This window comes from Vitis vinifera, chromosome 2 (assembly GCF_030704535.1).
Source record: "Vitis vinifera cultivar Pinot Noir 40024 chromosome 2, ASM3070453v1".
Classification (NCBI taxonomy): domain Eukaryota; kingdom Viridiplantae; phylum Streptophyta; class Magnoliopsida; order Vitales; family Vitaceae; genus Vitis; species Vitis vinifera.
Genome location: NC_081806.1, coordinates 6334423 through 6456738, shown reverse-complemented (window position 1 = coordinate 6456738; position 122316 = coordinate 6334423). Strand labels below are relative to the sequence as shown.

General features: G+C 33.0%; 8 protein-coding genes across 12 annotated transcripts; 4 read left to right on the top strand and 4 right to left on the bottom strand.

Moving 5' to 3' along the window:
• Positions 1–4610: 4610 nt before the first annotated feature.
• LOC100267839 (expansin-like B1) lies at positions 4611–6252 on the top strand. Its single transcript, XM_002270139.5, has 4 exons — positions 4611–4820; positions 4898–5004; positions 5422–5733; positions 5830–6252. The coding sequence occupies exons 1-4, from the start codon at positions 4685–4687 to the stop codon at positions 6028–6030; spliced, it is 756 nt and encodes a 251-aa protein (XP_002270175.2). The 5' UTR covers positions 4611–4684; the 3' UTR covers positions 6031–6252.
• Positions 6253–17668: 11416 nt separating this feature from the next.
• Positions 17669–19310, top strand: LOC100245245 (expansin-like B1). The gene is made up of 4 exons (XM_002269059.5): positions 17669–17886; positions 17964–18070; positions 18487–18798; positions 18895–19310. Exons 1-4 carry the CDS (start codon positions 17751–17753, stop codon positions 19093–19095), a joined length of 756 nt encoding a protein of 251 aa, XP_002269095.3. The 5' UTR covers positions 17669–17750; the 3' UTR covers positions 19096–19310.
• Positions 19311–23238: 3928 nt separating this feature from the next.
• LOC100242100 (histone-lysine N-methyltransferase, H3 lysine-9 specific SUVH8) lies at positions 23239–46173 on the bottom strand. Of its 2 annotated transcripts, none has more exons than XM_019218351.2 (3): positions 45983–46173; positions 42153–45512; positions 23239–23656 (listed from the first exon to the last, which is right to left on the bottom strand). In XM_019218351.2, exon 2 carries the CDS (start codon positions 45484–45486, stop codon positions 42214–42216), a length of 3273 nt encoding a protein of 1090 aa, XP_019073896.2. In that variant the 5' UTR covers positions 45487–45512; positions 45983–46173; the 3' UTR covers positions 23239–23656; positions 42153–42213. The 2 variants fall into 2 exon arrangements, with proteins under 2 accessions (XP_019073896.2, XP_010646790.2); XM_010648488.3 differs by having other exon boundaries at positions 45921–46163.
• Positions 46174–50418: 4245 nt separating this feature from the next.
• Positions 50419–52216, top strand: LOC104878305 (uncharacterized). 2 transcript variants are annotated; one of them, XM_010648439.3, is made up of 2 exons: positions 50419–51075; positions 51205–52216. In XM_010648439.3, the coding sequence occupies exons 1-2, from the start codon at positions 50559–50561 to the stop codon at positions 51825–51827; spliced, it is 1140 nt and encodes a 379-aa protein (XP_010646741.2). In that variant the 5' UTR covers positions 50419–50558; the 3' UTR covers positions 51828–52216. The 2 variants fall into 2 exon arrangements, with proteins under 2 accessions (XP_010646741.2, XP_010646740.2); XM_010648438.3 differs by having other exon boundaries at positions 50419–51120.
• A 4775-nt stretch (positions 52217–56991) lies between these two features.
• On the bottom strand, positions 56992–65870 carry LOC100262620 (GATA transcription factor 26-like). Its single transcript, XM_059733997.1, has 8 exons — positions 65057–65870; positions 61793–62164; positions 60536–60968; positions 60126–60198; positions 59438–59541; positions 58648–58834; positions 58448–58562; positions 56992–57656 (listed from the first exon to the last, which is right to left on the bottom strand). The coding sequence occupies exons 1-8, from the start codon at positions 65094–65096 to the stop codon at positions 57352–57354; spliced, it is 1629 nt and encodes a 542-aa protein (XP_059589980.1). The 5' UTR covers positions 65097–65870; the 3' UTR covers positions 56992–57351.
• Positions 65871–82912: 17042 nt separating this feature from the next.
• Positions 82913–91151, bottom strand: LOC104878306 (uncharacterized). Of its 2 annotated transcripts, XM_059733988.1 has the most exons (4): positions 91031–91144; positions 90764–90940; positions 84958–85068; positions 82913–83531 (listed from the first exon to the last, which is right to left on the bottom strand). In XM_059733988.1, exons 2-4 carry the CDS (start codon positions 90878–90880, stop codon positions 83292–83294), a joined length of 468 nt encoding a protein of 155 aa, XP_059589971.1. In that variant the 5' UTR covers positions 90881–90940; positions 91031–91144; the 3' UTR covers positions 82913–83291. The 2 variants fall into 2 exon arrangements, with proteins under 2 accessions (XP_059589971.1, XP_059589969.1); XM_059733986.1 differs by having other exon boundaries at positions 90764–91151.
• A 1716-nt stretch (positions 91152–92867) lies between these two features.
• Positions 92868–97730, bottom strand: LOC100241557 (bax inhibitor 1-like). Its single transcript, NM_001281152.1, is given in 6 exon segments — positions 92868–92918; positions 93035–93190; positions 93323–93509; positions 95189–95280; positions 95376–95519; positions 97614–97730. Coding segments are annotated over 6 exon segments (747 nt in total).
• A 10928-nt stretch (positions 97731–108658) lies between these two features.
• On the top strand, positions 108659–113579 carry LOC100255313 (vesicle-associated protein 2-1). 2 transcript variants are annotated; one of them, XM_059733982.1, is made up of 8 exons: positions 108659–108856; positions 108977–109113; positions 110378–110448; positions 110574–110655; positions 110955–111070; positions 111192–111314; positions 112521–112595; positions 113274–113579. In XM_059733982.1, exons 2-8 carry the CDS (start codon positions 109059–109061, stop codon positions 113403–113405), a joined length of 654 nt encoding a protein of 217 aa, XP_059589965.1. In that variant the 5' UTR covers positions 108659–108856; positions 108977–109058; the 3' UTR covers positions 113406–113579. The 2 variants fall into 2 exon arrangements, with proteins under 2 accessions (XP_059589965.1, XP_059589966.1); XM_059733983.1 differs by having other exon boundaries at positions 108692–108856; positions 108965–109113.
• Positions 113580–122316: the final 8737 nt, after the last annotated feature.

Below are 122316 nucleotides of genomic sequence, written 5' to 3'. Positions count from 1 at the left end.
TCAGATTACTTCTTGCTAGTTCCGCTCAACTTGGCTGGAAAGTGCATCAGATGGATGTTAAATCAGCATTCCTTAATGGAATTCTTCAAGAAGAAATTTATGTTGAGCAACCTAAAGGTTTTGTTATGGAAGACAAAGTCTATCGACTTCATAAAGCTTTTTATGGCTTAAAACAAGCACCAAGGGCCTGGTATAGTCGAATAGATGATTATTTGCTTGGTCTAGACTTTAAAAAAAGTCTTTCAGAATCCACACTTTATGTTAAGGAAAATTGATTCATGCCCAATTGCTGTCTCAGCTGATTTGTGTTCAGCTGGTGCTCCTTGATTGAGGAAGTGATCAACAAAATTTATACCTATAACACCATACACTAGGGTAGCAAATAAAAAGCTACTATAGTATAGTGGCTCTAGGATCGTTCACTGGGAATGATTAACAAGCAATCAAGGATACCAATTCTAAGTGAATTGGTCTTGTTTCATTTCACGGTTAGCTTAAGAAATAAAACACAAACTTTGATTGGTAAAGGTTTAGACTTAAACTAACTATCTTAACAGAAGTTTGGAATAATTTAGGAAGAAAAGCATTCCTTGGAGAATTAGGTTCACTAGGGTGGTTCCTCATGCAAAAGACACGGCTCTGGTCAGTTGGTTCATTTCCTCGCATTAGAGATTCAACATATAGTTAATTCTCTAACCGGTGATGTACAGAGACTCCTTCAATTAGATTTCACTTTAATTCTCTCACTGATGCAACTTGCAATGGTTCATGCCTCTCACGAGCTCTTACCATTCAAGGTGATCTTTAACCTTGGATTACCTGTCAAAAGCTCGCAAGAGATAACTAATGGATGTCTCCTAGGAGTCCAAAAGCTTATCAAGTGTTGGCTATTCTAGAAAATCCTACCCTGAAGTCACGTCCCAGAGGCTCGCAAGGGGTAAACTTGTGCATTTCCATGGTTGGAAATCACTTGCCTTACCAAGTGTTGGCCCAGGTGACTCTAAGGTGTTTTAAGTTAACTAAAAACATAGAAATCATTGAAGGATTTCACTTCCTCTTCATTACTAGCTAAAACCACAAAGTTTTGCATTCTTGCACTTGGAACCTTCCCCGGCAACCTTAGCTCCAAGGAATTGGAGGTTTAGTTACTCATTCTCTGGGGAAAATTCCTCAGAGAATTCATAACTTAGAAATAAAATGAAAATACAAAGTGAGAAGGTAAGGCAGTAGAAAGAAAAGACCTTTACTTGCTTACCAAACGTTTACAGAAGGAACTCCTCTCTGAGAACAGGCTCCCGAGAGGTATATATATCAACATAATATAACACTAATTATTACAAAGATATTTAGTCTTTTTACTAACTTAAAAACTAAGAAATCATGTAATTGGTGGTTTACAAGGAGTATTTTGGGATTTAGACAACAAAAATCTAATGGAAAATATCTCCCAATGTCAGTAGCAAGCTTCGGGAGGCTTCAAGAATCATTTCGCAGGAGAAAAATGGTGTCTGCGAGATTTCGCAGACACCCAAGAGGGTTGTGAAATTATTTCGCAACACTGAGCTATCTTCACAGGGCTGCGAAGTTGGCTTCCACCTTGAGGTTCCCAGCTCCCTTCTCGCGGCATGGTTCGTGAATCGTCAGAAGGAGAAACACCTTACTGTACAAAAGTGCTGCGAAATTCTCTCAACAAAAGGCTGATTCCGCAACACTTTAGAGTGATTGACTTGTAATGGCTGCAACTTCTTCTTTTCAACTCCGAATCGTGCACCGTTTAAAGCATTGGATTGTTGACTTCCTGAGCTTTGAAATGGTATATAGCATGCATCATTTGGACTTCAGAAAGTGCTCCAAAAGTGGCTGCTACGACTGTCATCAAGAATATGCTTTATGGCAGATTCTCTTTGCTTTTTCTCCTTGCAATCCGAATTCACTCTTGGCAAATGAATTCTAAGCTTTGCCCAAGATTCCTCATAGCTCTCCTCATTCTTGACTTGCTTTGGTGATCAAAATACTAACAAAAACACCAAAACTTACACAAAGTGATCAAAATTGCTTTAAAGGATCCTTAACATGCCAATTGAGTTAAAAGGCCTAAACTACTACTCAAAAGTGTTTAAAAGGATTAATTATAGGCTATCAAATAGCACTTTTTGAGTAGTAATCAAAAATAACAATGAAATTCTTTTTGTTTCTCTTTATGTGGATGATCTTTTGATTACAGGAAGTAGTGCAAAGCTTATTGATGAGTTCAAGCTGGATATGATGCAAGTTTTTGAAATGACAGATCTTGGTCTAATGACATACTTCCTTGGAATGGAGATCAAGCAAGGAAAGGATCAAGTTTTTATTTGCCAGATAAAATACACAAAGGAGATTCTCAAGAAGTTCAAAATGGAAGATTGCAAAGAAATGAATACTCCCATGAACCAAAAAGAAAAGCTAAGCAAAGATGATGGAGCTGAAAAGGTGGAGGAGACATACTTCAGAAGTCTCATTGGTTGTTTGATGTATCTTACAGCAACAAGGCCTGATATATTGTATGTTGTAAGTGTTCTATCAAGGATTACGCATTATGCTAGTGAGGTGCATCTAAAGGCAGTAAAAAGAGTTGTGCGGTACATCAAAGGAACTGTCGACTATGGAGTTAAGTTTCAAAAGATTCCAAATATGAAGTTGTTCGGGTATTCTGACAGTGATTGGGGTGGTTCCTTAGATGATATGAAGAGTACTTCAGGGTATTGTTTCAGTCTTGGCTCAGGAAGTTTCTCATGGTGTTAAAAAAAAACAGGATATTGTGGCTCAATCTACTGCAGAAGCGGAATTTGTAGCAGCAACCGTGACAGTAAATCAAGCATTGTGGTTGAGAAAAAAATTGGTTGATTTGCATATGAAGCAAACACAAGGTACTGAAGTGTTCGTGGACAACCAAGCTATAATAGCAATTTCTCACAATCCTGTGTTTCATGGGAAAACCAAGCATTTCAATATCAAACTCTTCTTTTTGAGAGGTGTGCAGAAAGATGGAGATATTAATCTTCGCTACTGCAAAACGGAAGAGCAACTGGCTGACATATTCACAAACCCTTGTCAGTCACTAAGTTTGAGTTTCACAGACAAAAGCTTGGAGTTTGCAGTTCCTAAAGCAAGGAGGAGTGTTAGAAGTTAGCTTTTTGGACTGCCATGTTATGTTTTAATTTTTCAAAGTTTGAATAAAACTGAATCATTGTTAGTTCATATTCTTTAGGAGATGTGAGTCCACTTTCATAAATTGTGGATCACGTACTATCTGTTTTGAATTTGATATTTTTTTCTCTTTTCAGTTATTTCCCAGTTCTATAAATGTACGCTGGATGGAGGAAATAAAAAAGTGACTTCCACTGATATATTTTCTCTATTTTCTATTGTGTCTTCTTTCCTTAGCTATTCTTAAAACACCAACAACACTTGTTATTTTTGTGATTAGTAATGGAATGTGGTGACCAAATGGAGAGCCAGGATGAAGAGCCACCTACCCCAAGTGGGACTCAAATTTGGGTATTATGCAGCCCCAGCCCCTTGTCTTGGGTACTGGACATCGCTTTCAGCATAAGCCCACATTGCACACGTCAAAAGTACATAACACGCTACCTATTAAGTATAAAGTATAAACCAAAAAATCAAGGATGAGTGCCTTTGCCCCTAATTTACCACTAGTCTGTAAGTCCCAGCTCACTTGTTTTGACAGCTTCTTCAGTGCGCTCTAACCAACCATGCCTCCCTGGTAGCCTTATCCACTTGGCTGCAGCCAGCCCACGGACTCTGCCCATCACTCATTTTCCCAATTCAAATATATATATATATATATATATATATATATATATATATATATATATAATAAATCAAATATAAAAAAACATATATTTTAATTTCGTCAATAATTTTTAAGAGCCAAACATAATATATATGTATGTCCGGAAAGAGCAAGTAAATGAAAGGAAGTAAAACCTCCATCCCTAAATATCATTCCGCCTAACTTATAGGTATATATGTATACACGTATTTGTGAAATTAGAAGCTAATCCAAAATAGGAGACTTTTCAATTCTTTCAATTTTACTCTTCATTCACGCACCAACACATCATTGAGAGTACTGCAAATGTCAAGATACATGGTTAAACAATGCATCTACGTTTGTCAATAAATGGTTTTTGACTTGTTTATTCCATGCTTTGATAATTTTCTTAGTTTCCCTTCATGTTTCTGAGCTCTCCTCACCAGTGCTAAATATTCCATGTGAGATAGATGTTTAATTAATTTAGTTACACAAGCACAATGGCCAAATCTTAGAATATTTCCCACGCTACTCCCTACTCCAATGAGCTGAACCAAACAGTCAATCAGAGGAGAAGAAAAGAGTTTGACTACAAGTCTGATTTCTCTTTATGAATTTCTTACATACCAAGAAAATGTAAAACTATGGTCTTAGGGGGGTCGAAACGGGTGTCCCATCTGTACATATCTATAATCTAATCCTAGGCCTCCCTAGTCCATAGTGGAAGGAAAAAAATAGACTCTCTTGCCCTCTAAACCTCAACTATAAATATGGAACTTTGATTCTAGGCTTACCCATCTCGACCTCACTTCCTCTACTTCTTTTGGCTAGCTCACTTCCAATATTTTGCTTGAGTAATTCCGTATAAACATGGGTTTTCCACTTAGCCACTATTGCTGCTTTCTATGTGTCATTGTGCTCTTGCCTGTGCTATGCAAGTGTGAAGACGCCTTCACATACTCACGGGCAACATATTATGGCACCCCTGATGGCTTAGGGACTCCAAGTACGTATCTTAATTGATCTCTTCCATGCATACTTTGTATATATCATAGATGGGGTAATGATCATATGTTGAATCAGCTGGAGCATGTGGCTTTGGCGAATATGGAAGAAGTGTCAACGGCGGCAACGTTGGCGCAGTTTCTAGGCTATACAGGGATGGGACTGGCTGCGGTGCATGCTATCAGGTAATTGAAATATACGAGTGTGATGCGATGAAATATTAAGGGTGTCTGAGGGAATATTCTTCATGCAATAATGACTTGTAAATAGACCTTGAGAATAAGCTTCCAGATAAAATTGATGAGTAGCACTTCTAGTTGGTCGTGTTCAAAAAGTCCACACCATAAAGTGAAATATTGAAGATTGAAAGAGGAGAGGGTAATTGAAAAAAGTTACACGATATTTTCATCTTTTCAGTCTTTACTACTGAGAAGGCTTGAAATAGACAGCCGCTAGACACGAGTGTTCTTTGAAACTGCCCCTTCCCCTCACCACACCTTAAATAATTTGAAGTACTCCCGCATCAATAGTTCTGTTTAAAACATGTGGCTTTTTGGATTTTTGTATCCATAATGGTGCTCAATTGTTTATTGATAATTCAGGTTAGGTGCAAGATGCCAAACCTTTGTGCAGATGTTGGGATGAAGGTAGTGGTGACCGACCACGGAGGAGGAGATGACACTGACTTCATCCTCAGCCGGCGCGGATTCTCAATGTTGGCTCGTCCAAACAAGGCTGCAGACCTCTTTGCTTATGGGGTGGTCGGCATAGAATACAGAAGGGTCCCATGTCAGTACCCGGGTTCCAACATCTTCTTCAAGGTCCATGAGAACAGTCGGTTTCCCGACTACTTAGCGCTAGTCATGTTGTACCAAGCTGGCCTAAGCGACATCACAGCAGTGGACATATGGCAGGTACACATACTATTACAGCAACCTAGGCATCTGCCATTCTAATCAAATTATGGATAAAATTTAAGAGTACTAATTCACAATTCCTTTTGGGTTCAGGAGGATAGCCAGGCATGGAAGGGCATGAGGAAGAGCCATGGCGCAGTGTGGGACATGCCTAACCCACCAAAGGGTCCTGTAAGCCTGAGGTTCCAAGTGAGTGGGAGACGTGGGCAAAAGTGGGTGCAGCTGATGAATGTGATTCCTAGTGATTGGAAGGCTGGGGTTGCGTATGACTCAAACTTTCAGCTTGATTATTAAGCTCTTCCATTGTGGTTCCAACTTCTGCATAATCAGAGAGTATCATAGGAAGTGGTAGCTATATGGGTTATTAAATATTTCTAGTTTTTTGTTTGTGGAGTGATCAAATATATGTTTGTATGTGGTGTTACAACAAAGCACTCTTGGCTTTGCTCAATAAAGAATGGGACTGTGTACCAAGTTTAGTGATATATATTATCAATAAAGTTCCACTTTTTCAGATATTTTGGCAAAACAAAACTAAATGATTAAGCAACATGCTCATGCTAACATGCTCATGCTCATGCTAACTCATTAAACTGTATTCACCATATAAAATATTTTTAAAAAAAACATATTACAACTTAATGGGCCCACTTTGAGAATAATGATAGTATATAAAAAAGTCATTGTTACCACATACCCACAATCTAAAAAAATCTCATTCCCTAACCCTAACCAAAATTTTCTTCTACCTCTTCTCATACCCATAGTTAGCACATAACTACTTTTCTCTGCTTCGTGGATTCTCAGGTAACCCAAAATCTCTTAGATCTATCATTTTCATTTTTTTTTATTAATGTCAAAATCTTTATTAGTACAATTGATTTATATTAATTGATTTGGTATATCTATAATATGGATTGTGTAAATAGTATTTTTTTTTTTTAATGAGTTGTAGGAAAGTAAAAACTAGGTTTAACATTCCACCATATCTTTTATTTCATTGTTAAACCCATAAACCCCAAAATGAATTAAAATATAAAAAATGAATGATTTTTTAATATCTTTCATACTCAGAATGAGAGATAAACTATTTACAACATGAAATTTTCTTTTGATCTTGCAAGAAATTTCCTTTGATGGGACTTTCTATTTGTTTTCAAGGAATATTATAGTATATTGTGATGAGGATATTGATTCGTGATCTTTGAAAAATATTTTTTTAGAAATTATTCTCAATATTATCATCTCCCACAAAAGGAAAAATGAAATAGTTTTCATATCATGTTGGAGTCGGTTTGGAATGTTGGAATTAACAATGAGAAATTAATTTTATTTTTATTTATTAACGTAAATGAATTGTTTTTTTTTTTAAATTTAAATAGGAATGGAATTTTTTATAATTATAAAAATGATCAAATCTTATATTTTGATTTTTTTTTTTCTATTATTTTACATGGTATTATGGTTAATATCTCATCCTGTTCTATTCATATTTTTTATATTCTTAAAATATATTTTTTGCTTTTTATTTTTACCTTCTTTTCTTATTATTTTTATATGTGTTGACCAAAATTTAGAATAATTTGAGATTGATGATGAAATTTTCCTTTCAAGGTTAGAAATTTTCTATAAAATCCTTTTATTACATAATTTTTTCAATTCCTTCCATAAAACTCTTCATTTTTTTTCTTTTTCTTTTTTTGAAAAAAATATTTGATAATTTTATTTTGATTTCTATGAAATTTCATTTTATTGGACTCTTTGTTTATTTTATAAGAATATTATAGTATGTTGTGATGAGGATATTGGTTGGTGATATTTGGAAAATAATTTTTGAGAAAATTATTCTCAATATTGTCATCTCCTGCAAAAGGATTCTAAAAATATATTTTATTTTTGCCTTCTTTTCTTATTGTTTTTTTATGCATTGACCAAACTTTGAAGTAATTTGAGATTGATGATGAAATTTTCCTTTCAAGATTAGGAAATTTCTATAAAATCCTTTTATTACAAAAATTTTTCCAATTCCTTCCATAAAACTCTTCATTTTCTTCATTTTTCTTTTTTGATGTTTGATAATTTATTTATCTAAAGAATATTAAAAGTAAAAAAATTTAAAATATTGAATATATTTTCCTTTGATGTTTTTATTTTATTATTATTTTTTATCTGAACATATTTTTCACATCCAAATTTTTTATTAATTATTTTACTTGGAAAAAAAATTATCAATTGGAGTTATGACTGAAAAATCAATAATTTTTATGAAATGTTCTTTAATTCTTTCTCATACTAATTTTTTCTCTTAACATTTCTTAATAATGAATTAGATTTTTTGTCTTATATACACAATTTTCATGCTTATTATAAATCACGTCCTATCATAATAATAGTTGAAAACATTTTTATATTTTATTACTAAAATTTTATTTTATATAATTGAGATGAAATTTAATGGACATTGTTATTTCACAAAATGAACATTAAAAAAATATTGAAATTATGAAAATCCTTCCAAGAAATAAAAAAATATAAAAGAATTAGATGTTAAAAATGATTTTTAAAAGCATACTGAATAATAAAAAATAAATTTAAAAAGCATAGATTTTAAGTGGGAGATTAATAGTTTCTAAAATTTTAGATTTATATTTTGATTTTGTAGTTGTGATTTATTTTTTATTTTCTTGAATTGTTTTGTATTTAAGTTCAAATGTGACTACTTTGTTATGAGATTTATTAAAGAGATAATTGTTGATTCTAAAGTTATTGCATTAAAGGTTTTACTCATTAAATGAATTGTACATGGTTTCATACTTCCAATTATTGTGATATTAATGTTATTTTCATTTTATTTTAGTTTGATGAAAAAAACATATTCTCAAGTAGAATTTGATGAAGTTAGAGGGGAATGAATTACTTTTGTGTTATAACTAATCATGAATCATGTTGATGTATCGTGATCATGCATGGTGAGTCCCTTATTTGTTATATAGATTTTTCATTAGTATTGTATAACATTACTTATTCTTTATAAACTATTTTTATATCAAAATAGGAAAAAGAAAAAAGAAAACATTAGTATTTAGATTTGTTTATTTGTTAGAACATCATATTTTTATTTTCAATAAGAACTCTAAAACTCATTAAACTACAAAATGCAGGTATAGACTCTTGGGAGGATAGTATGAAGAATAAAAAGAAAGGAGAAAGAGGCAACAAGATTTGGGTTTATAGATGTGACTATTATGTCATACATTATATGACATGAATGTTACTTTATTTGTAATTGAGAATTTTGGGTTTTTGGATGCAACTCTTGTGTCATTTTATGGTTAACCGGTTTTATGCATATGAAATGCAAGTATGCATGAATGTTAGGATGCTTAATTTTTCTAAATCATGTTTTAATGTGTATTCACTTTTCTTTTTTAGTTTTGGTGGGTTTGATGTGTTTAATGTACTATCATTTTGTAAACATTTGATATACAAATATTAGTGGATGATGTAATGTATTATAGGTTAATCCATAAGCATTATGAAAATATAAGTTAAATGTAATATGATTATTATATTTATGGACAAAATTTACACACATTGATATTATTTATTAATAAGCATTACAAAAATCTATAGGCTAATCAACAAAAAATAACTTTGTCTTCTATAATCATTTACAATGATGTGACACTATAACTCAAAGGTGATGCATTTAACGTGACATCATAACTCAAAGGTGATGCATTTAATATGACACCTTATATATCTCACACAACTCTATATCAAGTTAAGCATCACTAAAAATATATGGTGCCACTTCTGAATGCATCACCATTTATCTGCTTTGGTGTCGCTTCCAAATACGTCACCAATTGGTACCCTCTATGGTGTCAATGGATAAGGTGACACTATGTTGTAGCGACACCCTATGTTTAGGGTGACTCATTATAAATCTCACCATATATCTTTTTTCTTGTAGTGTTTGGGGCTGGTGAGTAAGCTTCCATGTACCTCTATTAAGAAGAGCATCATCTCTTCTTCCATTGTCTTTGGGTTGCTATTTTTTAGTGTCTTGTCGTAATACAATACTTTTACTTATTTATAAAAAAAAATACTTTTTGATAAGATTTAAGGACAAAATTGGTAGACATGATACAAGTAAAAGATTGAAGGGTAGGGGAAAGGTTATTCTAAGAGTTTGGACATGGTGGCTTCATTTTCTTCCCTATTTTTAATCAATCGTTTCTTTTGACACACTTGTAATGGTTTTCTAGTTCCAATTAATTAAGTGGAGCATTATTAGTAATAGAAGGGGGAGGAATAAAATTAGATTGAGACAACTCATTGTCTAGTTGTGAAACATGATGAGGAAAACATGATCAACATTTTCGATTTCATTGATTGGTTGGGTTGTAAGGGGATGATTTTTTTGCTTTTACTTTTGGCCTTAACATTGTATATGCTTTAAGGTGTACATCAGGCTTTCTTAATACAATTGCTTTTACTTATCAAAAAAAAAATATGATGAGGAAAACAAAGGGTAAATTAAAGAAGTTTAATTCAGCACTAATAAAATATTTATGACACAGGGTCAAAGCACTTGTATTCATTTTGCATTTTTGAGTATCCAAGAAATATTAAGCTTGCCCTTATTTGGAGGAAGATTATGAACAAAGAAAACACACCCAAAAATTTTGAGAGGAAGGGAAGCATATATATCGTATTCAAAATACCATAAAAGACTAAAATAACGCATAGGTCCTTTACTAATAAAAGTTAATACCAATAACCATTTGACAAAATATGTAAATATTTTTCCCTTTTGGCACTGATTTTGTAGTGACAAATGTTATTGATATCTTGTATCTGTACATGTATTGTACTGTATCGATGCTAGATACACTTGTTAGAAGCGTTCATGAATGCAAATTGCCTAACAAAAATAAATAAATAAATAAAAACAAGAAGCTTGCCAATGCAAATCAAAACTTTGTCATTACACGGTTGCTTACCTAGTAGTTTTGGAGTGACTCTTTACTTCTTTTTCCTATATCTGAGTTAGCTATTATCTTCTGCTCCAGGTATGTTAAGTCACCGATTTTTACTTTGTGTATTGGTAATGCTTGGGGAGAAGCAGCCTTACTTTTGGCTGCAGGTGCAAAGGGAAACCGTTCAGCTTTGCCTTCATCAACAATCGTTATAAAACAGGTTTCTTCTTGACCAGTACTTTTTATTGCTCTAAGATATTGTGTATCTTTTGTTCTCTTGCTTTGTCTTTTTTACAAGGCTCGAAAGAGAGTCATGATGTTAATTAAATGTCCAAAGGCATTCTTCAGATTTTAACATGAAAAGTCATGTCCTCCTATCAATCTGCATCCAATTGCAAGGTTTCAAGGTCAGGCGACAGATATTGATCACCTTGCAAGAAAAGAAGTGAAGAATGTGAAGGCAGAGTTGGTAAGATTAACAGTCAATTATGTTGCCTTTGTCCTCCACTATTATAGTCCATGCATTCTAACTACTATTACATATGAAGTAATTGCTGGCAGGTGGTGTTTGATTATAATATGTATTGACTAGTTTAAATGTTGTTGAAGGTTTATCTATGGCATAATATGTTCATAAGCCTTGAATCTATGAGGTTGGAAATATGCCTTTTTCTCATATAAGAAAAATGCCTTTTGAAAAGCAACTAAGTGGCATAAACTCAGAAAGTTCTCTATTCTGTTTTGAAAAATTGAGTACTCCTGATTTGCTGAGATGTCTTACGTTGAGTCAATATACAATCATTGGCTCATCATCTGGAACCTATGGAGTCACTCCAGTTTTGATTGATGGCTGAAACCACAGCTTTTGGTATGGAAGTAATAAATGGCATGCTTGTTTGTTCATTGTAATAAGTTGGTGTGAGTCAATTTCTCAAGCCAGATGACTAGTATTGATAGTTATTTTAGAAAAAGGGCAAGTATATTTTATTATTATTTTGAGTGCTTGTTGAATCCGTTTCTATTCAACAATGTTGTTTTTCCTTAGAGTTTAAAGCAAGTTGAGGATGGACCTGACTGACAAGCACTTGTTCATTTGGTCATGTAGCCAAGCATATGAGAAGAAAAATAACATTTTGTCATTTAACTTATGTTCAAGGTTAAACTCTATGCAAAACCTATGGGAAAGTCACCCGAGCAAATTGAAGCTGACATCAGGCGCCCAAAATATTTTAGTCCTAGTGGAGCTGTTGAATACGGCATTATTGACAAGGTACCTCCCGTCGAAAGAATTAATTTGCATTCAGTCTGGTTTTCATGTTGTATCTAACCCATTCTCTCGATTTTATTCAGGTACTATACAATGAAATTAAGGAGCTCTGAGGATCGGGGAGTTGTTGCTGACCTCAAAAAAGCTCAACTCATTTGATAGTTTGGGACTTGAAATGATGATTGTAATGAGTATTCAGGTAAAGTCAAGGTTGATTACACTCAATTGTTGGTGAGCCACTGATTCTGAGTTATAGATTAAATGTTTAGATGAAGGTTAACAATCGGTGTCCACTTTTTCCCCAGCAATTTGCTAGGAATATCGTTCAACTTTTTTCCTGAACTCCTTCATGGCGTTTGTGACGAGTTACAGTGTATTGATTATGCTGCTCAATATTGATTGTACTTGAACTTAAGATTGTAGTCAAGACCCAAGAGTTGGCAACTGGGACCACAAGATCTCACCAGTTCCTGCTTGTGCAATTCAAGTTGTTGGGAAAAGGATAAGATTTTTGAATGTGGCTTGACTCCCATGAGGTATGGACCTCTCTGGTCTTCTTTGGTTGCCTGTCTCAAGATGTGAATGGGGTTGTTTCATAAAAAAGGTCAAACAGTGAAATGTCTAGCATGCTGCTGCTTTTCTAGTGAAAGTAAGGACACCGGTGGGTAATGTTACAAAAGTTGATCTTCTAAGGGGTGGCAAGGGAAGACCAAACAGGCATTGGCATAATATAATAGCATCGATAAAGGATGGCCTACAGTACCTTGATTCTGATTAGTAACTGAAAGCATCTAATACCAAGGATGAACTGAACCTTTTTATATGTAATACTTTTAATTCTGCTCTCACATCTCAATCACTTGTATATCTTTCTGTTCCCACCACAAGAACTGAGCCTGTTTTTGTTGCTTAACCAATCCATTGTTTTAGTGGGAGGATCAGTAGGTTCTGGAGAAGAAAAGTGATCGCATGTTCTTTTCATCGCTATACCACCTGTAATTCCAACTCTCTCTCTCTGTCCCTCCAAAAACTTTGCCAAAGTGACACCTGGCAAAGTGTAGTAGATAATGTTGCTGGCTTCGCTATATGCTTAATATGCCTTGCACCTTTGCACTCGGTTTTTTGATTGTTGCTTGGTATTTCTGTTTCAAGCCCCCACCAGTACCTTCTCTTCTCTCCTATTCATCCCAAACTTACAAGTGTAGAAAAGAGATGTCATAAGTAACAGTTTTGGAAATATGAACCGCACACGTCTTGGTCCTCAAGTCCCATCTTGGCCTTCTATCTTTTGCTGTAAGTGTTCCCAACGCATTAATAGGAAAAGTCACTTGAGAGTGATAGTCACTATCTCAAAGTTGGGGCCCTCTCTCTCTCTCTCTCTCTCTCTCTCTCTCTCTCTCTCTCTCTTTCCACCCCACGTGTATGAAAAAATATCAAATTATCAGTGTAAACTGATCAGTCTATACATAACTAGTCAGTCCAGATGTTCTGTAGTTAATTTGACGTAAATGTCCATGTTTGTAGCTTCATCAAATGAAAACTGATGCAATGTATATTGAATTGGAATGGCAGGAGAAGTGGTGGATGCAAAATGCGAGGGTGATGAGCTCATAACTGGATCAAGAGCAAGTGCTGGAACTATAATTGATGGAAGGGAGCCACAGCATTAATAGTAGACAGAATTTTGTGGCAGTTTTAGGGCAATACATGTATTTTTGGGTGCGTGTGTCATACTGTTAAATCACTCTTCAGTTTTATTCAACTCTAATGAAATGATAGCCATAACATTTATTTGTCTTCCTATACCAAGTTATGGAACCATGCATCGTATTTTATCTTATGAAAGCCCATAAAAGGATGAACTCCACCCTGATCAAAGATATTATCAATGGTCTTCAAAATGGGAGACATTACAAATGACGGAAAAGATCTTAAAAAGGACTGTGCATTCAGTCACCAAAATGGGAGACATTACAAATAGAGTTTGGTATTTTTTTCATTAGTAATGGGATGTGGGGACCTCATGGAGAGCCAGGATGCAGGGCCACCTACCCCAAGTGTGACTCAAATTTGGGTGTTAAGCAGCCCCTTGTCTTCGGTACTGGACATCGCTTTCAGCATAAGCCGACAAAAGTACTCGAACACACTACCTATTGTGTATAAACCAAAAAATCAAGGATGAGTGCCTTTGCCCCTAATTTACCACTGACCTCTAAGTCCAAGCTCACTTGTTTTGACAGCTTCTTCAGTGCGCAATAAACCAAGCATGCCTCCCTGGTAGCCTTATCTACTGGGCCGTAGCCAGCCCACACTCCACAGCCTCTGTCCATCACTCATTTTCCCAATTCAAACGCAATTAGGATACTGGCCACAATTCATTTCCATTGTTAAAATATCCCAATTGCAATCTATTTGACATTATTTAATTTAAGGATATTTTGATTTGATTTGATGCCTTATTTTTTAATGTGATTTTACTATTGTCACCAATGATGCCAGAGACCCAGAAATCTTATTTTCTCCTATCAGTATATTTACATTGGAATGGAGAATGGTAATGGAAAATCCGTTCCATCTTCCATCCATTACTTTATTTGGATGACTTCTAACATCAAAATTCACTCTATGTCACGCCCCAAGACCCATTCCAAGGGCGTGACGGTCATTTCACACCTTAAACCCGAAGGCTTAAAGTATAATCTAACCCAAACAATCATATTGTAACTGGATGTTACCAATTACCAAATACCTGTTCAGAGTAACGGAACAAAATCTAAAATCCTCAAAATTCAATTTCCAAATAACTTCCAAATACCAAATGATTCAAATGAACATAACTAACAATTAAACAAAATCCAACATAAAATCCTAAGTCAAATCCTAATGATGACCATTTCTCAGCCTAGCCATCACTCCTCACCCGAACTAAAAGTACCTGAAAAATTTTCAACAATTGAGAATGAGCTCACAACCCAATAAGGAATATTAATGCAGTTCATGGATCAAACATTTTCATTTCAAATAGGAGATATCATTTTTTTTTTCTCATCAAATATCAGGGTTTCAAAAATATCAATATATTCAAAATTCAACCAACTATTTTCACATCAAATTCAAACACTTTCACATAAGATTCAATCAAATCCATTCAATTTTCATTACTCTGGTTATCAAATATCAAATGCCCAGTTAGGTGGGACTTTTCAAATGGGTGGCTAGCCTCAAATTGTTCCTGGTGGACGGAACCAAACACTACTAGTACTAGTAACATCTAACCAAACCCCTAGACGCTGGGGTCCAAATCAATTACATTCTCACCATGAAATATAAAGGTCAACTATTATATCCCGTTGATAGGACCGAATAGTCAACTATTATATCTCGTTGACAAGGGCCAAATAAACCAGAGTGATGTTTTTGTTCAAGTATTCAAATTTACACAACATAATATCTCCATATTTTGTGTCATAAATAAAACAAAATATTCCAACATAATATTTAGTGCAAAACAGTTTGATCCATGCATGGTAACAAAATATCATTTTCTTTTCCACAATTCAAAATAACATATAAAATAATTTAATTTTATAAATATTGCATTAACTTCCCTTACCTCAAAAGAAGTCCTCAAAAACTTTGGAGAAAAATAATCTTGAAAATCTACTCTTCACCTAACAAATATAAGAGAAATAACCATTATTACTATTTATCTAAAATTATAGGTTTGACAATCCTAAAATTTTAGGCATTCAAATTATTATTATTTTTATATATATTTATAAAAGGTAATTTAATCTATTCATATTTTAAAAATTAATAAATTTCTAATTCATATAAAATTAAATTTATTTATTTATTTTAAAATTTATTTCTTGGGACACAACTTAATTAAACTATAATTTATTTCAATAATTAATTTCTATGTTATTTATTAACTTACGCTCATAATTATAATATAAAAAAAGACTTTACTTCCTTTTTATTTAAAATTTCTATTCTCTCATTTTTATTTTTATTTTTAAACATAAACTTTATTCCCAACAATACCCCATTATTGTCAACAAACAATAGACATATATATATATTAACTAACAACACTCTTCCTCCATCCGTACACACACCCATATATATATTATATTTTTTTTTTTTCATCCTCCAATTCACACGCGTCTTCCAGGTTTTTTTTTTTTCTACAAGCTTAAGAATTTCCAATTTCCAACAATAAATCAAAATATTAAATTTTTCACTATTTTGATATTAAAACGAAATAAAAATAATAATAATAATAATAATAATAATAAACTAACCCTAATCTAAATCGAAATCTTCACAGGAATTTTTTTTTTTTTTTTTCTAATAAAAAACTTAAGATCTCCCCAATTCCAATAATAAATCAAAATATTAAATTTTCACTATTTGATATTAAAACGAATTAAAAAAATAATCTAACCCTAATCTAGATTTGGGATTTTCCAAAAAATATATCTAATGTGTTTGAAATTAACTAATGAATCTAAAATAATAATTTAGGGGTTAGAAACTTACCTATAGAGGTTTGTTCTTCAAACCTTGAAATCTGACCTTAACTTCACGTTCTCTGGAAACTCTCTACGAATAGGAATACAATTCAAAAAAAACAAGAAGAAGAGAATTTTCTATTTATACCTAGGGTATTATTCGTAAAATTACCTTTTCACCCCTCTTCCATTTTATTAAATTAATTAATTAATTAATTAATTTAATATCATTATTAAGAATTTCCTAAATTACCCTTTAAAAAGAAAACTTGAGTGTTACAATTAGAATTTGGATTTATCTCTCACTCCTATTCTAATTTACCTTTATTTTGATTCCTCTTTTTTAAATATCAAAAGGCATTTAAATATATTTTTTTCATTTAGTGAAAAAAAAATGAGGATTGGGAGAATTAAGAAAAATAATTTTAGGTTAACTCTTAACTTTTTTGGTGTATATCCTTTCTCATTATTTTGCAAGCCTATCATGTACTTAAGCTAATTAGCATTCAGTGGAATAGATATATATATATAGCAATCATCACACACGTCGGTGGGGTTTTATGGGAAGCAAACCTCCTCATAGGTTATACCTAATACCCAACCTTGCCAAAGGGCTTCCTCTGTTCCAATAGAGAATTGGGAGAATAAAGAGAATGTCTTTCATAAATCCTAACTTCGGTATTGATACAAGATGGTTGCGGTTATATACAACATGCATACCCCAATCTTACCAATACAATTGGACTGACTAATGAACAAATCAAAAAGTACAACTCAAATACAAGTACATGAGACATGAGTGACAACACACTAGTCTGTAAGTCCCAGCTCACTTGTTTTGACAGCTTCTTCAGTGCGCTCTAACCAACCATGCCTCCCTGGTAGCCTTATCCACTTGGCTGCAGCCAGCCCACCGCCTCTGCCCATCACTCATTTTCCCAATTCAAATACAATTAGGATACTGGCCACAATTCATTTCTATTGTTAATTTAAGGATACTTTGATTTGATGCCTTAACTTTCAATGTGCATTTTACTATTGTCACTAATGATGTCAGACCCAGATATCTTATTTTCTCCTATCAGTATACCCGTAGTGGAAGAAAAAAAATAGACTCTCTTGCCCTCTAAACCTCAACTATAAATATGGAACTTTGATTCTAGGCTTACCCATCTCAACCTCACTTCCTCTACTTCTTTTGGCCAGCTCACTTCCAATATTTTGCTTGATTAACTCCGTATAAACATGGGTTTTCCACTTAGCCACTATTGCTGCTTTCTATGTGTCATTGTGCTCTTGCCTGTGCTATGCAAGTGTGAAGACACCTTCACATACTCACGGGCAACATATTATGGCAGCTCTGATGGCTTAGGGACTCCAAGTACGTATCTTAATTGATCTCTTCCATGCATACTTTGTATATATCATAGATGGGGTAATGAAAATATGTTGAATCAGCTGGAGCATGTGGCTTTGGCGAATATGGAAGAAATGTCAACGGCGGCAACGTTGGCGCAGTTTCTAGGCTATACAGGGATGGGACTGGCTGCGGTGCATGCTATCAGGTAATTAAAATATACGAGTGTGATGCGATGAAATTTTAAGGGTGTCTGAGGGAATATTCTTCATGCAATGATGACTTGTAAATAGACCTTGAGAATAAGCTCTCAGAAAAAATTGATGAGTAGCACTTCTAGTTGGTCTAGTTCAAAAAGTCCACACCATAAAGTGAAATATTGAAGATTGAAAGAGGAGAGGGTAATTGAAAAAAGTTGCACGATATTTTCATCTTTTCAGTCTCTACTACTGAGAAGGCTTGAAATAGACAGCCGCTAGACACGAGTGTTCTTTGAAACTCCCCCTTCCCCTAACCACACCTTAAATAATTTGAAGTACTCCCACATCAATAGTTCTGTTTAAACATGTGGCTTTTTGGATTTTTGTATCCAGAATGGTGCTCAATTGTTTATTGATAATTCAGGTTAGGTGCAAGATGACAAACCTTTGTGCAGATGATGGGACGAAGGTAGTGGTGACCGACCACGGAGGAGGAGATGACACTGACTTCATCCTCAGCCAGCGCGGATTCTCAATGTTGGCTCGTCCAAACAAGACTGCAGACCTCTTTGCTTATGGGGCGGTCGGCGTAGAATACAGAAGGGTCCCATGTCAGTACCCGGGTTCCAACATCTTCTTCAAGGTCCATGAGAATAGTCGGTTTCCCGACTACTTATCTCTAGTCATGTTGTACCAAGCTGGCCTAAGCGACATCACAGCAGTGGACATATGGCAGGTACACATACTATTACAGCAACCTGGGCATCTGCCACTCTAATGAAATTATGGATAAAATTTGAGAGTACTAATTCACAATTCCTTTTGGGTTCAGGAGGATAGCCAGGAATGGAGGAGCATGAGGAAGAGCTATGGCGCAGTGTGGGACATGCCTAACCCATCAAAGGGTCCTGTAAACCTGAGGTTCCAAGTGAGTAGGGGAGGTAGGCAAAAGTGGGTGCAGCTGAAGAATGTGATCCCTAGTGATTGGAAGGCTGGGGTTGCATATGACTCAGACTTTCAGCTTGATGATTAAGCTCTTCCATTGTGGCTCCAACTTCTGCATAATCAGAGAGTATCATAAGAAGTGGTAGCTAGATGGGTTATTAATTATTTCTAGTTTTTTGTCTGTGGAGTGATCAAATATATGTTTGTATGTAGTGTCACAGCAAAGTACTCTTGGCTTTGCTCTATGGTGTGTACCAAGTTTAGTACTGATGTATACTATCAATAAAGCTTCGCTTTTTCAAATATTTTGGCAAAACAAAACTAAATGATTAAGCAACATGCTCATGCTAATATGCAACACAAGTTATTCCATTTTAGTAAGGTTTAACTAATTAAACTTTATTAAATATGTATTAAAATTGATGTAAATATTTGATAAATTTGAAAGAGATGACTTTGGCTTTGTAGGTATGTTCTCCAATAGGGCCATGCTACGTACCAGCATTTCTCTAATTTTATGTTATTTTATTTAACAACATGAATCATATGCCATAAACTCAAGTAATAACACATTTGGGTTAATACAAAATTTATTATTAAAGAAACTTTAGGTTTAAAATACCCAGGCAAAGATCACCATTTAAAAGGAAGAATCGCTTTTTTTTTTTTTTTTACTTATAATCATATGATAATATTCTAATTTAATCAACACCTATATCTCATTTAAGCATCAATAATGTTAATAATTTCGATTTTAATGGTTTAAAAAGATGAGCGAATATTGTATTAAGTTTAAATGGTTCAAAAGATCAAGACTTAAATATAAGTTATCATTAATAAAAGACATATAAAAAAAACCATGGAAGTTGTAATAGAATGATAGATATAAAATATGACTGGTTTACTCTAAGTATCAATGATATTTAATATCTTACTTAAATATCTTTATTAGATTTTAATGGTTCAAAAAGATGGGTGAGAGTCAGCTTATATATAAGTTATCATCAACATTTTGTGGGATGAAAAAAGACCACCAAAGTTGTGACGAATTGTGTCATCACTTTTGTGTAAAGAATTCAGAAGTCGTGATGGGATGGATCTTCACTTTTTGTAAGTAACGCATGGGACATAAAGTGATTCGGGTGATCTCTATGTCTCCCATGAGAACTCCACTTTCAGTACCACAATATTTGTGGTCTGTCACTGTAGGTAGCATTTTTCCTTTGTTTTTATTTTGTTTTATTTTTTGTCAATGCATTTATTTATTGTTTTTTTCTATTCTAGAATTTTTAAAAACTTTTTTTTCCTTTTTTGTTTAATTTTTTAAATAATTTTAATTACAAATTACTATTTTTACACAGAAACAATATAGAAACCCAAAACTAAAAATAAAAATAGAATATTAAATATAATTTCTACCTAAGTTATGTAACTGGTAGAAATTAATTTTATTATTATAGTTTATTTATCTTTTAAGATCAAGTAATAAAACTCAGCCAACCCTCTTTATACAGATTGCTACAAAAATAATATCTAAAATTTTTAATTATTATAATTATCTAATAGAATTTTGAAAACAATATTAATTATAATTAATATTTTAGGGATTTAAAATATAAAGATTCAAAATTGAAAAATAAAAATAAAAAACATACGGATAATTTAAAAACGAGTGGTGTAACTTGCAAAATTGATTTTGTCATCTATAAATAGTTTAAATATAGTTGTTACTTTGCACTCTAAAGTACTAAAAACTTTAAATTTATTAATAATCATGTTTTTTTATTGATCTTTTGAATTGTGTTCATCTTTTCACTAAGTTTGGTGATGAACAACAACATTACAGAATTAAATTGTATTAGTCGTGAAATTATTGATTATTCAAATAGATTGTGTTATTGTCATTCTCCCCGTTAGAATGTTTGAGTTAATAATACTAATATAATAATATTTTATTATAAATTAGAAACAAAGTTGTGTCATGCATAGGAGGATTAATCATTTTTGGACTCAATTAGCTACAATATTTAATTGACAGACTCACAATTATCTCTTCTCACACCATACAAGTTGATTCATTTTTAGTAGGTTTAAATATTAAATATGTATTAAAATTGGTGCAAATATTCATTTTAGAAGATTCACTTCCTTTTGTATCATGGATTGTTCTGGTGAAATCTTTTCGGATCAAGCCGACCCATTCCCACTTACCACAAAAGTCACCGCAATGGTCATTATGTAACTCTGCCTCTTCATTGCCCCGCTATTGATAAGATTAGAAGTGGAAGTAATGCCAATTGATTGTCCCGCTGTTAATTCCAAATGGAGATAAGATTACACGTGGAAGTAATGTCAATTACCAAACACAGTGAACGGCCACGTCTATGTTGTATCATTCTTTCCTGACTCGTACTTTCCATTGATGTAGGATAATGGCTAGGATAAGTGTAACAATTTATGTTCGTGCTTCGTGTTCATATTGTGTCAAAATCTAAGTATTTTTTTATATAGGTCAATCTAAATCCAACACGAATAATAATAGTATAAAAATTATGAATCCAAATACTATATAATTATTAAACAAATAACACGTAATATAACTCATTTAATAATCAAATCGAGTTAAGTGTCGTGTTTATAACTCAATTGATTTATTTATTTAAAAGAAAATTTAAAATTAATCAAATATGAGTTAAATAATTTAAAGACATAATTAGGTTAATCAAAGAGATAATTAAATAACTCAATTCAAGTCAAATTTGTATCATGTTAAACAAGTCATATAGGTTGACATTTGCGAATATTTAGAGTACAAAAGTGGTTTTTTTGGAGTATAGGGTAAGCCTTAATCCTCTATAATACACCAAGAGCACATAATGCACCCTAATTTTCCAATTGTTCACTTAATTAATCATACACAAAATTAGGCGGTTCAAGTGGGAACCACTGAGTGCCAAAAATGATAAGACTCTAATAGAATTAATCAAATATAATTATATGATTAATCTTTACTTTATTTAAGAAGATTAATTATATTTTCAATATCTTATATAAATTAGGTCGAAGTAAACAAATTAATAGTTTTCTTGTCTCTAACCTACTCAACTATTACACTTGCTTCCTATGAACTAATTTTATTATTTATCAATTAAATTATATCTCAATTCCATTGAATTACAAATTTGTTTCTTTCTACGATCAAATGATATTTATGTCACTTGTGATAAATATTAAATTCCAATTTAACAGAATTGCTATTGTCATATATTGAACTTGCTCATTAATTTTATATTTACTTAAAGGGAATATGATTCTCCCATGCGCGCAAAATCATGATCTCTTTATGGAGTATTCATATTGCTATATTTTAAATAAAATAATCAATTAAATTATCTAGGACTTATGATCATTTTAAAATATGAGTAATTCAAAGTATGTGCTAATTTAGATACTATGTGACCACATCTCAAGATTGACAATGATGAAACATAATAGCAAGAAGATAATGTATGAATTGGTAACATGTATCATATGCACCTCAGCCAACACATTTCATCTTAGTGACCCACTTTGATGATCAAAACAAGTTATCCAATTTTCATGAAAATTGATACACTATAGTTTCTATTGAATTACCTAAATTTATAAACTACTCCGAACATAATTATTAAGTTACAAAGATCTTATGATTTATATTTTCCGATATCTATATACCCGCACTAGACCAAGGACAATGTGTTGGATTGAAGAGAATACTTATAAAGACAATATACAAATAAATCATACATCCATAAAAGGTGCACAAGATGGATTCCAATAATAACAAGAGGAACTCAACTAAATAATTAATCTTATTTATTAGAACTAAAAGATGCATTTTTCTCTTTCTTCTCCATCATGGCTGTGTTTGATTCCACTGTTAAAAGTTCTTCAAGAATGGCCACACTGCTGCTTGTTTTAAGGCTTCTAATGGCTAGCCTACACTTAAAATCAAAATTGAATATGACATAATATTCTCAAATAAGATCTACTATGGTCCAAGGATTTTTCAGGGAAGTGTTGGTTATCTTTGATCGATTTTGTTGTGTGCTCGAAGATGATCAAGCTCTTATTTTGATATATTTCTTTCTTTAATATCCTAGAATACTTCAACTGGCTTCACAAAAGAAGTCTCGGAAATCCAAGCTTTTTTCCTGTCAAACAGAATGACTAAAGTTCAGTTAGTCCCTGCTGATAAAATCAAACCAACTCCAGAACAGTAATGATATATTCTTTCCCATGAACCTATCTATACAGCACAAGGTTGTCCTGTTTTTTAACAACTCCTCACCAAAGAACAAAATAACTAAAGACATGTATGCTCCAAAATTCATGTGAAGTTGTCTACACAATGAGAAATTTTACGACTCAAGGCTGTGGTGACTGCTGTGCCCCCACCATCTTCACCAGTGTAGCATCATGAGTTGTCATTACAAACAAAATGTGAGAGCACCTACAATTTTCGCTTTCTTTGCCCTTCTTTTTTGGCTGATGAAAATTGCAGGGGCAGGGACAATCCAAAACAGCTCCAAAATATTTGAGTTAGGCAAAGGTCAGAAGCATGTACATGTTTCATCTTTGACAGATGACCTGTTTCTTGCACGAGTTATCTGCACAGGAGAGGAGGGAGTTATCCATCAAGTTGACAACAGCTAGCAAATCATAGAAAATGAAAATCTTCCAAGGAAAAACAACAAAAACAAAGACATGTTTTGTGACAATAATAACTAAAAATTCCCACAGGATGGTAGGCCATAAGGGCTGCAACTTGGGCATGTTCATGTACAAGTTAAACTTCAGGTTGGGTTTGGGCTTGGGCTTGGGCTTCAGCAAATGAGTTTTATGTATGGGTTGACCTTGGATTAACTGTCAACCTGGCCCAACCTGCCCAAATTGCACCCTAGTAGGCCATTAAGCTACAAATTTTCAGGGTTTTAAGGTGTTAGAATATGGACCCACAATGCATATCATAAGGAAAACAACAAAAATAAATACATGACTCAGGACAATTTGAATAACTAAAAATTTCCTTGGGATGATAAGCCTAAGGGAGTCATCCTAAATACTATTATTAAGTTACTAATTTTCTTAAAAGCTTAAGTTGTTGGAATATGGGTTCAAAATGCATCCCAAGGAACACTCGAACTTACCAATTAAAGATAAATGGATGGGGGAAATAAATAGTATGAAAGACTCAAACTTGAAACCTCTAGTTAACCATAGCTCTAATACCATGTTAAACTACCAACTTTCCTAGAAGCTTGAGTTGTTAGGATAACAATTATTACCCTATCAAAAAGCAGTAATTATTCAATTATACTAAAAGCTACATTTTCATAGCTTCCATATTAATCTCTTTTAACAAAATTATCCAAACACCTACAAAAGTTCTTATCAAGCTTATAAAAATTCTCCTCCCAAACATAGCCTAACAGGATTGCTTTAGCTTGTTTGCTAATTTCAACAGCTACCTAGTGTGTTTGATTATTCTACACTCCACAGCTTATGGCAATACCAGCCATGACCCAAAACCTATTAGAATATATGAAAATGCATGGAGCCACCTTTAGTATTAATTTAGCGGAGAGCAATTTGTTCTAGCCATTTGCCCTAAGAAGAAGAAGAAACAAAGAGAAAAATCTATGTTGCCTGGAATCTACTAGCAGTGCAAAAAGAAACCCATGAACTTTTTTTTTTTTTTTGATTGGAAACGACACAAAGATTTATTGATAGAAAAAAAGTACAAAAGAAGGATGAGGAATCCTCCTGCCAAAGACAGCTAAACTAAAGAAAAAAACACTGAAAAACGCGCAACACTCTAAAAAGACCACTCCTTATGGAGTACAAACAGCTATCCAATCAAGAAGTAACGCATTAAGGGGAGTCCCCTTAAAAACCTTGGAACAATAGGCCCAAAGAGAAGCGAGGTAAACAATAGAGTCCCATAGAGCCTCTGAATTCCTTGCTTTATCCTCAAAAATCCTCGCATTCCTTTCCCTCCACACAATCCGAATAAGAGCGATGTTTGCAGCTTGCCACAAGGCTATCCCCCTCTTAAACGAACCAAATCCATTGAATTTGATGTACATCATGTCAAGGATGCTTCTCGGGGGAACCCAATCCATCTTAGCTAACTGAAATAACCTGTGCCATAACCCAATCGTCAAGGAGCAATGAAGAAAAATATGATCAGCTGATTCCCCATGCTTCATGCACAGAATACAAATATCCGGACTAAGGGCTTTGTAGGGTCTTCTCACTTGTAGCATGTCATTAGTATTCACCTTCTTGTGTGCCACTAACCAGATGAAGGACTGCACTTTGAAGGGAATTTGAGAATTCCAAACGAATTTAGAAGGAAAAACCTGAGGAGGACCAAAAAATTGGGATAAAGCTAGAAAGAAAGATTTAACTGAAAAAAGCCCTGAAGAAGACAAGGGCCACGATCTGGCATCTGGAACCGAAGGAGATAAATGCACTCCATCAAGAGAGCGCATGAGGCCTTCTAAGTCCTCAATCTCAGAATCTGACAAGTTACGACGGAAATTTAAATTCCAAGAGAAAGGGCGAGTAGGACCAAGAACTGATGAAATAGGTATGTTTTTATCCAAGACTACTCTAAATAGACTTGGATATTGGGATCCCAAAGGTTGGTCCCCCCACCACAAATCTTCCCAGAAGCGAATTCTTTCCCCATTTCCTACCACAAATCGAGTAAACGAGGAAAACTCTTGAAAGACTTGAGAAATAGCCTTCCAAGGACAACGATGTGACCATCTGACTATTGTGTTAGCATCCCAACCATTGGAGTGAGAACCATAGATGCTTAGTATGACCTGATGCCATAGAGCTGATCCCTCTCTAGGGTACCTCCACAACCACTTCCCTAAAAGAGCGAGATTTCTTAAAGAAATATTCCCAAAACCCAAACCCCCTCTTTCCTTCGGATTACACACGACATCCCACCTGACTAGATGATCCTTTTTACCTTCCCCAATCCCTGACCATAAAAAATCCCTCTGCAACCTCTCGATTTTTGCAGCAACTGAAGCGGGTAACTTAAATAAAGAAAGATAGTAACAGGGCATATGGGTAAGGCAAGAATGGATGAGAGTTATCCTCCCGCCGAAGGATAGGTATGCCTTTTGCCAACCATCTAATCTTCTTGAAATTCTCTCAATCACAGGATCCCAAAAACCACCTGCCCTGGGGTTCCCGCCCAAAGGAAGACCCAGATATAGTATAGGCCAGCCAGAAGCCTTGCATCCAAGTGTCTCAGCCAATCTTGACATATGAGCATGATCCAAATTGATGCCATAAATATTACTCTTGTCTAAATTGACCTTAAGTCCAGAAATATGCCCAAATGCTAACAAAAGACTCTTGAGAGTCTGCAAGTCTTCCTCCCTAGTGTTAGAAAAGAAGATGGTGTCATCGGCAGCCTGTATGCCCCCTCTAAGCAGAGAAGGGTCTTTATTCAGCAGTATAGGATGCCCCTGCATAACTTCCTGAAGTGTTTGCCATAAAACAGGTTCCTGTTCTCGAATTTTGCTCTTAGTGATTCCTATGTCCAAAGCAAAATGTTTGCTTAAACCACAAATTACAAATGTCTGGTGGCTACTGGCAATAAGACTCAATAGATTCTAAGAAGGATCCTTGTAAAATGCTCCATCCCTTTTAAGACTTCATAATAAGCACTTCCTGGTAATGATTTTGCCTTCTATACATAGTAATTTTGTAAAGCTTTTGAAACATGCCCTGTATTCTTTGTATAATTCTACTTGTTTCAACTATCAATTCAAAGTTAGAATAATGGTGAAGAATATACAAAATTTTTAGGGTGTTCAATAAAACTAAAAAATTAAGCATGGAGAATTTATAGAAGTGAAAAGTTCATTGATATTATCTAAAAAATTAATGTTAAACAAACCTTTTGCAACATGAAGAACAAAATCTGAAAACTATGAATTTATAATTTTTCTTTTACGCTCTTATGGTGATACCTTTAATAAGTATATATGTATAAAAAAAAATTGATAGGCAATAACAAGATTTTATAAACAAGCATTTAAAAAATCAACATGCCAAGGTACATAGGACATGCAAGCCAAAGGGAATAGCCAAAAAAGAACACAAAAAACAACTCTCTCGCTTAATGAGAATCCAACCAATTAACAAAATAAATTATTGACATTGAACCTTCATGCATGTACAACTTTACCACACGAAGAGATTACCAAAGAAAAACTCTTCAAAACATGATAAGATGGTTCTTCATTCTCAAACGACTTTTGATTCCTCTCCTTCTAAATTGTCCAAAAAATACACAAAGGAACAACTCTAAACCTTCTTACATCTTTCCATAAAGGATCTATTTCACCCTAAAAGAAGCTCTCTAAATGTGCAAAAAAGCACCCAAGGAATGTCAAACAAATAAACTTGCTTTAGATGGTACCCATGGATTCCAAACAACACTAACCAAAAAAGGAATTGAACTCTCTAGCTCCAAGGCAGCATGTAGAGAAATTCAAAAAGAAGACATCATTCCTCAAATCCATCCACTCCACCTTACCTTCCTCTCTAGTCAATACCTTACCTTGCAATCTAAAGAAAAATTACTCTACATTTTTTTATAGGTAAAGAGAAATAGTATATATGGAAAGAGGAGATGCCAAAAACAGCACCCCCAAGTATACAATAAGTATACAGCAAAAGCCTAAAGGCTTACCCCAAAGGGAAAGGGAAAAAGGCAAAAAACATCATCTAACCTTACTTTGAGCCTAACCAATTAATGAAGCTAACAAGAGAATTAGGGTTCATATCTACAAATACACTAGACCAAAACCCCAAATTACATACAAAAGAATTTTTCAATCTTTGGACCAATAACTCCTCATTGTCAAATGCTAACAAGTTCCTTTCCTTTCACATTGTCCAAAATATACATAAAGGGGTCACTTGCCAAGCCTTTTTACAAGCTTTACTCACGAATGACCCATGCCACCCAAGAAGAGTTTCCTTAATTGAGAAGGAGAGAACCTAAGACACCCTAAAGAGGGAAAAGAACAAACGCCAAAGAACCCACGAATCAACAATTTCTACTTTGGAGTGGCAAATGAAACATCTATTTGCCAAATAGAATCCCCTCCTTTGGATTTGGTCCAAAGTTAAGACTTTCCCCCAAGTTGCCTTCCAAGCAAAGAAACCCACCTTAGGTGGCGCACAAGATCTCTAGATGCTACTACTAGGAAACAAAAGAGGGTCTCCAAGCTCCAAAACAAAATATAGAGATTTGACTGAAAAGTTCCCACACCTCAAGGTTGTCCAAATCACCATGTCATCAACATCCCTATGCACCCTAGTTGCTTGAATCTTCAGCAAAAAACGCTCTCCAGTTTCCAGCCCCCAATTATTAAAGGCCCCAGAGAACCAAGGGGTCCAACCACCCCCTTCACCTTCGGGGTTCCAAACATCCGCCACCTTAGACAAGAAGAGGGCAAATAAGGAAGAGAATGACTCACAACGTGGCTCATCTTCATACCGTTTGTCCTTCTAAAATCTCACACTCTGACCATTACTCACTTAGAAGGTCAATCTGCTACTCAAAATATCCTACTCCTTTCTTATAGCTTTCCACGGCCCACACCATACCTCTCACTCACCTCATAAGAACACCACCCCCCATCATCTTCTCCGTACTTTTGATTAATGACTTGCTTCCAAAGAGTCTCTCTTTCTTTGGCATACCGCCAACTCCACTTGCAGAGGAAGGCTTTGTTCATCGCAAAGAGATTCCTCACACCTAATCTTCCCTTCTTTTTCTCCAAACAGACCATTTTCCACCTTAATAGATGTGGTTTCTGCACAAAAACCCCACCACCCCAAAGAAAATCCCTTTTAATCTTCTCCAACCTCAACCTCACCTACCTTGACCGACAAAAGAAAGACATGAAATAAATTAGCATGCTAGAAAGAGTGCTACATATTAAAGTGAGTCTCCCTCCCTATGAGATATACTCTCTTTTCCACATAGCTAGCCTTTTTCGGAATCTCTTTTCAACACCATCCCAAATTGCCACAGATTTGAAATGAGCCCTCAAAGGAAGACCCAGGTAGCCGGAAGGGAGACCGCCCACCTTACACCCTAACTCCAAGGCCAAGTCATCAATATTTTCCACCCTTCCCATCGAAATTAGCTCATTTTTTTCTAAGTTGATTTTCAAACCAAAATAAGCCTCAAACCACATAAGAAGTCAACTCAAAAAAGTTATCTGGTCTTACAACATGCCACAAAACACCAAAGTATCATCGGCAAATAATAAATGAGAGATCAAAATCCCAACACCACCCCTACCTCTCACCCGCCACCTAAACAAGTAGCCACCACTCTTCGCCCACTTCAAGAGACAACTAAAAACCTCCATGACAATCACAAATAAATAAGGAGAGAGGGGATCTCCCTGTCTCAATCCCCTCAAACTTTGGAAAAAACCAGATAGGGATCCATTCACTAGAACGGAAAACTTCGTTGTTGAAATAACCATTCTACCCATTTAGTCCATCTCCTCCCAAAGTCCATCTTTCTTAGCATCAAAAGCAAGAACTTCCAATTCACACGATCATACACCTTCTCAATATCAAGCTTGCAAAGAACACCACCTTCATTGCTTTTCAACCTTAAGTCTACGGCCTCATTTGCAATCACAACTGCATTTAAAATCTATCTACCCTCCACAAAAGCATTTTGGGATTCCATGATCACTTTACCCATAAACTTCTTAAGTCTATTGGCCAGCACCTTAGTCAACAACTTATAAAGGTTGCCCACTAGGCTAATCACCCTAAAATCTCTCAAGTCTTCAACACCTCCTTTCTTTGGAACAAGAACCAAGAAGGTAGCATTCAAAGACTTAACAAATCCGCCCTCCTCATGGAGCTCCCCAAAAAAACTCAACACCTCTTCCTTCACAAACTCCTAACTAAAAAGACAAAACGCCATAGTGTATCCATCCGAACCTGGTGCTTTGTCTTTACCCAAATCAAAGAGAGCGGTGAATACCTTTTCTTCCGAAAAAAGAAGCTCCAGCCTCATAGCTAACTAAATCCTTAAAAGTCAACCCATCAACACTAGGTTTCCACCCCACTTCCTTGGAAAAGAGATTATAAAACGTCCCAACCACACTAACTTTTATCTCGTTCTCCTCAGTATACCAACTGTCATTCACTCTCACCTTGGCTAACCAGTTTCTTCTTCTATGCGCATTCGTCATCCTATGGAAAAAAGTTGGTTTTGCAGTCACCCTCCTTCAACCACACTTCCCTTGATTTATGTCTCCAAGAGATTTCCTCTCTAAGCACCCACTTTTTATAAGCCTCCCTTGCCTCCTTTCTAGCTTCAAACTCTTCTAGGTTTAGGGTTGTACCCTTCTGCTTTTCATCCCAAAACGCCACCTAACTTAGAGCTTCTCCCTTTCTAGTCTCAATAAGACCAAACACGTCTTTATTCTAAGACTTCAAGACTGCTTTTAAAAATCTCAATTTTGCATCTAAAACAAAGCTACGTGAATCGTTAAAAATAAAGCCCTCCCACCAATTCTTAGGCAGATCTTTAAACCCCTCTTCCTCCAACCACATTTTCTCAAATCTGAAAGAAGAGGGTCCTCTCCTTAGGCCTCCCCCATCAAGTAAAATGGGAAAATGATCAGAAACCGATCTAGGTAGAACATATTGCATAGTCTGATTAAACAATTTGTCCAAATTTTCTCTCACCAAAAACCAATCAAGTCTAACTTGGGAGTGGTTATTCAACCCACCCTCCCAAGTGAATGGACCCCTCTGCAAAGGAATGCCCTCAGCTCCAACTCCTCTGTCACCTCTGAAAATCTTCTCATGGTTGAAGTTAGACCTCCTCCCTTACAGTGCTCCCCAGAGAACCTTATCATGTTAAAATCCCCACCGACACACCAAGGGTCACTCCAACTTCCATTCATTTAGATATCTAGAGAAGTGAGTGTTCCAATGACCCTTTTTACCTATTTGGTCCCACAAATCCGCCAATGAAGTCTTTTTTGATAAAGCTAAAGCATATAAAGATGGAAAATAAACACACAAGGGCTCACCCCCATACCACTTATCTTTCTAAAACCTCTCTCTCGTCCTATTACCCACAAAAAAAGGAATTTTTACTATTAAAGGTATCCTAATCCTTCCTAGTAGCTTTTCATAACCCGACATAATACCTATCTCTCACATTACAAGACTACCACTATCCTTCTTCCTCCCTATATTTTCCAAATATAACATGTCTCTAAAGACCTTTCTTTCAGGTGCCTATTGTCAACTTTACTTACACGAGCCTTATTTTTTTTTTTTTTTTTGATAGGAAACGACAAAGTAATATATTAATAGAAAAACAAAGTACAAGAGAAGGATGAGGAATCCTCCCACCAAAGAAAACTAGTCTACAAGAAACCCAAAATCAGAAATTACACTATATTAACAAACAACTACTCTAGGCTAAACCAACCCATCGGAACTACACGCCGCTAACCAATCAAGTTGTAACACAATAAGGGGGATTCCCTTGAAAACCTTGGAACAAAAAGGCCAAAGAGAAGCAAGGAAAAAAATAGAATCCCAAAAACTCTCTGGATTCCTTGCTTTATCCTCAAAAATCCTCGCATTTCTCTCCCGCCACACAACCCAAATTAACGCTATGCACGCAGCTTGCCATAAAACTATCCCTCTCCTCGATAAACCAAAGCCACTGAAAAGGATGGATTGCATGTCAGAAATACTCCTTGGGAGAACCCAATCCATCTTGGCTGACTGAATAATCTGTGCCATAACCCCAACGTCAAAGAACAATGTAGGAAAAGATGATTTGCTGATTCTCCATGCCTCATGCACAACTTACAAATATCCGAACTAAGGGCTTTGTGAGGTCTTCTCAATTGTAGCAAGTCATTAGTATTTACCTTTTTGTATGCCACCAACCAGACAAAGGACTTAACCTTGAAAGGGACCTGAAAATTCCAAACGAACTTGGTAGGGAAAACTGAAGGAGAATTAGGGCAATGAAATAAGGCAAGAAAGAAAGACTTGATTGTAAAAAGCCCTGAAGAAGATAAAGACCAGGATCTCGCATCTGGAACCGAAAATGTCAATTGCAAATACTCAAGTGATCGCATGAGACCTTCTAAATCTTCTATCTCAAGATCGAATACGTTGCAACGAAAGTTAAAGTTCCAAGAGAAGGGACGAGTAGATCCGAGAATTGAAGAAATGGGAATATTTTTATCCGTGACTACTCTAAATAGTCTTGGATATTGGGAACTCAAAGATTGATCCCCCCACCACAAGTCTTCCCAGAACCGAATTCTATCCCCATTTCCTACCGCAAACCAAGTAAACTTGGAAAACTCCTGAAAGACTTGTGTAATAGCCTTCCAAGGACAACGATGTGACCATCTTACTATTGTGTTGGCATCCCATCCATTAGAGTGTGATCCGTTAATGCTTGAAATAACCTTGTGCCATAGAGCTGAACCCTCCCTATGGTACCTCCACAACCATTTCCCTAAGAGTGCGACATTCCTTAGAACTATCTTAATACACGAGCCTTATTAAGAGAAGAAAGGCATGTAAAACTTAAATCCTCTTTCTTTAATCGATACAAACGGTCGACCACTTCCCCAGATGAAGTTTTTTCTCCTAAGTTTTGCCTCCCTAAAGGAAATCCCTTTAAATCTTCTCAAACCTAGATATGATTTTTCTCATAATACTAAACAATGACATAAAATAGATGGACAAGATAGGTAATGGGCTCTAAATCAAAACAAGTCTCCCCCCTTGAAAGATATATTGCCTTTGTCACATTCATAACCTTTTACAGAACCATTCTTCCACCCTATCCCAAACCTCCATTAATTTAAAAGGAGAGTTCAATGAAAGCCCTATATAAGGCAAGAAAAGCACTCTTACCGTACAACCCAATTTATAAGCCAACTCCTCTGTATTATCCACCCTTCACTTTTGAAACCAACTCACTTTTTTTAAGTTAATTTTTAGACCTAGGATGGCTTCAAACCACATGAGCAACTAGCTTGAATGAACCATTTGATCTTGAGAAGCCTAAAAAAAAACAAGGGTATCATCTACAAACAACAAAAGGTACACCTCCTCCCTATTACCCTAGATCCCAACAAGTAGCCTCCCTCCTTAACCCTCTTCAAGAGACAACAAAGAGCCTTCATTGCTATTACAAATAAATAGAGAGAAAACAGACCCCCCTGCTACAAACCACTAGAGCTTTGAAAAAATCCAGGAGCACAATTAACAAGCACTATGCCCATGTTTATAAACCTACAATCAGAACTCTCATCTCTTAATAAAAAAGAAACTAGTAAAAATAGTAAAATATGGAGACAATTGATCAAGAGAGATAAGAATTTTGTTTTGTTGGTGAAGCATGTTAATTGGTGTTATTTGCGTAAGAGGAGAGAGGAATCAGTGATCTGCTGATCCCTTTTCTGGTGGCTTGTGAATTGTAGCCAATGGTGTTAGAGGTCTAGGGATTTAACTGGATGCTTTATTTTTCCATTTAAAGAGCATCTTGTAAGGCGGCACCATAACTTCATAAAAAGGAGGCTGTCGAGGGTAATACGTATTGTTTGGCTTGGTGCTATGCAAACTAAGGAACCTGAGAACTTTGAGGGGTCAGAATCACAACTAAGGAACCTAAGAACTTTGAGGGGTTGGAATCATCTAGTACCAAGATAAAAGAGATCCATGGTGTCGGGTTAGTGGTAATCTTGTAATGCAGAGACTGCACATTACCCATCTCTCATATTACAACACAATACCCATCTCTCACATTACAACACAATACCCATCTCAAGTTTTAGTACAAGTGCTCAGCTTTTTTAACTCGTGAATTTTGGGCTTTTATTTCCAATTTTTGAATTTGAATTTATTTCCTTCCACAAAACATAAAGTCTTAAATTTTATTAAGTATTCAATTCAATACTCTGAAATTTTACTGAATTTCCTGGACTATTTTTCCAAGTTTTGGGTTGCAAGTTTTGAAATAAAGTACACCTCAAAATGCCAAAACCATTTTGGAATGAATCTATCTTACTAACTGAATGAGTTCTCGTATATATAGACACTTAGCATACAGCATATACTAGTTTGCCAAATTCCAAAGCCATGATCAAAGTTTAACCATGTATAAGTACCCTTCCTATAAGACTTAATTGCTGTAAGGTGCCAAATGATAGAGGATAGGGTTCTATTCCTCATCTTTATAAATTTGTTGTACATTCTCTTCCATATATTAAGCGTACAAGAATGCTGTTTGCTTCTCTTTACTAAGCAATCTCTTAGATATTTGTTAATTTACCCAGAGTTTTTGCATTTATTGAATTCCCTTCTCTGGGCTCCAATCTATCATGAATATTTTCTAATGAAAACAACACTGCTAGCATTTAAAAGCAAATCCACAATCACATTTGATATTAACTATGTTTCCATGGAAAAAAAAACAACATAGTGTAGTTTCTTGTTCTTTTATTGTGTTGTTTAGTTTTATCTTTGGAGGGAGGATTCCTCATCCTTCTTTTGTACTTCTTTTTCTATCAATATATATAATTGTTGTTTCCTATCAAAAAAATAAAATTAAAATTAAAAAGATAGCAATAATAATAATAACATTAAGCAATAGCAATTGTACCACTATTAATACTAATGGCAATGATGATGGCATGATGCTTTTGATGATGGTGATAATAATGATGATAATTAGGATAATAATAATAATAATAATAATAATAATTAGGATAATGGTGGTAATTAGGATAATAATAAAAATAATAACCACCCAGTCCAACCTACCCCTACCCCTAATGAGCCAAACTTGGTGAAGTGGTATTCAAGGTAAAGGCATATATGGATTTTTTACTCAAACCCAAATTGAGATCAGGCTGTTTTTGGTTTAATATCACTCATCCCAGTTCTACCCATTTATAGATAAAATTACAAAACTATTATTAAAATTCCAAAAATGCCCAACATATTCCATATATAATGAAGATTTTTTCCTCTCAAAATCTCATTCTCTCTACACCTGCTGAATCACCAACCCAAGAGGGTGCATTAGTGCATGTATATATAATCTCATACAAAAGAATTTAGGCCAATGACCTTAGTGGGTGGGTTGTATAATCTTCTTACTAAAATGCTAGCATTAAGTTAATTGTTGAAGATTAATGGAAGGTTGACCTCTGATTCTCATAATGCTTTACAAAGGAGAGACAGATTTTGTATCCAATATCGATTGCTAATGAGGCTATTGATTTAAGACTGAAAAGTAGGACGGGTTATTTTTTGCTATCAATTATGCACATTAGTTTTGGCCAGAAAATGGATCAGATGGATCCCATTTTTCATGTCTATGGTGTACTTTTCAATAGTGGTCAATTGGAGCCACATTCGTTTCTTTCAAATGTTAAGACATTTGAGTCAGGATAATCTTCTCTTCTCCTGATTATAGAACTCTAAGTTGTTTGATTTGTAAAGGGGAGAGGATGGTTTTGTCAATGGATCGAGGTTGGGGAAGAAGGGGTCAAGCTGTGGAACTCTTTTATCTCCTATTTACGAATGATACCCTTTGGTCGTGTGAGGCCTATAGTGTGCAGTTCCTCTGCTAAAGGTGGATACTCTTTTGTTTTGAATTGGTCTCTAAACTTAGAATTAATTTTGGCAAGAGTGAGCTTATTCCAATTGGGAATGAAATGGACTTAGAAAAAGCTGTGTCATGGTTTGGTTGCAAAAGTGCATCTTTGCCTTTTATTTATCTGGGTTTGCCTCTAGGCACTCCCTTAAGTCCTTTTCTCTTTGGCATACTGTGGAAGAGAGGTTTGAGAAATGACTTACTCTATGGAAGAGCTAACGTTTGAGGAGGGAGGAAGACTTCCGCTGCTTGTGAGCACTTTTTCACGTTTCTGGTACATCTTTTGTCTTCCTTTGTGATCCCAAGTAAAGTGAGGAAAAAAAACTGAAGAAGTGTCAATATGACTTTCTGTGGGTTGGTGGTTTTGGAGAGAAAAATTCACTTAGTGAAATGGACTTCCATTATGTGGTCTAGGATACAGAAATCTTTCTCTGCTTGACAAAGTATAGTTAGGAAAATACTTTTGGAGGTTATACATAGAGAATGATGACATTTGGAGGAGAGTCCTTATCTTCAAGTTTGGGCAGGAAGAGGAGGGTTGCTGCTAAAGGATGGGGAGGGAGACGCATAGGACAAGTCTTTGGACAGCCATTAGCGGAGTGTGAGATCTTCTTTGGTAGAACGAGACTTGAGGTAAGAAGTGGGAGGAGGGCCAAGTTTTGGCTTGATGTATGGTGAGGGGAGGTAGCATTAAAAGATCATTATCCTGTATGTTTCAGCTTTGCACAAAGATGCCTGAGTTGAAGATTAATGGATGAAAGATACTTGAGTTGGCTTAATATATGGTGTGAGAGTAGCAAAAAGGTGGTTGGTCATTGGTTACCTAGATTCAAAAGGAGATTTCAGAATTCAAAGATTGGGAGTTGACATCAGTGGAGACCCTTTTGCTGCAAAACTTGAGGACAAGTGGGGTTGAAAGCAGTTCCTCTATTTTTTTTTTCTTCCTCAGGGAACTCAATTTCATTCACCCCTAGAGAATATTTGGACTTCAAATGCTCCTTCTAAAATGTGTCTCTTTGTGTGAGAGGTTACATGGGTGAAATTCTTACTATGAATTAGCTTATGACGAGGTGATAACCTCTAGTGCATAGATTTTGTATATGCAAGAAATTCTTACTATGGATTAGCTTATGACGAGGAGATAGCCTCTAGTGCATAGATTTTGTATATGCAAACAAAAGGAGGAAATAACTAATCAAATCAGCATTCCTTGTAAAAGAAGTCTTTAATCATTAGTACCCTCCCTCAAGAGATCAAGGAGATCTTACCAGAGTGGTGTAGTGCTTTTGTGGGAAATAAAAGCAAGAAGTTTTGGGGGATGCTCCTTTGTGCCTATTCTACTGTATGGAAAAAAAGGAATGGATGGACTTGTGAAAGTGATGAGGGGTTTGACCCAAATAAAAACAAGGGACTTTGGGGTTTGTGGGAAAAAAAAAAAAGCACCCATAGTTTGAAGAGTTAGGGTTTGAGAGTTTGAACACCATTTTTTATACTCATCTAAATTCTAAGCGAAACTTGATCATGTTTTTTGATGGACACATGAATTAAACCAAACCACAAACAGTCTGTCTTCTTTGAGTGCTTGCTTGTTTTGTTTCTTTCCACCAAGTTTCTCTTTGCCATTAAAACCTATAATATCATGGCATCTGTCACAACATTTTCCAAAATCATACATGGAGCAATAGCAAAATATTGCACATTAAATTTTGTTCTTATTCTATTATCTCATGTCATATAAGTCTTCAATATCACCGGAGCTTATGTTTTGTCATGGGCGTGAATCCATGTATTGAAATTTAATAGAAATGAGGATGAGTCATGTGGAAGAATAAAATTAGGAAAGTTGTGATTTTGGAGAGAGAATCAGGTAATCCCCTTATCAAAGGGATTTGTTGTAATTGAGTTAGGAAAGTTTTCTATTTAGGTGCTAGGATTTTTTGTATATATATGTGAGTCTTCGTACAAGCAAAAGATTAAGGAAAATAATTTTATACCTTTCATCTCTTTTCTTCTACATGGTATCAGAGCCCTAGGCTCATAAACCTAGGAACCAAGAAGAGAACCTTTGCTTATGGCCTTAATCACCTAAGTTCCAACTTTAGTGTCGACCTTCATTGTCGACCTTTAAGGGTGTCTCTCTTTTTCTGCACCACGCCACATTTGGAAGCACAAGATCACGTCGTACTCGTCTCCACCTTGCATTGCCATCGTCTCGTCCTCACACCACAAACCTCTCCTTCCTGCACTACTATCGCGCCACTACTAGAAAGGTCAAGCCATCATCCTCGATCTCCTTGCGTCGGTGAAGATCCATTGACGTATGTCATCACTGATCAAGAGACAGAGCCATCGCCTTTGCTGCAAACAAAGATCGTGAATACCTCATGTGCACAACAAAATACCTAGCGACTACAAGTCGTTCCCATGCCTCCAATATCGTCAAAAATAATGGTTTGATGTCACTTCCATGATCGTCAAGAGAGCTAGACCTTCGACGCACTATTGTGGCTGCTCCTTCTAATCTCTACAGGTGGCCTTCAATCACGAACCCATTGCAAAAGCAATCAGAGACCACCGTCATCTTTGCATCGTCAATACAACTGGAGATCATGAACCCATCGCAAAGGAAACTAGAGACTACTGTCCACTAGGCTATAACACGACTCCGCATGTTATTTAAATCCTCAAGTTTCTTTTATATTTTTAAAAGAGAAAGTTTTTAAAAGGTTTGTTTTTTTTCTTAAATTAAAAAGAAAAAAAAAAGTAAAAGGTATCAGAAACCACTACTCAATCTAAAGGAATAACAACCAATTACAATAGAGGGCAGCAAAAGGATATTGGACAAGCACACTTGTCTTCTGTTCAAACAGTTGAAAAAAGATCCCTGAAACCAAGCGGATTCAGTCAGGAGGAGATTGAAAAACTAAGAATTTTGTAGGGAAATCTTGAGAAACCTTCATGTACGTACTCTTTAGCACTTTCAAGTAAGTTTCCTATTCCCATTTGTGGATTAAAAATCTCATATAAAACCTTTGTCAACTCATGGGTTATAGATTTAGGTGTCACAATTCACATGACTCGTTCATCTTACCAATTTAACAAATATAACCCTTGTCCAAACAGTAGGAAAATAGTCATAGTCAATGGTTCATTAAGCACCATTGCAGGTGTAGGAGATATCCAAATTAGTCTCACATTCACACTTAGAAATGTGTTTCATGTTCCAAAGTTGTCTACTAATCTTGTTTCTATACAAAAACTTACACAAGATTTTGGTTGCAATGTCATTTTTTACCTTACTCACTATGTATTTCAAGACCAAAATTTAGGAATGATTGGACTTGCTTAGAAACATAACGGGCTTTACTACCTTGAGACACCAAGCAAATCATTTGTATCTCCTTTTTTAGCCCCATCTTTTCAATAAAGAAAAAATTTTACTTCATCATCATAGGCTTGGACATCCGTTATTTAGAACTCTTAAGATCTTGTTTCCTTCTCTATTTGAGAAATTAGATATTGAGAGCTTTCATTGTGAGGCATGTGAACTAGCTATACACAAGCATTCAACATTTTCAATCAGTGATAAAAGAAGTTCAAAGCCTCTATATCTTATCCATAGTGATATTTGAGGTCCTTCTCCTATTCCAAATATATGTGGGGCACGCTAGTTTGTGTCTTTCATCGATGATTGTACTAGGGTCTCTTGAATTTTCTTACTTAAACACAAATTTGATGTGAGTTTTGTTCTCCCAAATTTTCCTAACATGATAAAAACCTAGTTTGGTGTCACTATCAAGAGGTTTTGGTCGGACAACGCCAGAGATTATTTCAATCAAATCCTAACTTCATACTTTCATCAAGACGGTATAATTCATGAGGCATCATGTGTAAACACCCCACAGCAAAATGGAGTTGTTGTGAGGAAAAATGGTCATCTCCTTGATACAACACAAGTTTTTTTGTTCTAAACACATGTGCCTAAATCTTATTAGAGGAAAACCGTCTTAACCGCCACATATCCCATCAACCGATTACCTTACAAAGTCTTAGGTTTCAAAAGTCCCATGAAAATACTTTCATCATTTTATCCTAATATGAGAAACACAAACCATCTCATTCCTAAGATATTTTGGTGTGTGTCATTTGTGCATGTTCACGGTCCAAATAGGGGAAAATTGGACCCAAGAGCGTGTAGGATATTTGTCAACTCAAAAGGGATATAAGTGTTACCATCCACCATTCAAAAATAAAATTTATCGACTGGTGTTACTTTCAACGAAAGCAAGTCTTATTTTCTCATTCCCTATCTTCAGGGGGAGAATTCCATCGAGGAAGACAAGGATCAGGATTTTTGTTTCACTGATCCCTTCCCTATTGACCCTCCTAAAGTGTCTGATCCAGTATATGTACCCTCCTCTAAATCTGAGCCATCCATTGAGTCTACTTTTGAGAATTGAATGATTGGCAAAGTGCACTCAAGAAAAAAAGTTGTAGTTCCTCAACTTATACAAGTCCAAGAATCTGAACCAACTTCTAGAAATGAGGTAAAAGTCTCTCGTCCTCCCTTACAAATTAAATCAGAACTTCAGTATGAAAAACCCACAAACCAATGAGAATTGGAGACAAACCATGAATGCAAAAACGGAGACCCTGGAGAAAAATAAAACTTGCGAGTTAATAGATTTGTCTACAGGAAAAAAGACCAATGGGATGTAAGTGGGTCTATACTGTTAAGTATAGAGCAAATGGGACACTAGTGAGGTACAAGGCGAGATTGGTGGCTAAAGGATATACTTAGACATATGGCATGGATTATCTAGAGACATTTATTCCAGTTGCCAAGATGAACACACTCAGAATTTTTATAATTGGGATCTACAACAGTTCGATGTCAAAAATGCATTTATAAATGGAGATCTAGAAGAATAAATTTATATGGAAGTGACTCAGTCACTAAAAAAGTGTGTAAGCTGAAGAAAGTTCTATACGGGCTGAAACAGTCTCCAAGGGCGTGGTTTGGGAGATTTGCTAAACTGATGAAAAAATGGGATACAGACCAAGTCGAGGAGATCATACGTTGTTCTTTAAGCATTCAAAGAGTTACAACTCTTCTGATATATGTAGATGATATCATTGTGACGGGAAATGATAAAAAGGAACGACAAACTTTAAAGCAATGCTTGATCAAGGAGTTTGAGATTAAAGAGTTAGGAATGTTGAAATATTTCCTAAGAATCAAAGTTGCATACTCTAAGCAAAGAATCTTTATTTCTCAACAAAAATATATAAAAAAACCTTGTCAAAGAAACAAGGAAGTTGGCATGTAAACCAGCAAGCACCCCAATAGATCCTAATAATAATCTTGGAAAGGTTGAGGAAGATGTTGCGGTGGATAGAGAGATGTATCAACATCTAGTAGGAAGACTCATCTATCTCTCTCATACAAGACCAAATATAGCATATATTGTGAGTGTGATTACCCAATTCATGCACATTTCAAAAGAGGTTCATCCGCAAGCTGCTAACCAAGTGTTACAGTATCTTAAGGGGTCTCCAAGAAAGGGCATCCTATTTAAATAAAACTCAAGACTAATACTCTAAGTATACATAGATGTCGATTATGTTGAATCTATGGTGGATAGAAGATTAACCACTGGGTATTGCACCTTTCTTAGTGGGAATCCAGTAACATGGAGAAGTAAGAAATAGAGTTTGGTGGCGAGGTCTGGTGCCGAAGCAAAATTTCGAGCAACGGCAGAAAGAGTTTGTGAACTACTATGGTTGAAGATTATATTGGAAGATTTAAAGATTAAATGGGATGGCCCAATGAGACTTTACCGTAACAATAAATCTGCAATCAGCATTACACATAATCCAATGCAACATGATCAAACGAAACACATAGAGATAGACAGACATTTTATTAAGGGAAAACTAGATAGTGGGTTGATATATACTCCTTATATATCTACTGACCCCCAACTTGTAGATATACTCATAAAAATTTTAAGCAGTACAAAGTTTCAAACGAGTATATCCAAGCTGGGAATGGAAAACATTTATTCACCAGTTTGAGAGAAAGTGTGGAAAAATAAAATTAGGAAAGTCGTGATTTTTAAGAGAGAATTAGGTAATCCCCTTATTAAAGGGATGTGTTGTAATTGAGTTAGGAAAGTTCTCTATTTAGATGTTAAGATTTTTTTGTATATATATATGTGAGTCTTTGTACAGGCAAAAGATTAAGGAAAATAATTTTATACCTTTCATTCCTTTCATCTCTTTTCTTCTACAAGTCATTTTCTATGGGTTTCTTAAGACAGCAAAAAATATGCATGATATGCACTGTAGGGGAGGTTAGGCAAAGATCTTACAGTGAGAATGTGCAGGGAATCACCAATCTGGAGTTCTCCAATTCTTTTCAGCTACTCTGCCTCAATACATCCTGCCAGTGCACTCATCCGAACCACAATAGCAACTCTTCTTCTTGATATTTCCATTCGAATCACGAACCTGATCTATTGTATAATTGTAATGGTAAGTCAGCTCCTGTAGGGGAGGAATGTTTTCAGCAGCAAAGAGCATGATATGAGGAATCCTCTTGTTGTCATGATCATAAAGGACATTTTGGGCATAAAGGTTAGGGGAACAACTATGGTTGATGAACCTCCCAACATTTCCATATTGTGCTGCATCAATGGTGAAGCCAGCATCCTCCACAACTTCGCAAGAACTCAATTGTGCATCAGGCATGAGAGTCGAAATTCCATCCCAAAGAATTTCATTGTAGTTGTGCCCAATATCAAACAAATATTCATCATTGCCAGTTCTCTGTTCAGCTTCCTTGTCTTCAAGGAGCTCTCCTATATACTCACATATAAAACTTCCAGAAGGGATGGAAGTCAGAGATCTGACCCCCCACCCCCTGGATACAGTTTTGAAAATTTCAAGCTGAAATTTGATACCATGCTGACTGACTCTGTTATGGCAAGAACGAGAACATTTGCAAGAAGGACTACATTCATAGACTAAAGGCTTTGCTTCAACAATAGCTCCATTATAGTTGTAAGGAATCTCTCCTCCATTCTTGACTGCACAAGAACATTTCTCAGAATCTGAGCACCCATTGCTACAATCACAACCATTTGGAGGAAGACGGTGGCACCAGTCAGGATATATCATGCTGGTTATGTAAGTAAATGGCGGAGGTTTCTCATCGTCTATGGTGTTCACAGCAAAAATGGGAATTGGCTCTTTCCCCATAGAAATATCATCTACACAAAGACCCTCCCGTACTTTAAATTTTTTGGAGTTCTTCACTTCTTTCCAAGCAAGCTCTGGTTGACCTGGAATTCTGTTCAACTGGAACTTAAACACTAGCTTACCATGAGGCCCTATTTCCTGCCAGTATTTCTCCACCAAGTACAGCCCATCATAGATGTATGTTGTAACTACCTTAGCTCTTGAATCCATATATTCTGGGGCTTTGGTCTCTTTAAACCCTCGGATTACTCTTACCAGATTTTTTGCATCTATACTATTCTTGAGTGCAAGGTTTCCTCGTTCAAGCTTTTGATCTTCAGGTTGCTTATCCCCACCTATCAAATTTCCTCCTTGACCGGAATATATTAAAACATCTGAGTTGTCTAAATCATCAGCATAACCTCCAGAAGCTACTATGCTTGTAGCAAGGATTTTTCCATCATGCTTTCTATAATCTATACCACCCTGAGTTGGGCGATGAAGGCCAATAATTCCAAGCTCCACCCTGTATTGAAACTCGTCACCAACTTCTACCCCTGGCACAGGCCCGATTATTTGTTTTCCTGTGTTAACATGTTTCCCTTTATCCTTAAGAATGCGTGATGCTAGATAGTCAACCCTCCTGACTGGATTTCCCCCTTGCTTTGTCTTTGCTTCTTCTTCCTGCAAGAGCTTTCTAAAGATAGCCTGAAACAGACGTAAAGTCTCCCTAACTTTGTTTCGGGTAACAATTGAATCACAAGCCTCAACTTTACCACTTGAACTGCTGGGACCAAATGGAGGAAGACTCACATTAAAATCAAGCAGTCTCTGACCCACATGAAAATCTCCCTGTTCTTCATAATGCTCAATAGAATCCTCCTCATCCTTAACAACCAGTTGACCCATGCCCAGATTTTCAGCCCTTCTCGTAGGAGACGATTTCCTCTTTATAGATTTTCCTCCTGACTTTTCTGCTCTGTCAGTCTTGGCTCTGACTATAGATTTAGATTTTTCTAGCCCAGCTAAACCATCTTTCTTTCCTTTACTTCCGCTCATACCACTATCCAGGTTCAGTCCACCCTTTCCCTGCCTCCTCCAAGGACAATTTTGTGCAGCCATCAGACAAAGCACAGTCACCCTCTCCTGTGAAAGCTCGTCACCTGCTGGGACTTTATTTACTCTACCTGATAAACTTGTGACCTTCCTCTTGCTATTTTCATCCTTCGAATAAATCACAATCTCCTTTCCCACCTTCCCTTCCAAAACTTCATTTGCTTTCTCAACGATCTGGGACTTCTGATCTGGTCTAGGAAGATTGTTCTCCCGTGGAGACCCAATGCTCTGTTCCCTTTTAACTTCAAATTCCATCTTGACCTCAGAAGAAATGACTAGTGTAACTTGCTTCTTCAATTCTTTATTAGCTGATCCTTTAAATTCATCTTGAACTTTGTCCCTAGAATTTTTAGAAACATTTGCTCTCAATTTTTCTTTCAGCACATCTCTATCTTGAACATCCTCTCCCATTTGTTTCCCATCAATACTTACTGGCTCTGTCAGTGGCTTTTCTTTCACACCAGACTCCTCCTGACCCACAGTCTTGCCTTTAGAAGGAGCAGGAGCGCCTTCAGAAGGAGCAGGAGTCCCTTTAGAAGGGGCAGGAGCACCTTTAGAAGGAGCAGGAGCCCCTTTAGAAGGGGCAGGAGCACCTTTAGAAGGAGCAGGAGCTTTCAGACACTCTTCCTCACTAAGACGTGGAGCATTTCTTCCACAGAATGGAGGGAAGTCTCGAATGGCAGAAATTTTTCTCCGAGGTGGATATTTTTTTGTTACAGTCTTCTCCAAAACACTAGGAGCATTCATAGGCCCATTAGGCGGCGATGATACTTTCACACTTCCTGGTGGAGGCATCTCTTCCACTTCATGAAAATCCTTCAATATTTGAGAGGCCTCCTGCTCTAAAGATTTTATTGGTTCAAAAACTCTCGCATCAGACATCAGTGATTCTGTTTTCTCAGGCTCATTATGCATCAATTCAATCCCATGTGCCAAATCAGAAGACATCACTGTCATTTGGACCACGGAATGCAACTCATTGGATGTATCAGGCATTTCTGTTAGAATCGAATTTGCTAACTCTTTAGGAGATTTTGACTCAACTGCAGTTCCAGGAACGTTTACACCATCAACCTCCAAAGCATCTTCACTCTTTCCCCCACCATCCAATTTCTCACTACCACCAACACAAACGAAGGCTTCTTTTGGCATTCGTCGGGCCAACGGTCCACACCCAGGAGGAAAATCACGGATAGCAGAAACCTTCCGCCGCTTATACCTGGTTGTAACAACAGAACAGTCACCATTTTCCAGAGATCTTCTTTCTGACCTTCCTTCAGAATAACCACCATTAACAATAGGAACAGCTCTTAACAGCTCCTTGTGCTGCATATTCTCCACAACCCCCATTACACTTCCTCCCCAAGACGCAATACCTGACCACAAAAAAACTCACAACAGTGAAACTACATAACTTCAAGCAGAAACGAAGCAGTTTCCATAGTCCCAAACATCGAAAACATTTAAGTGTAAAGAAATAAATAACAAAAATTTGCACACCAAAGATTTTGGAGCAAAATAAATCAAGCCCTCTGTTTGATTCCCGAGAAAACCAAGGATTTTTAGCTACTATTACAAACACAGTCCAACAAAAATTTTAAGAACAAAAGAACCTGAAAAAATTACGAATAAAGGGACCTAACCATGGTTTGGTTGCCCAGAAAACATAGAAAAGAAATTGTCAAAAAAAAATTCGCGTGTCCCAATGATAAATCCAGAACTCAAAATCACAAATTATTCTCTTTTCCCACACTTTCTCAGTGACCAAACAGACATGAACGAACCTAACAAATGACGGATAAAATGGCCGTACAGAACAAAATCGAGCAAAAAAAAGAACACGGACCCGACTGGTGGAGCAATTGATTGATCAATTCCGATGATTCAATGGCTGTGGTCCGATGGCACGATTGTAAATAAACGAATTCTCAAGGTCAGAATCATGGAGAACCCATCTCTGCAATTTGGGAAGCTGAACGATGCAACGTTTACGTTGTGTGCACCCTGCGAAGGCAAGGGAAAGGGCCTTTTGCACATATGCCCTTACATTTTTAGTATTGCTATTTATAGCCATTGCCGCCAAATATAAAACTGATCAGAAAATTGAATAAGCAAAATGTAATACCGAGCTTTTTCTTGTTGGGTTAAAAATCATAATAGAAATTTTAAAATTATTTATAATATTTAATGTTTTTTATTGAAAATTATATGATTAATTAATTTAATTTAAATATATAAGCTCTATAACATATCAACTCTATTATAATACTATCAACTATTATGTTGTTTTGCTTAAATTGATAATTTAGCTTATAGCTCTACATATTTTTTTGTCATCTATATAATTACCGAAGATCTAAAATTGTTAAAAATTCATCTCAGTATAAAATAACTATATATTTTAGGTTATATAAAGCTTAATAACGTCTAAAGCCTAAAGTGGACCACGCAGAAAATTGAGCCTAAAAATAAATGAAAATGGAAATTTTGATAACAATGCTCAACCACTTGTCCCTAATTTTGCCCAAAATTGAAAGCTCTATTATAATATAACCAAAATATTAGGTCATTAATTTAATTTGATAATTTAGTTTATAACTCTACATATTTTTTCTTTTTTCTTTTTTTTTTCTTTTGCAATTTACATTGTTAGTGAAGACTTGAAATTGTTGAAAATTCATCTCATATAACACAAGTATCATTAAGTTATGTAGAGCTTAATGACATTTAAAAGGCATAAAGTGGACCAAGGGAAACATTGCGTTCAAAAAATAAATGAAAAATATAAATTTTAATAGCACTCGAGCACTCACAAGGACGTTCAAGCACATGAGCCTAATTTTGCCTATGTTTGAAACTTTGAGTTTCCTAAATCATTTGGTATATATGCCTAGGATTTTTTGATATAAATATGTCTATTGGATGAGTCTTTTCAGATCCGTTATACCCTTGAATTTCATGTCATTATATATGTGCTAATCAATGCTCTTTGTTCATTCAGGTTAAGGTAACTAATTGTGTCTCCTCAAATCTTTGAAGAGTCCACTAAAGAGTATAGAGGTTTTGCATCTCAAATGTAAGGACAAGTGTAAGCAATCACAATATAAGTTTAAAGGAAAGCATCATCTATTAGGTAATTTTGTATACTTGCTCCTTTAAAATTAGTGGATTTGTTTTGCAGTTTGTTGATCCCATGGTTTTCACATTTGCAAAATCTTTGAGAGGCTTTGTGGGTGAGTTTCTATATAAAACGCATGTCTATTTATATGATTGGCAGTTCTTTGATTTTTTTTAAAAAAAAATTAGATATATCCTAACCAAAGAACTTATAAAAAAAATATAAAAAATAAAAATTAAAGGTGAGTTTTTTAGGGAATATTAAAAGACTACCTATGCCTTGACCCCTAAGTTTTGTGATACAAGTTCATTAGCTTTCACTAATTATAAAGGGTCACATATCTTGGTACTTAATGTCACATAATCTAAGGCAATGTTCCATCAATACAATATTTTGTAGACCTTACATGGAGACTTTAACAAATGGATAAGTCCATACTTTCTCGACATCTCTCTATATGTGAGTGTTATTAGATTTGTATACACATTTGACAAACACACCCCCTGGATACTTGTAGAACATGGATGCCCATCCATGAAAAATGTTAGCAACTTGAGCTATAATACTTATTTTTATTAGGAGATTTCTTATACATTATCTCTTGGTAAATGTGATAGTATATGCACCTAAAAATGATGATTATTTTATTTCTGTTATAGAAAAGAGTTTATATTCCCTCAAGAATAGTATGGCTAGATGTCACCTTTGATCAATCAATTCAACCGGTTAAATCGTCGATCGAAACCTAATCTGGTCCGATTCAGCTCTTAAGCCGAAAGGGGCTTTAGACCGGCATTGAACCAGACGGACTAGTTGTTGAACCGTCGGACTCCGATTTTCTATGAGCCAGTCAACACGTGGGTTGACCAAAACATTATTAGGTCTTGCCTGTCGCATTGGGCCTACAATCTTCCCACCCACCAGGCAGCCCATTGAGCAACATACTTGTTCCTTCATGTGTTTCTGAATTGTGAGGATTTGAATCTCAGATCTAAGGTTTAGAAAAGAAAGAGTCAACCATTATGCTGCACAATTCCCTTGATATATATAGGTAACAATATTTTATATTAATGCTCTTTACAAATTTTTATAATATAAAACATTTAAACAAATTTAAATATTTATGTTCATGTTTATTTTTATAATAATTATATATTTATAACATCACTTGTTCAACCACGGTTTGACCATCGGTACGATCAGTGAACCGTAAATTGGTAACTTTTCCAGTTCAATGACCGATTCGGATTTGAAAACATTACCTTTGACACATTGTTTTGACACTAGTACACCTATCCCAATTAAGAATAAGATTAGAAGGTGTAAAATGAATTTGGTATATCTTAATAGTAGAGTTGTTCTTCCCCAATCAAACGCTTTGATATTGGTTTGAGGATTTTGATTCATCAAGACTTACATTAAAGTGTATCAATTTTGTTCGGCCAAAATGAGGGGGGAGGGGGTTTAACTTTAGAAATGTTTAAATCATCTTTGAATAATTAATATGGTGTTACTACATTAAAGCTCTAAATAAATAAATAAAAAAGCAACCTTCATTTCCTAACAAACCAAAGGAGAAAATTTCCACTCTCTTAGAACTTTTCCTTGATTTTACAACCACTCTCTCTAACCCCATCTCATCACTGACTCCACTCTTCCCTTGAAACACTTTACTATCTCACATGGTTGGCCCCAAGTCTCATATAGTTAAAAAGTATATATAAACAAGCATAAGTATCTCAAATCCATGAAATGCATATGATATGGTCATTGGTGATAGTCATATTTGGACTAAAATACAGAACATTTGCTTAACTCTACAAATTCTCACAAGCATAAAATTCAAACCTTAATTGTTTGAGTTGTAATAAATCATAATACAACATTTGGTGTATCTTGTATCGTGTATTGATTTGGGCCCTAAATAATAAGCTTTGTAAAATCTATTTTTTGAATTATTGGATATATGGTTTTAAACTTATAAAATGTATCATGTATTGTTTTTCTGTACCATATACTATATCATATTGTAGATCGTAAGTTTTTTCATATAGTGAAAAATAAATAGAAAAAATATGTATATGCATGAATATCTATTAAAACTATGAAGTGATGTAAAACCAATTTTATAGAAAATAGTAGGTCTAAAGAGTTAAATTATATTAAATTTTGGAAAGTGTCTCAAATTGTATTTGAGTCATGGAAAGTTATTGATAGTTTCCTAATATAATATATTATTGCAAATAGGTTTTCATTATTAAGTAAATATCCTACGATCTTCTTTTAGGAAAAGACATTTTTGACAATTCTACACTTAGTTTCTTATATGGAATCTTAATTTGTAATTAGGAAAAAATATAGAAAGAGATTTTGACCAAAATAATGAGAGACCTTTTTGGGTATAAATTGGGGTTTTAGGATTTGAGAACTCTAAGGTTGTAATCTCCTTCAACAATAGTGAAAGTTTTTTTTTCATTTTCGCGATGTAGGCTTGAGGCCGAATCATGTAAATCATTGTATGTTTTGTTTTTGTTTTTGTTTTCTTATTCTTTTATCTCTATTATTATTCTTTTTCGTGATTTTTTGCAACATTAAATGTTAAAGTTTTGACATTCAAATTAACAAAATATAACTTTAATATATAGATTAATAACATAATCCACAAAAGTAAACATTTTCAATTTTTAGTATTGAGGCTTCGGTTTATGCATATATAAAACTAATATTTTTTAATTTTAAATTTCATTTAGATTTACCTAATAAATCCTAAAAATAATTTATAAATTATGAAAGTTATTAAATAAACAAAAAAAAATATATAATACATAAATCATGATAAATAAACATATGTATAATAAGTATTTTTATATTATATTTATTGTGAAATCTTAAACTAACAAAATTAAACAGTTTGAATTACTTGAAGTTCCTTGTTAATTTCATTAGAAGTTGAAATTAAAAGTACACACTCCAATCCACAACATTTCGACCGAACTTCAGGGTCGGGTTCAGAGAGGATTGAGTCGGACCTTTTTATGGGTTTATTCGGTTTCGGGTCATTGGGCTTTTTTTACATCCCTATTCATTATGTAATTGTAATTGAAAATTTTCCCATTGCACAACGGCGTCGTTTTAGATGGGACTTCCATGCAAATTTCTGAAAATGACTCGTCAAATAGAGTCGTGAAACAAGAAAAAGGGCGGGAACACGAAGCAACCAAAACCCTAGAAGAGAATAAACCCTCTGATGGCACCGCTCTGCTCTAAGATCTGAATCGACTGCTGATCCCCACCCGTTTCGCAAATGGGAGATCCCTTTCAATCTCTCCTTGAACCCTGCCATATCTCATCTTCCCAAGAAGATCTCCTCCGAAATTGCCCCTTCACTCGTCAATCCCACGACGGTTCCGGTGACGATTCTCCAGACTCGGGCGGAGTTCCGGTGGAATCTTCCGGAATCATAATGCTCTCGTTGCCGGAGAGTACGTATGAAGAAACCACACCCCAGGATGAGTTTCAGACCCCGCCGGAAGAGGTTCAGCCGGCCAGCTCCGCAGAACAGAGAGCTCCAGCCTTCGATCGACAACATGAAGTTTGGGTTGATGATGACAAGGAAGGCAGCGTGGCCGCAGATGTTAGTTGTACGGACGGAGCTGCAACGGTTGAACTAGGTAAGGACTCGGACCTAGGTTTTTCAGGGCCGACTTCGGCAGTGAAAGTTGTCGCTGTTTCAAATGTTGACGGAGTTGGTGCTAGTGAGGTTTCTGAGTCTGGGGTGGAGAAATGTAGGGTTTTGCTGAGAGGATCGCAGGAGGCTTCAGGTGAGCCTCCATCCAAAAAACCTAATATTTATGAGGAAAATTCAGGTACGAGATCACCAAAAGAAAGTGTAGAAATTGTATCTGTGAGAAACATAAAATCTCCCCTGAAATCTCCGTTGAAATCTCCAGGGAATTTGAATATTAACAGTGTCAGTCCCGGCAATTGTAACACTATATCTCCCCAAAACAATCAGGGTAATGAAATAATGTTGATTGAAGACACTCCGGTGAAGAAGAAGCCGTGTTTTCCAGAATCGGAGTTTGAAGATACTGGTGGAGTCTCAGGCCTGGGAGAGGACCCTATGAAGACGGATTCAGATGTTGATGTTACCAAGAGGGAAGGTGTAGAGAATGGTAAGAGCAATGGGGATGTTTCTGAAGGTGATATACTGCAAAGCATTGTTGGGAGAGATACAATTAGGAAGAACATAGAGGATCTTGAAAAGTTCAAATATATCATTCGAAGTGTTCGTAATGGTCCACCCCTTCCACCCCTGTTGTCTGAAGTTCCTCAAGCGCGACGTGAATTACCATTATCAATTTGTGGGCCAGTGGAAGATGCAGCAAGGGACTCAGTCACTGGAAATCGGCAACAGGTTACAGTGGTGGATGTCTTGAAAATATTATGTGGAGAATGTGATTGGAATGCCGAAGAGACTGAAGAGACTGATATATTGGAGATTGCCAAGAGATGCGGTATGACTTTCCCTCGGCCTAGGTGGTGGCCACCCAGTGACAGTGAAGATGTATAGCTCACCCATGAAACAATGGGTGTTCTTTTTGGACTTTTTGGCAAGGTGGGTTTTGAGAGCTAGTGATCCTACTCAAAGGAATAGTATATTTGAGGGCATCAAATGTTTTTTGGAGGTGTATCCACTTTGAAAGGTACTGATAAGGTATCCATGCTAGAACCTTTGAACTTGGAACCGAGAAGGTATGGATAGTTCTGGATGTTTAATCTTGTTGTGGATGAATTTTGTATGATATGAACTGTCTTTTGGTTATGAAACTGGGGTTCAAAGATAGAGAACTTTTGGAAGACAGTGACTCCTTTAGGGAGAGAATCTTGTTTATGAGTTCAAATTGTAAATATCATGTTTCTAATATGGTAATATGATCAGTTTCCTCCTTCTGTTTATCACATTTTTGAAGAATTTCTTGTCTTTCACCATATATGGTTTAGGATCCATGCTCCAATTTATGGCCTCAAATGAGAGAGGTTATCTATCAGTTTTGGGGAGGGAAACAAATGCAGAGACTAAAATAGACCAAGTTCCATATTGCTTGGGTTTAGGACCTTTGCCTCCCACTCAAATATATTGAACTTATTGATAATCCATCAGTGTTGCCAATCTATAAATACTAGGATCGAGTAATGGCCGCACATCATTAAAAAGAAAGTCAGAGCTTTCAGTGTTTACCTTCAAACACGCACCCACACACACACATATATATACACACACACAAGATCCTCTCAAGAATTGAGTGCTCTTGGGGATGGACCTGTCACACTTTAAGGTCGTGTTTGAAACACTGGGATAGAAAATGAGAATAAGAAATCAATTCTATTCTCATTCCTTTATGTGTTATGATTATTTCTTTAGAATGAGAATAAGAATAAAAAAATTCATTAGTATGGAAGCTAAATCTCGCGCTCATTAGGATTTTGGATTTATCTCTTGAACATCGTATTACAATTTATCTTCATCCTCATCCAATTTCCGTTCCCATTCCCATATATCAAACACACTAGTGTTTTTGTAAATTCATTTCCACACATCAAATGCAGGCCTATTGACATATAGTTTATAGGCAACAAGATCTGCCCAGTTCGCGTTCTAAAGAGTTTAGGCGTGTAGCAGTTTAATTACACCAAGATTTGCCAGTTTGGATTTAAAAGAGTCGAGGAATGCAGCAGTTTTATTTGCAACAAGATCCTTGAGTATGGGTTTAAAATATTGAGGCCTGCCATGTATTGCAAGGATGACAAAGTTTGTAAAATCCCTATCATCTTTCTTCAACATGGTCATTTAAGATCTGCAAACCCAAGGTTTTTCTCATTGTGAGGCTTATAGTATTACCTAACCATCTAAAGGCCTGCACACAAATTCCAAGCCCACCCTTGAGTTATAATTTTCTAGAGAGTAGCATTGTTGCAAACTCAATAGAAGAATCATACCTCATTATCAAGGATTGTATTCTCTTTACAACACACAAAAACTGTAATCATAACTCATTATTTTTACAAGTGGTAGTTGGTTATGTATGAAAAAATCAACTCAGTCATGACCATGTAATTGTCACTGATTTTTGTCAAATGATTAGAAACCATTACATAACTTTATAAATGCTTGAAAAAGAAAAAAAAAAAAAAAAATTGCTTGTCATTAAGATTGGAATATGAACTAGCTTAAAAAGAAAATGCTTCTTTTTAGATGAAAATTTTCTATCTTAAAGTAATAGATCTTCTAAAGTCATAAGAGCAGATTTTTGTTTCTTGCTTTTATATCAAGACCTTAATTTTTAGTCATGTGGCCTTAGGAATTCTTAGAAAAATACATTTTATTTTATGAAAAAAGATGAAGCAAAATAGCATGCACCCCCTTAAGCACCCTAAGGCACTTGAGCATCCCATGTCGGATGTTCAAGTATCATGCTTGCATTTTCCTATTTCACACCAAATTTTAGCCAATTTCTCTCGGTTTCTTTCAAGCATCCTTAACTTGCCTTTTTGGCTCAAGTACAACTAAAATTTACCTTTAAAATGTCTTTACGTGAATTATAAGTTTCAATAGTAAAGTAGTTTAGAATCAATGATTTTAGGAGCAAAATTGTCAACATAACTAATACATTAGCGTGGTCTTTCCTTTTAGCAATTTTGGGACAAAACATAAAATTATAATAAATCCTCCAAAACTCTTATACTTAAGTTCATTATTCTCACTTACCCGAGTTCTCACTAAAAATACACCCAAAAACTAACAACTCAGCTATCATTGCTATGATCTCCAGAAACACCAAAAACAGAAAAAAAAAAAAAAAAAAAAAAATGGAGAACAATTGTTCTCTTAAAACTGAAAAAAACAATCAAAACATTTTTTCTTGTTTTCTAAAAATAGCAACCAAACAGATCCTAAGTATTTGCATGGTTCTATCATACTAGGTTAATGATTGGTGCCTAAATATGTGTTTGTATAGAGGATAAAAAAACATATTTCAAATAAGACTAAAAGCTCTTATAATCCCCGCCTATCAGCTTCCTTGTGCCTTATGAGTTTACTAGCCCGTTGACTCGCACACATGTCAGACTCCTTGGAATCTTCTATTCTTCACAATAACAACCAATCACTTAAAGCACACTCAAACAAGGAAAAAAATCCATTAAACACATAGTACATAAGGAGACAAATAAAAAAATTCCAATAAAAAATTCTAACAATGCATATATCTCTTCCAATAAATAAATAATGTTTATATATAGTTTGATCTTTTAAAATGTGTTGGAGTTCTACCCCAAATATACTGTATCAACTAATAGCTTATTGAATCAAGGAAGAGTACTTAGGAAAAATCTTCCAAAAAAAAAAAAGATTATAAAGCTAAGAGTTGTTTCTAAGATGATTAATGAATGTAACTAAATTTTTTAGAGGAATAGGAGAAATTTAATGAATAAAAATAAACTTTTATCAATGATGAAAAGTGATAAAGCTCAAGATTCTATTGGTATCTTTGTTCTTGGCCTAGTTTGAGCTTTAATACACACTTTTACCTAATCATCTTCTCTTATCAATACAATACATGGATCTTTTACTTCCTTTTATTGAATAAAAAAGATAAAAAATAAAAAATAGAAATAAAAATTTTAAAAATTGAGGATTTTGTTTATGCTTCTTTGAAACCTATAACTTTTTATTTTTTATTTTTTTTAATAAATATTAGCATACCTTGTAAGCTATGGTTGTAAGTCTCAATCTTTTCCTTCCAATGAAAATGAGAACTCCCCAAGGAAGAAGAAAGAGAAAATATTGAGGATTAGAGTTTGGATGAAAGGAACATAATTTAAGTCTATTTGTAATTTTATATATTTATTTCTTTAAAAAAAATTACGAAGTTAGAGAATTATATGCTAAATGCCTTCAAGGGCCTATGAATAGATCAAGAAATCCTTTAAATTTGGAATTAGTTATAATTGGTGTTTTGTAATCCTTTCATTCATGGTTTTTAAGAAATTAAAACTATGAAAAGTTATTTTAACCTCTTATTAAAAAAAACAAAAAAGAGGTTACTCGGATATCAAATGATAAGTCAGTCCATTTATTTATACTTTGGTTTCATTTATTTATAGATTTATCCAATGACGTAGATTTCGGATTTTATCATATACTTTTAACAACCTAAATGACGATAAATACTAAATCAGTACACTAATATTTTATTTTAAAAAATTAATTAATATCACATTTGAATTAATATTATAAAAAATATTGTATATTTAAAAAAAATTATAATATTAGATTGTTACTCAAAAATCATGATTTTAACTTTCATTTCTACTCAATAGTGAAGCTAGTAATGCTAAAAATATATTTCTTATTTTAATTTTCTCCACTCTCAAAGAAGGGAAGTTATAATTTTCTTTCTTCTTTCAGATGTTTAGGTGGGGAATTAAGTAGGGGACTTGTAAATTGCTTCCCAAATTTTCAAGGTGTTCACACAACTTTTCAAGGTGTTCATACAAAGCAAGTATTTTTACCTTTTCAAAATTTTAACACAACTTTAATTTTATTTCACCAAAATATTATTTTATCTTTATAATTTTCAATACTTAAGTTTTTTTTTTTTTGACATAGAAGTGATGAGCAAGTATAGGCTAAAGTGAGAGTGAACCTTGATCCTGAAAGTAGATATCCTTGTATTCCCATGGTTATCCACTTATGGGATGCTGTGTAGAATATGGGCACAAATACATCTTTAACCCTTCCCCACTCAGAATATATTCACTTCCACATTGGATCCAGATATCCACCCTCCACTTTTAAACAGATGGGGCAGAATCCCAATAATTCTATAGGATTATCTGGATCCATGCCTCATTTAATATTCATGTTTACCATGCTTCCAATGAATAAAACAATAACAATTAATGAAAATTAATTAAAAGCATTTTTGAAAGTGATTCCAAAGGGGATTTTGGGTTCATATCCAAACACCCAGTGCTCTAAATATGCCCAATTTTATTTCATTTGCAGTTGATTAAAATAAAGTTGAAATAAAAAGTAAGGCCAACAGATCATTCACATGGCTTTCTTGACTTTGTCATCCTTTCTATCTACTAGATTGGTATGGGATGTGAAATTTGAAAGAGTCCTTACCGTTCATTTCACCAAACAGCAATCCCATTAGTGCAGAAATTGTGAAAATATCATCATTCAGGGGAAAGTCAGTGGCAATGGATGAAACTTCCAAGGCACCAGACTTTGGTTTCAAGAATGATTAAAAGAAAAGAAAATCTAGAATTGTACCACCTTGTCAATCCAACTTTTTCCTCTTTCAACCTTACTTTCTTTCATTTTCTTCATCTTCAACCTAGTAATCTCCTTCAAGAAAACACCATTCTTCTTCTCACTGAGGACACTGTCTCCATAATAATCAAACACCCATTTGATTATAATATATATATATATATATATATATATATATATATATATATATATATATATTTAAATACTTCACAGAACAGGTGGGCAGACAAAATCTTATCATTGTGAAACAATCTACCAATTCAACTATGCAGGAATCCCTCAAAAAAGGATATAGAAAGACATAGGTGTCAACTTCTTTCACATGCATCCCACATCCCACAATTTATTTCTTTTCTTTCCTTTATTTTTTCCTGGTTGAGAAGAAACCAAAAGGTAAATCCAAAAAACCATTAAAGCAAGCCAATATAAGAGTGTTACAAAGTTGTTTTGCAATGAAAAAGGAAAAGAAAGAAAACTAAATTGCATACAAAACTCTGCAACTTACCATCTCTTCTGCATTTTGAGCTATATATTACAACCTTTTGTCAACCTATACAAAAAGCCCACCCACATCATCTCCTTAGCATTCTAAGTTCAATATAGGTCAAGGAAAAAAAGAGCAACCATCAAACCTCATTCACATTAACTCCTTTTTTGTGTTTTCGGCATGCAAAATATGTGGACCCATAATGGGTTTTTGGCAGAAGAAATACCTACATAGCCCTAAGGATTAAAGTAGTGTTTAACATCATTGTCAGGGACGCAAAAGATGTGGGTATGCTGAGCTACTACTAGTGCTTTGCAGTTGGGTGCCAAAGCCCGAACCTGGATGAAGGAGCTCTGCCTGTGGGAATGAGTTGTTGGATGGCACATCCAGCAGTAGATCATGATCAGAAATTTCATCACCAAAGGTGAATGAATCCAGCTCAAGAGAGCCACCATCAGGAGGCAAGGCAAATAGACTTCTAGGACTGAAGCTAGAGCCTTCATTGTCTATATGCTCCTTTTCTACTGCCTTCATAATCACCCTTCTGGGGCTCTTCATCGTAGTTCTTGCTTCTGAAAGACACAAGATATTTCTTGAGAACAATTGTAACGTACCATATATATAATCACAGCAGGCATGATTGATATACTATGTACAAAGTCAAGTAACAAATCGGCTTGTTCATTAATTCTAATGTAAGACAGTTGCTTGTTAGCAACCATCATCAACCCCTTGAAAGGCTTGAAAACTACAAGAATTTCAACTTCGTGCTGCAGCTGTGCAATACAAAAAGATAAAACAACAATGTCTTTCTAGTATTATGAGAATTTGTTATTCAATTATCAGTCCAACAGTTTGATACATGCCAAAAAATGTTGTTTGGCTACACATGCAAGTGTCAATCAATATTTCCTAAACTGACATTAAAAATGCATATTAACAGTATTCCTGGGAAACAGATCAAATGACAAATTATCAGGATTGTGTACGTCTAGCAATTCTAAGCCTCCTAGAATGGTGCAAAAGAAAGGCAAAAAGTTCAGGGAGATATAGAAAAGAACTTTAACATGTGCAGTATCAAGTATAAGAAATTGTTTGGCTACACTTCTAATTTCACAAATCTGTAACTAGAAATCACAGCTGAGGTTGGAAGCAGATAGGTTTTACCCCCCTTCAGTTGTATATTTACTAAATAAGGCATGCCATAATCATTAGGTTGAGGAGTGCCCTAAGCATTGGAAGCTCTTATTTTTGCTTCCCCTTTATTTTTATTTTTTTATCTACTAGCTGTTCTTCTAGTTTCAACAGAAATTTACAAGCTCTGAGTCATTCAATCTCTTACAGTGAAAGAAAAACGCCTGACCTGAAAAATTTTGATTTTGGGCATCACGAGATCTCTTGGCATTTGCAAAATTACTTGCTGCAATGGCCTTAGGTTCTCCCGCAACTACAGACACTCCAGTACTATTCTTACATTTCTGCAGCCAGAGAAATTGTAAATTCATTTTCCAAAGACAATCATAGTTAACTTTTTCATGACATGATCAAGAAATGAATTCAAACCTTAAGTAAATTATAGTGTTCCACCCATTTGGATTTTTCAGAATTCAACAATGCAAGCCTCTGCAAAGTCTTACAGTCTTCAGCTTTCACCCCTGGGAAAGAGATATCAAAGACCCCTTCCCCAAGCAGCTGCTGGAAGAAAGAAAGGCTTTCCTTGAACTGAGGGCTGTCGAACATGCTTTTAAGACTGCAGAAGAAACAACAAAGGTAATATGTTAATGTTGGGTCCTGCATCAACTTCTTTAAAATCCTCTATTATCTATGGTAAAGATATGAGATGCACTATGCACATATGGATTATGGAATTTTAAGTCGCTCCTTTTCAAAAAGTTACATGCAAGAACTAGAATTAAAAAACAATAGGAATTAGAATTTCATAGACATTAGCATTAAAGACCATTTAGAACCACATGAAAATGAAAGAGAAATTAAAAATAAAGAAATCCATTTTTATACATGGTATTTGAATAAGTTCTTTGGGTAGCAGGTGTTGTTGTTCAAGCTCCCATTAAAAATTTGGATGATGATTTGGTTCTTCCCAATGACTTAATCAAAGATGGATTTTTAAGCTCAAACATTGCCAAAAAGGGGATGACTACACTTCCATGTGGGTTAGGAACAGCCTTAACATTGATGTGATTTATCTCGTCATGTAAGTTTGCCCAACGGATATCCTATGAAATGCAGCATACCTAATTGCAACAAAATGTTCCAACTTTTCATATGATACAATATTCTCTGGGCTTAACCAAACAAAAAATAAATAATACATGAAAAGCAAAAAACCAACCTGTCAGGAAGTTTGGCAGTATCCTCTGAAGGTAGATACTTCAGTAACTGCAGCTGCTCTTCATTTGTCAAATGTCCAACAAACTCCTCGAAGTTAACTACATCCTACACCAAATATGGATAGGTCAGTAATCATGATAAGCACTCAATAATTTTAGGAAGAAAAATGTCCAAGGACATGCTCCTGGTAACAACAAATTTGAGATTTAGGACGAATGGGCACTAGGGATGATAAGGAATTGGCCTCATGCAAGAAGTTTGGAGGTTATTCAAAGAACTTCAATATTAACTTAAATGCTTGGTAATTCATGATTTTATGAATAAAAAGTATATGTTGTCATTCTGGAATGTTTCCAGATAATTCAGGATTTTATGAATAATTTGGAAATCATTTGCAATATTTCTAAATAATTCATCATTTATGAGGTTCATGATAAAGTAGGTTCCATATGCCTTTTTTTTTTAAAAAAAAAATGTGATTCAGAACGTTTTAATATAGGTGAAAATTATTATTCTCTGTATGATAAGGAAAAAACTTCATACATGTGAAGAACTCTCTCATCATGACACTGACTAGAGGCACACTGAGAACCTAATTACAGAAATGTAAAATTAGAAGAAGACATCATGTTTTGAAGGAATTGCCCTCTACAATGCAATTAAACAGATAGTATATGAATGCAACTTACTTTTAGATCTATGGAACGCAGAGGTGAATTATGATTTGCTAGGATTTGCAATTTTTCGTGCTGAGACTTGTCCCTGCAATTCCAACAACAGAAAAATTAAGGATGCAAAGCAGAAACATTATCCAACAACCCACTATTGTCCAACCCATGTTTCATACTAATGCTGGATTTCCATGTCAGACAGTCCTATTTTTACTGATTGAACCTGTCCAGGACATTGTATCCATGTTTGTTAACTACACTCACATTTGTACTACAGTTCATTTCATTTTACATGTTCAGAGATTGCCGTGTTAACCATTGACACTGAATTTACCCCTGGTTCCTTGTTACATAATCAGCTACAATATGCAAGTCCTAAAGGGAATTTTGTGTTATTCGTGGTCAAAACTAATGTGGGAAGGAGTTACCTCTTTGTTTGCTCTTGTTGCATCCCCAGTCCAGCAGGCTTCTTCATCTTTTCAAGCCCAGGACTTGGAAAATTGATGCCCTTATTGTTTGTATTTACAGGAAGGGCGCCAATGCGTGAATAAACCTCATTTACCAGGTATGATTTGTTATCAACTGAAAGAGAGCTAGCTTCAGATTCCTCTTCTCGACCTATTGCACTTGGATGCCTGATAAGAACACTTCCATGTCCTATTTCAACAGAGACCATTGGTGTCTCACTCTCAAAAAGCAAATCCTCTTCAGACGATCCAGAGAAGTACGAAGATTGCTGTTCATGCAAAATCGTACATAAATCCTTTGTTAGCTTCTCGACTGAAGATGGCTTTGGACGATTCACACATGTCCTCTTCCTTGAAGGTACCATTGTATCCCACACAATGGATTGGGAAGGACCTGTATGATAAAAGAAAAGGCCCAATTGAAAGCAACTTAATAGTCAGCAAACACTGAAATAGCATAAGGATGAAACATTTTCTATATAGCTTTGTAAAATGAAGCCAGTACCTTTAATATAAATCCACAGGTGTTTAAGAACTAAAAATGCTCAAGCAGAATGACTAAATCTATAGAAATATACCATCCAATCAAAATAAAAATATATATAGCAAAAATAACCCACATCAAGACCTGAAGGGTGCACTGAGATTTTTTTCTTTTTTGTTGAATTACAACCAGATCATTTGGGCTCCATTTGTTTCTAAGAAAAATAAAGTCATGAAAATGGTGTGTATCAATACAATTGAGTGAGGCATCCAATGCCCTGATTTTTTTCTTCTCTTTCCAATAGGAACCCACCATTCTGATGATGGTGTTAGTTTGATATATTATTGAAGTATTGCACAATAACCATATGTGTATAGCAGCCAATATCCTAAATAATGTCATCCATAAAAGCTAAAGGAAGCCATTTCTCTTTATTTTGAAATAGCACATGAGTCATTATTAACAAGATGCTACTCAATTTAAACTTTATAGTAATGTTGGGTTTTTTGAGCATTTCTAAATCAAAATATTTCAATTCTGAAGACCCTATTTATGAATTTCCAGTCGCAATTTAAAATTGGCAATGGAATATGAAACTCTTTCATTGTATCCAATATATTTCCAATTGGGTTCACCCGTCAATGTAACAAAGCAGATCCCCTATGACTAATCAAAATAGAGGGGGAAACAAGAAACTATCTTTAGGTGAAGGTTAATTATAGCAAGTGTCCAACCTGTCAAATCACTTGCATCTGCACTGCCAAACTGTGCACAGCTCTCAGAGTTAGATATGGCAGACCCAGAACTTGATCTGTTACTTGTATCTTCATCTATAGCCTTCCGGGAACCTTGGCTATAATCAGAGGCAACACCATTAACCACCACATTATCTTGATTTTGCTTTCTCTTGAGCAGCTTCACTTCTTTGTTTTTGTTAATAGATATGCTCTTCACTCTGGAAACCCTGTAGTCCTCAGCATCATCACCATCTACCCTTGCATGTAGAGGGGTATAGTTTTCAAGGGTTCCTTTTGTCCTCCATCGGGATCCACAGGCATTGCAGAGTACTGGCTTCTCTGGAGGCCCATTGCGCCAAAGCGGGGTGTCTATTACAATGATTGGTAATCAGCAATCCATATGCATTAAATAATTCATGAAGAAAAATGATTAAGGACACAATTCAGATGACAAGAAGAACTGCTTTTCTGAAACTTAATGTCATTCGCACAAATAATAATAGCCACAATTAGAAGTGAAAGGCTTGAAAGAAAAAGGCATCATCTAAAAGCACACCACTGCCAACCCATTAGCACAAAGTTTAGTCTATCCTCTTTATAACAAAGTCCAAGCAATCAAATTAAAAGGACATTAAGAGTGCGTTTGGGAGTTCTAGAAAACGTTTCTAGCATTTCTAATATTTAAATGATAAAAAATTTCAAGTATTAGAAAGATTAAAAATGTTTTCTAGAATCACTACCAAACGGACTCTAAATTTCATGTAAAGATGTTTCCAATTGCATGACATCATTTTGGATTAACCATCACCAAATGAAAATGCACATCATGCATTTCCACCAAATCTAAATGTGAAATGGAGCATATTCACTAGCAATGCATGATCAGTAACATTTTATTATTCAATGTGTTTCTTTGTTATAGAATACAAATATAAAGCAACTCTTCATGATACAAAACATACAACACCCAATCAATTGTGACTAATACTGTGGACATTGCTCAAGCCTCCCAAACCACATGTAGACTCTAGTGGGTTACTGATAATGCCCTCTGTAGAACTCAAATACATTGCAAACTTGGTACTACAGCGACTAGATGGCAACTTGTGCTTGAGCCGAAGCTCAGACCGGTGATGAAGGTAACATTGAGCTCAGAGCAAGTTCATGCATAAAAATGTTGTTATGAAATACCACATAAGAAGCCACAGTAAGAGGCTCTTAACTGGTAATAGGACCAGAATCAAGTTTAGAAGTAGATGCCAATTGAAAAAGTGGATGCGAAGTTTTCTAGTAAGTCTTACTTGCAAGGATTTTTCAGAACCAGAAATACATTTGAATAACACATGGAGCATTTTGATTAATAGTTAGTTAGAATGCAACCAGTCAGTATTCTTTTCACTCCTTTCAGCACTTAATAAAACTGCCCTCACAAAAAACAGAGTAAAACATTAGAAGAACCAACTATGAATTTATAGACAAGTGCATTTAGTGAAAAAAGTAGTGAATTCTTCATGGAAGCAGTGCCACAGAGAGAAAGCAAAGGATAAATAAAGGAAATCAGGTTCAGGGTTGGAATCAGTGGCATAAGTCCTAGATGAACAGAAAACAACTAGGTGATAGTTTCTCTAATGGCATGGGCGATAATGGAGATTATCATATTGATACATCAGCTGAAACCCGACCAATAACAATAAGGTTACAACAAGCAGCATCAACCATGTTTACAAACAAATCAGAAGGAATTAGCATTATCCTTCAGATTGTCCAGGTCCTGGGGAGTTTCCTTGAAACAGCACCATTTTTCAGTGCTTAGTAAGAGAAGCAAGTCAGAAATCCTGAATTTCTCTCTACCAAATCTATTTGGCCATGAAATCTTTGCCTCTCTCTGACTTCTGAGCTCAAGACAGAAGAAGGCACACTAGAACCTCAGAACCATTAGTAATGGACAATCGCAAATCGTTCCCCTCCCCCAAAAACTAAAATGCAAGAGAAATAAAGACACTATAGGAATTGAATGATCACTTGACCACTTCAAGTTGCTGCAAATGGGACACATGTAACACATTGACAAAGAATTGGAAAGAACTTAGCTGAATTCAGTTGAGTAGTTGAAGTTGCAGCAAACTAAGGAAAGTTTTAAAAATATTTTGGAGATGACAATATGACCTGGGAGTTTAAACAAAATGCACTACCAACTAGCCTTTAAAACCCTGTTGGAAAGAAGAATGAATGGTGCAATGTTTTGGGTGCTAATAACTACTTCAATTGGCTGCTAAGACCCTTTCTGAAATTAAGCACCACAGTCCGGAGATAAAAGCAATGAAACAATTCCCATCAACAGAGATTGAGGATATAAATTAGAATGAGAACTTTCAACTGAGCAAGAGCAATATTGGAATGTAGAGAAACCTAATAGCATTGGTGTAAGATTAATTCTCTCTCAACCATAAGCCAAGAGAAAACAATTTGAGAGGAAAAACATGTGTAGGCAAATTCAAGAGGTCACTCTGAGCCAGCAAATATTTCAGCAATAATTAAGACTGAGAGAATGGTTGTTTAGCTGTAGTTCTAGCCAGAAAATAGTCCATTATAGTAAGATATGAGCAAGCAATCTAGCAAGAACTCAATGGAAGACATAAAGGAATTGAAACTTGGGTATTGCAAAAAGTACATTTTTCAGTGAAATCATCAAATTAGGAAGGGGGAAAAATATGGTTTGACTCAATAATAGAATTCGTTTCAAGAAGAAACAACTCAAAATCAATGAAAACAGAAGAGGAACCAAAGGATAGGCCCTCTAATTTCCCAGTTCTCAACAAACACAACCTCAATTTCTACTGGTGACACAAATTACAAAGTAGTCAAAGAAGAATTCACGGCAAACACAAAAGGTTGTGAAAACCCCAAAAATAAGAAACCCCAATTAGTTTCAGTAACAAATTCAAGCCAGCACATATATTCAAAGGAAGAAGAACCCTTGTAGTTCTTCTATCCACCAATAATCAATAAATTCACGAAAAGGGGGTAAATATTCCATCAGAATATAGAGATATATACACATATTTCATTTTTTTCCGTTTCTTTTCTTCCCTTTTCATATGCAACCAGTTTTCGGGTATTCTCTTCCATACTAACTGATTAAGAACATAAAACAATTCACAGAATATTTATTAGAGAAAAAAAAAATCAGAAAAAAAAAAAGGACTCACTTTCTTGAATATTCAAAATTTTAAAAGGAAATTTGAAGAAACAAAAACTCACTTGTTACACCACAGTGATAGCAAGGTCCATGCTTGCCCATGTCTCTCTTTTTTCTTTAATCCAAAGAAAATAAATTGAAAGAAAATTCAAAAAAAGAACCCAAAAAAAAAAGGAAAAAGGAAAAATAACCAGTTTCTTGACAAAAATAAAATAAAATAAAAAAAACTAAAAGCTGAACTAGAAAATGAAAATTTGGGAAAATAGGATTGTTCTCTTCAACCCCTTTATAGCAAAAACTGGTGCAGAGAAACCCAGATAAAGTTTGCAGAAGAAAGCAAAACCCAAGAAGACCCAGAAGAGTTTTGTGTCTTAAAGTCCAAGAAAATCACATAAACTATGCAAAAATCAAGAAAAATGAAGAGATTGAGAAGGGATTGCAGCTGGGAATCTGTACAATCCAATGGAAAAAAAAGGAAAGACCATTGGAGGAATCTAATAAATGGTTGGGAAAAGGGAAGGTGAAATGGGGGTGGTGGTGTGTTGTGTGTATGTATGACCTCTTGTTGTTGTATTGTATATGAAGTAAATGTTTCAGCTTTCTTTGCTTTATTTTTTGGTTTTATTCAAAGATTTCTATTCCTTTTTTTCCATCAAATAAATAATTTTTTTTTCATCTATAATGGACCTCATGGGTATAGGAATATTATTCCCCATATCCTGTTGACTATGGACTCTTCTCCTTTACCCACACAATTTTTCAAAACCCCAAAAATTAATTTCTCAAAAACAAAAATTTTGCCTTTAAAATTTCACAATCTATAAAGAAAAAAAAAAAAAAAGTGTGGGAATGGGCAGAGAGAACAAGAAGGAAAGGAGAAGGAAACAAAGAGGGTGTTTGGCTTCTTTTTTTTATTTTTTTTCATTTTCATCCAAAAAAAAATTATTTATTTATTTATTTCCCATTCGTATGAGATGAGTCATGATGTTGATAAATATTAAGTGGATATCTTTGTAAAAAAAACTATATGCTAAAGTCACCTTAGATTGTGACTACCAGTGATCACAGCCCCTTTCACCACTCCTGATCTTGCTTCATGACCTTTTTTCTGTGGACCCCATCAGAAGGCTTATTTCAATTGGACTGTGATGGAGGGTTCTGTGACCGACCGTGATGCTATAATGGCCTTGTTGGAAAAGTTGAACTAAAAAAGCAGCACCATGAAAGGGAAGATTAAAATTTTCTTCTATTAAATCATTTTTCCAAAATTATATTATATCTTTTTCAAAATATGAAAAATTTTCAATTAATTAAATTTTTATATTTTCTATTAAAATATAAAAATCAAGATTTGACCCCGAAAAGGGTGTGGTCAAAGTAAAAAAATCTTCAGTCCTAAAATCAAACGGTGGATGGGGTTCATGATGACAAACTATTCAAATCCGATGGCTAAAAATAATCTACTATTGGGGTTCACGAAAGAGGATGGGTCAATAGTCCAAAAGTCACCCTATGCAGCAAGACTTTTATTATGATAAGCATCACGGACTTTTTCAATCGGATGCATCATAGCATCCCCGCCGTCCATTTTATCAATAAATTCTTCAGATGAGTCAAATCAGAAATATTCATTTGTGGTCCAACCATCCTGACCGTTTGATTTGCATACTTTCCTTAAACCCTTTCTAGAAATTGACTGAACAGGGAATTAAAAAATGCTGATGAATGACGGTCGGTATGGATTTCATCATACCACGTGGACGGCTAAAAAATAGCTGAAAAAAATTAACTAGTCAGTGTTGGTGGTGGGTCCCATTCAGAACTCATAACTGCTGTCCTTTGATCGACCAGTTCCCTTCCTCTCATCTTCTTTATAGTAAAGTCTCCTTTAAAGGGAAATACGCGGTGTGATCCACTCACACAGTAATTTTCCCAACTTAAACAAAATATGCCGTTTAATGGAGCACTTAAAAATGATAATTGAGACCATGTGCTTAACGGGTCCTACGTAAGCCTAACAATGGAAATTAGGTTTCTGATCATCACTGCCACGTGTATGGCTAAAATGGTAGGGTCCATGGTTGGCTTTAGGTGCCCAGACAGAGGAAAGTAGTCTAATTTGTTGGTTGAAAAGAAATAATAAATAATAATAGAGAAGCCGTCTTTACTAGGGCAGGAGGACCTAATCTTCGGTATAACCAATGACCATTTTTCAATTTTTATTTATTTATTTTTATAAAATTCCTGATCTCAATCATGTCAAAACATCCAAAATGCCCTCATACAATTATGAAATTCCCAACTCACCCCCTTCACCAACAACCCCATATTGCAAGTTTTACTATGGTGTTTACACTTAAACCAATCCAATCCCATCCAACCCAACCCAACCCACCATTTGGGTGAACATGTGTACTAATTTGGCAAAGTTGGCCCTCCATTGGATCAAACCATGACCTAAAATCCAACAGTTCAGATCGACAGACATACATCAAAATTATGTTTAATAAATAAATATTTGATTAGGCTATAATGGAACCAAATTAGGGCACATTGGAGATGGGTTTGTGGGGTCATGGGAACAAAAAAAATTTGAAGCCAAAAGGGGGCATATGTTAGGTGGATAGATGCATCTAGCTAGTATTCATACTTTGCCTAATTTTATTTTCTTTTGTTTTAGCCTTTAGGTGAGTAATGTGATTTTCATGTGTGTACACAATGAAAAGAGAGAGAGAGAGAGAGAGAGAGAGAGAGAGAGAGAGAGAGAGAGTTAAAGGTATAGCAAATGGTAGAATGATGTATCAAAGTGTTCAAGTGGGCACATGAATGATAGGGATGAGACCCCATTTTATGTATTTCACCCAAATTTTGAGTCAAAGCCAAAGTGATTTCTTTGGCACTATCTTTCAATTGATAAATTTGGAACGTGAGAGGCATAGCTTCTTCCCTTCCATGTTCCACTAGAGATTTCTTATGTATTTGCCCAATAATAATATAAGTTAGAGTGATATTGGAAAATTTTAAAATATTTCATTTCATACTTCTTCAAATGCATATTTTGTGAGAAAATACAAAATATGCTTTTATTTTACCATATTATTAAATTAATTTTAAATTTTGTTGCTTTAAATTAATTTTGCCTTTAAAACCAATTATTAAGTTTGTTTATCATACATCTTATAATCTAACACCACATCAACAATATTGTTGTGTTTTATTTATTTATTAAAATTTTGATTAAAAATAAAGAAAATAAAGAAAATAAAATGTGTTGATTTTTGGAGAAAAAAAAAATCCACAAATGATTTGATGTTAAACAAGAAGAATATGAATTATGTTTCATGATACTTATTTGAAATAATTCAAAAGTTGGGTGTCTATATCCAAATAATGTATGCCCTCATTATATATATATATATATATTTACCACAAAAAAAAAGAGACAAATTCCATATGATTTTGGGGACAACTCTCATCTTACACACTTTTTCATAATCAATAGTAATAATCAAGTATTGGTGCATGTATAACCTTTTTTCAATAATAGTCTTCTCCCAAATTATTCAAATGGTAAAAAGGAAAAAGAAATAATAACAAAAAACAATAATAGTAAAGTGTCTTTCAAAATAAAATAAATACAAATCCACTAAATGAAATTGGATTTTTTTTTCTATAATATTAGTAAAATACCCTTAAAAATATACCTAAAATGTTGTGCTCAAACTTTAATGAAAATTTTTTAATATCAAATTATTTTTAATAGGCTAATAATCATAAATTTGCTCTTATTTAGGTTATTTTCAATACAAAATATATTGTATCATTAAATAATCTTGTTTTCAGTACCAATCATTGTGTTAATACCATTGAAAATGGATACTTATATTAGGTTTGATTCTAGAAAATTTAAGAAAAAATATCGAAGAAAAAAAGTAAAGAGGAAACACCTGAAAAAAAGGAGAAAACGATGAAAAATAAAAATAGCTTTAAAGTTAATAAATTACCTTCATATATGTTTTTAAACTCATTTTATTTATTTTTATTATATAAAAATTAAATAATTTAAGAATACTTAAGTTCAAAAGTTTTATCTTTCTAAAAATAAAAAAATAGTAATAATTATAACATAAAATATAACAATTCTTATAAACTCATCTTTAAAAGATAATGATTTTTTAAAAATTGAGGTATTTAAATTTTAAATTTTTTTAAAATAGAAGATAAATTCATACTTTTTATGTAAGAATATTATATTTCCCACACAACTTAGTATATTTTTTGTTTTTAAAAATTAAAATTGAAATCATATTTGATTTTTTATATATATTTTTCATTATAAGTCAATTATAAAAAAAATCATTTTCCTTTTTTTTTTCTTTAATACTTTTCAAGAACCAAATATAATATTAATATTTGATGAACTAAAGAAAAGCTAATAACGGTTTAATTTATTTGAAGTTTTTAATAACCTTCAAATAATACTTTTTCTTTAATAAATTATTATTAAAAAAATGATTGTGACAGATTTAAATCAAATCCCAAATTCCCAATAGACTCTAATTCAATTTTCAACTCTTAATTTTACCTTATTTTATTTTTATTGGAGAGAAATCCATTCTCATGTACAATTGGGAGGTCACTTTCTTTCTCTTTTCCATTGTTGGATCAATTCTTTTTGGACAGGGTTTGTTTGTATCAATTTAATGCATTTCAATCAATAGACCAATTATGAATAAATCAAACAGACACCTAATACAAACAAAAAAATGGGAAATATATTTAATAATAGAAATTATTTTTTTCATGCACACGTTCAAACTTATTTTATTTTAATCCTTTAAAATATATATATATATATATTTAAGAAGTTTTGAAGACACCCTAAAATGTTTTCCACACCTATTAATTTATTAATTTTTAAAACCATGTGTTGTTGTTTTTTTTTTCTTAAATGGAAAAAAAAAAAATCATGAATGGGCTTTAACTATGTGAAAAAAAATCCTCCATTAATTTTTATTACTTAATAATTTATATTAAAACAATTGAATCGGAAGTACAACTTAGGTGAGTTCAATCCATCCAACCCGAACCCAAACTCATCCCAATTTTTTGGTAGAGTTAGGCAACTCCTTTTGAATTGAGTTGGGTTTGGGAAAAAAAAAACCTTCCGTATTAAATTCGGCTTAGGCTTAATTAGAATGTTGGATACCCTAAATCCAACCACTAATTGAATATTTATTGACAATATTTATATATACTTATAATTTATACTATTTTATATAATATATTGGGTTGACATCCTTTCAAATGGTTTTAAAAGAAAAAAAAATACATTTAATTATATTATATATTACTTTATTGTTTTAAAAATATATTCTTTTCATTATTTTTTCTATTTAAATTTTGTATAAATGTACAAAATATAAAGTTAAAGAGTTTTCACATGTGGGTTCAACTCAATCCATCTAAATTTAACTCATACAATTTGAATAATTCATATAACAAATATGTAACTTGATCAGTTCAAACCTAATTTAAACTTAACCCGAGCTTGAAGAAAAAGGAAAAAAAAAAAATCGACTTGAGCCAAGCATTTGGATCAAAGGTCAAGTTGGACTAGGATTTGAATTGAATATTTATTAGTTTAGTTTAGAAATCGCAACCTGATTTACAGGTCAAGTTGGATTAAAGCCCTCAATTTGCCTAACTTTTATATATATAAGGACATGGATGACATTATCATAAATCCAATGTACAAATTTTTTATTATTATTATTTTCAAATAAAAATAAGCTATAATAATTTCTTATTTTGTAAATATTTAAATATCTCATTAATTTCTTGATCCTCAAGTAGTTAATAATAATTGGATATATAAAATCATATCATTTCAATATTTCCTATCAAAAAAAAAAAAGGTCAATATCTAGAATTATAGCATTGAAATACTTTTAAGTTATCGAGTATTCATCTTGCCTTGTATTCAGTTTTACATTTCTTTTTACTTAAACTAAGAGAGTTAGAAGCGGAAGAAAAATATAAAATATTGGAATTAAATAAAGGAAAAATAATTAATTTATAGTGAAATTATGTTTTTTTTAAAGAAAAAAAATTCTTGTACAGTGTCTAATTTTTACTTTATAAAAATTTTATAAATTTAATTTATAATAATATGAAATCAAATAGAAGTTAAGTCATATTAAAAAAATACAAAAAATAAATTTACAATTATGAATAAGTTAAAGATAAATAATTATGAAACAATTTTTTTTCTTTTTATTCTAGTGAAACAAAAATTACTATAAGATAAAAATAATTTTAATATTCATTTTTAATACAATTCAAATAATTACTTTAATTATTATTATTTTTTAAATTTCCCATTTGGCCATAATTTTTTATGCTTGGTTTTTAAAAAATATTTTTAAGTTAAAGAACAAAAAATAGTTTTTTCGTGTTTTATAAAAATAATGGTATTTGGAAAATTTAAAAAATAAATAAAAACAAAGAACAAAAAAACTTGTTTGTATAAGTTGTTTTTAAAAATATTTTTTATATTTTGATTTTTTAAATTCAATTTATATAATCTTAATTAAATTTTATTGTAATCTTATTGAAAATTAAAATAATTTTGTATTTATAAATAAATTAAAAAATAAATAGTCTTTAGTAAAACATGAATAATAATATTATAATAAAATCATAAATTATATTTTTAATAAAAAATATACTATTTTATTATATGTTAGAAACATAAAGATATTGATATACTCTTCTTCTTTTTGGTTAAAAATGAATAATAATAATTGTTAATAGTATTTTATTTAAAATAAATAATGAATAAAGTTTAACTTTTTTAACTTGTAAATGAGCCAAATTTTTTATTATATACACGTATAAGTGGATTTTCATTCATTAATATGAAAATATATGGAAAAAAACCTCAAATTATTTAAATTAGTGTTATTTTTATCTATTTAAAAATAATTTGAAATACATGCATTTTTTAACTAGTCATCCAATTATTCCTCAAAATACCCATTTGACTTATCATGTTATTAATATCAACTGACAACTAGACTTTTCCACGTAGATATTAAGACTTTTTTTTTTTCCTGAGAATAAACAAACATCTCATAGCAAAAAATGAGGAAGTTTGAAGAGTATGGATATTAAAAGTAGTGAAACTCTAATGGATTGTAGATGAGTTTAAGTTTTGATGGGAATAAAGTTTATGGTTTTTTTCCATGGTCTCTTTAAAAAAAAATTTTCATTAAAGCGATGTCTTAACTCATTTCTCCTATGGAATGTTTGTTGATGGAGAGAAGGAAAAAAAACTACCTAGGGGATGTTTGTTTCTAGGAAAAAAATCTTTAATAATAATAATAATAAATATCTAAAAGGAAGGAAAATATCTATGTAAGGAAGTTTAGTTGTCAATTGATGTCGATGACATAATAAGTCAAATGGGCATTTTGGGGAATAATTGAATGACTTATTAAAAAGTACATATATTTCAAATTATTTTTAAATAAATGGAGAGAATACAAATTTAAAAAATTTTCATATATTTTTTTTCCATATATTTTCATATTAATGAATCAAAACCCATTTTCCCCAAGAGTAAAGTCATGACTTATGATTTATCAGTTTTACTCTATTATTTTTTTAGTGATTAGATCTATTTTTGAATTTGAAATTATTTTAAAAAAAATTTAAACTCATTAATAAATTTAATAAAAAGTGTCACTTGATTTGAAGTACATTTTTCTAGTGGGAAAATCTATAAAAACATAATTATGTACATAAAAGAAATAATAGAGTCATTGTAAATCAATTTTTATCCATAAATTTATAGTATTAATGAGCTTATTATTTGGATTTTAAATTATTTTTAAAAATTATTACACTTGTTAATGAATCCAAATCATTAAGTCTTATTTAATTTGAAATTCATTTACCAAGTGAAAAAAAAATCAAGAAAAAATGATTCTATATAAAAGAGAAACAGTAGAGTTATTTTAAACTAATTTTTGTTCATAAATTTATGATATTAACAAGTTTATTATTTGAGTTTTAAATTAATTTTACAAATTAATAGACTTATTAACAAATCCAACATATTAAGTCTTGTTTAACTTGGAATTAATTTGTCTAGTGAAAAAAATCGAAAAACAATGATTGTAGAAGATAAATAATAGAGTTATTCTATACCCATTTTTGTCCATATGTGTATGTATGCGTGTATGTTTAAAAATTGATGAAAACAACTTATACTTGTTCTCTAAAATTTGTTTTCCATTTCACCTTATTTTTATAAATTAAAAACATTATAAGAATTTCATCAAGGGGTATTTTTGTCTTTAAAAAGTTATTAAAAAAAAATTGATATTCAAAAAGATTAATGTAAAAAAACAAATAACAAAGAGGAGTGGATTAAACCTTTAAAATTATTCAGAGAATTAAAAATAAGATAATAAATTCATTAAAAATAAAGACTAAGCATTAAAATTTATTTAAAGAAATAAAATTAGGATAATAATAATAATAATAATAAAAGAGATCAATACATAGAAGTGATACATTTCAAATCAAGACTAAAATTTTACATAATTTTGTTTTTTAAATTTATTTGTTAGTTTTAGTTTTTAAACAAGAAAAGGATAACCATTAGAGTTTTCCAATATAGTAAATAAATTTTTATGGAAGATTTATTTTGTGGTTATTTTTTTAAAAATATATTAGGACCCTATTTGGTCATTTTTTTTATATTTGTTTTAAAAAATTGTTTTTAACTTAAAGAACAAAAAACAGTTTTTTAGTGTTTTATAAAAACGAGGGTATTTGACAAGCTGTTTTTGAAAACAAATTTTAACAACAAAAAACAAAAAACTTATTTGAATAAGTTGATTTTTTTTTTTAAATTGTTTTGATTTTGCAAAAACAATGTAAATTTATTTTATATAATATTAATTAAATTTTGTTGTAGTCTTATTGAAAATGAAAATATTTTTTAATTATAAATAAATTAAAGAATAAATAGGTATTCATAAATCATAAATAATTATTATAATAAAATCATTAATTATATCTTCTTTTTACAAAAATATACTATTTTAGTATATGTTAGACTATAACATCTTCATAATTTTTTTTTTATTAAAAATGAATAATAATAATATTAATAATATTTTATTTAAAATAAATAACAAATAATGTTTAACTTTTTTAACATGTAAATAAGTCAAGATTTTCATTATATGTATACATTTAGTACTCAATTATGAACATAATAGTCTAAAATATTTTTATTTAATTTGTAATTAATTGGATCAATTTTTTTTAATTCCAAATCATTCTTAAAAATTATAAGTAAACAATTTATATTATCAATTATATCTTACTTAATTTATAATTTATTTACCTAATAAAAAAAATCTAAAAAATATAGTTGAGTATATAGAAGAAATAGTAAAGTCATGACTAACAAAGATCTATTATTTTCTTGAGTTCTAAATTATTTTTAAAAATTCTTAAATCCATTAATAAATTCAATAGAAAGTGTTACTTGATTTGCAACTCATTTTTCAAGTGAGAAAATTTATAAATAGTTATGTGCATAAAAGAAGTAATAGAGTCATTGTGAAGTAATTATATCTATAAATTTATGGTATTAATGAATTTATTATTTGAGTTTCAAATTATTTTTAAAAATTATTAAACCCATTAATGGACCGAATGCATTAAGTCTTATTTAATTTGAAGTTGATTTGTTTAGTGAGAAATTTGACAAATAATCATTCTATGTAAAATAAAAACAATAGTCATTTTAGATCAATTTTTGTCCAATATTAATGAGTTTATATTTGAGTTTTAAATTATTTTTAAAACTATTAAAGTCATTAATGAATCTAACATATTAAGTCTTGTCTAATTTAAAGTTGATTTGTCTGTTTTTTTAATTACATGATCAAATAGACTCTTATTTTTGCTCAAAACTCAAAAACACTTTCTTCAACAAAATATTTGTAATATTCAATTATATTATATAAATATAATAGATAAGTGTTCTACTAACTCAATGTGAATCATAGCCTAAAACCCACCAAACATCAAATGAACCTAGAAATAAAAACTCTTACCTAAGTTTGGTTATTGAAAAATTTGAGGAAAATTGCAAGTTGCATATAATGGAGATGAAAATAATAAAAAATAGATTTAAACTTAGTAAATCATATACAATTTTAAAATAGATAAAATTTTAAATTAATTTTAAGTATATATGAATTTCTTTCATTGTTTTTATAATGAACAAAACATTAGATTTTTTAATACAAATTTTTCCTTTTTCTAAGGCTATGTTTGGTTCCCAATATACCAAAAAAAGAAAAAGGAAAAAAACAAAACAATTTTTTTTTTCATGTTTTGTTTACATGAAAAATATAAAATAAAATATAATTAAAACTAATTAGAAATTATATCTTCTTAAATTATTTAATATATATATATATATAAAATAATTTCAAAAACTATATAAAATAATTTGTTAACTTTAAATCTTTTTACTTTATTTTATTTTGTTTTGTTTTCCTTGTTTGATTTTTTTTTTTTCACATTTTCCTTTAATTTTTTCAATAACCGAACACTTCGGTTATTTTAAAAAAATTGAGAGAACTACAAGGAATGAAAGAAAATTGGAAGAAGTGAAATGATAGAAAAAATAAAAATTAATTTTATATGTTATTTTAAATTTATTTTATATTTTTAACATTGTTTTTATAAAAATTCAATAATTTAAAAATAAATAAATAAAATTTAGTTTAATCATTTTTCCAAACATAATAAAAAGTTATTACGGAGAGTATTTTATAAATTCTCCCCAAAATTATCAAAAACCTGTCAATCACCAAGGAAAATAAGCATCATGGTCATAGGGTTTTCAAATTTGGTAAAAGCAAAAACAATGATTGTGTTTGTGTGAATGCAAACATAGAAGTCGGGGCGTGAGTGGGCAAATCTTCGGTCCAAAGAGGTGCATGCACGAGTCCTTGTGCTTCACCCAATTCTAAACCACATACCCAAAAAAGGCCGAGTGCCATTTGGGGATTTTTGATTGGTGGGTTTTGGGTACCAAATTTCAGAGAAGACGAGTGAGAACCATGAGATGCCACCCACCCTCATCAGCTGACTAAGCCCATTCACCTGCGCCTTCGTTGCATCATGGTTCATGCCACTCCACCTACCTAACCCATGACCTTCCCCACTTCCATTACTTAATGCCCAAGCTTTTTATTTTTATTTTTTTAAGCGTTTGTAAACATCCATAGCTTAAAAGTCATACGCGTTTTAAAAAATTATCTCGAGAATAATTTAATTTAAAAGCTTAAGTATACAGGTAAAGAAGGTAAAATGACACAGATTTAAAAATTATTAGATAAATAATCCGTTCAGACTTAATAATTATTAGATTAATAATTCAATCAAAACACTTCATAATTATAATGTTCGAGTTCTTTGTTTTTATAAATTAAGTGTTAAAATACCTAAAAATATTTTTTAAAAATCACTATTAAATAAGCTTTTAGAGCATATTTAATAGTATTTTTAGAAGAATTATCTATTTAAGTGTTCTCTAAAAATAATATTTGTACTGAGTGATTTTTTAATTAAAAATGTTTTTTTTAAAAGCAGGATGAAACAAATTCTTATAAATTCACTTTTTAATAATTTTTTAACCAATTATTAATTTGAAATGGTGAAATAAGATGGGAGTAGTGTCGACTTAATTGTTATAGTCTTCCATCCACAATGAATGTGTTGCGTGGAGTGTCATTTACTTCTCTTCCATGTGTATTAAAGGTGGGTATGACATGCAATGAATACTACTTACATTCTGCATCATACATTCTATAACCACTAACCACCATCATTCATCACTTCCCTTTTCATATTTACTTGTGAATTTTATAAATCAACATACATCCATTGCCTTCTCATTGAGAGGGGAGTTATGTTCTCCCTCCTATTCTACATTTTCTTTACTTTTGTTTTTAATTTTACCTTTCACCCAAACAAACCTTAATCCTAATCCTAAATTCTTATTCTTGGCTCCTTCCCTTCATCTTTCTCACCCCATTTTCTTCCTAACTTTATATTTTACTCTTGTTTTGTCTTCTTTAAAAAAAGAAGGGGGAAACTAAACATGAAAAGTGAAGTGGGAAGGAAATGAGGGTCAGGGTAGGAGAGGACTTCATGGTCTCCCTCTCTTCCTCTTCCTCTTCCTTGGAAATTGAGGGATGGCAACATAAGAAACTTAGTCTAGGTGGGGGTGGGGCAAATGACATCAAACTACTAGGATAGCTCAATGGGAAGTGGCTAGTTTTCCGGGTTTTCTTCTTTCATGTCCTTGTTCTCAACTTGGACTCCAAATGTCACTTTCTATTTTTGCTCTTTTTAAGGGGTGGATCTCACAAAAGATCTAACCAATGAATTTTTTGTCATCCCCAACCAAAGGAAAAAAAAGGATGAAGATGACAGGGAAGGAGACCAAGATTTAGGGCAAAAACTTCTCTATATTTGGGTATTGGAGAAGGTAAGAACATATTGATAAAGTCACATATATATATATATATATTTTATAATAATAAAAAAAAGGAATAAAAATAAAATAAAATTGAAGAGAACTCCCCTACTAAAATTAAGGAGTTAGGTTGATTTACTTCAACTCCCCACCAAGAGCAAATAAATATTTGTCTTGTAATTGTAGCCCCAAGATTTGGAAGTTTATGCCTTTAGAGACAAAAAAAATGCAACAATCACAAAACCCTAAAGCTTTAAATGGATATGTCATTTAGCCCGGTTCATGGGGCCAAGAATCATTTTCTATAATAATAATATAATACAAAGAGCACCCTAAAGAAGCTTACTTCAACCCACTAAAATCCAAACACTCCCTCAACACTTAGAATAATTTCAAACTGATAAAGACAACATTAATCTAACCACACCCATTAGTGCCTTAATGGGTGTGATTAAGGTGAGAGTAAGAGAGAAGCCTTCCTCATATACATATGCAAATAATTTTTTAAAAATAATAATTAATATTTTAAAAGGAGGATACTCAAACAAGGCAAAAGGATTGGTGGGGTCTGATCAGGATTGCAATTGATGAGACATATGGTGCACATGGGTCCAAAAATTACAAGTTAGCATCACAATCCTTCAAAAAAAGAAATATGCTATAGCTTTTATGATCAATGCACTTAGCTAGTAACTAGGCATTGTTTGGATTCTCCTCAAAAGAAAATTGCATAATTTGGATATCCTGATTTAAGAGTACTTTTTGAAAAGAAAAAAAAAAAAAACAAAAGTTGGTTTGTAGACTTTTACTATTTTTTCAATAAAACAAAAGCAAAAGGGCAATTTGTATAGGGACCCCTCCTTTCTATAATGTTGATAAGAATTCCCTTGTATTTTGCAATTTCCTCATTTCCACCCTTTTTAATTTGCTTTAAAATTTTATTTTAATAAAGAATTATGCAATAATTGTGGCCTTTTATTTAGTAAAAAGTAAAAGTCGTAACAGTCGCTTTAAATTTTTTCTCCAAAAATTAGGGTTATGTTTAGTTATCAGAAAGTTTGAAGGAAAATATAAAAGAAAAAAATATAAAAAAAAATAGACAAAAAAATAAAAATAAAAATAAAAAATTAATTTAAAATCAATAAATTATTTTTATATATTATTTTAAATTCATTTCATCTATTTTTTTTTCTTCTAGGTGAAGTTTAAATAATTTAAAAATGTATACATTTCTAGTTATATTTAATTTTCTTTCCTATTTTCTATAATGAAATCCAACATTTCCTTAACATTTTTTTTTCTTAACAACTTCCAAGAACCAAAAAAATAGAAGTTTTGAATAAAAAGAAAGAATCTTGGCTCAATTTAATTTTTTAGAATTAAATGGATAAAGTTTTAAAATAAAAATAGGTAGCAAAATAGGAGGTGTAAAAGAGAAAAAAAAAATCTATTTTTTATGCTCCCACCATTTTTATTATAAATCACCATAACTAATTTTCCCCATCTATAAAAAGAGAGTTTTAGGTTACCCTTATCCAATAAAAATATCTTGAAATAAATTCATATTATAATTCTACAACGGTAGGGAGCTAAACTTGGTTTTATCCTTATAACTATGTTTGGTTTCCAAAAAATATTAAGAAAAGAAAAAAAATATTAAAAAAATAGTTTTTTTATATCGGATTTTATTGTAAAAAAAATCAAATATAATTAAAATTAGTTAAAAATTTATATATTTATAATAGGAAAAAATAAGTTAAGTAAATTTGAAGAAACATATAAAAATAATTTATTAATTTTAAATTTACTTTTTATTTTTCTTTATTTTTTTTACTTTATTTATTTATTTATTTTTCTCTCGTATTTTTTAAGAACCAAACATAACTTATTAGATTAAAATTTAGGTTTATTGATTGGCTTCACATATATGTTTAATATCATAGGGTCATATATATCACACATATTATGTTAAAAAGATTATACTTATTTAATAAAAATTGATTTTCATCTATTAAATATAATTTTTTTTAAAAAAAAAAGAGTGGTAAAAGGGATGATATCACCAACATTTTTCCCATCCAAAACCTCATGGTATAAAACCCCTTAAAAGAATGGTATCCGGTTATAATATTTTGTTATCATCACCAAAAATAAAATTGAGGATAGAAATTAAATAGGCTATGCTCAAATGGAATGATATTTGACTTACAAGTAGACAACTAGAAATTTGCTAAGTGACACTCACTATTGATCATACACATCTCCATCAAACTTTGTAATATCCACTATTTCAATGGTTGGAATTGCAAAATCCATGTGTGGTACCCATTATATTCTTTTACAAAGCCCACAATACCTTTGAGGGAAAAGAAATCGGAAGAAAATATGGTATATTTAAAATTATTATTAAATATATTTTGAGTCTGTTTTTTAATGATTTTAGAAAATATTTATAATTTTTTTAATATTTGAAATTTTTTATAATTTTAATTATATAAAATATAAAAATATTTTCTAAAATCAATCTCAAACGTATTGTTAATGATATAATATGTAAGTGTGTTATAATTTATTTTTAAAATATTTATTTTATGCTTTTATTGACAAAATTTAATTAATAAAATTGTTGAAAGATGGGGAAGCATAAATGCCTCTAAGGGACCCAAAAAGGCAAAAGGCAGATGGGTAGAATTGTAGTTGGAAGAATGGGCTTATTTTGACCCTTCAGCCAGGGATCCGTCCAAAAAGGGTCCCACTTGAGAGTTGTTATGCCGATTGATTGACAACTTTAATAAATTTAATAACTGGAAACCCATTTTTTCCTTTAAAGGAAATACAAGGTCAAATTTAATGTTTATAAATTTTAAATATATTTAATTAACAAATAAAAAATAGCTGTCACAACTTTGGATCATATTTGATTTCTAATAATAAGATAAAATTAGTAATAGGATAATTGATTGACTTAGCTTTTACATTTCCTTTAAATTCACTTGTAACAGATGAAGAAAAACAAGGAATTCAAAAAATTCAAATTAAATAGTTACTATTTGTTTGCTAACTGTTTTTAAAAAAGTTTTCTATTATTAAAAAAAAAACTATAAAAATATGTTTGATAATAAAAAACATTATTTTTTAATTTTTATTCTTAAAAACACGTGTTTTTAAATAACATTTTTTAGTTATTTTTTATTATTTTCACTTATTTTCTGATAACTATTTTAAAAAATAAGTATAGGAATATGAAAAATGATTAAAAATAAAACACTAAATATAAAAATTATTTATAAAATATTAAAAACGGGTTAAAAATATTTTAGATTCCTAAACATATTTTTATTTTACAAAATATTAAAGAACAATTTTTAAAAAATATTTAAATAATTTTCAAAAATAGTTACAAAACAATTTCTTAGGTATTATTTTATCCGCATACTTCCAATTTTTTTTTTTTTTCATGTTATTCATTTTCTAAACAAAAATAAATTGGTTGTAATTAAATTTTGATTTGAAAGGACAAGAATTTAAAAAATATTTATTTAATACAACTTAAAGTAATGCCAATATAATTGTATTTTTATATATTTACTATGTAACATAGCCTAATATGTATGACTTTCAGCCCCATAATATTATATTTTTATAAGAGAAAATTATGGAATATTGAGAGGAGATATGCTTCTCATTCTAATTTTTATTCCACACCAATCATTAGCATTATATAATATGTTTTATTAAATATAATAATCTAACATATTATTATATTATATATATCATATCTATTTTATATATATATATATATATATATATATATATATATATATCTTACATTATGATATCATATCCAGCTAATAAAATATGACACTCATGTTTGGCAAAAATAATGATAAATATTAAGTAGCTTCCCTCCTATGTTTGGTTGTCATACTTAGAAATGAAGGAAAATATTAAGAGAAATTGTTTTCTTACGTTTATTTCACCGTAAAAGTATAAAAGAAAATAAAGCTTAATTAAAATTTGTCAAAAATTTATATATATTTAAAATTTTTAATTTCTATATAATAGAGAAAAATAAGTAAAACAGTTTGAAGAAACATATACAAATTGCTTATTGAGTTTAAATTTATTTTTTATTTTTTCTATTTTCTTTCCCTCAATTTTTTTGGAACTAAACATAACCCTAATGAGTAAGAGTGCGTTGTGATTTTAAAAAGTGTTTCTAACTTTTTTAATACTTAAAAATTATTATTTTCAAATATAAAAAAGATTCAAAATACTTCTTAAAATCATTATCAAACTTACTATTTAAAGTGCGTTTGACAGTGATTATAAAAAACGTTTCTAGTATTTTTAATGCTTGAATTTCAAGTATTACGAATATTATAAACACTTTCTAGAATCATTGAAAAAAATTATATTATTATGTTTAACAAAAACTAATCAAAATAACAAAGTAAATAATTTTCAACTTATTGCTTTTCCTTTTGATCCTGTTCTTTAATTCACCGTTTTTCTCTTTGTCCCAAGAGGGTAAGATATGACCTATACATCTAATCAGGATAAAGATAAGATTTCTATATGGTACTTATTATTACCAGACAAGCTAGTCATAGTGCCTAATTCCAATTTTAAATCAATGAAAACCAACCCCATGTTGTATGATGTAAACCATTTAATTAATGCTATCATCCTCTCTCAGACACTGGATTAACAATGAAGATAATAGTGAAAAGTCGGCCAATGAGGAGAAGTCCTTCTCATAATGCAGTTGATGGAGTCTATGCGTTGGACTTTGTCTCTAATTTATCGTGGCAGGGTAACATCATCATTCCAGCTTATGGGGCCTTGGTTTTTGCTTACAATGCGATATGGGTCCTCTGCGCTTGGACTTTCCATCTTACAAATATTATAGAATAAGGACTTGGCCTACATATGTCGGTATTATTCAGCTGGATGACTCTTATAAGGTACGATTGATGAATCACAATCCTTGTAGAGGAGAGGAATCAAAATCCTTCTTGAGAGTGAGATATGATATGCTTTCCATTTGACGATGAATTTGTTATTCCTATTTTTGTTTCCATTTTAAAAGTAATCCAAAAACATGAACAAATCGAAATGAAATTAATTAATTTCTCATTTTCTATTTCAACGTTCAAAATGCAATCGAATGACTAAATACACTTGACCCCTCGTTGATTTGAAATTTCATCAAACACTTCCGTTTTCATTCTCATTTATCACCTCCCTTTCATTCAAAATAAAAAAGATACTTATTGGGTATTTAGCTAAAACCTTAAGGGAGGTGAGTATCACAAATACCATCCATAAGAGAGAATTAGCCTTAACTTGTATCTAGTGTTGTTAGATACACATCTTTCATTGTAACATTCAAACCAAATCCTTGATGCCAATCGCATGATCAGAGGGTTTGTGTGTGGAATAATCAGCCTTTTTGTGCTTCCTCTCTCCATCCCTCTCATACAGTCTCACTTGTGACATCTCTTTTCTATGGTTCCAGTAGAGTAGTAAACGGAAAAAATATTTGTGAAATAAGGGGAAGAGAGAACAAGATTGATTGGCCTTTATCGCAGAGTCTGCACTTCTCAAGGTATGATTCCTATTGGACTCTGTTATTCATAATGGAAGTGATGAGTGTCAAAATCCCTACAAGCACCATTCTAGAAAATCAGCCAAGGAAAGAGATGGAGTCTGCATCATCTCATCTGAGCATGGCTGGTGGCAGATGCAGATGCAGGGTCCTGGTCATGTTGTTGGCTTGTGCCTGCATTTTGCATATTTGCAATTTTTTCTGCTTCTACTTTCTCGAACAAAGCTTGTTTATGCATGGTTGCCATCATCTCCTTCATTGCCTTCTCTTCTCCATCAAGCTGCATTTTCATGATGATCTCAGCTTCCTTGTCAATCGGCTTAAAGTACTCTTCAATGGCAGCTTCCTGCACACAAATACACATTTCTCTAAGACACCTGAAAACTAGAGATGGCTGACTTATTTAAAGAAAGCAGAGTTGCATTCCTTGAGGGAATGAGTTGGATTCGACAGAATCCCTCTAGAGATGGATAACCTAGATCAAATTGGAGGTATGGTAATCTAATTCTTCGAAACCCCTCCCTCCCCACCCCACAAAAGATGATATAAAATTTGTGAGGCATAAGTGGAGTAGATCCACTGAGTTTAGGGTGACTCTGAGACAAGGCTGCATATCATCTCAATGTTATGTAAATCATAGCTAACCGATATTTGATTACAGATTTACACTGAAATGCAGTTTCATTCACCATGTAAACTTCTTTCCATTCACCGTTGGAATAAATGGAGTCCTGCTGTCAAAGACACTGTTTAAAATACCAAAAAAGGTCTTGCCTCAACTAGTGTTCACAATTCAAAATAAGAAAGAAAGCCAGCCTTTGAAGGTTCTAGTTCATCAGCTCCTTTCCATTATACTTTTTCCCACAATTTCTGAATCTACTGCAGCAATGAGGACATGGATTGCACATAAATTATGGATTTAAAAAATTCCATGTGGCAGACATAACTGGTTGTATCATTCATAATGGCTGACTGTCAGAGCTAAAGAAGGGGAGTTCACATTGAATTAAAGCAGAATCAACAAGTGAAGAGATGCTTTTACAATGTTATTTGTGCAACAGAAACAGAAAAAATTCAAAGGAAATCTTACAATAGATATGGCCATAACTCATAGAAAATGCTAGCCTGTCAAGAAAGACTTGTAATGCGATAATAACGACACTGACGATGAAGTAGACGAAAGATCGATCCAAAATGGATGAATAACAAAGAACAAATGCAACTCCTGGATATCAGAAGAATGATGTCAAATAGATGAAACCATGTGCAAGGAGGTTCTATGCAGTCTCTCCTAGGATGGCCCTTTGATGGAGAAATTGTGATGTCAAATAGGCGCACTATGTGCACAAGGTTTCCTGAGGTCCCTCCTAGGTGATCTTTTTGATGTGGGTGACGATGAGGACAAGTGACTAGTGAACAACAATTTGATTAAAAATGTTATGGTGATTATAACACCTTTTTGTGAAAAATTAATTAAATTTCCATATCACAAATATCATTGCTTAGATTTGCGATGCCTCCTGCTGAATGTCTGCTGGAACAGGTTCAATTGAAAACAATGTCATGTTAGCAAATTTTTTTTGCAGAAAATGTAATGCAATTACCTATTTTGGCTGTTATCCAATTATCTCTACCATATAGTAAAAATTGGAAAATGCATTTTTCCACACAATGACAAAAATCCCAACATATAGCAAATTGTACATGAACCTTAAAGCTCAGAAAATTTTGATTCATTTGTCCGATTTTCTCCATTAGAAAGTGAAACTTACTGTTTCTTCCAGCTTCCTGTTTAAAGTCTGCATCTCCTCAACCATATGGCGAACCTCTGATAAAATAGCCTTTTCAGGGATCCTTCTTAATGCTGCCTTCCTTTCTTGAGCCTAGAGAGAAAGAGAGAGAGGGAGAGAGGGAAGGCGGGGGTTCAAACACAGTGAGAGAAAGGTCACTAAAAAAATCAGGGATCGTGACAAGAAACATTACTGACAAATGTGCTAACCTTGCTTACCATGAGAAATGTGATAGCTGAATGAAAGTATAAAAAAATAGCCACAGAAATGGAGAAAACATACTAACAAAATTAAACTGTAAATGGTGTTCATTACTATAATCAATAAACATTCCTACAAACCTCGCCCTATAATCATGGTGGAGTCATGTACTACTGAATTGTCTCCCCATAACTCTGAGGGGCCATAAGCATTCTTGGTGAGAGATTGTTTTGTTCCACCTACCAAATTATTTGACCAAAAAAGTCCAATAAAGAAGCACTAGAGCTAATGACATATCCTTGTTTATACAGGAATATCTAGTGCTAAAATAAACAATATAAGAAATAACCGCAGAGACAAGGAAAATAATAAAGTTAAATGGAATTCCACATTATGATCCATAAGCATTTTGACATGCTGCACCATATAACACATCATGCAGTCATACCATGGACACGTCTCCCCTATGGGCTGCAATTCGAGCAGGTTGGATCTGGTTGATAGTCAACCAAGCCATACCGAGAATAAATCACATCAACCCAAAATCCAACCCAACCTGATTTTTATCCCAAGTTGCACAACCCAAACTCAACCTAGACAGTTTTTCCTAATTTAGAGTTGAAATCAAGTTAGACTTTGGGTGGAGAAAAATGTACGGGTTATGCCCAGTTTGGGTAGGTTACTTGGTTAGTATAGTCAAAATTCAGGTTGGATCAGGTTAAGTGGCAGGATTGCACCAAAAAATAAAAAAACAAAAAAGTGCAACATGTTGGCAAGCCAAAACATTTGTAAATAACAATGGCAGATGGCAGTAGTGGAGAGAAGAAAGTGAAAGTCCAGACAGAAGTGTAGGGCTTATTCCTTCTTTCTTTTGATAAGAAATTCTTTTTAAATGAAATAAATAAAATAATTTGGTTATTAATTAATTTTAATAGATTAGAAGGTAATTTATCTATTTTATATAAGATAACCTAATTGCGTATTAACTAAATCCTTAAAAGTTAATTAAACTTTAAATGTCACAAATATATATATATATATATATATATATATATATATAATATTATCTAATTAAAATTATTAAATACTCAATTCAGGTTTGGGTTGCCCAACAAACCAACCCGAATCCAATTCAGAAGAGGTTTTCTTTGCCTAAGCCCAACCCAAATTGTAAAAGGAGCTATCCAAACCAGCCCAAAAGTGGGTTGGGTTCAACCCACCCAAGTTGCACCTCTAGTTTCCCCCTAAGATTGCAAGTGCTTGGATCCACTGTCTGGTAAGACAATGTTCTTTGGAACCTATCCAATCATTTCACAAAAGTAATCTCAACTCTCAACATTGAGTCCATCCGTTGACAAAGCTAACACATTTTTACTTGCACTGTTAATAACTCATACCAGGAAGTTTTTTGACACCATGAACTTGAGTAGCATGGATATCTGAATATCTACAGTTCTTGGTACAGATTCAACAATCTGCTCATTCTTCTTACTATATCCTTCTCAAAGGCAAACAAGGAGGAAAAAAGATAATTTGAGGGACAACCATCTTATATGTGTGCAGAGGGCTATAGAGTTGATCCTGTAAAGTTGTCGAGGCTTGTGACCAAACTAACAGTATATGTAATACCATTATACAATGGTGTTACATGTACTACTCATGTTACTCCTCTCTTTAGTCTTTTCTTTAAGACTACATTCTTTTCTTCTCCATAGCAGTATAGTTATATCCAAACATCTCGACTGCAAAAAGAATATTTTAAGATCCTCGAACATCCGAGGCCCTACATATGTGAAGGAGTTTCAAATGAAAGTCATTAATGGGGATGAATCTACAAGATCTACTTCAGAAAGGAGTGAAAGAAAATAAAGAAAATGTAAATTACTCCTTCCAGGGCATTTAAGTAATTTTACAGTTTTGTAGGTTCTCTAGAATCATAATTAGTTGGTTATTGATAATTATGATTTTAGAGAACCTACAAAACAAGACTTTCTAAAAGTTTCTATATTTTAAAACATTTTATTTTCTAACAAGTCTTTTTCTAAAAGACTTTGCTCAAGTCCTTTTTAAAATCTAGAAATCTCTTTTATTAGAAACTTGTGTAAAAAAAAGTTTGTATAAATTTCAAGTTTATAATTCTAAAAGCAAAATTTATATTTTCTTTTTAGTTTCATTATTGGAAGATTTAGGAGTTTTAATAAAGAAATAAAAGTCCTCATAAGTTACAACATAGGTTAAGCTTCTTTTCATTGTTTTATTTTGTTTTTAGGATTTTCCCTATAAATAAGGCCAATTGCTATAAATTGGATTAATAATTGATTTCTTTAGAGGCAAGTAAAGAAATATATTAATAGCATATGGCAAAAAGGTGCACTAACATATACAAAACAAGATTAATTTTTTTTAAGAAGTACAACAAACATATTATAACATTAAAAAACAACTATACACCAAGGTACATAGAAGCGTAGACAATGGGTAACAAAAGGCATAGCTTGTAGTAGGGACAACATAATAAACTACTCCCTTCCTTAGTCATATCCTACCCAATTTACAAAATTAATTAATGGCATTGATCCTTCTACTATGCACCTCCAAAACCATAATGACAAACTTCTAACAAAGGAATAGTTTAGCAATTAAATCGACTGCTTTGCATTTTTCTTTTTAATCAGAAACAAAATATTCATTGATAATGATTTAGAAGTACATGTAAAGGATGACAAATTCTGCCCCGGATATACAAACTTTGATTAAAAGAATAGATGAATGGGTTTCCTCCAATACAATATCTACACAAATACCTCAATATTATACCATGTAAAACTATACAAAGGAAGTATAGTTCCTCTCTCGTTAGAGAGCAATACATCTACAAAGGAGACAAAAGCTTTGCTCTAGGATTTGCTATTTTAACCTTTATGATTTACACACCAGATTCCAATTCAACTAAATAACATTGAGAGGAATGTCCTTGAAAGCTAAACTTGTTGAGGCTAAAAAAAGAAGAATGGAAATGCATTTAAGTCCCATATCAACTTTGTACTTCTCCACTTACTCAAAAAAATCCTCATGTTTCTTTCCCACCATATTATCCAAATCAGAGTGAGGTATACAATTTGCCAAAGAATTTTACCTCTAGTTGTACACTCCAAAACTCTAAATGAAATGATCATTACGTCACTTATACTCTTAGGAGGAAAACCAATCAAGCTTGGTTATTTTATACCAAAAAGCCAAGGTCATTGGGTAGTATAAAGAAAAAAGATGGTCAATCAATTCACTACTCATGCACTTTTTTTTTATAAGTATTCACTACTCCTCATACATATAATGAAACAATCAAGACCAATGGATTTGTGAGGTCTTCTCGCCTTTAGCAAGGAATTGGTATTGACCTTCTTGTTGGCTACTATGCAAAGGCTTTGACCTTAGATGGGGTTTGTCATATAAATTTTCTTAGCGAGAAATGAACAGGAACTAATAGATTGGACAAGGTTGAAAGGAAAGATTTTAATATGAATAGACTTGAAGAAGATAATGACCTAACTCTCAGATCAGGAGCAGACTATGTCGAATGCACATGCGATAAGAGAGGTCATAAGTCTTTCCAACTCCTCTATCTCCAAATCAAGGAGATTACAATGAATGTTAAGGTTCCAAGAAAATGGAAAAAAGATGCCAAGATTAGATGAAATTGAAGAATGTTCAATTGTCACAACTATGAATAGATTTGGAAATTGAAAGCAAAGAGGTTGATCCCCATACCACAAGTCTTCCCAAAAATGAAGCATTGCCCCATGTCCTGCCAAAAAACGAGTATCACTAGAGAAGTCCTAAAATACCTATGCAATGGCCTTCTAAGGGGATTAATGCGACCACTTGACTAAAATAGGGAGGAGCGAGGTTGCTCCTCATTTTCAAATGCTTTTCAATTCCTTTCCTTCTAAAGTATCAAAAAAATCTACAAAAGAGCAGCTCTCTAAACCTTTTTGTGTTTTCTTCTCACAAAGAATTCATGCCAACTTGAAAGAGTCATCCTATCCTATAAGTATAGACCCAAACAAAGCTCAATAAAGAGAAAAATAGCTGTCATAGCACCCTTGCTTTGGCACTATGAAAGAAGATATTCCTTTGAGGCTAGTCTAAGGTCAACACCTTCCCTTAATTAGCTTCCCAAGAAAAAAAAAACATACTTCAGGCAGGACCAATGGATTTCAAATGATGCCCACGAGGAAAGGAGCAAAGCACCCAAACTCTAGGACAAAATATAAAGATTTGACTAACAAAACATTATTTTTAGTGTCCATCCACACCATTCTATCTTTCTCTTCCCTCTTCATGAACTTTCCTTGCAGTCTTACTACTCCTGAGATTAATGATTGGTGATGAAAAATACTATTTCTTTGTACAATTTGCAATTTTTAATCTGTAGATTCGATTACCTTTCTTTGGGGTAAGACTCGTAGAAAGCCTTGGTAAGTCTCTAAGGCTATTTTTCTGATAGGTAAAGATGGGTATTTATAAATTAGTAATAGAGAAAGGTACACCAAAGTACACAAGACATATACTATTAAGTCTCTAAAGCTATGTTTGGGAACTGTTTTCAAGGATAATATATATATTTTTTTAATAGGTTTTTCAAGAATAATATTTTGTTTTTGAGAAAAAATAAATAGAAAACACGTTTAGTTATCAAGTATTCCAAAATAGATTTTCAAAAATTGTTTTGAAAACATGATGTTTTTTAAGAAGGTATTTGAATTTTTTTTTTTAGTTATTTTTAATTGTTTTTTGAGGGATACTTCACAAAATAATTACACAAATATGGAGAATGATTGAAAATAAGGCGCAATAGATAAAAGTTATTTTTAAGAAATATTTGAAAAAATATTTTAACAGGACCTTGGATAATGAATGTTTTTTCTTGGTGCAGGTTAAAAAGTATTTAGACAAGCAGGCTAACGGGCTCGAGAGTTCAATATTTGAATCATGTTTACTGGTATAAACTTTAGATTAATGTTTAGCATTTGAGAACAGCCAAATGAAACTTGCAGCAAGGAAAAAAAATCAACAAATCTAAGAATCAGAAGATTATGGAAGAATGTTCAATGGATAACACCAAGAGCCGAACCCCCGAGCCCTAATGGTTGAGGGGAAAAGACAAACAAATAAATGGGTATACACAAAGGTTTAAAACCAAGAAATGTAAGAATCAGAATTCCCAAACCATGACATGCTATCACTCACCAACTACAACCATAAATCAAAATCTTCAAACTTTCTCCAAATCGTCCTCTCTGCATTTCATTTCCCAGAGAACTCTACATTCTCTTTCGAATTGCACATCAATATTCGTGTTTCCACGTGTTTCAGCTCGAATTTTTTGTTATTCTTTTTCGTAACAGCTCAAACGAGGCACAAAATTTTTGCAAACAATTTTTTTTTTCATTGCAGAATAAATACATGATAACTTCAATCCCAATTTTAGCAGTCAACGATTGAAGTAGAACCAAAAAAATAAACAGCGAAATCAGAACGATACGAATTTCCAAGACGATAGACGAAAAAGAAGGCAAAGAAAAACCTGTGCAAGACGCTGTTGAAGCTGCAATCTGTAAGATCGGATTCTTCGCTCCTCGTATCCCGAAAGAACCCTAACATAGAACATCGCTTTTCTCCCGAATTCCAGTAACTTATCCATTTCTACGCTCAATCAAATGGTCTGTCACACTCTCACCTCAGATTCAGCAAATTCAATTTTCTATTTAATGGAGAAGAATCCAAAGTTAGGGTTTGGAATTTCAGATTGAGAAATTCCAAGATTATGGAAATGACAATAGATAAACCCTACTTTCACACAGGGATATTTGATGTTGGCGTTGCTTGATTTCTGAGAAAGAGTAGGGTGATGCTCTCCCTCCCTTCACATATAATGTATTCCATATTCTGATTTCTGCCCAGCCAAAAAATAAATATACAAAATAATATTCCTGGTTTTATCGCATTTTAATTTTTACCAAACCATTTTTTTTAGTTAGAGTGCGGTCGCAATTGATTTTAGGAACCTTTTTGTTCTTAAAAAATATATTTTTAAAAACATAAGTTATTTAAAATATTATTAAATATTTTAAAAATTATTTACAATATTAAAAATCTTTTATATTGTTTTTTAGAGAAATACTTCAAGATAATTCTTCTAAAAATATTTATGAAAAAAAAGTTTCACTAAAAATACTTTGTAGAAATACTCCCTCTTTTATGAAGAGTTTGATAAAACTTAATCACTTAAGTTGACTTTAAATTAAATAATACTTAAATTATTGATTTAAAACATATTATTTAAATTTTATTTTATTTATTAAATTGATATATTATAAATTAGAACTAGAGAAAATAAAGTTAAAAAATATTGGAGATTGTAAAGTATTAAAAAAAATCATGAATGCAATAAGAAAAATAAGGATAAAAAGATAAAATATAAATATAAATTTAAAAATAAGTTAATTATTTTTATTTATTACTTAAAATCAATTTTTATTTTAAATTTTACCATTAAATTATTTTATCAAATTTTTTTAATTGGATCAGCCACATGCAGGGAAACTTGCACGTGTGGTTCTGGCCGGGCTTTCCTGAGGTATCTAATAGCCTTGGTTCTGGCGCACCTCTCCTAAGTCCTAACTATTGCCCATTTAATCTTTTTAGGAGGGACAATTTTACATATTTCTGCCAAATTCTTCTATTATTAAGTACGGAGATAAAACATTTCGTCGAATCACTATAAAACACAACACTCAAAAGAAAAGAAAGCACTCCCTTTATTTATTTATTTATTTAGATGTTTATTTGAATATAACTATATATGTTCAGGCCGCTAACAGGAGAAATAAGGAATTCCATTCTTCCGCCTATCTTCGTCAATGAATTCCTCATGAATGAATTGATTAAATATTAATTTTATAAATAAGAAGATATTTTTTTTATCAAAAAACTTATAACAGATTCGGTAAATGAGTTTATATATTATAAAATACATATATATTACAAACTTAAAAAATATAGATTTAATCACTATAAGAGAATTCAATATATTAAAATTTTTATTTAACTTAATATTCATTTATTTAATGAAAAAAAATAAAAAAAATAAAGATTCAATATAAGGAAAAATAATAAAATCATTCTAAATCAAATTTTGGCTTTATGAGCTTTTTAATATGAATTAAATTGATTTTTAAGTTTTAAAATAAATAAATTTTATATATCAAATATAATTTAATTTAAGATTGTTTTTGATAAATAAAAAAATCTTTAAAAAGTTAAGACAACAAAAAATAAATCATATTTTAAAATTTTTGATATATATAAAAAAAATATATCACATTCAATTTTCCTTGCAATATTAGAAATTTTTAACAGAAAACCGTTTCTATTTTGAAATACAAACTGTTTCTCAAATTATAACAAATTCGAGTGTCCTCTTATTTAAAACCAACCCCATATATTAAAACATGCAGAATGTCATAACCGAGCAATTCGTATGTACACTGCCATAGCGCCCAGCGTATCACATGTTTCAAAAATCATAATCTCACTTAGGGGAAAGAAAGAAACAAGCATCAAGTTCATACACAATCTCTTGTTTTGTTCAACCAGAGTTCAAGTTAAGCTCATTAGTCTCCCATCATTCAATTTCTCCTTTTCTTCTTCTTCTCACTCTTTTCAGCCGAGTTCTTCAACTGCACCAACACATTACAAATCATCATCATTTTGTTCAGAAAAAGAGCAAGTGTAGTAGAGGCACTGGTGGATGATAATAGATTCTGTTTTATTCAAACAATTTAGCTCAACTCACCATGATAATCAGGATTCGAACAAAAACTGCAGCAAAATCAGTGAAAAGGAGGAGAGAATGTTTCACATAGTCCCGATCCCCGAGATGGGCTTTCTCTATTATGTCCTGGGTGTCTACTACCATGTAGCCCACAAACACCAACAGTCCAAAATACAACTGCAAACATAATTTGATCAGAAACAGGGCAAGTAAATCTATTATTATCATCCTCATACTTCCAATCTCAACTACCAGAACAGAGATCAATTTAATTATAGATTTATTCAACTAAATCATCAATTTCCTCACCTCAAACTTAAAGATGGCAGTGGATCCCCCAAACAACGAGGAGGCAAAGTGCAACCAGAAAAGGATGGAGAGGCCAGACGAAAGAACCCCTCCCAAGTACAGGTACTCTCTGCGCCTTGCCAACATTGCAGCCGCAGAGAAACAGCCAAAGGCCACTGCAGTTCCCACAAAAGCACTAACAAGAATGCTGCAGGACAGGTTTTTGCATATGTAAAGCCTTCATTAGAATGAAAAATATATAGTATAGATCTTCCACCAGCAAACTCTAAGATAACACCCAAAAAAAAAAACAAAGAGTCTAATAATGCCACTCCAAAATGAAATGCAAGTTAACTTCAGCACAGAATACGTGTCTGCACACGCATCATAATATTTTGGAAAATGACACTACAAAAAATTGTAACAAGTCAATTATAGTCCAAGTGGTATAGTATAATAGCTTCCTCAAGCACAAACAGGTGTCAGTGAATACTTCATCAAGTTTCAAGAAACAAACACAAATATGATCCAGGGTACATACTGCTATTTATACTAACAAAAATAATAAAATTCTTTTTTGCTTACTTTGAGAATGTCTGCAGTTCTTTATAAATTACACTTAATAAGAATTTAGGAGACAAATTAGAGACACATAAATAAATACCTTCATTGATAGTTAATTGTAGTCCACTTAAATCATATTTTTATCTCCCTCTGCAATCTGATAGTAAATTTTAAATGCTATTCAACCCTCTTCTTATATTGTATAAAAACTACCAAGGATAGTATATATTTTGTTCAATACAAATCATATGTTGCACCACCTCTAATACTTTTTTGATAGGCACTATTAATAATTTGATTACAGAGATTTGGGGCAGTTCTCTGAATTAAAACATGACAGAAAACATGTAAAAACCTTGAGGCTGCCCAACATATTCAAATATAGGCCGGGTGAAATTGAGCTGTCACTTTCTTTTTCCAAGGAACAGCCCATTGGATCGGCCATAACCACCAAATTTTTAACAAAACTGTAAAACGCGGAAGAGGGGGGGAAGAGGAGGGGGGTTGGAAAAAGAGAGGTAGAGATATAGAGAGTTAAATAAGAAAGATGGGTAGTGCCTTCCATTGTTGCAAGGGGATGAGGAGAGAGCTCTTAGCTTTTGGAAGAGATGAAGAAATGGACTTAACAGCATCCCTCCATGCTCCTAGGCCAACTTAAATCAACCCCTTGGTTCTCTAATATAACTGTCGCAAGATGCTCTTTCTTGTGGTTAACTTTGCTTTGATTTTGTAGGCTAACCCTGTATTTATTTGATGCTTGCTTTGGGATGTTTTGTATATACCGCCTGTATATATATAGGTGGACCCCCTCTTTTTGGGGTTTCTTAATACATTTGTTGTCTATAAATCACACCTCCATTATTCAATTAATGTCATCACAAACAGTCACAGAACTTAAACTTCTCAAGCATAATTCTAAAATCTCTCCCTACATCCAATGTACTCTTATCTCCATTTTGTTCTAGGATGTCCTACAGTTTATCTGTGTGTAATTGCATTTCATGTGCCAGCACCTGTAGTCTAAAAAAGACTTTCCATGTGCACCTCCAGAACCCTACTGTATTTTGCATCAATTCAAAAGAATTTCAGAAAATTAAACTAAAAGCATGTGTTAAAATTTAACCACCAAATGATTTGAAAAACTAGGTTAACCACAGTCAGTTAGATAGAATAACATTCACCAACTGAAGGAAAGATAAAAGATAATGTCAGAGAGAAACAAAACAAGAGGACATACCCCTATGCAAGAAACAATATACACACATACACAACTTCTTCAATAATAAAGTGAAATTATTATTTAATTGATAACCAAGAAACTACCTTGGGTCAATTTCAATAGCCAAGTCAATCAAAGGACCGATAGAGGCTCCTTGAAAAAGGGCCACAGCCATCAATAGTGAAACCCTCTTTTTCTGCACGACAAGAAAGAAGAATCCCATATCAATAAGTAAAAACATGTACAAATTAAAGTCCACAATGCGAGAGACAGAAAATATAACTAAAATACCTCTTCATATGAAGGTGCAGAGAGTAGCCATATGATGCTTCCAAAGCATGCAAAAGTAGTAAGAAGGCCACCAATATTCCAGAGAAGATGCAGGTAAGCTCCTGCAGCAGATGCAATCAAGGCACAGCACAGGGAGAGATAAACCTGCAAAATCAAGAATATCATATGTAGATTAAAAAAAGAAAAATGAATAGAATTAAAGCAAACACAATTACAATTTTGTAAATTACAGCATGAATGGCAATCATAAAACCCCAAAAAAGAAATACTGATATATAAATAACAACTAAATCCAAGCGAAACAAAATAGAGAGACGTGATTGAAGATTTAGTACAAAACTAAATCAACCCGTACGAAGCCAAATCCTGGCACGAATTAAACCATCGCTTAATGAGGAAACACGTGAAGAAGAATTATTATGAACAGGACGAAGCAAAAACTTATACTCAACTTTGATTAGTCCAACACTTCGCCATTGATCCGAGTTTTTCAATTCTACCAAATAAACCCGTTATGAAGTGCAAAATAACCTTTTAGGTTCTTTTCTTTTACAAAATTTTCTTGAATCCAAATGGAAGTTAACAAAAAATAAAATAACCCCCACTGCGCAGATTACCAAATGGTCCATCTAGCAGCCCGTAAAAATCTGAAAAGACAGAGAACCTAACTTTTGACTCGACATTTCAATTTTCACAAGCCAATTGAACACACACAAAATATCAGCGATTTCCTTATTTCTTTCCTCTCAGATTCCTCCGCCAACCCATCCCATATAACATAAATAAATAAATAATTCAAATCAGGTTTTTTTTTTTTTTTTTTTTTTTTTTTTTTTTTTGATAGGTAAAAGAGATTCTATTAAAAAGAGACACCAAGAAGGCAGCTCAAGAAATACAAACCTATACACCCTCCTTCAAGAGAATACTAAAAGAAACAAAAAGCCCCAACATACACCCCTAATTAGAGCCCATCCAATCAATAAAATTAGCTATAGTTAGAGGGCAATCAACTATGAACACTTTTGTTTCAGCCCAAAGAGAAAAAATAAAAGAGTATTTCAATCTTTGAATTGACAACGTATCATCCTTGAAGGCCAACCGATTCCTCTCCTTCCAAACCGTCCAAAAAATGTGCAAAGGAGCCGCTCTCCACACCTTCTTACGCTTTTTGCCCACAAAAGATCCATGCCAGCTTAGAAGGGTTTCCTTAACAGAATAAGGCAACACCCAAGATACCCCAAAAACAGTAAAAAGAAGATCCCATAAAACCTTTGTTCTTGAGCAATGAAGAAGAAGATGATCTATGGTCTCCTCATTCTCAAGACACAAAAAACATCTATTTGCCAAAGCCCATCCTCTTTTCTGCACCTTGTCCAAGGTTAGTGCTTTGCCCCACGTAGCCTCCCATACAAAAAAACTGATCTTGGGCTGCACATTCGCATTCCAAATAAGGCTAGAAGGAAACCGAGCCGACCCCCCCGCTTCCATGGCCAAGTATAGAGATTTAACCGAGAAATTACCACTCTTAGTTTCAGTCCATGATACCCTGTCCTCCACAACCTCAATAACTCTACTACGATGTAACTGCTCCATAAAACTTGATGCTTCCTCTATCTCCCAATCATTGAAAGCTCTTAAAAAGCATGGATTCCAACCCCCCCATCCCCCCTCCGCCAAGGAATCCCAAACATCTGCCACACTTTCTTCCTTATCAACAGTCAAAGCAAATAGAGACGGGAAAGACGAACACAAAGGAGAGTCCCCACACCATTTATCTCTCCAGAACCTCACCCTCCTACCATTACCAACAATGAAGACCATCCTATTGCTCACTAATTCCCAATCCATCCTTATCCCTTTCCACAACCCCAAGCCATGAGCCTCTCTCACTTCCCGAGAGGCTGTAATAACCCAAAGATGAATAGAAACCCTACCGTCCCTTGATTGAGGCGCATCTTTCATTTTCACAATATCTTCCAAAACTATTTTCTTTCCCCAATTTTCTCCAACAAAAAAAAAAAAAAAAAACATGCAAAAAATAAAGAAAGAAGGAAGATCCAAGAACCCGATGGACATGGGTACTTAAAATTGCTACTCCGGTTCAAATTTTCTTGTAATCAAGCCTCCGATGAGAAGGTTCAGATTGAATTTTTATCTCTCCTTTCCTCAAATCTCCTAGAAACAACAGAAAATAAAACGAAAAAACAAAACCCTAAAACACAAAAAAAAAAAAAATACCTGCTTGAGATGAGTTTGAACGGCAGGAGAAATCTGGCGGAAATTCTTGAGTGAATCGTAGGTCCAACCGCTCCTTGAGCTCGATTGTGAATCGAAAAACGCAGAGAACGCCTCCATTGAAAACCTAATTCCAACAATCCTCTTTTTCTTTTTTCCTTTGTAACGATCGATGATACTTATAGACCGCTACAAAGTAAGTCACGAGACTTGCCTGGATGTTTCCATCAATTTGTTTGGTTTTACCAGAATGCCCTTCTTTTTCACAATCTCAATTGAGATAAGAAGATTAGTGGAGGGCATTGACGGAAATGCAAGATGAATCCGGAAAGTTCGAGGCTAATTCGGAACCGGGAACAAATACTTTGGTTGACTCTGCATCAAATAATTTCTTATAGACGTCGCTTTTCCTCTAAGCAACGTATATTTTTCTGACCAAACTACCCCTTGAACAAAATGCCACGTCCACTCACCAATCAAATCTTTCCATGTCAGCAGGCCATTGTTTTAATAACTTTCTTATGGAACTTGTGGATCAAGTTCATCGGTATTGATTTAAATTTCTTCCTAACTTCGAGTAAAAGGAGGAGACTTGCTTATGAAATGATACTATATTTTTCTTTTAGGATTTTTATTTGTTCTTCTCATTTTCTATTTTCATAGAAGGGTATATTTATAAAAAAAATTATAAAAAAGAAAATTAAATTTATAAAATACAAATTTCAAGTATTTATTTAAAAATAATTAATATTTCATATATATTTTTTTAGTTAAAAACACTATTTTTGACTATAAGTATTACTTTTTAATCATACAAGTATTACATTTGATCATCTTAGGTACTATATTTTATTATGAATATATAAAATTTGAATTATTTTTAAAACATTCGTATTTTGTAATTATTTTAATATGAATGCGTGAAAACTAGTTTTTTCCAGTTTTTTTTATGCATTTAGAGTAATTAGTGAATTATTTTATGTTTTTACAAAGTTGCTCAATTTTAATTATTCATATCATGATATTATAGAGAAATGACTAACAAATTAATAAATATTAAAATTCATATAGCTTGAAGGTATATGAAAAACATTTTATTATAAACAAAATTATGGATTGTTAGAAGCTATGTAATTATTATTATTCATAACCTGTTCAATGTCTATTTTGTTATAGCTAATAGATACAGAGAAAAAAATTATTAATTAATACTTTTGTGAAATTGATGTAAACTATATTTACTTTTATGTTTTATTATAATAAAATTATATAAAATGATTTATGATCAGAAGTTATGAAAACAAGCATGTATATATATATATATATATATATATATATATATATATATAATAAAAAGATATATTTTATATACTACAATATACAAACAATTTTTAATCCTCTAGCAAAACTAGAAATATTATATTATAATTTTGTATTATTTTATAGCTAGAATCAATACAAAGAATATTCATAGCATAAAACTATGCAAATTTTTCATTTTGTTATAATAATTTTTTTTTCATGACAATTATGATGAAAGTATAAATGGGGAATCATATAAAGATAGAAATTCCCTTAGCCTGTAGCTATGATTAACTAAAGAAATATGATAATTTTTATAGCTTAAAGTAATTATCTTTATAGATTCATATAAAAATTATTGTATGACTCATAGCTTAAAGCTATATAAATTTGATATATTTTCATAATTAAAAGTTATGAAGGAATTATATGAAATTTTATATTGTGAATCAAATAATTGAAATTCTTAATTTGTTACACTTTAGATTTGATTTGATTTGATTATATCCTGACTATTCTCTTTGGTAACAATAAAGGTTGAAATTATCAAATGTTTAATATATTAATTTCAAGATATTTGTCTCATTAATTATATAACATATATGATATATCAAGTATACAGGTTCTAGAAGAGATAAAAATCATATCACTAATAATGAAATACAATTCCATGTGAATGACATCTTACATTCTATTAGATCCAGAAATATCTAATGTGACTATGAAACAAAGGTTTGGTTAATATCGATTTTGATGATAACAAAATAAGGTTTAAAACTAATGATTATATTTCAAGTATGATTAGGCAAGATAATTTCCAAAGTGACAATCACAAAGACAAATCAAGGTAAGGAAAAATCATGAAGAAACAAACCACCTCAAATATAAGTATTTTTCAAGATCCAAGTTTCATAAGATCTCTTTGTAAGGTTGTTGGTGCACTAGGATTTTCATGCATTACATTCTTTACTTATGCACCAAAATCATTCAAGAGTTATTTTGTTTTAAATATTTTAAAATTTGATGATTTCATGTTTTCAACTAAAACCTTGTATCAAATGTTTTCCAAACTTGTTTAAAAGGTTTTAAGTTGAAAAAGTTGGTTATTGAGCCAAAAACGACTCAACCGATTTAACTGAATGAGGAATTGGTCGACCCCCAGCTCAATTGGTCTAGGAGTAGGTTGGCCCTCAGTTTAACCGGTCAAGGGTGTGAACAGTAACCGATCGACCCCTAATTCAATTGGCTGAGGGGTGCAAAAAACATTCTCTTTCTTCCAGAATGGTTGTTTAACCGGATGAGAAACCGATCAATCCTCACCTCAACCGGTTGAGGTCCGGTCAAGGTCTAATCGAGGTCCAATGGTCACTTGCCAAGCATTTAATGCTAATGGCTTGTCAACCAATTGACCCCCAGCTCGACCGGTCGAACCCCCAATGGCTAGTTTGACTTTTTTCCTCTATAAAAAGGCTCCAAATCTTCATTGTTTAAGAGCTTAACTTTCCCAAACATTTCTTGAATATATTTGAGCTTTAAAAAAGTGTTTTGAGTGCACCATTGTTCTAAAACTTGCATATCATTAGTGCACCTTTCAATCCTAGTTTTCTTGTATTATTTGAGCTTAAAGTTTTTGTACTAAGATTTTGTGAGATCATTTATTTATAAATCTTTGAGAGGAAGTTTCTCAATTGTGGGGTATCACTTAAGGGGTTGTTCAAGAGTGAGGTATCTCTTGAGAAGTGTAAAGGGTGCTTGGAGTCAAAAGTTCAAGAGGATGGATTGGAACCATAATCCAATTGTATTGCTTGAAGACTTGGTTTGGAAGCCTTGAAATTGTGGAACCTCAAGCTTGGGATTGAAGCTAGAAGAGAGTGGATATAGGTCGGATTGTGCCGAACCACTATAAAATCTTGTGTTTGCATTCTCTCTTACTTATTTTTTTACTTTATATGCAATTGTCTTTATATTGTTTTACTATATACTTGTATATAATTATCTATTGCATTCACATAGTTTAAATTTACAAAAAGAGACCATCACCCTTTTCACCCCTTCTCTAGGGTGATTACTATAGGTTGGATTAGCTTAATTTTTCTAACAGTGACTAACATGGTCCTTGGGGTAAATAACAATACATCAACTCATGTAAACATAAATTATAAAACCAAAAGTTTTTACCTAATGACTAGTTTATCTATACCTCTTAAGGGTGATATGACATATTGACAAATTATTATTTTGATGGAACAAATTTTCCCGCCGTTGGGGGAAGGAACCCGAGTAAAAAAAAATAATGTGAAATTTCTTGGAAAATTTTTATAAACAAGGGAATATGATAAATTGATGTCTTTGAAGGATAATTAACTAACATGGTATTAAATACAAACTTGAAGTGTGGTAAACTAATTGAAACAAAAAATAATGTCTTAATAGGAGAAGTGGTTATCATCGTTCAATACTGATTATTAGTAAATTCATATTATTTATTCATCATAAACAAATATATGGGTTCTTCATATCACATTACTGCAACTCCGACACTAAGAAAGAGAAGACATTACAACTTATCATAAAAAAAATTTGAGGTTTGAGTCATATAATTATTTGTTAGAAAAATTAAGTTAATACAACCTATGGTAATCACCCTAGAAGGGAAGTGAATAAGGTGATGATTTCTTTTTGTAAATTTAAATTGTATGAATGCAAGAGACAATTATATGCAAATATATAATAAAATAATATAAAAACAATTGCATATAAAGTAAAAGAGTAGGAAAAAGAATATGCAAACACAATATTTTATAGTGGTTCAGCGCAACTCGGCCTACATCCACTCTTCTTTAGCTTCAATCCCAAGCTTGAGGTTCCATTAATTCAAGACTTCCAAACCAATCCTTCAAGTAATACAATTAGATTATAGTTCCAATCCACCCTCTTGGACTTTTGGCTCTAAGTACCCTTTATACTTCTCAAGAGATACCCCACTCTTGATCAACCTGTCAAGTGATACTTCACACTTGAGAATCCCCAAGTGATACCTCACACTTAGATTTTTCTTCTCAAAGATTTACAAATGATTTCACAAAATCCTAGTACAAAACTTTAGGCTCAAATGATACAAGAAAACTAGGATTGAATGCTGTACTAATGATATGCAAGTTTTAGAGCAATGGTGCACTAAAAAACACTCTCCCAAGGCTAAAATATATTCAAGAAATGATTAGGAAGGTTAAGCTCATGAAACAATGAAGATTAGAGCATTTTTATAGAAGAAAACGACCAAACTAGTTGTTGGGGGTTCGACTGGTCGAGCCGGGGGTTGACTGGCTGTTAGCATTTAATGCTTGGCAGGTGACCGTTGGACCTCAACCGCCCTTTGATTGGATCTCAACCAGTTGAGGTGGGGGTCAACCGATTCCTCATCTGATTGAACAACTGTTATGGAAGAGAGAGAAGGTTGTTTTGCACCCCTCGACCGGTTAAGCTGTGGTTCGACCTGCTCCTTGACTGGTTCAACCGGTTGAGCCGTTTTTGGCTCAACAACCAACTTTTTCAACTTAAAACCTTTGAAACAAGTTTGGAAAACATTTGACACTGGGTTTTAGTTGAAAATATGAAATCATCCAATTTTAAAGGATTTAAAATGAAAAAACTTTTGGATGATTTTGGTGCATAAGTAAAGAATGTAATGCATGAAAATTATAGTGCACCAACAACCTTACAAAAAGATCTTATGAAGCTTGGGTCTTGAAAAGAACTTCTCTTTGAGATGTTCTTCTTCTTATTGATTTTTTCTTACCTTGATTTTGTCTTTGTGATTATCACTTTGGAAATCTTCTTACCTAATCACACTTGAAATATAATATTAGTTCAAAACCTTGTTTTGTTATCATCAAAACTGAGATTAACCAAACCTTGGTTTCACATTATTATCTCTATAAATGTAAGAATCAAAGTTCAAAATTTTCAAACTATAATACTTTGGTTTTGCAATGAATCTTAAGAAAGGTGATTTCTCATATATTTGAAATGATACTATTGAAATTGAAATCATTACAAAGGGGATTTATGATATACCCAAAATAAAATCATAAAAATTGAATTATTGTAAAGAGGATTTCTTAGATACCTAAAATGAAACCTAGAAATCGAAATCATTGCAAGGGATTTCTTAGATAAGAATGAAAAGGCCTATGAAGAGTAAGAAATTAATGTACCTTTTGAAGAATGGTTCTCTCAAATTCTCCATATTGTCGTTTATAGAGAAATATAATGGTAACATGATGATGAGAAGAAGACAAAAAGATAGAACTTAGGGCTTTGATGTGGTTTTCTTTATGTTTTTTTTTCAAAGTCCATGTAATAGTAGGAAATTGAACACCTACATATTTCAAGGTCTAGAAGGTTCTCCTAAAATGAATTATCTTGACAAGCTCCTTGATCGTATTCGCTCAAGGAGCATTTTCATCATGAAGTCATTCAACTTCATCTAAAGTGTAAGAGATAATCCCTATCATGTCTTCTTAACTCAAAGAATGATAACTTTGGTAAACCAGAAACCAACTATATAAATAAGTACTAAAGAGTGCTTTAAGAAAGATCATTGGAAAAAGAGAAGGAAACTAACTTCAGCATCAAAGACTTCCTTGGTGATTCCATCACTTGGAGTTCTTTCATAGAACCATGCATTTAATGCTATTATCTCAAGTCTTCAAAGCTTACATCCTCCAAAAGGTCCTACGTACTTACATCCTTCAAACTTCATTTCATTAAGAGCCCGTTTGACAGTGATTTTATAAAGTGTTTCTAACCTTTTTAATACTTAAAAATTTGTATCATTCAAGTTTTAGAAATGTTAGAAACGTTTTATAAAATCACTACCAAACGCATTCTAAGGTTACTATTAGTTTTTAATTAGCATGAAGAAGACAATAATATAACACCTACTTTTAAAATTCTATTGCTTTCTCTTATAGAAGTATAAAGCTAATATGTCGAGATTGGCTTGAGTGGTGGCTAGTACCAACACATATTATGAATGACTTTATAGGTAAATATTTATTTGAAATATGCATAGAAATTGATGTAAAATTTGGTGTTTTTTTTTTTGGTAATAAAATAGGACCAACTCCAAGAATAATGAAATATATGTATATACTAAATAGGTAAGATTTCTCTCTCCCCATTCTATAAAACCTAAATATGTAAGGATTTGTGAAAGATAATTAACTAATCTTAGGTAATAACCCAAGAGGGAAGTGCAGGTGAATGTCAATTTTGTAAGTTTTAAAACTAAATTATAGCAAGTAGTAAGAACATTAAATAATGGGCAATTTAAATGAAATAAAGATAAATAGAGAGAGGTAAAGAGATATATGAACTCAAGTTTATAGTGATTCAACCCAAATCCCAACCTATGTCTACTTTCCTCAAGTTCCAATCAAGTGAGGGTCTTACTAGTTTCAAGGCTTCAATCCAAATATTCAATGTGTACAATTAGAATATGATTCCAATCAACCATTTTACAAATCTTCCCAAATGTCAAACCTCACTTGAACAAATCATTCGAAAATTTTAAAGATTCAATAAAAGGATACTTCAATCCTATAGAACAATAATAACTCTGTAACGACCCGTTCCCAACCGTGTAAATATTGTCCGCTTTGGACCCAAGGGGGCCCTCACGGCTTTAAAACGCGTCTACTTGGTTAAGAGGAGTCTTTACATATATAGCGCTAGGAACTTTCTCCCCTATCCGATGTGGGACTTTGTAACGACCTGGACCCAACCATGTAAATATTATCCGTTTTGGGCCCAAGGGGCCCTCACGGCTTTAAAACGCGTCTACTTGGTTAAGAGGAGTCTCTACATATATAGCACTAGGAACATTCTCCCCTATCCGATGTGGGACATCACAAACTCACCATATACAAAGAAACTAGGAATGGTTCAAAGTTGCACAAAAGAATAAGCAAATATAGGAATGAACACTCAAGAGTTTTTAATAAGAATTTTTTATAGGTCTTCAAAATGAATACTTAAGGTCTCATGTGTATAAATTCCCTTTAAAACTCAAATATGTATCTTAGAAGCTCAAGAACTTCGAAACCCACAACTTGAGTTTGATTGGTCGAGCCATTAGTTTAACCAATTGATTACTCGTTGGACATTAAATGTCATGGTAGGTGACCTTTAGGGTTAAGAACTCAACTAGGTGAGTAAATAGTTTGACTTGTTCTCTACCAATTGAGACTTCTGCTTTAATAGAATAAAAAAACATTCAACTATTTTAAGGAACAAAAGGGCTTCCTCAATCGGTTAAGCCCAACCTATTCAATCGATTCCCTTGCACCTCGATTGGTTGTATTGATTTGCCAATTTTAAAACTGGTTCAAGGTTGGGAAACCTTGGGAAGGCTTTGAACACTCCTCATAAGCCCTTCAAACGTATTTTGGAAAAAAAACTAAGCTCAAATTTTAACAGAAACATGATATCGTCTAATTTTGAGAGAATTGACTCAATTTGAAATGTTGAACCAAAAGTGCTCATAATGTCCACCTTAATTTTTATTTTAAGAAGTTAAGTTTTCTTTTTTAAAATAGTTTAATTCATTTTCCCATGCATGAATTTTGATGAAATTAAATTAAATTCATTTTAAAATTTACAATTAGTTGATAGTTCATTTATGGGAAGACCCATATTATACCTATAAATGGAGGAATTCTTGGTCTATCTCCACTCTTACAATTCAATGGAAGTATCTTCATTCCCATTACTAAGGAGTGGATAAATTGAGACTAGGAGAGAAAATATCAAAATGATTACTTAAAGAACTTCAAATCATATTAAAGTTAAAAGTATGGATTAAGGTATGTATTTTTCTTCATATCCTAGATAATATTATAATTTAAAATTTAATATTAAACCCTAAATAAAAATTACTTCCCAACATTTAAATCACATAGAGGATGATTTTAAAAAAGTCAAGTGAATGGATGATTTGATTTAACCTACTAAACCAAAAACCAATCTTACAAAAGTTCCTAGGTCTTCAACATGATCAAGTCCTCATTAAACAAGATCGTCCATTGTTTTGAGAATCTGAAATAATAAACTTGATTGAATCCTTATTACTATTAACCTCGTTGTGTTACAATCAAAATTTGATCAGAGAAAACTTTGGTCTAACAAGATTTATTAGAAATATCAATAGAAATTAAGGTAAAAGCTAACCATAGTTTACATGAAATTTTAATTTGAAATCTAAATAAAAATTGACATAAAAGTGACATCCTAAAACTAATATATGGTACTAAAATATTTAAAATAGACAAAAAAAAATTAAAAATTTTGGTAGTCTTCCTTATATTTCTCCAAAAATGGTAAGCCAAAAATTGAATTGGAGTCTTCCTTATGTTGCCCCAAAAATGGTCAGCAAAATTGAATTGCGGTTCAAACGAGCATGGTAAACTTTGTCCGCTTCCTACAAATCAACCGGAAGGTCGCCATCCTCCTTTCAGATAAGGGTTGTCCAAATGGAGAAAGAAATACAAAATAGGAAAAAAAAAAAAAAATTGAAAAAATGGGACACGAAAACTAGATTTTGACAGGTGTATGAGTGTCACGTATTTTAGTTGACAACTTGCATTTTCCTGTGATGACAAATCTGAGGTGGCATGACACCCATTGGTGTAAAAGTGATGGGTCCAAACTTATCCCAAAGTTCACTTAAAACCTCCAATAAAGTCACTTTTTTTTTTCCGACAAATAAACCAATTAAGCCTAAAATCTCTTCAAGAAAGTGGAATACATGGCTCTAATCTTCTGATCTCCCTTCATGATTTGATGGGATGCAACTCTCTTTTACCACTAGACAGCAACTTTAAAGCAGTCACCATGTCCCGAAAAAGTAGGCTCTATTTCCATGATTTGAAATTTTTGTTTTTGACGTAGAAAGTCGATGTCATTCACTATAAATAAATTAATAATTGGTTTGAGTTTGGATATATTCATATCTGACATAGTCAGATTCTATTGTGTTTCACAGCACTAATTATTAGAGGGCAAGGGTCAAGTGAGTAGCTACAAATTTGTGATATAAATGTACACCCTCTAGCGGTCCCCATGGCCTAAAAAGGCCACACATATTACCCAAATTAAAGGTCTCATTTGGCCACATTGCCAAGTCCTTCAACATTGTCTCAACCACCGCATTCTTTTCACCAAAATGATATACCATCCCTCTGATTTTAGAAAAATTCTAAATTATTAACAATATACTTGGAAAGAGGGTTAAAAAAGGTTATTTATTTTTTATTTTTTATTTTTTATTTTTTTTAAATTGAAAATAATTTTCCATAAAAATGAGATAGCCTAATAAAAGTTTAAAATTTTAAATAATTATTTAAAGTGATTCTTAGATTGATATTCTATGAAAGGAAAAAACTATTTTTTCTTATAAGACAAATTATTACAAATATTGGTGGGAGAATTTCGTAATAAAGTTTTAGATGAAGTGGGTGTTAGGTATATCAACTTAATAACTTAATTTAAGTTATTAAACAAATTAAGCATGTTTGATCAAATAACTTAATGATATGATTTATAATAAAATAAAAAACTTTAAATAATAAGTAAAAATAATTAATTTATTATTAAATCTATATCTTTATTTTTACCTTTTTATTCTCATTTCTCTTAATTACTTTTATAATCTTTTTTGTTACTGTATAATCTTCATTGTTACTTAACTTCTTTTACCCTAATTGTAATTTATGAGGATTAATATGTCAATTTAATGATTTATAATAAATTTTAAGTTAATTTTATCAAATACCTTAATACTTAAAAAATAAAAACTAAGTAATAAGTTTCAAATTAATAACTTATGTATAATTTAACTTAAACTTAATTTAAGTCATTAAGTAATAACTATTGAGTTTTACCAAATATCCCTAAAGTGTATAGAGAGCGATCAAATGGTTTTAGAGTTCGTTTAATATTGATTATAGGAAGAGCTTTTAATATTTTTAATATTTAAAATTTTTTATTATTTAAATATTAAAAATATTATAAACGATTTTTAGAATCACTCCTAAACGAACTCTTATTACAACATGAAAAATATTTTTTCTATGGGTATTAAAAATATATTATTAACTAAGAGTGTTTTTACTCAAAATATTTTTAATAAAATCACGTGTTTTTCCGTAAAATACTTTAAAAATATTTTTAAGAGAATTACTTATTTAAATATTTTTTTAAAAAAATATTAAAAGTAATTTTTCAATATTATTAAGAGTACGTGTCACTGTAAAATGTACTTTAAGTAATTTTTTAGATTTTTTTAAAATATTTTTTAAATTTTATTAAATATTTAATTTTTTTTAAAATATTTTTTAGATTAAAAACATTTTTTAAAATGATTGTTTTTATTCAAGAATCTACCTTTTATCATAGCCTTAGGGTTTTTCATAATATAATAGATGAGGTTTTAATCTATTTTAAATTGTAATAGATGTGGGAATTATTAAAAGAAAGGATAAAGGGGTGGCATTGAAAAGTGTGCTCATGATAAGCGTAGGTGGGATGGGGCCATTGTCCTACAGTGGCACCGTTGTTAAATTTTTTTGACAACGGCGGAGCACCAAATCATCAAGTGACACGTCAACCCATTGACACGTCACAAGGTCCCACACCCAGACTGTCGCTTTTGAATCGGGCGTCACCAACCTCCTTAATGCGGCACGTGTCATCTCCGCTGTCTCTGTCACCGAAGGGTGGACATACCTCTCAAACTCCTCCCAACCCCCAAACCCCCGCGGGGAGCTTTCTCTCTCTAGATAACCGGAGAGCAGAGAGAGCGATCTTGGTGGCTGAATCTTCGAAGCACCGGTTTTGGACCGAGCCCTTCCGTCCTTTTTCTGGCTTCTTCACGCCCACATGTTCGTTTCTATTCTTTTTTTCTCTCTCTCCTTTTCTCTCTAGAATTCTGTCTTTTTCTCTCTCTAAATTCTTGGTCCGAGCTCCTCTGGTGCGATTCTTTTACCTAGGGTTTGTGACAGGCTGTAGCGGTGGTGGCGGTGGTGGTGCTAGGGTTTCGTTGATTGGTTGGTTGGCTGATTGTGAGATAGATCTGGTGTGATCATGACTATTACCAAGCCATTGATCACTGTTCATCCCGATGAACTCAAATTTCAATGTATGTATCCTTCTCTGTGTATATTACAAGCTTTGTTTGGATAAAATGCGTTGTACTTTATGCTGTTAACCTGTAAGTGTGATCATAGGCTGCAATTTAGGTGCAGATATTAGTGATCGTGGTTTGAACGATTATAGCTTGAAAAATAGTATAAATCTATTTGTAAAATTGAGACAAATCAGGGAGATGTGGGGAAAGATGATATCAAGAAATCATGTTCAGCAACAATACATTTATTGCCATTTTATTTTCAATGGATGCTAGTGATAACATTGATAAGAAAATTTCTCGGCTGTGGATAGTGGTGTGACAAATGAATAAATCTACGGGAACAATTAGTAATCTAAATTAATGATTTAATTGAATATTTGAAAAGATGGAATGGAGGGTGCGAAAATACTCGAAATAATGATGGATCAATGGTGAGAGTGGGCGTGTATCACTGGAGGGGATTTTATTTGTAGGAAGTTAGCAATATGTAGAAAACTCAGCTCAATTGACCCATACAAAATGGTATTGTGCAATGGAAAGATGAGGAACAATTGGTCCTTGTAAGGCAAAACCCATGGCACAATCTTGTATTCTTGTATGATGCTGTATTTACTTGATTTCTTATTGAAGTTTATGTGCTGAGATGCTTAGCTTTCTAGTAATATTGGAGGCATAGCAAATACAGTGATTGATAAAAAAAACAGGAGGGGATAGATATGTTTTTGGAAGCTGGGCAGCCAATTTAGATTTGATTGCATTGAGATATCTATTTCGTACTGCTATGAGCACAAAATCATTTATCTATACTCCAACTATTGGATATTAGTTAAAACAAAAGCGTGAAACAATATTTTACAGAGTTAAAAAGGTATTAATAGAATTATATCTTTCCTAGCATTTGTGACAACATGAGGACAACGTGCTTGTTCAGAATAACAAGGGGCAGTATAGTGAATAGCACAAAACTAAAGAAGCGAAATTAATAACAATGAAATAAGCTCTTGCCAGCTCAATTCTGGTTGCTCTTTGGAATAGATGATTTCAAATGAGTGCTGTCCAAAGGCTTGGAATTTGACTAGCACAAAAATGAGAAATATCACTGGTTGAATGCTGGGCTTTTAGGTTTGTGCATAGTTCTTTTCAACATGATTATACCTACCTAAAGTTTCCAAAAGTATGAGTTATTTTCTCAGCTTTATTTTTATTTTTTAAAATTGAAATGGTATTCTGGAAAGTTCTGGTGCACTTATGAATATGGCATTCCTGTGATCAGTTGAGCTGGACAAACAAAGTTATTGTGATCTTAAAGTTGTCAACAACACAGAACATCACGTTGCTTTTAAGGTACTATCCCTATAATGTGCACACATACATTTCTTTTGCTATTGGGTGCCCATTTTTCATTCTATTTTGGATTCATTTCAGCTGTGCATCATTTTAATGTTTCCCCCTTTTCTTTTTTTGGCTAGGTCAAAACCACATCACCTAAGAAGTACTTTGTTCGACCCAATACCGGTGTTATACAGCCTTGGGATGCATGTGTGATAAGAGGTGCTTCTCTTGAGTTTGTTGCAACCCTTCAGTAGAAATGAGGATATCCCATAAGTGCCCTTTCAATACTGTGTCAGTGCACATAGTCATTTTCTAAAAAGTAGCCACTGGCCATCTTTTAGGGGATATCTTTTATCTTGGTTCAGTTTTTGATAAAAAGATGTCCTAGTTGGCCATTTTGCAATCATATGCCACATGTTTTTGCACCGTACCAGTCTGCAATTGATAGTTGTAATATCTCTATTTGGTCCTCAAGATTCCCTCATATGTAATATTCATTTCAACTTTTGTATTTGTAGTCACCTCTCAAGCCCAAAGAGACTATCCTCCAGATATGCAGTGCAAAGATAAGTTTCTTCTGCAGAGTACAATAGTGCCTCCACATACTGATCTTGATGAGCTCCCACAGGATGCTGTAAGAATATTTAATGAATAATGTCTTCAATTGATTGACTTGAATATCTTATTTTGGGCATTTTAAAAAAATGATGGGTTCCTTTATTCCCTGGGAAATTGATGGTTATTTTTGCAACCAGTTCAATAAGGACAGCGGGAAGGTAATAGAGGAGTGCAAGCTTAGGGTTGTGTACACCTTAGCAAATAGAAATTCAGGGGATGGATCATTTGCAAGCTCCAATGAAAATGCCGATTACAACTCTGTGAGTTCTATTAAAATCTTGTGTTGTGGATTAAAGTCTATTATTATTTGTGCAATTTGGTGGAGTTATTGCTTGTTTGTTTATTTATTTATTTTTCCAGTTTTTAGAGGAGAGCTCTTTATGCTACACTTTTTGCTGTCAGTTCTCCACTGGTCTTGTGATAATTTCCATGCCTTGTAATGTGGGGTACAATTAACCACAACTAACTGCTGCTAATGCAACCTGTTGGCTTCAATTTCTTTTCATGGTCAAATATCATCTTGTCAATTTTCTTAGCTTTAAGTTTGCTCATCTTTTTCTGATTGCAGTTGCATGGCAGCTCAAGTTTTGATGTTATTGAATAGTATTTGGGTCTTTTTTTCCCATGTGCTTCCTGTATATGATTCTTTTCATCCTCATTTGTTTCTACCTAAAAAAATTAATTTAGCCTTTGATATTGCTTCATGCTTGCACATAAACCAAAATTATTTGTATTCTTAAGACATGCTATTGCTTTGTAAGCTTTTGCCTGCTTTGTTCCTTATGACTATGTGGCATACTCGTGCATGAGCAGGCTCTGTATCTATCTATCTATCTATATATATATAGATAGCTATATGCTGATTAACATGTCCGGTTGGCGTTAAAATTGTGTTGCCTGCAGTGAATTTCTCCTGTTCAATGTTGACCTGCTGACAGCTTTTTCACAGGCAACTGCAGACTTGTCTCCTATCTCTCTAATGTTAAATTATATCCTTATAAGTACCATTTTTCCTATGGTTTATTCATTTTCTCAACTTCCACATGCCCAATTTGTAAACAACTTGCTCACCCTTCCATGAAACTCCCTTTTGACATCTACTTCTCAGATGGGCATTACCACTTCCTGTGAGAATGATGGTATGTAGACATGTTGAGGTCCAAACTTGGTTCTCTGGTGTCCCTGATCATATGCTTTTGATTTGCTAACTTCTCATAACAGAACGTCGTTAAATAGTTTTAGGTACTTGCTGGAATGGATTCTTACCTCAACTATTGAACTGCAACTGTAGTATGATGTAGAACTAGTTTGTACTATGTGCCTGTAATTTTTTGGCCATCTTTTCAGTTATCTTTCTATGGTGAAGCTTATTTTCTTGTAGGCATATTAGGACAAATGATTTTAATGTTCTATATCCTGGCCTTTCTCTTGCTTTCAATTATAATTATCTATTTTCTTGTATGTAGAACCCAACTTTGCAGAGCCTGAAGGAGGAAAGGGATTCAGCTGTTCGACAAACACAGCAACTGCAACAGGAACTGGTATGCATGCATATTTTTTTTCTCACCCGGCATACTTGCTTCTGTTTTGGTTTGACAAAAAGATAGCTATTTTTTATAAAATGCATGAAAATGAGCCTACAGCTATTAAATGTCTAATCTAGTAGTACATGTCACTCCCAAATGGGAGCTATCAGGTGGAGTCTCAGGCTTACTTGTTACATGGTTCTAGTGGATAGTGTGTGTGTGTGTGTGTTGGTTGGTTGGTTTTGTTGTGTGTCTGTTGTCTCTCCAGTCCTGGAGAGTGTGGTGACTACTGTGTTTCCCACATTATTAAAAAAGGAAAAAATTGTAATCTAATATAGTCTATAAGAATAGAAGTATAATCTAGTATAATATGTTAATTTCTGTTAGAAGATGTTACTTTTAACTTTTTAACATAGAGTAAATGTAACTGCCATAACCTATTTAACTTTCATGATCTTTTCCTTTTGAAGTCATTTTTACCCATGAAATCACTTGTGCCAAAAGGAGAACCCCTTTGGATGATTCAGAGAACTTTTTTTTTTCCTCTTTTATGGTTGATAATCTTTAATGATGAGACAGGACTAGAGTTCACATATTGGATTAATAAGCAAATTTTCATGTGGAAGCATAGTTTATTAGATTGTGAATGTTACTACCAAAGCTAACCATAATCGTCGCCATTCCTTCTCATAGGAGCTGCTTAAGAGACGAAGATATCCGAAAAGTTCAGGATTCTCCTTCAGATTTGCATTATTGGTGGCACTTATTGGGATCATGGTGGGTTTCCTCTTAAATCTCTCATTGTCGTCACCCTCTACAGAGTAGTTCAACACCTCCAGTGCTTCAGGAGACAAATCTTGATTGTCCATTTCATTGTATAATTTCTAATGTTCTGTCGAATAGAAAAGTTTGTCAATTCGTTTGTTTCTTTCTGTATATTGATAATTGCAAAATCGTGTCTTGATCAGTTGGTTTGCAAATATGCTTGTTTTCCCTTGATTTTTCTTTCTTAAAGCGACATTAAGATAGTCGGTATTTGATACTAATGTTAGGAATGATTTTTATTATTTTGAAAAATTAAAATGACAGGAAATACCATGTCTTATATTGTTTTGAAAATTAAAAATAACATTTGAGTGTAAAACCCAAAATTCTTTCATCAAACAACAACCAATCCCCGCAAACTTCAAATACAAACATGAAAAAATTAGAGACTTTGTCATCGTCCCGTAAGGTCCATACTTCCTCGGTCTACTCCTCTTCTACTTCACCGGTATCGTTGCTGCTGCCACCTCCATTGGCAGAGCAGGCTGAGGCACGAGCAATGCAGCATAATCACCGGCGATGATCCGATGTCTTTATGAATTTATCTGCCTTCGTTTGATTTTATTTTTTTTGGATTCCCACTATTTTTGTTGCATTATATTGTTGAAAATCATATATGAATTTCGTTGTTCCTTTGTATCAAGCCCTTAAAAACCCCATTTAAACAAATAACCTCAAGGCTTTGGTTCTAAGTGTGCATTATAGACTCCACCTTCAAGTGGACCGGACAGTACCAAGAAAACATCCCAAGTTTACATGATGTCACAACATTTGATTTTTTTTTTTTTAATTTTGGAATTTTTTTTTTCTAATTTCAAATTCTTTTATCCCCATTTTCTTGTTATCGGATGTCTTTATGAATTTATTTGCCTTCGTTTGATTTTTTTTTTTCTTTTTTTGATTCCCACTATTTTTGTTGAAAATTATATATGAATTTTGTTATTCCTCGGTACTAAGCCCTTAAAAACCCCATTTAAACAAATAACCCCAAGGCTTCGCTTCTAAGCATGCATTACAAACTCCATCTTCAAGTGGACCAAACAGTATCAAGAAAGCATCCTAGGTTTACATGATGTCACAACATTTGATTTTTTTTAATTTTGGATTTTTTTTTTCGAATTTCAAATTCTTTCATCCCCATTTTCTTGTTATTGGATGTCTTTATGAATTTATCTGCCTTCGTTTGATTTTTTTTTTCGATTCCCACTATTTTTGTTGCATTATATCATATATGAATTTTGTTGTTCCTCTCTACTAAGCCCTTAAAAACCCTATTTAAACAAATAACCCCAAGGCTTCGGTTCCAAGCGTGCATTACAAAAAAAATTCTACTCACTCAAATTTTAAAATCTTTAAAAATGATTTTTAAAGATATAAGATAAATTAATATTTTTTATATAATATATTTTACTTTTATATAAAAATAGAAAGTATCTTAAAATTGAAATTTAGATCCTATTTAATTATTTTTAAATTTTATTGGTTTCCCATTTAGAACCACATTCATGATATAAATATATATATATATATATATACACATCTGTTTCAGGTCATTTTCAGCAGCCTCTTTCTTTCTCCATAGAGAGGAAGACCGTATTTTTACATTTTAATGTATACTTTCACACTTTAAGATGCCATCTCTATGAAGAAATGTTTTTCGTGTGGAAACTTGAAGAAATGGTAAAAGCAATTTACCAATTATTATATTTTCATAATGTCAAATTATTTTTGTATGTTGCCAAGAGTTTATCATACATGATATGTTGTTGACTCCAATTTGTGCAAATTTGCCCACCAAAATTAATCTGACATAAGTGACCACCAATTTTCCTTTAACACAATCCAAGCTAACCAAGATCTAGAATAATGTTACAAATAATTATAATGAGGTAATAGAAAACTTGAGCTATTAGTTTTTGAATATTTTTTGAGTTGCCCTATTGTCCGTGTGATTTTATGTACAAGCCTCCAGTTCCATGATAGAATTAGGGGCTGTAACTTTATTTTCCTTTGCTACCATAGGTTTGGATAACATTATTATTTTTTCTGGCAATCCAATAGAAAGTTTTTGAATATCACACCTGGCAGTCATAATGTGCAGGTTTTTTAACATGGCATACACAGAAGGGATGTTTTTTTGGAAACCAATCGAGCGACTAGAGCATAATTTGTATCGGGTAAAGGTGAAAGGAACGAAAGACAAATGGGTTGTTAGGATGCTCTACACAGAGAGGCCTGGAATTCACTTGGACTCTTTCAATTTGTCCTTTGGATTTAAAAGTTCATTTATATTGAAGCCAATTCTTAAGTTAAAGGGCAAAACAAAAGGTTATTTGTTTTATGAAGACCATTTCTTGTTTGAGAAATGGTGTGAACAAAATGAGGTTTCGGAGTCGAGGAACGGTAGGCTCAACCCAACATTCCTCAAGATTGTTAGGTAATATATGATTTTATTTCTATTTTTTTCTTTCTTTTTAAAAATTTATTTAAATTTGGTGTAATATGGTGTAATACCCATGCAGTGATGCTTTCCAAGGCCTGTTTGACCTATGCGTGGTGGGCAAAGCTCATGAGAATTTTTCACTTGAGTCTATTTGTGTGGTTGGGAATGAACATGGTAAAGTCCATAGCATGGTTAAGACCAAAAGTAGTACAAATACAGACTGCTTAGATGCAGCACAAATGATTCGGGAGGAAATCCTGCTGAAGTTTCATCTCGAAAAAAATGAAAGAGAGGATCTCTAGGGTCTGGTAAGCTTGCTTGAGGATTCGACTATTGAAGGAAGGTAATATGATTAAAAATTTTCAATTTGGAAATTTATGTTATCTTCAATTTGGAAATTTATGTTGTCTTAGAACCTAATGTTGATCTGTTTTAAACAGGACTCGGCTGCGGAAAGTGTTGAAGCACCCTATCTTTATGTGCCCTGTACAGTGAGTCTGCTTTAGAATTGTCGCAAATACAAGTGTTATTTATAACCGTACTAATGGTAGTGGAAGCACAAACCAGTCACATGTTGACAGCCTATTAAGAAAAACCCATAAGCATTCCAAAAGTAGTTTTGGCAATAAATATATTAGACCAAACTGGGTTAAAAACCTTTATTCTCAGGGTAACCATTCCCTATTAAAAGTTTTCAGACACCGCACATCGGGCTCTATTGGGAAACATAGAAAGTACCAGTCTCATGCACTATCGTTCTTCAAATATTCGAGAAATGTCTGTATGCATATAGATAAGGTGTTTATGAAACTATATCGTGATTCATTTAATTCTAGATAAGCATAGTTTAATCTTTATTTATTATTTATTTTTTCTTGCAAAAAAATATCCATGATACTCACAACAACTTGAACATGTTGTGGCCTAGGTTTTTATCCCTCGTACACCACTTTTTTTTTTAGTGACTTGAGTACAATTTGTATAAAGTAAAGGTGAAAGGAACCAAAGACAAATGGGTTTTGAGGATGTTGTACATAGACAGGCCTGAAATTCACTTGGATTCTTTCAATTTGTCATTTGGACTTAAGATTTCATTTATATTGAATCCAATTCTAAAGGTAAATGTCAAAACAAAAGGTTATCTGTTTTATGAAGACCATTTATTGTTTGAGAAATGGTGTGAACAAAATGAGGTTTTGGATTCGAGGAGCAGTAGACTCAACCCAACATTCCTTAGGATTGTTAGGTGATATATGATTTTATTTTATTTTTCTTTCTTTTAAAAAAATTATTTAAATTTGATGTAATACCCATGTAGTGACGGTTTCCAAGGCCTGTTTGACCTGTCCATGGCGGGCAAAGCTCATGGGAATTTTTCACTTTAGGCTATTTGTGTGGTTGGGAATGAGCACGGTTAAGTCCATAGCATGGTTGAAACCAACAATAGTACATATGCAAACTGCCTTGATGCCACACAAATGATTCGGGATGAAATACTATTGAAGTTGGATAATTCTACACTGCCTCCGGGGGTATGATGCCTCCATTTTATTTGAGCCGTTGGATGGAAAAAATTTATCTCAACCATCCAAATGATAAATTAAAAAAAAAAAACTTCCCGGATGAAACCGGGTACCTGGAGAACAACCAAGAGTTTATCTTTTAGTGATATGTTGCCGACTCCAGTTTGTGCAAATTTGCACACCAAAATTAATCCGGCATAAGTGACCACCAATTTTCCTTTGACACAATCCAAGCTAAGAAAGATATGGAATAATGTTACTGATAATTATAATGAGGTAATAGTAAACTTGGGCTATTAGTTTTTGAATACTTTTTTAGTTTCTCTATTTTATGTGTGATCTTATGTACAAGCCTCCAGTTCCATGATAGAATTAGGGGCTATAACTTCATTTTCCTTTGCTACCATAGGTTTGGATAACATTATTATTTTTTCTGGCAATCCAATAGAAAGTTTTTGAATATCACACCTGACAGTCATAATGTGCAGGTTTTTTAACATGGCATACACAAAAGGGATGTTTTTTTGGAAACCAATCGAGTGACTAGAGCATATTTGTATTTGGTAAAGGTGAAAGGAACGAAAGACAAATGGGCTGTTAGGATGCTCTACACAAAGAGGCCTGGAATTCACTTGGACTCTTTCAATTTGTCCTTTGGATTTAAGAGTTCATTTATATTGAAGCCAATTCTTAAGTTAAAGGGCAAAACAAAAGGTTATCTGTTTTATGAAGACCATTTCTTGTTTGAGAAATGATGTGAACAAAATGAGGTTTCGGATTCAAGGAGCGGTAGGCTCAACCCAACATTCCTTAAGATTGTTAGGTAATATATGATTTTATTTTTATTTTTTTTCTTTCTTTTTAAAAATTTATTTAAATTTGGTGTAATATGGTGTAATACCCATGCAGTGATTCTTTCCGAGGCCTGTTTGACCTATGCGTGGTGGGCAAAGCTCATGGGAATTTTTCACTTGAGTCTATTTGCATGGTTGGGAATGACCATGGTAAAGTCCATAGCATGGTTAAGACCAAAAGTAGTACAAATACAAACTGCTTAGATGCAGCACGAATGATTCGGGAGGAAATCCTACTGAAGTTTCATCTCGAAAAAAATGAAAGAGAGGATCTCTAGGGTCTGGTAAGCTTGCTTGAGGATTCGACTATTGAAGGAAGGTAATATGATTAAAAATTTTCAATTTGGAAATTTATGTTATCTTCAATTTGGAAATTTATGTTGTCTTGGAAACTAATGTTGATCTGTTTTAAACAGGACTCGGCTGCGGAAAGTGTTGAAGCACCCTATCTTTATGTGCCCTGTACAGCGAGTCTACTTTAGAATTCTCGCAAATACTAGTGGTAGTGGAAACACAAACCAGTCACATGTTGACAGCCTATTAAGAAAAACCCATAAGCATTCCAAAAGTAGTTTTGGCAATAAATATATTAGACCAGACTGGGTTAAAAACCTTTATTCTCAGGGTAACCATTCCCTACTAAAAGTTTTCAGACACCGCACATCGGGCTCTATTGGGAAACATAGAAAGTACCAGTCTCATGCACTATCGTTCTTCAAATATTCGAGAAATGTCTGTATGCATATAGATAAGGTGTTTATGAAACTATATCGTGATTCATTTAATTCTAGATAAGCATAGTTTAATCTTTATTTATTATTTATTTTTTCTTGCAAAAAAATATCCATGATACTCACAACAACTTGAACATGTTGTGGCCTAGGTTTTTATCCCTCGTACACCACTTTTTTTTTAGTGACTTGAGTACAATTTGTATAAAGTAAAGGTGAAAGGAACCAAAGACAAATGGGTTTTGAGGATGTTGTACACAGACAGGCCTGAAATTCACTTGGATTCTTTCAATTTGTCATTTGGACTTAAGATTTCATTTATATTGAATCCAATTCTTAAGGTAAAGGTCAAAACAAAAGGTTATCTGTTTTATGAAGACCATTTATTGTTTGAGAAATGGTGTGAACAAAATGAGGTTTTGGATTCGAGGAGTAGTAGACTCAACCCAACATTCCTTAGGATTGTTAGGTGATATATGATTTTATTTTATTTTTCTTTCTTTTAAAAAAATTATTTAAATTTGATGTAATACCCATGTAGTGACGGTTTCCAAGGCCTGTTTGACCTGTCCATGGCGGGCAAAGCTCATGGGAATTTTTCACTTTAAGTTATTTGTGTGGTTGGGAATGAGCACGGTTAAGTCCATAGCATGGTTGAAACCAACAATAGTACATATGCGAACTGCCTTGATGCTACACAAATGATTCAGGATGAAATACTATTGAAGTTGGATAATTCTACACTGCCTCCGGGGGTATGATGCCTCCATTTTATTTGAGCCGTTGAATGGAAAAAATTTATCTCAGCCATCCAAATGATAAATTAAAAAAAAAAAAAAAATTCCCGGATGAAACCGGGTACCTGGAGAACAACCAAGAGCTTATCTTACAGGGATATGTTGCCGACTCCAGTTTGTGCAAATTTGCACACCAAAATTAATCCGGCATAAGTGACCACCAATTTTCCTTTGACACAATCTAAGCTAAGAAAGATATGGAATAATGTTACTGATAATTATAATGAGGTAATAGTAAACTTGGGCTATTAGTTTTTGAATACTTTTTTAGTTTCTCTATTTTCTATGTGATCTTATGTACAAGCCTCGAATTTCATGATAGAATTAGGGGCTGCAACTTTATTTTCATTTGCTACCATAGGTTTGAATAACATTATTATTATTTTTCGGCAATCCAATAGAAAGTTTTTTAATATCACACTTGAATCAAGACAATCATAATATGAAGGTTTTTTTACATGGCATACATAGAAGACACTTTTTTTTTTTTTTAGAAACCAATCGAGTGACTTTAGCACAATTTGTATAGAATAAAGGTGAAAGGAACCAAAGACAAATGGGTTTTGAGGATGCTGTAGGCCTTGAATTCACTTGGATTCTTTCAATTTGTTCTTTGGACTTAAGAGTTCATTTATATTGAATCCAATTCTTAAGGTAAATGGCAAAACAAAAGGTTATCTGTTTTATGAAGACCATGTCTTATTTGAGAAATGGTGTGAACAAAATGAGGTTTTGGATTTGAGGAACGGCAGGCTCAACCCAACATTTCTCCGGATTGTTAGGTAATATATGATTTTATTTTTTATTTTTTTCTTTATATTTAAAAATTTATTTAAATTTGATGTAATGCCCATGTAGTGATGTTTTCCAAGGCTTGTTTGACCTGTGCGTGGCGGGCAAAGCTCATAGGAATTTTTCACTTAAGGCTATTTGTGTGGTTGGGAATGAGCACGGTATAATCCATGGTATGGTTGAAACCAACAGTAGTATAGATGCAGACTGCTTTGATGTAGCCAAAATGATTCGGGAGGAAATCCTATTAAAGTTGGAAAATTCTACACTACCTCCATTTTATTTGAGTCGTTGGATGGAAAAGATTTCATCTCTGCAATCCAAATGATAATTTAAAAAAATATATATAAAAAATTCGGTTGAAACCAGGTACTTGGAGAAAAACAAAGAGTTTATCATACAGTGATATGTTGCTAACTCCAATTTGTGCAAATTTGCACACCAAAATTAATCTGGCATAAGTGACCACCAATTTTCCTTTGACACAATCCAAACTAACCAAGATCTGGAATAATAGTAAACTTGGGATATTAGTATTTGAATACTTTTTGAGTTATGCTATTGTTTGTGTGATTTTATGTACAAGCCTCGAGTTCCATGATAGAATTAGGGGATGTAAATTTATTTTCCTTTGCTACCATAGGTTTGGGTAACATTATTATTATTTTTTGGCAATCCAATAGAAAGTTTTTTAATATCAGACCTGAATCAAGGCAATCATAATATGCAGGTTTTTTTAGGTCATACACAGAAGACACTTTTTTTTTTTTGGAATCCAATCAAGTGACTTGAGTACAATTTGTATAAAGTAAAGGTGAAAGGAACCAAAGACAAATGGGTTTTGAGGATGCTGTACACAAACAGTCCTGGAATTCACTTGGATTCTTTCAATTTTTCATTTGGACTTAAGAGTTCATTAATATTGAATCCAATTCTTAGGGTAAAGGTCAAAACAAAAGGTTATTTGTTTTATGAAGACCATTTCTTGTTTGAGAAATGGTGTGAACAAAATGAGGTTTTGGATTCGAGGAGTGGTAGGCTCAACCCAACATTCCTTAGGATTGTTAGGTGATATATGATTTTATTATTTTTTTCTTTTTTTCTTTTTAAAAATTTATTTAAATTTGATGTAATATCCATGTAGTGATGCTTTCCAAGGCCTGTTTCACCTATGAATGGTGGGCAAAGCTCATGAGAATGTTTCACTTAAAGCTATTTGTGTGGTTGGGAATGAGCATAGTAAAGTCTATAGCATGGTTGAGACCAACAGTTGTACAAAAGCAGACTGCTTTGATGCAACACAAATAATTCGGAAGGAAATCCTATTGAAGTTGGAAAATTCTCCACTGCCTTCGGAGGTATCATGCCTCCATTTTATTTCAGCCGTTGGATGGAAAAGATTTCATCTCAGTCATCCAAATGATAAGTTAAAAAAAAAAAATCCCAATTGAAATCAGGTACCTGGAGAACAGCCAAGAGTTTATCATATAGTGATATGTTGCTGACTCCAATTTGTGCAAATTTGCCCACCAAAATTAATCCGGCATAAGTGACCACAAATTTTCCTTTGACACAATCCATGCTAACCAAGATATGGAATAATGTTACTGATAATTATAATGAGGTAATAGTAAACTTGGGCTATTTGTTTTGAATACTTTTTTAGTTGCCCTATTGTCTGTGTGATTTTATGTACAAGCCTCCAGTTCCATGATAGAATTAGTGGCTTTAACTTAATTTTTCTTTGCTACCATAGGTTTGGATAACATTA

Coding starts and splice junctions, on each gene's coding strand:
- LOC100262620 (XM_059733997.1), bottom strand. CDS start 65,096: ATGGGCAAGCATGGACCTTGCTATCACTGTGGTGTAACAA. Junction 60,969..61,792: donor AGATGCAAGTGATTTGACAG/GTTGGACACTTG, acceptor TTTATCATACAG/GTCCTTCCCAATCCATTGTG. Junction 60,199..60,535: donor CAACAAGAGCAAACAAAGAG/GTAACTCCTTCC, acceptor TTGGAATTGCAG/GGACAAGTCTCAGCACGAAA.
- LOC100245245 (XM_002269059.5), top strand. CDS start 17,751: ATGGGTTTTCCACTTAGCCACTATTGCTGCTTTCTATGTGTCATTGTG. Junction 18,071..18,486: donor GCTGCGGTGCATGCTATCAG/GTAATTAAAATA, acceptor TTGATAATTCAG/GTTAGGTGCAAGATGACAAA. Junction 18,799..18,894: donor CAGCAGTGGACATATGGCAG/GTACACATACTA, acceptor TTTTGGGTTCAG/GAGGATAGCCAGGAATGGAG.
- LOC104878305 (XM_010648438.3), top strand. CDS start 50,559: ATGGGAGATCCCTTTCAATCTCTCCTTGAACCCTGCCATATCTCATCT. Junction 51,121..51,204: donor TATTTATGAGGAAAATTCAG/GTACGAGATCAC, acceptor TGAAATCTCCAG/GGAATTTGAATATTAACAGT.
- LOC100267839 (XM_002270139.5), top strand. CDS start 4,685: ATGGGTTTTCCACTTAGCCACTATTGCTGCTTTCTATGTGTCATTGTG. Junction 4,821..4,897: donor TGATGGCTTAGGGACTCCAA/GTACGTATCTTA, acceptor ATGTTGAATCAG/CTGGAGCATGTGGCTTTGGC. Junction 5,005..5,421: donor GCTGCGGTGCATGCTATCAG/GTAATTGAAATA, acceptor TTGATAATTCAG/GTTAGGTGCAAGATGCCAAA.
- LOC100242100 (XM_019218351.2), bottom strand. CDS start 45,486: ATGGGGGTTGTGGAGAATATGCAGCACAAGGAGCTGTTAAGAGCTGTT.
- LOC104878306 (XM_059733986.1), bottom strand. CDS start 90,880: ATGGATAAGTTACTGGAATTCGGGAGAAAAGCGATGTTCTATGTTAGG. Junction 85,069..90,763: donor TTCAACAGCGTCTTGCACAG/GTTTTTCTTTGC, acceptor CTTTCTCTCTAG/GCTCAAGAAAGGAAGGCAGC. Junction 83,532..84,957: donor ACAGGAAGCTGGAAGAAACA/GTAAGTTTCACT, acceptor ATTTGTGTGCAG/GAAGCTGCCATTGAAGAGTA.
- LOC100255313 (XM_059733982.1), top strand. CDS start 109,059: ATGACTATTACCAAGCCATTGATCACTGTTCATCCCGATGAACTCAAA. Junction 110,449..110,573: donor AACATCACGTTGCTTTTAAG/GTACTATCCCTA, acceptor TTTTTTGGCTAG/GTCAAAACCACATCACCTAA. Junction 110,656..110,954: donor GGATGCATGTGTGATAAGAG/GTGCTTCTCTTG, acceptor TTGTATTTGTAG/TCACCTCTCAAGCCCAAAGA.